The 116,951-nt window shown below is 40.5% G+C and overlaps 7 protein-coding genes and 1 long non-coding RNA gene across 9 annotated transcripts; 5 read left to right on the top strand and 3 right to left on the bottom strand.

The window, feature by feature from the left end:
- Nucleotides 1-1,437: 1,437 nt before the first annotated feature.
- Nucleotides 1,438-24,991, bottom strand: cacnb3b (calcium channel, voltage-dependent, beta 3b). The gene is made up of 15 exons (XM_044352616.1): nucleotides 24,719-24,991; nucleotides 22,933-23,797; nucleotides 10,025-10,144; nucleotides 9,658-9,780; nucleotides 9,397-9,518; nucleotides 9,078-9,130; nucleotides 8,671-8,690; nucleotides 8,368-8,448; nucleotides 6,737-6,795; nucleotides 6,421-6,512; nucleotides 6,096-6,247; nucleotides 5,489-5,584; nucleotides 5,196-5,366; nucleotides 5,057-5,104; nucleotides 1,438-4,953 (listed from the first exon to the last, which is right to left on the bottom strand). Exons 2-14 carry the CDS (start codon nucleotides 22,969-22,971, stop codon nucleotides 5,075-5,077), a joined length of 1,158 nt encoding a protein of 385 aa, XP_044208551.1. The 5' UTR covers nucleotides 22,972-23,797; nucleotides 24,719-24,991; the 3' UTR covers nucleotides 1,438-4,953; nucleotides 5,057-5,074.
- An 11,780-nt stretch (nucleotides 24,992-36,771) lies between these two features.
- Nucleotides 36,772-41,184, bottom strand: LOC122982707. The gene is made up of 4 exons (XR_006403517.1): nucleotides 40,994-41,184; nucleotides 40,656-40,846; nucleotides 37,663-37,862; nucleotides 36,772-37,508 (listed from the first exon to the last, which is right to left on the bottom strand). It is a non-coding gene; the product is annotated as an uncharacterized LOC122982707 (long non-coding RNA).
- Nucleotides 41,185-44,796: 3,612 nt separating this feature from the next.
- On the top strand, nucleotides 44,797-78,341 carry LOC122982065 (adenylate cyclase type 6-like). Its single transcript, XM_044351058.1, has 23 exons — nucleotides 44,797-45,026; nucleotides 47,292-47,489; nucleotides 47,617-48,511; nucleotides 63,082-63,231; nucleotides 63,880-64,001; nucleotides 65,592-65,703; nucleotides 66,018-66,145; nucleotides 66,344-66,502; nucleotides 66,600-66,741; nucleotides 66,909-67,037; nucleotides 68,203-68,231; nucleotides 68,504-68,651; nucleotides 68,781-68,878; nucleotides 69,021-69,108; nucleotides 69,253-69,369; nucleotides 70,065-70,214; nucleotides 70,376-70,551; nucleotides 70,894-70,926; nucleotides 71,041-71,170; nucleotides 71,322-71,585; nucleotides 71,825-72,029; nucleotides 73,222-73,346; nucleotides 76,257-78,341. The coding sequence occupies exons 3-23, from the start codon at nucleotides 47,618-47,620 to the stop codon at nucleotides 76,383-76,385; spliced, it is 3,528 nt and encodes a 1,175-aa protein (XP_044206993.1). The 5' UTR covers nucleotides 44,797-45,026; nucleotides 47,292-47,489; nucleotide 47,617; the 3' UTR covers nucleotides 76,386-78,341.
- Nucleotides 78,342-79,214: 873 nt separating this feature from the next.
- galnt6 (UDP-N-acetyl-alpha-D-galactosamine:polypeptide N-acetylgalactosaminyltransferase 6 (GalNAc-T6)) lies at nucleotides 79,215-86,408 on the top strand. Of its 2 annotated transcripts, XM_044351061.1 has the most exons (12): nucleotides 79,224-79,453; nucleotides 80,320-80,385; nucleotides 80,734-81,238; nucleotides 81,775-81,947; nucleotides 83,638-83,787; nucleotides 84,213-84,447; nucleotides 84,535-84,652; nucleotides 84,745-84,945; nucleotides 85,102-85,233; nucleotides 85,333-85,434; nucleotides 85,536-85,694; nucleotides 85,794-86,408. In XM_044351061.1, the coding sequence occupies exons 3-12, from the start codon at nucleotides 80,757-80,759 to the stop codon at nucleotides 85,905-85,907; spliced, it is 1,866 nt and encodes a 621-aa protein (XP_044206996.1). In that variant the 5' UTR covers nucleotides 79,224-79,453; nucleotides 80,320-80,385; nucleotides 80,734-80,756; the 3' UTR covers nucleotides 85,908-86,408. The 2 variants fall into 2 exon arrangements, with proteins under 2 accessions (XP_044206994.1, XP_044206996.1); XM_044351059.1 differs by lacking the exon at nucleotides 80,320-80,385 and having other exon boundaries at nucleotides 79,215-79,453.
- Nucleotides 86,409-86,875: 467 nt separating this feature from the next.
- On the top strand, nucleotides 86,876-91,755 carry LOC122983081 (glucose-6-phosphate 1-dehydrogenase-like). The gene is made up of 12 exons (XM_044352820.1): nucleotides 86,876-87,264; nucleotides 88,010-88,047; nucleotides 88,183-88,291; nucleotides 88,411-88,628; nucleotides 88,720-88,878; nucleotides 89,285-89,410; nucleotides 89,511-89,604; nucleotides 89,712-89,898; nucleotides 90,021-90,256; nucleotides 91,080-91,156; nucleotides 91,251-91,343; nucleotides 91,443-91,755. Exons 1-12 carry the CDS (start codon nucleotides 87,136-87,138, stop codon nucleotides 91,531-91,533), a joined length of 1,557 nt encoding a protein of 518 aa, XP_044208755.1. The 5' UTR covers nucleotides 86,876-87,135; the 3' UTR covers nucleotides 91,534-91,755.
- Nucleotides 91,756-91,791: 36 nt separating this feature from the next.
- On the bottom strand, nucleotides 91,792-99,626 carry zgc:158263 (ceramide kinase family protein). Its single transcript, XM_044352819.1, has 13 exons — nucleotides 99,228-99,626; nucleotides 97,763-97,858; nucleotides 97,412-97,549; nucleotides 97,167-97,295; nucleotides 96,951-97,014; nucleotides 96,686-96,831; nucleotides 96,524-96,598; nucleotides 96,234-96,386; nucleotides 95,871-95,976; nucleotides 94,559-94,665; nucleotides 93,652-93,848; nucleotides 93,264-93,568; nucleotides 91,792-93,100 (listed from the first exon to the last, which is right to left on the bottom strand). Exons 1-13 carry the CDS (start codon nucleotides 99,349-99,351, stop codon nucleotides 92,992-92,994), a joined length of 1,749 nt encoding a protein of 582 aa, XP_044208754.1. The 5' UTR covers nucleotides 99,352-99,626; the 3' UTR covers nucleotides 91,792-92,991.
- Nucleotides 99,627-102,008: 2,382 nt separating this feature from the next.
- Nucleotides 102,009-105,309, top strand: naa10 (N-alpha-acetyltransferase 10, NatA catalytic subuni). Its single transcript, XM_044352732.1, has 8 exons — nucleotides 102,009-102,206; nucleotides 102,371-102,469; nucleotides 102,588-102,646; nucleotides 102,741-102,786; nucleotides 102,900-103,015; nucleotides 103,149-103,193; nucleotides 104,524-104,608; nucleotides 104,763-105,309. Exons 1-8 carry the CDS (start codon nucleotides 102,186-102,188, stop codon nucleotides 104,943-104,945), a joined length of 654 nt encoding a protein of 217 aa, XP_044208667.1. The 5' UTR covers nucleotides 102,009-102,185; the 3' UTR covers nucleotides 104,946-105,309.
- A 1,446-nt stretch (nucleotides 105,310-106,755) lies between these two features.
- On the top strand, nucleotides 106,756-116,661 carry arhgap4a (Rho GTPase activating protein 4a). Its single transcript, XM_044351084.1, has 22 exons — nucleotides 106,756-107,054; nucleotides 109,575-109,664; nucleotides 109,899-110,070; nucleotides 110,198-110,360; nucleotides 110,598-110,660; nucleotides 110,740-110,868; nucleotides 110,960-111,088; nucleotides 111,197-111,418; nucleotides 111,541-111,642; nucleotides 112,141-112,320; nucleotides 112,491-112,575; nucleotides 112,792-112,819; nucleotides 112,914-113,013; nucleotides 113,176-113,236; nucleotides 113,509-113,586; nucleotides 113,707-113,835; nucleotides 113,929-114,034; nucleotides 114,447-114,674; nucleotides 114,761-114,816; nucleotides 114,913-115,144; nucleotides 115,240-115,288; nucleotides 115,922-116,661. Exons 2-22 carry the CDS (start codon nucleotides 109,598-109,600, stop codon nucleotides 116,042-116,044), a joined length of 2,502 nt encoding a protein of 833 aa, XP_044207019.1. The 5' UTR covers nucleotides 106,756-107,054; nucleotides 109,575-109,597; the 3' UTR covers nucleotides 116,045-116,661.
- The last annotated feature ends 290 nt before the right edge of the window (nucleotides 116,662-116,951 follow it).

The following is a 116,951-nucleotide window of genomic DNA, read 5'->3' on the forward strand; positions in this document are numbered from 1 at the left end:
ATCAACAACAGCATATACGGACTGATGAAGGAGTCTTTGTGTGTTTCACATGTATTGGGATATGACACCTCTCACCCTTCCTTATCATACAAAACTTGGGTGAAGGGAAGTCTGTTTAAAATATAGTTGTGAAGGCACCCAAACCTTCACCTCTATGTGATTGTTGAATATCTGATTCCAATTCAATGGGCTTAATTATGCTGCTATAACAGCCTCCACTCTTCTGGGAAAGCTTTTCACAAGATTTTGGATCCTGGCTGCGGGGATTTGCTCTCACTCAGCCAAGAGAACATTAGTGAGGTCAGGAAATGATGTTGGGCAATAAGGCCTGGTTCACAGTCAATGCACCTCTTCCAATTAAGTTCTTCTACTTGAAACTAGGAGAACAATTTTCTTTATGGACCCCACTTTATGCACAAGGGCACTGTTGCAACAGGAAAGAGCCTTCAACAGACTGTTGCCATGAAGTTGAAAGCACACTGTTGTCTGAAATATGATTGTATGCAGATGCATTAAAGGACAGGTTCACAATATTTCAAGTCTGTCCTAAAATTATTAGCTAAACTTTAGTTTATTTAGTACATTTTTGTTCAAAAGAAGGGCTGTAGATTTTGTCCCTCATCACTTACATTGTAAGCACTTTTGGAGGGGATCTTTAAATGATTACAGGAAGAAAAACATGTGTCAGTGTTCATGTGGGCACCTGTCTATTGTTTTAAGGCAGACTTGAAAAAATTGTGAGCCTATCCTTTGATATTTCCTTAAGTTGGAACTCAGGGGCCAAACCCAAACCAAGAAATACTTCCTCAGACCAAAAGTACACAAAAGTACATACTGTACCTTTAGCCAGATACTACCAGGACACAATTAAAGGGTAATTTAACCCAAATTACAAAAATATAACTTTTCATTCATCTGTAGTTTTGGATTTAATTTTCCAAGGTCTGGAGATTTGTGTAAAATTTCTGCTTCCGACCAAAGTAATGAGTGTTTTTTGTGGTATTACCAGAACTGAAAACTTACATTTAAATACAAAATTCAACAGGAATGTGTTTTTTTTTCTAGAAACAGTGTCCCAGTCACTTGGCATACCTCACTGCACAGTTTTTACAGGGACTATTTCTTCCATTGAGAACAGAGACGTCTGTGGAGGCAGAAATCTAAGAGCCATATATCTCAAAAACAGTCCAGATAAAACCAGAACTGGCCCATGGATTTATATTACAAGAGATAAGTGAGAAAATGTGTTTTCTTAAGGAATTCGCTTGAACTGATCCTTAAAATATGAATTTTGAAGCAAGATAAAAGCCATAATCTATTCTGTTTTACATGGGACTGATTATTCTACAGCATCAGTATAACCTGATGCTATTCTGCCCTCTGTTGGTGATATTATGAATCTTTGAGGTAAAAATAAAATCACCAGACACACAAATATTACTTAAATCTTGTTTTATTCACCCCCTTTTTCAAATGTGCTATTGACAAAGATGCACCCTGTACACGTCATCATCAGACACTGTTGGACATCGTTCATCTTGTCGACTTCTCAGAAACCACGGGACATGTTGACATCATCATTAGACCAGACAGCTTGTTCAGTATTGGAGGTGGGTACAGCAAAACGTTTAGTGCATTTATTGCATCATAAAGCAGACATATAAATGATAGTAGTGCAACTATACCCCATCATAACTGAGGAGGTATCTTGATAGTCTCAGCTAGTGTCTCGTCAATACTAGACTTTGTATTGCATACAGAATTTAGGCAAGTGAAACGCAATCAGAAATGATAATTATAAAAAATTGTGCTTTGGGTGTCCAAAGAATTTTTGTATAAATTTCCTGCAATAAAAATTAAGCAAATAGGAGGAGCTGATTTTTTTTTATTTGTTTTTTAATCGAAAGAAGGTAAATTGTTCTCTGTGTTTCATTAAGTAGAAGTTATACATCTCAAACCTGGTCCTTCAGAAATGAATGTGGGTGTCAGTGGAAGCAATCTTTACGGTGGTCCTAAATAACTGCAGTGCATCATTCTAAAAAGAGAGGAAAATACATATAAACACATGCTTTCTGAGGCGTTGAATACACAGCACCAGTCAAAAGTTTGGACACACTTTCCCATTCAAGTGAATGAGAAAGTGTGTCCAAATTTCTGACTGGTGCTGTAGAATTATGTGCTGTGACTAAAACCCTTCTACTTTCTGTCAGCATTTGTCGTTTCTGTGCAATAATATCTGCATATTGAATATACAGTATGTACAATTAAGCCTTGATAATGCATATATGTGATTGGTTATGTAGGTCATTTACTCTGAAGAGTGAACGGCTCATGTGAGGATGGTCCTAAAAAGCCCTTCTGATGAAACAGGAATACAATATGTCATGCACGTACATTAGATTATTTACAAATGTGGTACTGTATGTTAGCTGAATTGTATAGTTTCATGATAAAAGCATTAAAGTGAGAATCTGAGATGCATTCATTGCATTGTGGGCCTACAATGTGAAATGGAGGCAAATTGATTATTAAATAAAAATAAGAGAGATGATTGGTGGCTGTGGAAAGTTTGGATGGAAGCTTTTGATATTTGCAGCCAAGATATTTAACAAATCTTATGACTGAAAGTTGTGCATTTTCTAAAATCATGTGGATGTATATTTAATGTATATCTGGCAGTTTGTTTGCATTGATCAGATAAATAAGCAGTGGATACAAGACCATCAGTAACATAAATATACCACCAGAGGTCGCCCTCCATGTACTTACAAGCCTACATGTACTGATTTTTTAGCTGTTAACTGTTTATGCCAAAACATAACAAAACAATATATCGGGCTTATTAGGATTAGCACAGTGTGTAGTAGAGGGTTTATACAAATGGCTACTTCTTTTTCACAGAGCAACAAACTCCTGAAGCTCAGTTGATACCTAAAGTCACCCTGATGAACACCCCGTAGGGTTGAAATGTTGCCTTTTTGAGTCAAATAATTTTTTAGGAGCTAAAATTGAGTGTGCAGACAGTGTGCAGCGTTCTTAAACTCAAAACTGAAACTGGGAGTCTTTAGTCTACCCACTTCTCCAGTTACCACTACAACACTGAGTAGTAATAATGTTTAAAATGTAAATATGATATAGTAAAAAAAATAAATAAAATGCAGTTATGTTCCCGACTATCTGGGTTACAGTGATGTGTTTATTTTAGTTAAGTGCTAATATCACCAAGAATCCTATAAAGCACACATGTTGAAGCAACATTTAGTTGCATTATTAATCTGTACATCTATTATCTTTGGAAATTATACAGTGATGTGTTTGGTGCTGATAGCAATTATTGTTTAAAAAACATAATGTACAACATCTGGTTACTCCAGAAAAGGACAGAGGCCTTGCTGAAGTCTTTCAGTTTGGTGTCAGGAAACAATAACTAATAAATACCAGATGTACCAAATCTGAAAGCTTGAGACAGAAAAAATGCCTTAATTTTGTCCCTTTTTGGAGTAACTTTACTCATATCACCAGATGTTGTATATTTTTGTTTTTATGTTGTTATGCTACAAGTTATATTTCTGAGTGGATCACATTGTGTCAGAGAGAAGAATTTTAATTAATTTCTTTGGGATATAAAATTCACCCTACAGTTCAGCAATTGACATACTGTACATGATTACTGTAGTGGAATTGATGAAATATGATTCATTATAATCATATTTTAGTCTAAATGTGACTTGGTGATTTGTTTTATGTATAATTTATACCTGCTTGTCTTGGGAAACTATCAGTGATTTCAAGAAGCACATTGTTTTCTCTGGTTACTATTGAATTGCATTTTCATTTTAGTTATGAGATTTGCCACCATCTCCCAAAGCCAACACACCAGCATTTATACATTCACAGCTGTGACAAAGATGCATATAGACTGTAGATGTGCAACTCTGTGCTTGTCATGCATGGGTTTTGCATTACTGTTGCAGACAGATATGTGATCAGCTTTACTGAGAGCTGAGATATGAATTATAGATATTAATATAGATAGTTACTGTAAAAAAAATAAATGGAAAGAATAATTTAAAAAAAGGCTACTGCATAAACAAGGAAAGAAAGCACGTGATAAAGGAAGAGAAAAGTTTTCATTTTCCATGTGTGTCCCAACTCCGGTGACACCACGTTGACTCTGTTAGAAACTATTGTGCCTTTCAGAAAACATTTGGTTAAATTGGAGTCACAGCTCACAGAGAGCTACAGAGATGGAAGACATACAGAATTGGTTTTCTGTCACTCTCTGAACTCTTTGGAGAGGGGCAGAGAAAGGAAACCCTGGGAAGCTTCTCATATTCATGTTTTGTGTTATACTGACAGCTTTGCTACAGTACTGTACGCTATCGTATTACCTGATTTCACAGGTGTGAATCATTTGTCTATGATGAGAGCTGAATCAGCCTATCTGTGTCTAGGACGTCCACCTCTGGGTGTCTGAACACATATGGGCTGGCTCAGCTTTGCCAGGTGGGGGACGTGACTTTCAGTGTGAGAGCACCGAGTTGGGAACAAGGTCGGGGGGGGGAAGCAGGGTGAGGGAAGGTGGCGTGCAGTGGCTGCACTGTTATACTGGTTTTTGTTACCAGTAGGCGTGCAGCTGTAGAAAGCGGCCCTGAGTTGTCGCGTGGCGGTGGGAGCAGGGAGCTCTTTCCGAGGGGGCAGCAGTGAGGTGGAGGCTCCTCTGTCTGTTGTGGTGCTGGTCATATCTTCCTCCTCCTCCTGCTCCTCTCCTTGTTTTTGTTGCTCCTCGTCCTCCAGCTCACCAACCTCCTCTTCCTCTCACTATAGATCAGCACTGGTACTGGTGGTGGCTGGCTGTGGAGAGGTGAGGGCTGCTGCTGCCCCCTGGTGGCGCCCTGATCCCTGTGCTCTATGACCTCTGAGTCTGACCCCAGCCGACAGCACAGGCTGCTCCTGCAGGAGAGCAGGAGACACATTTCAAGAGGCAAAACCAGAGGCAAAAGAAACTGCAGTGTGTCAAAGTTAGAAATAGAAAGAGAAACTAATTCCTTCTCACCTATGTCTGTGGTAGTGATCATTCTATCAACTCTTGAGTTTCAGAAAACTAGTGGACAGACACAGGAGGCAGATAAGATGTTATTGATAATGCAGGCAAAATGTTAATAAATCAAGCATCAGTTGTGTGTTTTTCTTACCTGTTGGCTGGAGTTAGCTGAGGGTGGGGTGATCACGCTTTGGTCCAGTAGGGGGTTGACAGGGGCAGAACAGGGGAGGTGAGTGGCGCGCCAGTAAATGTCAAGGTACTCTGCAAGGTGTTCACATGCATCTTCCAGCTGGTTCTCATCCAGGATGACATCAAACATCTCCTAATGAGTCAAAGATAATACCAAGGGATGAGAGAAAAGAAAGTTACACCACTCAATGTCTACAAAAAGTTTGTACTCAGTTTAAAAGGGATAGCAACACAGATCAAGGCGGAGTGACATACAGGAGGACACTGAGCTAGCTTGTCCCCCGCCATCATCTGGACGTTGAGGTGTTTGCTCTGTGACTTCCCTCGAGATTTGATCAACCTCTGAAGAACCTGTGAGATGAAACAAAGCAGTTACAGGTTCCAGTTTAATTTCATTCATCATTTTCCTCTTTTATTTAGTCATATAAAGTGAGAGCATTGTGGCAAATCATTTGAAATCCTAACATAATGTAATGTGAAGAAGATTTTATGATGATTAAAGCTTGTAAAGAGGTTCAAAGTGCAAAACTATATTATTATGAGTCATCAATCAATCATTATAATCATGAGCGCAACAACAATTATTTGCACTATTGATTAATCTGCAGATTATTTTTGTTCTATTAATGGTTTAATCATAAGTCTATAAAGAGTTCTGAGAGTAGTTCTTGTTTTGTATTCTTGTTTTGATATTCAGTTGACGCTGATATAAAACAGAGAAAAGCAGCAAATCTTCACATTGGAGAAGCTGGAACAAGATTATTTTTGCAGGAAGAGTAATCAAAATAGTTCTTTTAATAATCAACAACTATATGGGTCTTGAATTAATTTCTTTGTGAAGTTTAAGTGGGTTGTGCTCTACTTTAGGCGAGGAGACTTTGACGTAGACGATGATGGGAGCCAGAGAGGTTTTGAGGAGCTGTGCTGGGTGATTGATAGTGTCTGCATCCAGGACGACCAGCTGAAGAGACTTGGCCAGCTCAAAGATCCTTTCTATCTCACTCTGGACCTCAGCTGTGAACACACAAAAGAAAGAAGAACGAGTTGTACGAGACACTTCAATCAGGTTAAGTTTAGTTCTTGACTTGACTTTTTTTGTTTTAAAAAGATGCGTCATCTATTCTTAGCAGGTATTAATATTTATTTAGCAAAAGAGACAGATCAAAGACAACTTTCTCATCACTCACCTAGACAGGGGCGTGCGTTCATTATGGGCTTCTTGTTCAGCACCGAGCGCTTCGCCAGTGACAGATCAGCAGTCACCCGTGTAATAGAGATCCTACAGAAGAAGCGTCTTATCACATCACATCCACAACTGTTCCATTTCAAAGGATGAGACGAACTTGCACTCTCTCGCAGCTAAAAATAAATCGTCATCATCATGTGTCCTATCGACCATGAAACGTGATAGGCAGAATCCCACCAAGAGCTCTGCAGCTCGGTCACAGTGTTACTGTACACTGAGCTGCAGCTGCAGAGAGCAGCCCAGACAGCCGTACCCACCTGCCATCAAATCTGTGCTTTAGGAAGTCAAACAAGGCTTTCTGCATCATGTCTGTTACCTAGGAGACAGATGAGAGGAAGAAAGAGTGGTGAGACGTTAGGAGTGACTAGTGTTATGAAATATCTCACTTTTGATTTTTGAGTGTCAAACAGAGCTAATGATTGTGAGATTTGCAGCATAAAACAGTTACATATGTTCACATTTAACATGATAAAAAAGGACCAAAAAGACTGTATACTGTATCCTTCATGTTTAAAACAGTCCATCACGAAGGAAGATAGTGCAGCGCAGAGAGATATGAGCATCATGAAGGATGACATGGATAGAAATAGTGTGTGTTTGCTTATATATGTCTGCATGTGCACTGTGAGAATGCAGTGAAGCAGTCTATTTTCAAACAGTCCTGAAAAATAGATGGCGTGTGGAACGGGGGGTGAAGGGAACAGCGGTGTTGCTGCTCCACAGTCTAACAGAGAGAGAGAGAGAGAGAGAGAGAGAGAGAGATGGAGAAACAGCGAGAGGAAAAGAGAGGAAAACAAGGAGGCAAATTTTGAAGAACAATGGCGGAGCAACAGAAAATATGTACAAGAGAGACAAAGCAGAGAGAAGAAGAAGAACAGAGGGAAAGAGAGAGAAGGAGGCAGGCTGGCGTTTCACCACTGGAGCATCCCCAAAGCACATCACCAGAGCGATGCATAAATATTTCACACACACACACACACACACACAAAACAAACGGCTTGGCGCACAGCCTTTGCAGTCACAGTGGAGGGAGCGAAGCAGAGAGAAAATGTTGAAGCACAGAGACATTCTGTTCAATTACATGCCTTATATTTCAGCATATTCATCCGCAGAGTCAATCACAACTGACACATTTTCAGATTAATCGAGTTTAACTGTAATATAAGTTCATCTTATACTATATGTAGGGATACAGGTTACAGAAGTATAATTTAGAAGAGGGGATATATTTAAGGGCTGTGTATATAAAGCATTATGTCACTCAGAACGGATTTAAGATTCCGGTTGTTTTGCTCTATAATTTCATCAGGATGTGACTGTGGTGTTTAGTATCAGTGTTAATGGGATAATGGAGACGAGAGTGATTCCCTTTAGATCAAACCAGGCAAGTCCATACTGGACCAGAAAATAGAGTCCGGATTAAGCTGGAACAAGCAACAGGAATTCAGAGAAGAAAAGAGCAGACGAGACTGAGCTCAAACACTCAAATATGTCATAATTAACAGGCTGCAATTAACAGTTATTTTTGATTAATTATTTCTAAGTGTATAAAATGTCTAAAATCATGATAAATTCTGTGATTAACAGTAAGCAAATACTCATATCTCAGACGCTATAGGCACTATACACATAGCAATACACGCTGATACTCCAACTGAGATGAAAGAAATACACAAATTGGCACAAATTTTCACCGTTTCATTTTCTACAAACAAAAACTTTTGTGGCTTTAGACACTTAATTATCATAATCAAAACTGTCCTACGGTAGGTTCATTTTATATCACAATTCTTTGGTTTGAATATTTCAGCACAAGCTCCATATCTGACCACATCCAACACAACAACCCAAACACATGGTGAGACTTAAAATACGATGGTCGTCTCACCTCATAGCCTTTCAGAGAGGGGCCCACCAGCACCACTGGCCGCATAGAAGGAACCACATCATATGGAGGTACATGTTCAGTCTGCATGGGCCACAAGCACAGACAGGTTCGGAAGCAGAAAATGCACAGCATATTGAAGTGTATTTAGAGTCATGACAAACACATTTAGCTAACACACTTAAAGGAACGTTATTGCATGTCATTACCAACGTACATGTGAGGATGTATACTTGAGAGTGTCCTTAAATAAATTGTAAAACAGGAAAGTGATACACAGAGGAAGAGGTACAATTGTGAACATACCTGTTTCTGCTTCTGTTTGGCTTTCAGAATAAACAGAGCGAACATTAATCAAGGAGGAGAAAAGCTAACAAGAAGGCTGTTGTAATACATAATTGCTTCAGTAGAAAATGCTTAACTTTGAGGCTCCATAAGTGTGTATTAACAAAGAAAATATGCTGAAGAAAAGTGCATTTATACTGCAGCCCTTCAGGATTGTAGCTTTTCATTTGTGTGTAAATATAGGAGGGCTCACAAAATCATTAAGCTTAGTCTGATGTAAAAGGTGAAGTATGTTGATAAAATATTTCCCGGCAGACATTACTTCTGATGGGAACACTGTTGCCCAGGAATAGTCCCTGTTTGTGACCCTGTGAGAGCATGTGGTCCCAGCAGACAGACAGCAGCAGGACTCCTCCAGCCTCACTTACCTGCAGATGGTGGGGTGGACCACCTGCCTCCGGATGAAGCGTTCCCTCCTTTCCTGCAGAGCAACATAATGCAAAACTTCATTATGCGTTGAATCCCCTCAGGAGGCAATTTAGAGAGAAGGACTTCCAAAACAGAGCAACACATAAGCAAGAACTAGTTGTGTCAAGGAAAAAAAAAAAGTTTTCAAAGAGTGCGCTAGACAGGAAACTGGTAAATTAGGGGAACAGAGAGAGACATAAAGACAGAGATATAGCGACAAGTAGAGGCGTGCTAACACACTTATAAACACCAATCTGTAAGAGTTGTGTGACCTCTGACCTTGCTGCTGCTTTCTGCTCTTGTTTTATCCTCATGGCGTCTAGTTTGACTGGGCTCGGGATGAACGTGATGTCTGCCCCTTCTTTCACCAGCCGACCAATCCACCAGTCATTGTTGTATTTCTGCATTACAGAGAAGCACACCTTTTATGTCTTGATGTCTCTGAGCCACAAAATATGTTGACATCAAATTTAATAATAAAAACCTTTCATGTGCAAGTGGCAGAGACAGTAGTAATGATCTCACAGTAATGCCTCTCACCTCTTTTATGTGCAGAAAGTCTTTGGTTTCAAAGTTGATAGCGGCACCTTGGACTGGACAGTCTTCATCAAGGGCCCCGCAGTAACTCACATTAGTTTTCACTGCAAATGCTACTGGTTTAGACTGTTGAAAGACAAAGAAAGTAAGAAATGTAAATGAGACACGTGGCAATATAACATTAAAATCACCAAAATTTCTAAGGATGAATTTTGGTTCTATAGACCTTAACGAATCTAAAACATAAAATAAGTTTACTGGAAAACAACCTTTAGGTATTAACATGATTCATGATGTTTTACACACTGCTCCACAGTAATTGAGGGTGAACTTAAGGACATGCATCGACCTTTGACACTCGGGCTCTCACCTTGGCTCTCTCTAGCTGCAGCTGAGCCTGGCGCTCGGCTTCACGCCGAGACGCCTCCTGGTCCTCCTCCAGGGACAGGTCGGAATCCGAGGGTCGACTAGTGTAGGAATCGGCTGAACCCTAAAGAAAAGGAACGGAGAAGAGGAGAGGAGAGGAGAGGAGAGGAGAGGAGAGGAGAGGAGAGGAGAGGAGCAACCGTTACAGCCCAGACAGAGAGGAGATAAATCCACCACGACACAGTACCTAACACTTCGAGGCAGCTGTTGCTCTTCACTCAGAATGAGTCATTAAGTGAGTTCACAGTACAGCGCTGATCTATAGCAAATAGCTTTGATGCAGCTCCAAAAAATATCACCTACATCTCCCTCTGTGTCTCCCATATCTTTCTCCTTATTCAACCTGTCTCTGAACTTGCCTGTCCTCTCCTGAAGCCGTGTGATCCACTACCGGTAAGTTCCTGCAGCTTTCCAAAGCAGCCCTCTCAGGGGAACATGTGCGTGAGTACTGCAACAACACCAACAACCAGCACAGCCTTGTTGTCTGTTTAATCCACTCAGCCAGGCACACAAGATGTTGAAAAAAGAGTTTTTTTACCAGGAAAAAAAAACAAAGACACAACTCTTCCAAGAATACTGAAAATAAAAACTAATGCGATTCTAGATTTTGATTTATTTGATTGACTCAAGGTTGCGCTGCAGAGATGTGTACTAGACAAATGGATTTTGATTATATGTTTGATCATCCGTGATACTAGATGCTAAAATTTATATCAGACACACACTTTCAAAAAGTGTTTCAAAATTGTCATATGCGATGTAAAACACATATCTAGCACACCACAGGCAACAGACAGGTGTTTAAGAACGTGTCCAGCAGTTGATTGCAGACATAATCAAACTTCCTTTCAGTCAGTGGCCATGACAATGAAATTAAACTTGACAGACGGAACAATTTCAATTTTTAATTCAGATATAAATCACAGCTTAAAATTCAAAATCGTAACATTTAATATGAGTCAGTTACATGTCAACTGAACATTAAAACAAACCAAAAAATTTACTTCTTTTCCATGAAATACAGCAATAGACATAATATAAACCCATTGGAGCACACAGACAGACACATAAACTTCCAAACTGATTAAACTCTCACAAGGCTCACCCCTCCAGATCCTATATTTGTCCTCTCACTCCATCAGCAGCTCCTCTGGTGGCTGCAGTCCCAGCTGGATACAGGACTGAAAGACTCTTGGTATACCAGACAGGAGCACCCACATAAGACATAAGCCAAAAATAGCTCCATAACGTCATCCTTCTTTTACCTTTTTTCTCCCACCCGTCTACTCCTCCCTCTTCTCTTCCCTCCTCCTCACCAGCTCCATCCCCCCACCAAAAAACAGTTTTAGCTGAATCCAGCACAGAGTTTGTGGATATCATTTGAATATCAAAGCCTGCCAGAGGTGCAGCTGAGTCTGAAGAGTCTACCAGCAGAAGAAACAAAACCTAATTAAAGCACATAGAGTACATAGCCCCGCCTGATGTTCTCAAGTATAGTCTGCTTAAAATATCAGTACATTGTCTGCACCGATACCGATTGTACTTTTATATTCTTGCAATTTTATATGGTTTTGACTTGATAAAGAAAGATTATAGCAAAAATTCCTTTGTAAATAAAAAAGAAAATACAAATAAGAGAAAACATGAAGCACAGGACCACCAGTCTCTTTTTCTACATCACTGTCCAAAAGTCCAAATCATCACAACACTCTGCTTAAAACTGCATGGATTCCCAGGAGCTTAAAGAGTGCTAAATATTCAGATCTTCTCTGCTATTTTGTTTGGGGCTTTTAAGTAATGTAAAACTATGATACTCGGTTTGCAGAGAATCATATATTCTCCCACATTTATTGGCCTGCACTGCTGAGAAGAGGCATTGACAGACAAATGTATTGTACTGTAAGATGATAACAACAAAGTCAATCCATGTAATCACTTGATATATGCAGTATGTTCTGTCACCACTTGCAGTGTGGTGCTCCCCGTAGCCAAACTACTGGCATTACAATCCAGATGTTTAATTTTTTTTAAAGATTTGCTGTCTTTTAAGCTTTTAATACAAGGTGTGACAGCAAAGTTGCAGATCAGTGGGGTTTTTTGACTGCAAAGATTTAATGGACTCCAAAGTCTCAATGTTTTGGGGTTCTAATTTGTAAAAATATTCTTTCAATTGTGTGGGAAGTTTTAAATAACCTCTAGTAAACGGGTGTGCTCTTGGTGTCTCCCTCTATCTCTCATTCTCTATCTTCTTCCTCAGTGACTTTCAGCTGTATGATGAGGGCCTGATATTCACATATGATAGTGCAGATTTGAATAACATTACCTCATTGGTAACTGACAAATCCCATGGTGCTGTGTTATTCAAAACCATTCCCAGACAGAGAAATTTCAGAGTCATGCCTGTTCTGTATTTCTCTCCATGTGCATGAATGAAGAAGCCAAATGTATAAATCCACCTTGCTGTTTAAGAGACCAAATTAAGAAACAGAAAAGATTTGAAATAAGCCAAAATGTTTACTGAATGTTTACTGAAACTCCTCATCAGAAACATCAAAAATATTATGCATATTGCAAGCTATAAAGGGGCGCTACCGTTTCAAAATCTTTACCACTTCAAGCATCAATAACTATATGAAAGTGCTATAAAGTCATCTGATATATTGTGTGGCAGCACTCACAAGCCTCCAGAATCCATAGTTATTAAAAACTGTAGAGAAAACATTGGAACATGGTCAGCCATATCATTAAAAGTAAACAAGTATATTTATCCACGGTGCACTCGGCATAGATTCAGACAAACTCATTCTGCCTCTTTGAAGAGCTTTAACTCTTAAAAACCCTGCTGCTCACCACACAACACTGGGATCAATAGTGAAATCTAATCTAATCACAGGCATGCACGTGTCAGTGTTGGAACAGCTTTAATGCATCTGGAAGAGTTTGCAGCTCACTGTGTTTTCTGACTGTGTTGACTTTTTAAAACAACAGTAAAACAATCACACACTCTCACAATGCAGTTGTCTTCGTAAAAGCGAAGAAACAAGAGACGGGGAAGATAACGAGAAACCCCTCACATACTGGAAGTCCTATTAGAGGTTGAAACATGAGATAATGACAATGCAGCAGTTGTAGATTCTCACCAGCAGAGGGAAGCAGGCACATTACAAACAACATGCCTTCATTGAAGAACCAACTGTACATGATACTTTCCTCAATGCCTGCAGTGAACCTGTTGTTTGTTTGTTGTTTTATGTATTTAGATATATAAAATATGCATTCCATAGAAAATGAGAAATAAAAATGAGCTTTACTTTCAGATAGTCTATTCATTTTTGGAATTTGGACTCTAAATAGCTGTTGTGCACCCTAAATGACATCACAAATCAACTAATAAACAAAACTGAGCTCAACTAGAATACTTAAAGGTAGAAATGACTCAAAGATGACAGGGGATATGGCTGTTGAACTAAATAACAAAACCCATGACATTCAACAGATGGGGCTCCCGGTGATGTACAAGTTCAAAGCAGAGCTGCAAAGTATACAGACCTGAGATAGACAGACAATCTGCATGTGTACAGTATGTCCAAAGAGGATGAGGAAGAAGGAGGGAGGGGGGGGGAGAGAGAAGAAGTGGGGAGATGCTGGCAAAGTGAGTGAACCAGAATAGACTTCTGCTGAGACAAGACTGAGAGGGAAGGGGAAGAAGAGAAAAACAGAAGAGATGTCTCACAGCAGACAGACAGGGGACCCATGATGAGGAGGCTGAGGCTTGCATGCAGAGTGATTACACAAAAAGGGGAACATCAACAGCGTACCTTGTTACAGATGAGTCCTGTAGCGCTCGAGTCGGAGGCAGACATGATTCTGCTACCAGCGCTCTCTTCCCCCCCATTGCACAGAAAAGGCGGAACCCTCCTCCCCTCAGCCCGTGGTTACGAGGGGGGGGGGGGGAGGTAGAGAGAGAGAGGGAGGCGCGCTCAGTCTAAGTGCTTCACAGCTGACGTTGCTGCGCTGCCTCAACAGCCATTTCCTATACAAAATTGATGCCCTGACTGCAGCACTGGTGTGTACACGCCTGCATACTGGTACATCGGGTTTCTTCACCTATAAACCAGCTTCTACTCCTCTCCTCTCCTCCCCTGAGTAGTGTCCCCCCACCCAACCACCCAAGTGCCTCAAAATCTCATGTATCCCTCTCCAGCATCACAACCCCCTGCAAGTTTCTCCATATGTTTCTCTTCTATCAATTCTGTCTTTAAAAGATCCTAAAAAAGTGATGTAAAACCAGTTCCACAAGCAGGTTATGTTTACCCTCACACTGCGGAGCATCATTTTTCACTGGGTACAGACAGAACTTCTATAAATAAGACAGAACAACGACTGAGCGGTTATGTAAGCCATGCTAAGTGATAATAACAATAACCAAGTAAGGAAAAGCTGGGAGACAACTGAGTGTGTAATCGTCATTCCTCTGCTAATTAGCGATGTGCAGTAGAAGCTCTCTTTGCTGAACAGGTGACTGCTTCAACTGTAAAATGGCCAAAACTAACACAAAGGGTGTGAGGAGAAGCAAAGGACAGGAATACAGAAAGAGAGGAAAAAACATGAATGAAGAGATGGAAAGAGGGAGAGGAGAGGAAAAGAGGAGGGCAGGGCTGTGCCCGCCTGCCCTGCACCATCCTCCTGACAGGAAGGTGATGCATGAGCCTACAGAACAGAAATGCAGCGGTGAGTCAGCAAGCAGCCATCTAGAGTCCATCAGATGTCTTAATAAGCCAGTGGAAAGGTCTCTATTGTAAGAGACAGCCTCGTTGTTCCTGGCAAGCCAGGGCTGCATGCCTGCTCTCCAGGTCGCCCCAGGCACCGAGGACCCTACTTTGGCGTCCATTATGCTGGCAGCATGCACTCTCTTACCCTCATTCAAGTTTGGCTGCTTAAGAATTAAGTGCAGTCCACCAGAGCTTTTAGCAAAAAATGTCTAAGGGCTATCTATATTTCTGCAAGGCTTTTTTAAAATTAAAAGGAAGCAAGCACACACACACACACACACACACACACACACACACACACACACACACATACACACACACACATACATATTATTGTAGTTAGAGCAACTAGCTCCCTCAGATGCCTCTGGAACAGAAGATAGAGTGACTATTTTCATCATTAGTGCTGTGCAGTAAGCAGCCATTGAGGATCAGCCTTTAAAACAGTGGGAGAGGGATGCAGAGATGGAGAAGGAATGAAAAACAGGAGAAATGAAAAGATAAGTGTAAACCTGTACAGCAAATTAGATTAACAGAACAAGAAATTATGAAAAATAATAAAAAATCATGAGAAGTGGATTATGTGTTCTGTCTGCTTTACAAGTGTTAGTATTGAACTTGAATTGAAGTGAGAGAGACAAAATAGTAAAGACAAAGGGAAAAGGTGAAAGAGTGAGAAAAAAAGGAGACAAAAAAGAAAGAGGGGGAGGGGAGGCAGAACATTAGAACAATAGGACCAGAGATTAACAGCAGAATCTTTTCTTTTTTGTTATTTTTTGCTGTTCAGTCGGTCTAAATATAGCTCTCCCCTCCCCTCCTATCCCCTCCTCTCCTCTTCTCTCCTATCCCCTCCTCTCCTCTCCTCTCCTCTCCTCTCCTCTCCTCTCCTCTCCTCTCCTCTCCTCTCCTCTCCTCTCCCATCTCAGACTGAGAGTTAGCAGTGGGGAGAGGATAGCAGAGGATTGTCAAAGTTCACTGAGTTTTGATGAATTCCCTCAAGAAAAAGCAAAGCAGATTTGAGACTGGCTCAGCTATATTCACTGATGCCAGATAGCCCATCTGAATGTGAACTAAGTGCCTATATGGAGAACAAGAACAGACAACCACTGAGGCTTGTCTCTGTTCGGTCTACATCGTGTGTTCTGTATTCTGCAGCGACGGTGCTTTTCTTTTTTTCCCCCCCTTCATTACAAAAGTATAATATTACATCCAGTGTTGTTCAATCCTCTTGGTAATTTGATGCAGGTATATTACAGGTTTTTTTTTTAGCACTTTTCTTCAAAGTTTATGATTACACAAAGACAAGAACTTAACTGTCAAAGGTGAATATGGACAATAAGAAATGTGGAAACAGGTTGTACAAAGTAATTTAAAACTTGGTATAGTTTCACAACCATCCTATATTTAGATCACATGCCAATTTTCATCACAGCATGACTAGAGCTCGGCAAATTATACCTGACTTTCTCAGTACCTTGCTTTGAGGAATATAAACATGTTTTTCTCATTTAACAAAAGACGTTGTAGTTCTCAAATGATAAATATTCTCTAAACACAAGAAGTCACACAAGAATTTTGGCTACATAAAATACAGGCTAAAATTGGCAAAATTGTGTTTGAAATGAGTAAATATCTGATTCACGAACGGCTGAAGACTATGAATCTGACATTCAATGCCAACTTTCAACACTTGACAGTTTTCGATACTTGCTGCTTCAGACACGTTATAGTTAGACCAAAAATGTAGTAAGGTGTGATATACCTTTATTTATCCAGTATTTATTTTGTGCTGTAAGAAACTCAGAATCTCTGCACCAACTTGGAATCAAGTGGTTTGTGAAAAGGGCACTTCAGTTCCAGATTTTCCCCAACAAATCTAGAGATTTAAGCACAGAACCTTTACAGCTCACCAACCTTTTGACCAGTGAGGAGGCACCTTTACTATCTGTGTGCAGTGGGAGCTAAGGCAGCATTACAGGCAGAGGTGGATCATTCAGAGCCAGAGAGAAGGTCTCCTGACAGTGTAACCAGAGTAGAGCAGAGTGGATCAATAGGAGAGCCACCCAGATTGATACTCCATCCTGTCCTGAGCAGCTCCACCCTCCTCCTGCTCTAATGTTACCTCAGGATACTTTCCCCCTGCCTGTAATGAGCCCTTGGCAGACCCTGCTGCCTATAAATAAGCACTTCCAAGTCATTTCAACGTACACTACACAACTGCTTTCTCACCAAAGACGCCAAGCCCTCACAGTAATGCCAGTCTGAATGGAGGTTCAAGAATAGGAGACATCTTGTATTAACCAACCGTGAAGAGAAATGCTACTGATGCAATGAGGACAATGTAATGATGTGAATCATAGAGGATGGTTCGACAGTGAAGCTGGCAGTGGAGGAAGAGGAGCAGGGTTCAGTGAGCCCAGCCAGGAATCTCTATCTTTCATCCACGCTGTCGACTTGGCCTTGCCGGCTACGCTCTGCATACTTAGGCTTTCATCCCTCCAGGGATCCCTCAACCTGACTTCACCAAACTGCTTCAAAGTGCGAAGAGGCTGGAGCTAACCCACATAAAGCTGTGTACCTACAGTGCAGCACAGAATGGCACAGTGCGGCATCCTTCATTAAATCCGACGTGTTTGTTAGTAGCTGACCTGATTTAGGCTCTAGGTTTGAGTTTGAGGCCTAATTGGTGCGTCTTGACTAGTGGGCTGAGCTAACTGAGGGAATGTCGGACTTATCAATATGTAATGGTGCCCTACATATCCGCACATTCCAGCTTTACATCTAAAACAGTGCGGTTTCTTTCAAGTTTGATTCTTAAACCTTTTCGGTGACTACATCAGCTTGGTTAATCAAAATAAAAGTAATTTGTGTGTACAGATTGTTGAGCAGATGAATACATTTTAGATGTTTAAAACACAGAATAGAGAGGTGTCCTAGATAAGACCTGCCTAACATACAGATGTGCTATACAAAAATTAGAGAGCATTCTGACGTTATTTTTCTTGCACAAATAATAAGTTAAAAAAACATAAGGCAGGATTTCTCAATAGGAACTCGCAGGGAGGCTGGAACTGGAATCTTTGGCCCTCTCAACATTGCTGGTTCATCAAATTTAATCAAGGCAATGCACACTGATGCGCAAACACACACATATGCATGCACACACACACATAAACACACAAAGCACTTCACTCCTCACGGGACAGGCTTTTAGTGCTCTGTCTCATGCAGTATTTAATTGACCCCACACAGGAAGCCTAGCGGTCCCAAATGCACTCCTTCCCCCCACCACCAGAGAAAGCATGAACGCCTGCAAGTATGCCCACAGCTTCCCACCACTGCTCCTCTGTCACACAACTGCCCTAAATGCCATTTTCTGCTTTAGTGCCACTCAGACTTTCCACAGAAATGTCAGCGCTGAGGGTAAGGAGTTTGGACATACATCAAATTTGTTCAAAACCCTCATATGTAGATGAAAATTCTGCCGTGCCCCACTTTGACAGCCGCATACATCAACTCAATTTCTCAAACTTTCAGTCAGTGTTAGAAGAGCAGAATCGAAAGGTTTTCTTGTTTCTACAATAAATCTTTTCACACCATCTGGTCAGGTATTATTCCAAAAACATGTACAGATCCATTCATACCAGCTATCAATGCAATTTGCCGCGAAGAGATAAGATGCACAAGAGATAGCGGCATACTTACTCAGTTGGAGGTGGGAGAGCACACTCCCCGTCTCTCTCGCTCGCTCTCTCTGTTAGTCAGTCATGGTGTGCTCTCTCTCCTGGGTAACACTGAAGTGTACTGTAGCGTGCTTGAAAGCAGTCTATCCCTCTCTCTTTCTCTACACTCCCCCTCCCCACACCACCACCACTCTCTTATTCTCCACCACTCTCAGTACACAGCCCTGTGCTACGTCAGTGAGGCTCTCTCCGCTCTGCATATCATCCTTCCCACCCTCTCTCCTCCTCTCCTCCTTTGCCTTCATCTCTACCTCGCCTGTCCAATGGGACTCTGTGTTGCAACTGCGTGTTAAGTTCATTCAGGACTCTGTCATGACAGGACATCACTGTAGCAAACAAGATAACCATGTGATGTTATGTTGGATGGCATTGTATCTTACAGACACAATCAGGCTCATAAGATCACTGCTATCACAATGTAACATCAAGCCACATTTTGCAAAAAGATAGCATCACATTTCCATCACTTCTTGGGATTCTCACAAACAATAAATGGCTTTACACCTATATATTATTGTTGAACATATTCTGCTATAAAAGCCTCAAATTTTCTCTGTGCAAGCCAGGCAAAGTTCCACAAAATTCAACACGAAACCTAAAAATCCTTATGGATATCACTGTGTACACTGGATTCCTTAAACTGTTGCCACAGTTGGAAGCAAACTAAAATATCTAAATAAATGTCTAAAATATACCCTTGTATGCTGTTGCATACTTCCCTTAATTGCAGCTAACTGGCCAAGCCTAAACCATGACAAACTGCCCCAGACCAAAGGTAAACACACGAAAGTGGACAAACATGTGGTGTAAGTCACAAAGACAAAGTCTCAGAGTGTAAAATCAACCATCTCTACAGTCCTATCACATTGATTTTTCACGCACTGTGAATTTCAACATGTCAAAAGCCAGAAGTTTAGAGAGAGGAGAAAAGTCTTGTGGTGGTGTGGGGATATGGGAGCCATGTTAGTTGTCTCTGTTCGACATGTGGAGGCATCCCCAGTGTAGCCCCCTGTTCACTGAGTGTTTTCTGTAGATGTCATGGCTGGCTGTACTCTGACAGCTGCTTTGCTGCTGAGTGTGTGTGTTATGGATATATACAGATGTGAATGTGGGAGGTTTTTTTGTTTTTTTTTAAGAATCAACCAAAACCAAAATCACTCCACCAGAGCTTTTAGCAAAAAATGTCTTAGGGCTATCTATATTTCTGTGAGGCTTTTTAAAATTAAAGGCAAAATCAACCAAAATCTCAAGAGTAGAAGGATGTATCTTCTATATGTGTTAATTCCACGCAGAACGTGTTGCATAAGATACAGCGTGAAATCAACCAGATGCATCTAAAGACGGGCCAGTCTGACACCATAAAACCATGACGATGGGTGTTGTGAAAATCTCCAGCAAAGTTGAGATTCATAATTCATAGGATGGGTTGCAGGAAACAGTGAGGCAGAGGAGGAAAAAAAAAGACGGAGAGAGAAGGAGGAGGCATCCATTCCAATTCAGTATGAGCGGTAGATGTGAATAAAACATGACTGAATGAAGGTTTGAAAGTTAAACTCCATGGTGCTTTGCGCTGAGCGGGAGAAAGGCAGAAAAAAGGAGAGAGAGAGAGAGCAGCTTTAGGAGCTGCACCCAAGCATTGAGTGCAGATGTCTGTCAGTCTGTCCCATTTGAAGCGCCTCTGTGGGCAGAGCTGCTGCTGGTGCATTATGGATGAGCGGCTATTTTAAGGCACCGGGGATGCTGCGTTTTGATTTTTGAGTGGAGGGAGATGACACCTGGCTGCTGCCAAATCCTTTCATGAGGTTTGTACGGTACCTGATGGGTTCAGACATGCAAGTACAGCGTGTGTTCCAACACAGACCTGATCCCTGTTTGAAGTGCCAGGAGGAGGGATGAGGTAAACAGACTGGTGGGATGCCAGTGACGGAGTGTGTCACCAAGCAGCGCATCACATAGTCAGTGTACTTTATGTAGAGGTAACATCCATACAGTGTATTACATAATGTCTGGTGAGGTTGTTAGCTAGATCACTGAGCAGTTTAATCAAACCACTAAACAGAAAGTCTGGGGAAACTGTAAATGTAAATATTAAATATAATAAATTATAAAAAAAACTCTCAAACATTACAGTCGAAAATTTAAAAAAATCACATTTCTGCTTGATAATAGAACACATCAAATTAAGCAGCATTTTTTGCATTATACAAACAAGTGACATATTTTCATTAAGTTTGTGTATAATGTAAGAATTTGTCGTAACAATGCATGTCTATGCTGCAAGCTTCAAATGCATTTTTGATGTCTTTCACACTTTCCTAAAAATGGACTATTTGAATTTTTTGTGCAATTTATCGACCATGAACAACACATAAATACTTTCCACACAACTGAAATGGAAATAAATGAATATGTATGAAACAAAATAATATTTTATAAGCACCAAACTCTGGTTTTGTTCTCTATTTAATGCTACTACATAAAAAATCATCTGACAAATTAGCTCAACAATTCTAAATCAACCAAATAACATGACACAACTTATAAAGCCATTTTCAGCTTGATGTTTAATAAGTGCCAAACTTTCTTCAAGGAGATGCTGGGGAGACTTTTAGTGCTCAAGCACACGGGACAAATCTGGTATAGCTGCACCATCTTTTAGACCTGTTCTGAGTGACTGAGTAGACCCCCTGCACCAGAGACACACTGAGGCAAATGATACCATCATCTTCCTTCTCTAGAGGACATTTTCCCAGTTGGATAAGGCTTACAGCACGGTCAGTATCATGTGTTTTGACTTTGCAAGCAACCTTGAACACAATCCAGACCCTCTGGGTGGGAAACAAGCTCATAGAGATGCAGATGGATGCCAATGGTGTCCTGGATCATGGACTATCTCACCAGCACACCACAAGCTACCTACCTACCTACCTACCTACCTACCTACCTACCTACCTACCTATCTATCTATCTATCTATCTATCTACAAAGATAAAAAGTTTTGTAACTTTTGTTGTAAAGTATTGCATTATCATTTCATCATCAGTTGAAAATATATTTCTTTGTTCTCTGTTAATCAGCTAGTAGAAGAACTATTCAGATAATATTCTGAAGTAATGATAATACTCAAGTGAAGTACAAATAGCTTAAAATGGTAAGATGACTTTCCACTACTATCACTTACTAATAATATATTACATGAACTAGTGATTAGAATGAGTGATTTAGATGGATGTTATTACATTATGTATATCATGTACAGTTATAACATCATTAATTGATGCATATAACACTGTTACAGAGGGAACTTCCTTTATAATTTCCTCCCCATATCACACTCCCTCTTAAGTATTTGTATTTTAGTTGTCTCTCTGACAGTGGCTTTGCCTTCATTTGAGACCATTTTTTAAATCTTCATCTGGAAATATTCCTCTTTTCCTGGTGTCATTCTGTTGCAAAATGTACTGGGAGTATAAGTTGAGGATGATTGATGTTTTGTTCTGTATAACTGATAATTATCTTCATGACATATTGCAAGTTGACACTAGCAGAATATAAGTGTATTAAAGCAGATTAAAGGAGTACAGGAGAGAGTTACTGTGTTGACAGGCGACTGATTCGTCTGGATTTTATTCTCATTCAAATATGAGTAAAAACACTTTCATCACACTCTGGCTGCATGTGTGATATGTGACAAAATAGTCGTTATAGCCTAAGTGCGATTACTGTGGTTTATCTTGCAGCAATAATGTAACTATTTGATGATAAGAGGAATGCATAAACAGACCGACAGGGATGGTTGATTTTTCATCTGTTGCTCCAACTGAATTATTTCATTTTGGTCAAAATGGTTTAAGATTCAATTGCTGAACAATTTAGTCGTTAGTAGTTTACCTGTGTGCTCACGAAAGAACAAAAATCACAGCACAACAGTCAAGACACATTATAAGATAAAGAAAACACACATAACCCCCACTCCCAAATGTTTATCACCAACATTAAAAAGCCCACTGCAGCCCATCTCCTCTGTCCCTAATTTCTGCTGGCAGACAGGCAGTGTCAATGCATGCTCCTCTACTCCGAAGTGAAATATTCCCAGTGAGGTCAGTCTGTCTAATTTAATTATCGGTGTCCCACCGAGGACCTGCCTCCACCTTCACCGCTTGTTTATGTCCGAGGGCACAGAAATAATAATAACAGGCAACACGACGCATGCAGCTTGGTTTTCAAAGCCATCCAATATACAGCACAGCAGCAGTCCAAATCTCATCCACTCGTCAATTACCTCGACCACCCCCGAAGAGACGCGAGAGAAGAGAAAAAACTGAAAATGAACCAACCTCGTTGAGCAGAAAGACGCTTGAATTGGTCAGGGACATCCGCAGCTAACAGGGATCTCGGTCACCTCGGCCCAACTTGGGTGAAAAACAGCCACAGTTTGTACAGTAAAGCAAAGCGTCAACTACAGGCGGAGCGCCGCGCCTCGTCCAAACATTTTCACAACCTCAAGAGGGAAAACGGCGCGGCTGCTCCTACTCATCGCTTTATTTGGACGTGAAGCTCCGGCGACATCTGCGCTGTAAAATCTGCAGTTTCTGGATTCACGGCATGATCAATGACTGTACACAAAGCCATACACACGGACACACGGATGGATAGATTACAGTTGTCTCAATAAATTATGCAAGACCTGCACTTTTCACATAACCTAGTCCCCGAGGATCTCTGCAGCCTCTTGTCGGGTTTCTGGTTTTTTGAATTTGAATGTGATGATAATCTGTGAGTTTGGCATCAGCCCTGTTGATATTGTGTCCGTTTTTCTTTCCATACATATGTTTTCCACCCAGTTAGCCTATTTAAAAATGTTTGCCCCTCAAGTGCCTCAGAAATCCATGAAATGTGATGGCACTGTTGTGTATATGACATATGCAATCATGCATAGACTATTGAATCTGAGAAATCCCAATACCTATTTCATTATGCCGCATATTTCTATTACTTTGTTTGATTGGAGTGCTGTTTTCTAGAGAAGGACACATTTTGACGATGAGGATGGCTGAAGTTGTCCAGGTAATGGCAGGGATGGGATGGGATGGGATGCAGGTCCTCTCGGTTTTCACTGATCCAGCACTTTGGCCCCCCTCACATCCTGTAAACGCCCTCCACTTATACAGGGCCAATCGACCGCTCTGCCCAGGTAGCTTACTGCCAATGTCAAAAAGACAGGAGAAAGTCACAGCACACACACACACACACACACACACACACACACACACACACACACAAACAAACAATAGACTATAGAAGGATTAATACAAAGAAAAAGTGCCTCGTTTACAGTTATACTAAGAATCTACACGTGTGTGTCACCGCATACTGTATAAAAGTGTCCCTGCTGTTTGAGATTCATGTCACATTCATTTGTGTCTCCTATCCACCAGAGAGCGCTGCAGGGCTTCAGTTTTTATAAAGATGCAAAGATGTTCCACCTTTATATTCATGAAGACTTGAGGCTAAAATTTCAGTAAAGTAATTAAACTGAATGAACGCACAAAAGCAACGAACCTTATACAATCCTTTACAAACTAGAAAGCCAATGTTTAGGACTACTGTCATATACTGTATAGGTGTTATTATTGTGTCCATCATTAAAACCTCCTACTATCCTGCCAGCTCGTGTGCCAAATAGCATTTTATATACTTTTACAGTATATTGGACAAAATATAATATATGATAATAAATTGCGTATTGTGTAATTTACTTTTCATGTTATGTTATTTTGTGATGCATCCAACGAGAATAAGCAGATAACAGTGCAGTGGAGACTTTAAGCTTGATTTACTGGTGAAACTAAGGAGGGAAACCTCAGGTACTGCTGTGTTAGCTACTGTCTGGCCTGTGGTCATTATGCTCTTCAACTCAACAGCTACTGAGGTCAGAGACAGACATCAGAGATCTTCCTCTATCTATAGGACTGGAAGATTGTCAGAAGACTGACCATGGAGGGCCCTGAGCAGCTGGCAACAATGTTTTAGATTTTTGTTCAATGCAGGCTACAAGGGTCAGTATCAACTTTCTCCTTCATCCATTGTTTACAAATTACCTGTTGTGGCACTTTGACTAACCTGAGTTCGTCTGGTGATTGTTGATTTGCGATGGTTGTGGATGGTTAGAGATTACAGGTGCAGGTGCCTGCTCTGAGGTGTGAGGTGAGGTGTGCAGTAGGATCAGGACCATGCATAGTGTCTGCCACAGAGGAACAAATGAAGCTACTCTGTTATCTGTTATCAACGTCCACTTTCAAGTGCACAACACCTCTCAGTCAGACATATTTCTTTATCAGAGAGGAACAGAGCTCACTCTTTTTCTTTTTTCTTTAATTTAAAATATCCACAAATATATACATTTTTCAAGCTGTGTGATGTTTCTTGTTGATGTTCTTTGCATGTTATGAAATCCAAGTTATTATTATGGTTGACAGTGTTTTCATTTGTATTTAACACAGCTCAGTCTTGCAGAAGTTGTTTACATAACTTGATAAAAAAGTAAATACATTACATAACTTCAACCTCCCCCTCCTCCTCCTCATCACCAAATACTTGCACAAAGTCATCCTGGCCCTCCACTTTATAAATTTCCTCAGAGGCATAACCTTATTCAAACTTCTCCTCCTGCTCCTCCTCATTAACGTCTTTGAACTTGACTTTTTTAACACCAAGCTCTGGTTGAACTGTGCAGAGGTGGACAGATGTTTTGGGCTGCTGCTCACCTGGACTTTCAAGAGAAAAGCTTCAAGGTCAATATTTTGTTGTCCTATACTGATTATCCAGAACCTCAATACCTTTACTGAGAATTCACACCAGTGTTGTCATCAATCAATCTCATCAATCCTATAAATTCCCAGCATGCATTACAGAAAAAAATGGGTTTCTACCCCAAAAAACACTGGAAAACCTAACCATGAGGACTATTATAATCATGATGATCAAACAACATTTACATTACAGACAGCCTGTTATCAAAGTAGTAAAAGCCCTCCAGTAATTCAGTCAGAAACTACATTTTTGTCCCATTGTGGGCACTAAATAGTGCATAAATTTCACACAGAATTATGGACACTCAAATAAAATAGTATACAGTTAATTTAGTACACTATAAATAGGGAGTGACAGTAATGAAACAGATGAGCAGAGAGCTCAACAGCTGTGCCAAAAAAGCACACATGTCCCAGGAAATGCAGTCATAATATAGTATATAATTACATAATAGTAAGAAGATAAAACTTGATGTTACATTAAATTGTAAGACTGTTTTACCTTTTTGTGACAAAATTCATTCATCTCTCCCCTTGCATTCAAACATACAATACATAACATACCATATACAACACCTCATATATATCTCAACAATACACATAAACATTTGTTTTACTTTGCCACCCACACTTTGCCTTCATTGTTACTACATACGTCTGATGTCATAATCTGTTTTTCTGTCCTGTCTTAATGTCAAATGTCTTGTCATATGTTCTTATGTCTTTTGTTATGTTATGTTATATTTGCTCCAAATAAAAAAAATGTATAAATACATAAAAGTAAGACTTCTATTTTGTTGGATGGCTGAAATCATGTACTTTATTTTATCAATTGACGACTCATTTACAAATACTAGAACATCTCTAAACAATTTAAAGGTGCAGTGTGTAGCATTTTGTGGCATCTAGTGGAACAGACTTGGCAGAAATGGAATATAATATTCATAAGTATGTTTTCATTAGTGTATAATCACCTGAAAATAAGAATCGTGTTTTTGTTGCCTTAGAATGAGCCTTTTATATCTACATAGGGAGCGGGTCTTCTTCCATGTTCCAGTGCCACTGGAACACTGGCTCTAGAGAGGGCCTTTTGCATTTTTCATGAGTTTCATGGCCGCTGTCGGTTCACATACACGTTTTGAAGGGGAGGAGTGTTAAGTTGGTTGCAATCTGCAACCTCACTAAATCCTACATACTGGTCTTTTAATGTGGTCAGTGGAACTGATCAACAAACTACAATGAAAGGAAGCAGCAGCGCCAGAATGAGTTTTGAAGTGGGGGGACATCCAGTTTGATGTTTGATGTAATAGGCTAGTGAACTTTTTCACATCAACTTCCTTTCAATCTCAGCCTAGCCTACCGTTTTTGTACAACTAAAATATGGTAAGAAATGCATTCCCTCTTCTCATCAGGGTACTTCTAGATCAAAATGGTAGTTAATGACAAAATAGCATAAATGTCCTAAAATGCTCCATTCTGAAATGTTACGAAATTATTTCGTGGTTCTTGGATCCAAATATACATCAAAAACCATTGTTCGTTAGCATGTCTGGCTAACAAGCTTACTAACTACAGTTGTAACTGATCGTTACCGTACATATAGATACTGCATCCGTGCTGTGGGATGTATCTCAGCCGATACCATGGTGGACCGAGGTTCAGGCCACTCTCTCTACAGTACTTTTGTATTATTTGGATGTTCTAAAGAAAGAAATGCCAAAACCAAGGCACAAGTTATGATTTCACATGCATGTTCACAAAAACTACTGTCACGAACATGTTGAATTTAATACATTGTTATCATTATAAGCAATGGCTATTAATCTTTGTAGTAATACTTTTGGTAACACTTTATAATACAGCCCATGTTTTACAGTGTAATTTCCCGACATTTACCGTGTAATTTCCTGGAACTTACGGTACCTTCCTCATATGAATATACGTATATGGATGAAGTGCAATAAAAACAAAGGCTTTTGGCCTTTGCTCATGGCAGTTTTGACAATCATTTTTTATGCATGTGAGTTTGGCAGGCAAGCTTCACCCACACTCCAGGGATTTGTTATGCTTATGTCTTCTATTTCATTGTATGAATTTGAATAAGAATAAGTTGAGAAATGGGTCTATACTTTTGAAAATTAGCTCCTAGCAGGCATGTTGGTCCAGCACTGCAGCAGCTCGTACGGGCTAGCTCCCTCAAAGAATAAATGCTGCTCTCATGTTGACTTAACTTATATGGCATTAAGGATGAATTTACATTGATCATGTCTCTCATACACAAACATGCAGCCCACAACTCATTTTCATTTTCCTGGTGCTTTTGGTTTTGTTTTTACAAAACAAATAATTAAGCAGAACGAGTAACTGTTACACTGGAACAACTTACACAAACTGATGATACTGTAACTTACTGCATACATAATGTATGTAAATAGAGCTGGAAATGTCAGTGTGTGTGAAAATAGGAATATCATTAAAACAGAATTGTGAAGCATGTTGACATTTGACATTTTTAATAGTTTCAACGTGCTCCACGCTTTGGTGATCAGTTCAACATGCAGTTTCAGTGTGCTGTGCAAATTTGAGTTTGGATTGAAAATACATGGTGTTGTTATGTTTAATGATACTAATTAAATCCTGTATTGCCTTATACACTGCAATCCAGTGTCTAATACATTATGAGGAAACAGCAGGATCTTCAGAGTGCTAATGTTACAAATCAGAATGAGTGCGTCTGTCCTGTGCAGCAGTCAAACAGCAGGACTTATATGCTAATGTTACATTATTGTTTTCAAGCTAACATTACTTGTGTGAGGGGGAGCTTCTGTCATTTTAACCCCTGCTGCTGTATAATGATTTGGGACACATTCAGTTCATTTATCCCTACTTGTTCTCTGTGCGGGAAAATGGAAGATGATACAAAACAGAAAATTATTAATAAATACATCATGCTTGAGCTAAAGTAAGAACAGAAAAGACTAACCTCTTTGTCAGTGAACTCTGATAATTTTCTCAGTGTGTTCTTTTTTCAGGTCTGCTGCCATGTTCATGGCAATCTTTGACAGTCCAAAATAAATCATCTTAATGTGGCCTGTGGAACTGATTAATAAACTACAATGGAAGAAGAAGGCTGAAACAGAAAATGTTTGTACCCAAAAAATGAACCTGAGATAAAGCTGTAAATGTCAAATACCATCAAGTTTTGAATTTTTCTACATGTTGAAGCGGTGTAGCATACATGGGGCTGAAGTAAAAAGGATGTGTATTTAAAGAGTTTGGAGTGGTGCCTTTTTTTTTTTTTAATGGTGTCTGGGAGAAAAAATACTGACTGTGATGGAAATTTACTGAAATGCTGAGTAGTGTTCTGAGAAGTTGTATCTGTTAGATCATACTTTTATACATCAGTGGCTCCAGCCATAAAGATAAGATGTGTCCTTGCAGGGGATCAGTGTATCGGCAGTCTTCAGGCTGGGAGATTAAGGGGAATCATTGCCTTGTTATACAATGGGTTGGTTGTTTGTGTCTCTGTAGAAGGTGTGAGGTCTCTCTATGAATGATAAGCATTCTGTATGTTCAATTCGAGTGTACACTCTGCTTCCTGAGCCAAGTATGAATGCTTTCTTGTAAGATAATAGAGACTTGACCAGAGAGTTTGATTTCTTCTACATCGATCTTAATGAAATCCAGCAAAAGAAAAATTTGATTGATATTTTTTGATAGCATGAATTAATGAGCAGTAAAGTAGATTTTAATGACATTGACTTTTTAATGGGAGCTCCAGGTAAACCCCAATTTACTCTGGAGCACTATTGATTAGTAGCGCAGAGTTGAGTCCAAAAAAGAGGGACAAGAAAGCCAAGGGGGGGAAAGTATTGCAATGAGGGATCTAAAATTTACTTCTGCTATTCAATTAACAATTTAGTAACTCCAGAAATTTGTCTCCAGTTGCATTGAATGCATTGTGTATGTTTGTGTGATGTTGTATAATTGATGCTGTTTTAATCTGTTTCTTCCACAGGAACTGAGGACACCAGCATTCAATCTGTTGCACCTGTTACATGTTCATTTTCAACTAACGGCTAAAATACATCCAGCACGAACATAACATGTCACTTAGGCAGGGTGGAGTGGGGCTTTTTTTACCTGTTACACCAACTGTCTCTTTGTAGAGTGTGGTTGCGTGGCATCTGTGTTTTCTGAGGAGATTTCAAATAGGATACTTTGGAAAATACAGCATTTGCCGCCATTTTAACTATTACAAAAACAAGACTTGTCTACATCTGTACTGTAAATTTATTTTCATATTGTGCTTTCAGCTGTGTGTGATCCTATCCATGTTGCCTATTAACATCATGTAAACAAGATGACCAAGCGTTGCCAAGTTTGGAGTTGCAAAGGACAAAGTTATGGTTATGGAGGGTTTTGATTCATAGACAATATTAACTGGTACTGAATTAATTAACTAGATCATTTTAATTACAGGATCATGGATACATGATTCAGTTGATTGATTTATTTTAATGTGCAATGAAAAAACTGCTGCTTCGCATTGCCTCTGGTGCAGTGAGGTATTCATTTTAATCATTTTTAAACAGATTGTACTTGTTTTTTTACACAGTTCTATGTAGTTTTACGTGGTGGAAGGCCACATAGCCACACATAGAGAAAAAAAAATACACTAACTGCATAAAAATAGAGATGAGCAGCATGAAGCCTGAGTGGGTGCCCTGGTCAGAGACGCGTTCTGCTGCGGCAGATGTGTTGCGCTGCATCCATGCTTGGTGTATTTAGGCTGTAACAACCTGATGCTGATCTGTACGTAAGAAACAGACAGTAAAAGCCAGGAGATTAAGGGTTTAGAAACACCACCACATCTGCAGCCAAGGGTTAAGGAGTTAAGTAAAAACTACCAGAAATTTATGACAGATGGTCTGGGCTGCCTCACAGCCCCACCTGACAGTATCAAGACTAAACAGCAGCTAAACAAAAGCTAAACCAAAGTTACCCCAGATTCACAATGGCAATATAGGCTACAGAATACGTGGCAGAAATTTGCTTCAAGCGCACCAGAGCTGGTAACAACACAAAGTCAGTTGGCTGCTTTAACACAAGCTGAGAAGGAAAAAGAAACCATGCCAGCTGCAGTAAAACAGCCAGAGAAAGAAGAGACAAGCAAAAATGAACAGGCAGAAAATGAAAGCTCACGCACAAAAGAGGATGAGAGATCAGGCAGCAGCACAGAAGCAGCAACATATCAGTCTCCTAACTGCAGAACTTGCAGATAGGTTACATAATGCCCCAAAACCGCTGATCAGACCAGGTGACTTTTATGATTGGCCTAAGATTTGTTGTGAAACATACAACCCACTTCAATCAGATGTGGGAATTATGATAAGATTAGCCTACTGTAATTAATGGAATAACGTAAAAGAGAAGTTCGTAATGCCCTCTGCAGCTCCTAATGGAGACTGGATAGGCGTAAATGAGAGAGATACCTGGCTAGATTTCAAAGCTCTCCGGGTAATACAAAAAAGAGTACAAAACTAAAAGCAGACTTCAGTGTAGTCACTGCATGTCATCAAAAGGAAAAAGAGTCAGTTACAGACTTTATGGAGCATTTTCATGAAACATGAGAACAGAATGCAGGCATTGACATGAAGAAACACATAAAAGACATAAAAGAAACAATCCGCTGCCAGTTATGACTCTTACAGCCGGTTTGCTTCCACATGTTGCAATAATCTATCATCATACATCATTGCCATCCAGACCTCTCAGGTCATCTGGGACAGGTCTGCTTTCAGTCCCGAGAGTCAAAACTAAACATGGAGAAGCAGTGTTCAGTTTTTATGCGCCACATATCTGGAACAAAATCCCAGAAAACTGCAGGTCTGCTGCAACTCAGTTCTTTAAAATCAAGGCTGAGGACTTTTCTGTCTGTCGCTGTCTTTTATTAAATTAAATCTGAGACTTTTGATTCATTTCTTGCACTGCACTGTAATCCTTATTCTCATATTTTATCTCTTATTCTATTTTAGCTTATTTTATTTTCTATTTTCTTAATTCTAAACTATTTTAATTGTATTTAAATTTCCTTTTATAATGTGTTTGTTTTGCATTTTGTCTTAATTCTTTTAATGTTTTATGTAAAGTACTTTGAATTGCCTTGTGTTGAAATGTACTATACAAATAAACTTGCCCTGCCTTACAAACTTTCATGGCACAGACAGGGAGAGAGGAAGGAGTGCAGCCAAAAGTTCAAAAGCAAGAGATACTTTCCCCTTGCGGCAAATTTGTGATTTGTGATACTGACAAACACAAACAAAAAAATACAAATAAAATTGACTCGACTTGACTGCTGCTAAACAAGCCATGCTTACAACGTCCTCTATAGTACTACAGTGTTGATCTTTACAGCCTCCAGTTCTCCTACCAATTGCCTCACTTGATGAGGTCAGGGGTGCCAAAGCCCACACTGATGGTTGTAAGAAAACACTGTGAAGTAATAAGGATTGTACCCAAACAGAGTCAGGCTTGTGGCCCCATTCTAATGGCAGGCCAGTTTGCCCAGAATCCCTTCTCCATGTGTTGGCCTAGTTGTTCATGGTCCTACACATGTAGCAAAGCGGAGATGAATCATGTCATCCGAACACTCTGCTTCCTGGGCCCAGAATAATGCCTTCTTAAAAGACAACGGAGACTTGATCACAGAGTTTCATTTCCTCTACATGCGTGTTTTTAAAAACACAAGAGAACAAGTGTAAAGTATGTTTTAACATAAGCTGCAATTGTTAACATGTCTGGCTAATTAGCTTACTACCTACAGTTATTTTGTGTTAACTTAAGGAGCACATCATTACCTAACTACATTTTGTGGGGCTTAATGAGACTTTAAAAAGAAGCCCTCCTGGACTCTATCAGTTCATGTTAGCAGCTCTGTCCTGCCCTTTACTGGATTTGAGGAAGTTGAAACTTCAGCAAATTATTGTCTAAAATAACATTAAGTTTGCCAAACACATCAATTAATCCTCATCCAAAAATTGAAAACATGCTGTTTGAACATATGAACAATAAAGCATGAATCTTGCTTTCCAAGTATGTGAGCTAAGCAGTCAAACAGGGTTATGTTATTTTCATCTCATTGATAGTGAAGGATGACTAGCTCTACATTGCTGTACGATGCCACTCTGCCTATTTTCATGTTTTCTACGTGAATCATTGACTAGTGAAGATGATTACTTTTTGCCAGGGACATGCAGCAAGCCTCAATGTTTTAGCACAATATCAGGGTTGCCAATTTTGGGTACCTGGCTAGAGTAAGATTTTGATGCCATGAGCTTAATCATGCAATCATAATCATACATCACACACTTCTCTTGTCAAGTTTTACCACTCAATTCACCATGAGGGTTTACAGCAGTATGAAGCTTACACAATTATACAATACTTATACTCTGAATTTCACAATATTGAACATACACTAACCCTAATCATATTCAGTTTTCAAAACCCAAATTCCAAGAATACCATCCTAACCCTAAAAAACTTATGAGCCTATGCTTTAACAAGCAATACACATTAACAAAGACATGAAAAAGGAGGAAATTATGTCAGGCAAGTGGGGCGAATACTTGATCACTTCCAAATTGAACTGAAGTTTAGGGAGTAAGATGCACCTGAACTTAACCCTAATCATATTCAGATTTCCAAAGACTGAACCCAAATTCCAAGAATACCATCCTAACCCTAGAAAAAATTGTGAGTGTATGCTTTCAATAGCGATGCACATTAACAAAGACATGAAAAAGGAGGAAATTATGTCAGGCAAGTGGCAGGATAATTCACATATTTGCACAGCGCAGTAATTTCAAGTGCAGGTTAGGTAATATGGACAATTTCCCTTCACACATACTAATTAAACAATCCAAAGAAGAACAAACCAGAAACTACTTACATTATGTCAGAAATGCACAACACCTCATGTATTTACTCTCTAAAGTACGGTGGCCCTGAAGTGCAGATCACAACGACAAAAGAGAAAGCACGACAACAAATAACAAAACACAACAGCAAATAACAAAACACAACAACAAATAACAAAACACAACAGCAAATAACAAAACACAACAACAAATAACAAAACACAACAACAAATAACAAAACACAACAGCAAATAACAAAACACAACCACAAAAGCAGAAAACACAACAACATTAACTTCTACCAGAAAAGATCGACAAAGCTTGTTGCTGATTGGACGCTCTCCTACTGACAAGGATCATTGCTGATTGGACGGACGCACTGTCTGTCTTTTTAACAGGAAGGAAGCACTGTCCGCCTTCATTTGGGGTTCGTGTAGTCTCCACCCAAAGTTGTGTTCAACTTGATTCATAACAGGATAATCAATCAATGTATTTCTGTTTTTCGTGTGAAGTAAAAAAAAAAAAAAAAAAAAAACGAAACTCCACATGCTTTCATATATAGATAGATAAATAGATAGATAGATAGATAGATAGATCCGTCTGATCAGCGTTGATCCTTGTCAATGGGAGAGCGTCCAATCAGCAACAAGCTTTGTCAATGGCAGGTACCTGCCTTTTCTGGTAGAAGTTAATGTTGTTGTGTTTTCTGCTTTTGCGTTTTGTTATTTGTTGTTGTGGTTTCTCTTTTGGTGTCGTGTTTGGTCATTTATCATTGTGTTTTTCTATTTCTCATTGTGATTGGCACTTCAGGGCCACCGTACCAAAGCCTGCCGCACTCCAACTGCTCAGCCTACCCACTAATGTAGGTGCAACTTGTATAGATCAATAAATGCTGAATTACCTGTTTCCACACTCCGATTACACTTTCAGCCTTTCTAACATCATATTTCAAATTATTATATGTCGTGTAGACGTCCAGTCAACCTCCGCTTTTCAACAACATTTTGCCCATTGATTAATTAATCCAGATCCTTTCTGATATCAGCTAAAATGTCCTCAAGATCTGACTGAACTCATGACATCATCTGTGACGTAATGACAGGATGTGAATCAGCCTGTTTCAGCTCACTGATGATGTCATGGTACTAAAGTGGTAACTCCTTCTATGACATCATATGTGATGTCATGAGTCCACACAGGGAAGTTTATAAATAGACCTTAAAATCAATAAATCCATCGAGCTGAGGTCGACTAGGCTCCCTTAGATGGAAGGCGTCCTCAATCACAGCTTCAGAGGTGACCGAGTTGAGTCGCTGAAGTATCGCCAGAGAGTTTCCCGCTCTGGAGGTCAGAGTCAGCGTGCAAGAACTGGGCCTTGGGAAAGCAGTGCTCGACTCGTGTGTTGAGGCCCACCTCTGAAGCTGTGATTGAGGACGCCTTCCATCTTCGTAAAAAAAAAAACCCGGGTTAGGATCGTATTCCTGGATTTGGATTCAGTCTTTGGAATATGCCCAAAGACTCCTTCTGGGGCGATTGTATTTTTCCATGGAGGAATACTTGATCACTTCCAAATTGAACTGAAGTTTAGGGAGTAAGATGCACCTGAACTTAACCCTAATCATATTCAGATTTCCAAAGACTGAACCCAAATTCCAACAATACCATCCTAACCCGAAAAAAAATTGTGAGCGTATGCTTTCAATAGTGATGCACATTAACAAAGACATGAAAAAGGAGGAAATTATGTCAGGCAAGTGGCAGGATAATTCACATATTTACACAGCGCAGTAATTTCAAGTGCAGGTTCGGTAATATGGACAATATTCCCTTCACAGATACTAATTAAACACTCCAAAGAAGAACAAACCAGAAACTACTTACATTCTGTCAGAAACACACACCTCATGTATTTACTCTCTAAAGCCTGCCGCACTCCAACTGCTCAGCCTACCCACTAATGTAGGTGCATTAATTAAACCAGCCAATAGGTGGCTGCAGCACATCTGCCAATCAGGTGACACAGTTTGTATCCCACTAATATCACAACTTGTAAAGATCAATAAATGCTGAACTACCTGTTTCCACACTCCAATTACACTTTCAGCCTTTCTAACATCATATTTCAAATTATTATATGTCGTGTAGACGTCCAGTCAACCTCCGCTTTTCAACAACATTTTGCCCATTGATTAATTAATCCAGATCCTTTCTGATATCAGCTAAAATGTCCTCAAGATCTGACTGAACTCATGACATCATCTGTGACGTAATGACAGGATGTGAATCAGCCTGTTTCAGCTCACTGATGATGTCATGGTACTAAAGTGGTAACTCCTTCTATGACATCATATGTGATGTCATGAGTCCACACAGGGAAGTTTATAAATAGACCTTAAAGTCAATAAATCCATCGAGCTGAGGTCGACTAGGCTCCCTTAGATGGAAGGCGTCCTCAATCACAGCTTCAGAGGTGACCGAGTTGAGTCGCTGAAGTATCGCCAGAGAGTTTCCCGCTCTGGAGGTCAGAGTCAGCGTGCAAGAACTGGGCCTTGGGAAAGCAGTGCTCGACTCGTGTGTTGAGGCCCACCTCTGAAGCTGTGATTGAGGACGCCTTCCATCTTCGTAAAAAAAAAAACCCGGGTTAGGATCGTATTCCTGGATTTGGATTCAGTCTTTGGAATATGCCCAAAGACTCCTTCTGGGGCGATTGTATTTTTCCATGGAGGAATACTTGATCACTTCCAAATTGAACTGAAGTTTAGGGAGTAAGATGCACCTGAACTTAACCCTAATCATATTCAGATTTCCAAAGACTGAACCCAAATTCCAACAATACCATCCTAACCCGAAAAAAAATTGTGAGCGTATGCTTTCAATAGTGATGCACATTAACAAAGACATGAAAAAGGAGGAAATTATGTCAGGCAAGTGGCAGGATAATTCACATATTTACACAGCGCAGTAATTTCAAGTGCAGGTTCGGTAATATGGACAATATTCCCTTCACAGATACTAATTAAACACTCCAAAGAAGAACAAACCAGAAACTACTTACATTCTGTCAGAAACACACACCTCATGTATTTACTCTCTAAAGCCTGCCGCACTCCAACTGCTCAGCCTACCCACTAATGTAGGTGCATTAATTAAACCAGCCAATAGGTGGCTGCAGCACATCTGCCAATCAGGTGACACAGTTTGTATCCCACTAATATCACAACTTGTATAGATCAATAAATGCTGAACTACCTGTTTCCACACTCCAATTACACTTTCAGCCTTTCTAACATCATATTTCAAATTATTATATGTCGTGTAGACGTCCAGTCAACCTCCGCTTTTCAACAACATTTTGCCCATTGATTAATTAATAGAGATCCTTTCTGATATCAGCTAAAATGTCCTCAAGATCTGACTGAACTCATGACATCATCTGTGACAAACAAACAGGTTAGATCGTATTCCTGGAATTGGATTCAGTATTTTGAATATGCCCAGAGACTCATTTAGGAGCAATTGTGTGTTTCCATGGAGGAATACTTTATCACTTCCAAATTGAACTGCAGTTGAGAGAGTAAGCTACACCTGAACCTAACCCCAAAAATGGGCACACAGGTTGATTCACTAATGAAAATCAAAGACGTGTTGTTTCCAATATCAAAACGACAATGTTTTATTGAATGTTTACAAGTTAAAAAGGCAATGCTGCCTCTACAGCCACCACAACGATATACTATTCAAAGAACTGCTATTATTAATAGAACATATATATCAAACTCTGTATCTCCGATCATTGACAGGGCATGGGAACATAATTACTATAATGAGATTTAATTTTGTATATTACTCATTGTAGGTTAAGAATGTAACAGGTACTGTAAAATGTAACTGGTACTTAGAAACAGTGCGCACAACTCCAAATCTCAAGATGATGTCAGGTGCACAGTTGCGTTCAAAACTAAAGAAACAAAACAAACAACAAAAACTTTTCTGTCCACATCAAAATATAAAAGAAGATGGATTAGTGAGTGCCGTTGTTTTGTTTTGTTTGACTGTAAAATGTAACACAAAAACACCTCTAAACACACAAATTCAGTCTTTAAAACATCAACTTGAACAGTTGGTCTGCTGTGGAGCCAGGTCTCTTGGTTGGCTCCTCCATAATTTGTTGCACAATCTCTAAGAGAAGATAAGTGGACAAGTGGTTGTTAGCAGCTGTTTATAAATTGCCATGGTGACATAACAACTTTAAGACTTATCAATAAGTGCTTTATTGAAAACATCCCTTTATTACAGAGCCTTCATGGTCAAATCACAGGCTGTAATGACTCACCACTTTAGCTGTCTCCTGTCTTGTCACAGCGGTGATAACCTGTATACTGCTTGATGTCTTTCACAAGGGCTCAAACAGGTGCATCACAGACAACACAGATTTTCACTTTGATGGCTCCACCATGTAAACCATCTCTGAGTATCTCTTGTAGGTCATCAACCATTTCCTCCAAAAACTCAAGAGATGTTGGTCTTGAGGAACTAAGTGTTAGGACCACAGGGAAGACTATGTTTAGTTGAAAGTGAATGCAGCAGAGGACTGGCCACATTGTTAACTTGCTGCTCTTGAACATTCATATAAATTTCTATTTCCCCTACTTCCTCCAGCATTTCTCTGGGTTAATGTTGTAGCTGTTGTGTGAGTGTCTCCTGGAAATCAAAAAGTATGTATTGCAGGCCAGACTTTATACTGACTGGAATATTTTTTGGTGTCTGCAACAGGGTACGGGCAGTGGAAGGCAATTCAGGGTGGCCATGAATTTTTAAACCTCTCACGAGGTCATCCAAGGCATGTGTGTGAACTGGTCAGTGTTTTGAAACCCACTCCTGAAAAAACTCAATGATTGTGAACTATCTTCTTTAAACTTTTCTAAGGTACTTCTCTGCTCCTCTGCCCATTCTCCTCCTACTCTTCCATCTCTTCCTTTTCACTTTCATTTTCTAACTGCATGGTTTCTGATAGTTGGTAATTAAAGGTCAGCAGGGTCCTATGTGCATGTTTCCATTGCAGAGTATACTGCTGTCTCTGCAACCTGTCCAATCTGGAATTAAAAGGGGGTTAAAGGCAATATTCCTGTATTTCATTTCATTTTTACATTTGTCCCTATACTGTTCTTAATTATATTTTATCAAGATACTTCTAAAATAGCTATGAAACATATTCACAGCCCTTGGAAGTTTTCATTTTATATTGTTTTATAACAATATGTCCAACATTATATCCTTTTTGACACTGATCAACAGAAAAATACACTTGAATGTTAAAAGTGAACACATATCTCTACAAAATGATCACAATTAATTATGTGCAGTTTTTAAAAACAACAAAAAACATGTTTACATATTCACCTGTCCAAGTCAGTATTTAGTAGATGCACCCTCCCTTGTCAGCATTTACAACCTTGCATATGTGTTAAGTTTAAAAAACATGCGTCAAGAAATTGAATTTTGTCCAACTGTGCTGTGGCCTGTGAGACCAGTCTGGATGTTGCAAAATGCTTGTGCAGACATGGAACTACTAAATATTAAGCACAGAAATAAACAGCAGATCTAGTTCAGGAATATTACAGATGTAGGGACAGGAATTACAGTGATCATATACAGCTTTTTACAGATGGGTCAAAGGATCCACTGGCAGAGGTAACAGGAGCAGCAGTGATGATTTCTAGTCACCAGACTGGGGTTGGTAAGAGAACGTCAGATTATTTGGGTGTGTATGCTGCACTAATTGCAGTTCTGTTAGCATTAGAGTGGGTGGAAGAAGGGATGGTAAGTAAAATACTTATCTGTAGTGACCTGGTGTCATTAAGAACAGGATCAGGCAGTAATGACTAAGATTTAATATATAAGCTATTGTTCTCTTATTCAAGGTTAGCCAGTCGGGGAAAACATAAAGTTCATGTCCAGGAATCCCGGGAAATGAGAAAGCAGACAAGTTATTAAAGGAGGTGGTCAGGAGAGAATATGTGGATATTAATATAAAACTTTCAAAATCAGAGGGGAAAAGCATAGTATGGAGGGAAATAATCAAACAATGGCAACAGCATTGGAATGGTGCAATAAAAGGAAGACATGAAATACAAAATAAAGTAGGAATGGTAAGAAATAGTGGAATGAACAAGAAAAAAACAATTATACATAGATTAAGAATTGGTCACAGTAACCTGAATATTACACTTTTTATCCTAGGAAAACACCCAACTGGTCATTGTAATCAGTGTCCGGAAAAAGAGATAGTGGGGGACGTCCTGATTTCATACAGGAATATGAGGAGGAAAGAAGAGCAATGATTACAGGGCTACAGAGGCCAGGACGAATGGAGGCCGGGGTTGAGTGTGGGGACACGGAGGAGGGGAAAAAAATGATATTTAGATTTTTGAGAGCAACTGGAATAATTACAAGACTGTAATAGAATCAGACAAAGGTGGATGATTAAATCCAGACATAGGTAGTGATGCAACTTAAAGGATGCCAACTGACATGACACCCCAAAGAAGAAGAAGAAGACCAGGCCGTCTCATTCGGCCTTCACAGACTACAAAGGACACGCCTTTGTAGATTGAATTGGGACACAGCTTTTCACCATAATACCTTTTACCTGTTCAGCTCTGTTGCTGTCACAGTCTTAAATAATTTTCATTTTTGAAATGAGTCAGCTGGAAACATTTGTTTTCAACCAAGTCATGGAACTAACGCTAGCTTATTAGCTAGCTTGCAACAGTTGATAAGACCTGCCAGGGACAGTTGTTATTTATACCAGCAAAACTTGTGGTCACTGGCTAACAAGGAGACAAGGACGTTGTCTGCCTCTTTCTGAAATCAAAGATCTATTATTTCAAAAATTACTAAGAACTTTTATGGTAAATCTGCCACCATTAAATATATGTATATAAAAAACATGGTTTTAATGGGACAGGTTGATGACTCGATTGCTGGGTTTGAGGTCTCAGTACAGGATGCTGTAAATTAGCCATGGATGTACTCAAAAGCTGAGACAGTCTCTGCAACATACATCCAAGTCATGTCCACAGGAAAGCACACACAGTGTTAAAGCAGGATGGCGCAACCCCCGACTAAAAGGACAGGAGATATAAGGACAGACACTGTCAGGTCAGATGCTGTGTTTAGGCCTTCTTGGTGTGTGTTCGGTGAGTACAGTGGGCAGTCCATATGGAAATGAAGTAAAGTTGTACTTCATACACTAAACCTAGTCCACTGTACATCTGGTTAATTGAACAAACATGACACTTGTGTATTCCAAAGCAGCCTCCTTACCTCCTACATACTCCATCGCCATACAGTTCCCATTGTGTGTCAAACAAGCAAAACATTGAGACAACAAAGGCATTGTCAATGAATGTGAGGATATCTCGCTCCACGAACCTGCTGGATTGGGTACTTTTTGGTCAAATTCTACTATTTGATCAGGCAAAAGTCTGACCAGTCTCCTTGTGGAGTTTACAGACCTGGAAGAGAAGGAAAAGGAAACATGAGCAGCTCCTACTACTGAATATAAGCTCTCACTGAACACACACCAAGAAGGTCTAAACATACATTTCATGTATTTCTTAGAGTTGGTTAGGAAAAAATATGGCTAACAATTAAACACCCACATCATGGAGAAGCTTCTTCAGCTTATTCCACAGCTCCACTAAGTAGTTGGAGCTGACCAGACCGTTCTGGGCCGTGTTGTCACAGTTCCTGGACAGCTTGGCCAGCTGGAGCTGAGAATGAACTTCAGGGCACAGGTGGCCTGGAGCAGACAGTTGACTAGGTATCCTGCCTATGGGTCTGATTGGACTGATTCCTGGGACTGAACAAGGATGGAAGACAGAAATCAAAATAGTGATTAATATTTCTATTTAGGAGAGATCTGAAATTAATGTTCTGTTAAAGGTTCTGTGATTTAAATAGGGTCTAAGTAATCAGAGACATCTTCAAATCTACTCCAAAATCAAGTGGGAGCAGGTGCAGCGATGTTAAAATTGGGGATATACTGTATAATCTACCTTCCTCCTTCCTTTATAAGCACTATATACACAATTAAATGGTTTATTACTCACTGTAATGTGGTAGACATTTTTAAGTGTTTATTAAAGCTTGCTTTAGCATTTTGAATCAACTGCCTCACACGAAAACAGTTTATATTAATAAGCTACACTGTCTAATTTACCAGCTAACAGGCAGCCTAGCTAAAAATGACCTTGGTTAACATTTTCAGAAAACACCAAGGAAGACAGGTTTTCCCTTTTTTATGAAATTTTAACTTAAAATAATTAAAATAACTTTTTAATAATATTTGATAAATACGTACATACTGGCTGCTGCTGTTCTGGAATATACTGCCATCTTTCTTGTTGAAGTTGACATAGGCAATGCAAGCTGTTAACTGCAAATGCGCTGAAAATTCAGTTTTCCACACTGAAGTCTGAACTTCAACAGACAGAAAAAGTGTTTTTTAAACTTAACAGAACAGTATCTGTCTTGACTATCAGCTGGATGTGAGTCCCCACAATGTCTGTAAACAGATTAATGTCCCCACAACATGAGTAATACCTGCTACACAAACACACAGAGGAGGCACATAAAGTGGACTGAAGTACCTTTTGTGTTTAGTTTTATTTCACGCTGCCATGGATTTGAAGTAGTGGTGTTACGGAATGTAATTGATCCGTACAGATCGCCCCCCACAGTTCAGCACACATGTGAACCACGGATTAACTGCAAAATTTATTATCTCATTGGAGACAAAGTAAACAAACTGCTGCAGCTACAAGTCATGGACAGACAGCATGTCATTAACAGGAGTTAAAAAATCATTTCCGTGTGTGCGTGTGTGTGTGTGTCTTCTCCTATCAAACAACCTCCCTTGTCAATCTCTGACAGCATTGCTGCTGCATCTGAAACCTGGTGTTTGACTGGTCCTGCATTCTGTGTGTTGTACTCAGCGGTCCTGTCTTCCTCGACCACCCGCCCAATGTTACTGTTAGTCTCTCTCTGGTTAACAAAGGGGTCTAGGTAAGACAGGACCGCAGAGTACTTCCAACTCTTAGCTGACCCTGCTGCTGACCCACTTTTTCTTTCTGTCTCCTTTCTCTTCTCCTTGAGATAGGTGTCCCTGAGGCCCCTCCACTTCCTGCAGCAACCTCCTCTGACAAGAAACACATGTAAACATGAACCGTTCAGTCTAAATGGCTAGTAAGCCAGACAAGTATGGCGGGAAAGCCAGTTCTGAATGGTTGTGCTAAGTGGGGCTAATGCTAGTGCTAATTTGGTCCACAGTAAAGTAAAACGGATAGCTAGAATCAAGTAATAGACACATATTTTCAGAACCTACCAGGTGGTCCTATTCCCTCACTCACTTTCTTCCAATATCTCCTTTTTTGTCTGGTCTCAGCATGAGTATGCTGTAGTATCATACAGCTCTGGATGTCCACAGACTGCAATGATCAGCTCATCCTCCATTTTCTTTGTCACCAGGATGTCAGGAGAATCTCAACACTGATAGGCTTTTCCCCAGTGAATGTTTGTTTGGTGGCTCATTCATCAATCTAAGCTGCAGGACAATTGAGACAGGCTATTGCTTCATTCACTACCATGTTTAAAGGAGGAAGGTATATTGCCTCATTTTGCACTTTAATTTAACAATTGAGACCATGGGCAAAAATTCCTTGCTTTAAGTGTTTACAGAATAAATGGAAAGCAAAGTTATATCTGTCTCCCTTTTTTGTTTTTTGTTTTTTTGCCAATCTGAAAAATCATCCAATCTGTGACTCAAAACCCTGATACGATCCGAACCGTCATCCGTTGCACCCCTAATTTGAAGCAGAAGTTGAAGTCTACAAATCTGCAAATAAAATAATCGCAGCAAAATCAGCAACTGTTACTGTCAGTGACAATCAGCAGATTCCACCTGCTGCAGGAATAAATTTAGGCAAATAAATTCAGCGGTGAGGACCCTCAGTGGTATGTGGTTTATAGAATTACACACACACAGATTCTTTAAAGAGAGAGAAAGGACAAGAGAAGGTTGATTATCAACAGCGCCGACTGCTGACAAAAACAGTTTGTGTGCAGTGTACACTATAGGCAACAATACCTACATCTGTTTTTACTCCCAAATTTTCAACATAATGGTCCTCATTTTGTCACAAAGATAGGATTTTAAAAAATGTATTTTTATTGATTTAAACAAGGGTCTCTTGAGATAAATTACCTTTTTTATGAGAGAAACCTGTCAAAAAATGGAAGCATAGAGTAGCTAATACATAAAAATAATTTACATTCACATATAGCATATAACACAATAACATGGGACCTGAGAGGCATTAAGGAGAGAGCTTGACTAATGTTACGTCCTCATAAAACATTATTTGAGTGTGGCGTTCAAAACCCTGGTATGAAGGCAATGTTTCCAAATAAAGTTTGTCTAGTAATTTATTCCAAACCCAAGGTGATTATATGAAAATGCAGGTTTGTCAAGTTCAGGGCAGACTCTGGGTACACTGAAGCGGTAGACAGGAAGTGTACCAATAATGTCTTATCAATCTATTTGAATAAAGCTGTGTAAATTGCAGTTGGCTCAATAACAACTCTCATCTCAGCCATAATAATGATTGTTTTATTATTTTGTTGCTATTATTAGTAGTAGTAGTATAATAATTGTATTAGGCTATAGTTGTAGAGCATGTAAGTTTATTGGTCTACTTCACAGCTCTACTTCATATGAATAGGCCTACTGTTATGTATAGTGTAACAACACTCTGTTGCCTATTGTTTCAGGGGGAATCTTCAAGGATGTGTAGCTGTTTTAAAGGATGAAAAGTCAACAGATTCCTCTGTGTCAACATACCTTACTGGTTTACAGCTCAGACTTAAATCATATGATCGGCTCCTTCCTGGCTGGTTGGATATTAAACATTAAACACGTTTTTATTACTTGTTTTACTCTTTCTGAAAATGACCACGTCTAAAAAAATGTAACTTAATAAATACAACGTGGAGTTGTTTCAGTTTGACTGCTTGGGGAGACCTTAGTTTGCAGTGATTATACATCCACTAGGTGGTGCTATAACGCTGTCTGAGTGTGGTGTGTAACAGCAATGCGTGAGTTTCTGCCACTTAAACAAACAAAAAAAAGCTGTGATACATTTTGGGTGACACTGTTAGTTGATATGATGCGTAATTAAATGAAGGAACAAATTAATAACGTTGCAGGAAAAAATGGTGTAAAACACACGCACAGAGAGACGCACACACCTCTAGAGGGACTCCTGTGTTCACGAATGGGAATGCAGCTCTTGTGAGTGTGTGTGTGTGTGTGTGTGTGTGTGTGTGTGTGTGTGTGTGTGTGTGTGTGAGAGAGAGAGAGAGAGAGAGAGAGAGAGAGAGAGAGAGAGAGAGAGAGAGAGAGAGAGCGAGAGAGAGAGAGGGGGGATCCGGGGAGGTCGAGGCGGTGGGAATGTACTGTAGCTCCGGCTGGAGAAGAGCGAAGGCTGTCCGGCTGATCTCGCAGTGTCTCCTCTTCCCTCTCAACCTTCCAGACGGACAGACCCACATCGGCTTCGGCGTGAAGACTGAAGACAAGAGCTAAACTGGAGCTCCACTGCGGTGTTACAGTTACTCCTGTAACGAGGATATCCGATGGTGAGTAACACTGCCTCTGTTAAGCTTTTTTTCTTCTTTCGTTCTTTCTTTCTTTCTTTATTCCCGCGGCTGTGTTGGGCAACTGCTCTGTTGCACAGTGTTAATTTGTTGCAGGTCGACTAAACCGAAATGCAGTAAGAGGATACAGCAGTCGGGGGGTGTGGGGGGGGGGATGCCAACAGCTGACTTGTACTCCAGTGTTTTCACTGTGGTGATTGCGGCGCCGTTGAGGAGCCTGAACTGTTCTGCAGGACTGTACACACTATAAGCATTGGCCCTTATATTCATTTACACTTTTTTTAAAAAATCGTGGCATTTAACGTTAAGCCATGATTAAGAGCTGTTTAACAGTTTGCATTTTGGCCCATATTATTGCCACCAATTTCTGCTCGTCCAGGGACCTGTTTGGAGTCTAAACATAACGACGTTTAAATTGAGGGAGACAGGCCCGGTATGTAGCCTATGTAGACCCTGATATCACTCTATATTAGTCTTGTAAAGATGGACTGCACATCCCTGCGTTATCAGGGGGATCCGCTGCCAAGATTGGAGCCACAGCAAGTTGCCCGACGGAATGTTTTACTCCTTGTAAGTTGGTAAAAGGCGGTGATGTGTGTCGAGCTGCACTTTCTTCTGCAGCCCACAGACTCCCGGCTGACTTGAGGCCATCCAGTCGCACAGTGTCTCCATGTGTAGTGTGGTTAAAGAGGCTACATTTAAACACGGAGAGCTGTCGACTTCGCCTGTAGGCTGCTTGGAGCGTCCTGTTATGTAATGCGCTTCGGCCGACCGCCCGCAACCAAACAGCCTGGGCCTGCACGTGTAATTACTAAACATGTTTTGTTTTTTTTGTTTTTTTTAAAGCATCAGGCCTGTGTTAGCACTGATGACAGTGGTGGTTTCTGCTCAGTGTCATATGAAACAAAAACAAAATAATCAGGATGTTATTGCTGTTTATTCCATTGCTACAACGTAATGGAAAGCATCACCATCCTCTTGTGATGCATGCAGGACGGCTGACTCAAATTGCCCCATATGTTGTACAGACATTCATATTCTGAGGCAGATGCATGCATGTGGAGATTGGATTACATAAGTGCCGCGTGCCGCTGCCTGACCTGTCGTAAAATGTATCAAAGGTGAGTCGAGGACTAAGGTTGTTCCTGCTGGAAGCTTGTAAGCTTGCAACAGAAGGTGAACTGGCCGCATTCTTGCATTATCCCACACTGGGTCATTTGCTAAATCGATGCTCTCATTATGAAATATCATGCTGATTGTACTACTAGTTTGTAATAATTGGGATTGGCTATTATTAGATTATTATCAGAGGGAGTTTAATTGAAATATAGCTATTGAGGAAAATATACTAAGTTTGTTAAATTTTAAAAAATATGTATTTTTGACACCATCCATTCAATTCAATTAAGTAAAGATGCGTGTGTTGGAGCAACTCATATTACAAGCTGCTGTTGATTATAAACTTGGCCATGTGTGCCGTTCATGTGCGCTTTTCCCACTGTTTGTCTCAGTCAGTCTAGCAGAGATTTGCTTATTAAGTTTAGAGGTTAGCAGTGTCCTTGACATGTGCTGCCAGAAGCCAGCCATAGTGAGTCATCAAAGCTAATGGGGGAAGCATGGACAATTTAATCTGGACTGGAGAGCTCTTGATCTCGGACGGTGCCCACTCAGTAGGCCTTTGTTGTCAAATAGAGCACACCCATCTCTGCCCACTCAAGATGTTAGGGGCAGATTGCAGTGATAGAGTGTAGCAAAGTGCTATCCACCAAGAAGAGTTGTCAGCCTCATCCAACAGTCCCCGTGGTCAGTGTTTAAAAATCTAGCAATCAGTGGAGCTTTGTTGAAACAGGACCATGTTCAACTTTATGGTTTGATGACAAAATTGACCAGCGGCACTGTTGTTGTCACAATCCAGTGTTTTGCAAACAAAACAGCGAATCATTTCCATGGAAATGCTGTCCCAGGCTGGTGGGGGAAGGTGATGAGGGAGAGTGGAACGGACAAGCCATTTACTAGATATTATTCCCGTCTCTACTATTGATTGTCAAACTCTATGCCAGAGTACATCTAGACAAAGACATGCACACACAAATGAATAAATGCACAGTGTAGCCCCATCAACAGATGCAGTATGACAAATGTGTGTTTTTTCATAATGTATCCATAATGGTCTTGATCCTCAGGTGGTAGTTCCTCAGGCAATGTTATCTCAACAACATTATGTGTGTTGTTTGTGTATTTTTCCAGGAAAACAGGTGGTCTACAGAGGCACTAGGTGGTGTATAGGGCTTACACGCTGACTGTTTCTACAAAAGAGGGCCCCTCCAATGCAGACACACCTCTGATGCCTCTGGCCAGCCTGAGCTCATGGTGTGTAATCGCTGGGATAAATTAGTGGCCTGGCCAAAGAGCGCAGTGTTGCTACACGCAGTAAAGCCCACACAGGTGAGAGTATCCTCAAGTCTTTACATCATCATCTCTTAAATTGACATTTTGCATGTAAGATGTTCAGATGAAACGGCCAAGCTTCAGCGCTGTCTTGTGTTCTGTTTACGTCCCTGTGTTTGTTTAGGATGTCGTGGGCCAGAGGCCTCTTCGGAGGCAGAGTGGACGAGCGAAAGACAGCATGGGGAGAGCGCAACGGCAAAAAGAGGAAGGACAGCTCATCTCTGTGCAACCCACGCTACATGAGCTGCCTGAGGGACCCTGAGGATCTCGAGCCCCCTAATGTGGCCCCTCAGCATTACCACTGTGGAGCGGGCACCAGTGGGGGCAGCTTTGGCTTGCGCTGTGGCTGGCAGGAGGACCACTACGGGAAAAGGATGGGCGGTGGTGGGGATCTGGGTCTAAAGGCTGTGAACCTGGGCTTTGAAGATGGTGAACTGAAGGGCAGGAAAGAGGAGGAATCAGGGGAAATGGCAGAGAGCAACTGCAAGACGATGTCTGCAGTGGACTGCTGGATGCGGGTTGTGTGGGTTTTCCAATCTAAGAAATTTCAGTCAGCCAAGCTTGAGCGCCTGTACCAGCGCTACTTCTTCAGGCTCAACCAGAGCTCTCTGACCATGCTGATGGGGGTGCTGGTGGTGGTGTGTGGGGTCATGCTGGCCTTCCACTGCTACCACGGGAACTTTAATGTGGCCTACATGTCAGTACTCTCTGTGGCCATGGCTCTTTTCCTAGCCATGATGGTGGTGTGCAACCGCAACGGCTTCCACCAGGACTACATGTGGATTGTGAGCTACCTAGTGATCGGGGTGCTGATTGTAGTGCAGGTTTTTGGGGTGCTGATGGTGTATCCCCGCAGTGCCTCTGAGGGCATCTGGTGGACGGTCTTCTTCATCTACATTATCTACACGCTGCTGCCGGTCAGAATGAGAGCTGCTGTGCTCAGTGGAGCTGTGCTGTCCACCATACATGTCGTCACCGCCTGGCAACTCAACCTAGAGGACAAGTTCATTTTCAAACAGGTGAGTTACAGCAGGAATAATAAATCAGAGCCGAAGGATATTTGCTCTTATCTGTGTAAGGGGTGGACAACGTGGATATTCTTCTATCGTGGTACATATAGTTTTAGATTGCGATATCAACATATATAGTGATATTATACATTTTCTGGACATTCGATTAAGAAAGTGTTTACAGATAACATAATGAATACATGGAGATGACTGTTTTTGTACATTACATACTAGTCATGGTACTTCATCACATTGATGCAGAAATGCTGTAAATCAATATTGCTATAAAGCATTTAAAGGAATGGATACCTCAGAAGAAATGATATAGCAAAACCTCTAAAAGTAGAACAATAATTAGGCATAATACACCTTCTACTAATACCTTTAGCACTTTTTTAGTAGTTGTAAGGACAGTCATTACTTTCACACTATGAAACTAAAGGTTTTCTTCTTGTTTTGAAATTGAATTCTTGATCTGTCTTTTGGATCCCAGCTGACACATTTCTCAAACTCATGCTTGTCAGAACCAACTATTATCATCATACAATTGAGCACAATGTTGTTACTGTATTCACAGACGAAAACGCCCTACTTTCTCCTCTCATCAATATAGGACAAACATTGTACAGACTCCTCAACCCCTTTTCCATGTCAAAGGTGCTGTACTAAAAGTAGATGGTGCCGTAGATCTCGGCAGCTTTTCAAATGAGATTTTTAATGAGCCTATGTTTTGTGCTGTAGGGCAGCTATTGGCAACTCTGTTGGGGTTTGTGGAAGGTCATCTGGGTTGAATGAGCCCGTTTAGCTGCATTGTGGAAGAATATCATGATAATGTAGCATGGTGCCATTCAGGCTGCAATTCCCTAAAACAAGGAGGCTATTGTAGTAAAATGAAACAGGGTGGGGTGGGATACTCGGATTGTGCAATGAATTCGATGGAAAACAAGATGATTGCTTCTTCGTTTTAGAGGACGTGGAAAAAAAATATAAACAGAACTAGACTTTTAAAAAGGTTTCAGTTCTCGACACGTTGGAAATATTTCTTTACTGCTTTTGTCTGTTGATTCTTTTCGTACGTGTCGTCAGTTCCTCTTTGATTTTCTCATAATGTACAATGTGTTTATGTTAATGAAAATGTATGCTCATCTTGTACTATTAATTTGTACTTAGAGATTATAAATCTACTCCTCCACAACAGAAGTAATGAACAACAATTTCCAAAAACAATTCAGCTGTTGATTATTTTCATGATGAATTGCATATTTGATTAGTCTATAATACGTGAGAAAATAGTGACAAGGCACATCTCAAATTCCCACAGCCTGAGATGATATCCTCTAATTGCTCATTTTTCCGACCAACAGTCCAAAACACCAGGCTGTTAAATTTACAGTGATATGAAACACAGAAAAGGAGCAAATCTTGGCTGGAAACAGCAAATGTTTGGCATTTTTCCTTGACATTTTTTTTTTTTGCACCCTTTTGATTTAACAACAGAGATTGCACAAGAGACTCGACAGTCACACATATGTCATGACACAGAAAAATCTAGAAAAGCCAAACAAGGAACAGCTATCATCTCTGGCAGTTACAAAGGTACATTAAACTTTAAAAATGTAATAATAATAATAATGATAAGATAATAATGAAAAAGAAAAAGGGGTGGAGGGTGGGGGGGTCTCCAGATGGTTGATTTTCGGGTTATAAGGTCAAGAGGCAGATGACAGAATGGGGGTGAAGAGAGGAAAAGTGGGAAATAAATGGTTAATAACCTCAACTATTTTAAAAATTCTCTGTTGATCTACTATCAACTAATACGTTTCAGCACCAATCGTTTAAAATGTTGTTTTCTAACTACTTTTGGCCAGGCTTGTTATTTTCACATTTGCTTAGTTGCCATTAGCTTTATTGTTCACTTATGGTGTATGTTTTCTACACTTATCTTGCCATTTAATTGGTGCCATAGAGCCATAAAGAGCTGCGTACTGTAAAAATGATTTCATCTGTACAGGTTTCAATGGAGAATTTTCCCATGATGATCTAAATGCTGTTGCAGAGTCTTTTACTCCCTCACAAGAATAAAATAATCATCTCACAAACTTAGTTTTTTTCTGTATCAAGAGGTCATATCAGTAACTCAGAAACACATATGGACTGAACTCTAGTCTATGTAGAGACATGTTATTGGTATTCTCTACCAACCAGCCTTATTAAGCAACCAGATGAATGTGGAGCCACTCTGAATAAGGCAATATTGACATAACTCTACTGGTCCAGTGAGCTTATGTGTTATGTGCCCATTCCCCAGACTAGACAGGATGACTACAGGCACATTGGTCTGTTGTCTCTATGTACTCTAATCCTGGTTGGTTGCATTGGTCTTCTGATGGACTGCTGCCCTGCCTAAGGGCCTGGACCCCCAACACGGTACGTTCCAGTTCCCTGAGTAATCAATGATGGGACATGGGCCTCGCACTGTTCTGCTAGAGGGTTGTGCTCTGTCTCTTGGGTTCATGGGCTTTTAATAGAGATGGAGGAAAGGACATCAGCTTTGCTTTGGGTTGTTTATTGCTGTTGTCAACCATGTCACACTCATCTGTACATTAATCTCTTTAAATAGAGAGAAAATTCTGGGTGAGTTTCTTTATTCTTCACCCTCAAGAAAACAATACAGTGTGTCACAGTCAGCTTTCAGTTTCAACAGGTGTCTCTCAGTCTGGCTTCAAGCTACTTGTAGTTTTCTGAATACAGAAGGACTCCATTCAGTCTGTCACACCCTCTATATCACGCACATAAGCTCACAAAAACTTTGTGGCTCCTGGCGTCACATGGCCAGACTCCCTGATCTGGGAAAGCTGGTTTCTTCTACTGGGACCTCATCATCCTCCAACTTTCTCTGTGTCCCAGCCTTGTTTTTCCCTTATTTGTATTTTCCCTGCGGAGATGTTCACGCAGGATCAGAGCTGAGAAGATGTGAGACCGATGACGGCAAGAACAAAAGGGTTCTTTGTGAGGGACCTCCACGATGAAGCAGGAGGGGCAGGGGGGGGATGTTGAGGTTACGGCGGTGACAAGGGGGCGACCGCAGATGGAGAGTGTGAAATAATGCAGGGCTGACGCACCCAACTGTAAAAGGGCTGCCAGTCTCTTCTCTCTTTTTTTTCCTCCTCCACTTTTCTCTCTCTTTTCCTCTGAGTCATAATTCCATTTTCACAATATCCCCCTCAGATGGAGTGTCCTTTTATTTCACAGCGGGCTGAGATTGAGCTCACGCAACTCGTGGGGATTGTTTCCATAGATCTCCATGTTTCATCGCTCTGCTCTGAAGGGCCTCCTCAGACAGCTGCACTGAGATGAAGGTGTAACTGCTTTCAGGAAGAGGCAAGTTACATTGCTGCTGTTCACTTGAAGTGTCTCTACTGTTCTACAGGCTCAGGGTTCAGAGGGACCTCATTTATTCTTACAGGTGGTGTCTGCTGTCTAGATTTCAATGATGACAATGTGAAAGATTTTCACTAAGACAGAATTAGATGGTTCTCAGTTTTTCATTGTTATCTGGCAAGGCTTAAAATGCATTTGCTTGGGATATTGCAAGTAGGCTGTACAAGAGATTATGGATAAGTGTTGTCTTTCACAGAGAAAATCAACATGAACCACTACTTGCTGGTCTGTCATTGGTTCATCATTGGTTCAGACTGGAAAAAACATGGCAGCTGTTCTTAAAACATGCAAGTCTTTCAAAATGATTTCTCCCAAGCTGTTTTCTGAATTACACTAATAGAAGTGTAACAGTTAAAAATGCTGTGTTGGTGGATACGTAGCCCTACATCGAAGTTTGTTTCATGACAGTAGAAGTATGACATAAAGATTATGTATTTGGACATTCAGTCACAATACAGGGTGCTAAAAGTACAGCTGAGCTTGTGAAAACATGTGTATAATGCCTCCAGATGGAGCTTATCTTGATGTCATGTTATCTCAGATTGATTTTGCGACGTGGAGTGTGAACGATGATGACATTTATCACGCAGGGAGGGTCAAATGAAAGACGCTATCCAGTTGCATTATGGGAAATTTCAGATCCAGTGTTTTAATCTGTCCTCACAAGTCCCCCAACTTTACGTGCAATACTAAATCACTTGAGTATTCAAAGACTACGAAATATGTATAATATATTCTTTTATTACCTTTTGATTTTTTATGTTAAATTCTATTGTCTTTTAATGAGTACATTATGATACACAATATTGCCTATAAGTAAAAATATATTTTTTAAAATGACATAAAAGTTTAGGGTCAAAACTAATAGAATCGTTTCATGAATAAACTACAGTTGATTTGTTAATAATCATTTTAATATTTATTCTTCACCCTTCAACGTTAAAAGAAGGCTTTCATTCCAACCTTAAAACAAAAAACACTTTTTTAGAGCGGTGGTGTGCACAATACTACACATTAACATTAAAATCTATGATGCTGATAACCACCAAGTAAGCTTAACCAGCTAACATTAAAGATATGTTATTAACAAGAGTGCTGGTTGAGTAAATTGTTTGTTTGTTTTTTTTAATCATTATATAACTTTCTGTCATTCAAGCAATTTCATGAATTTGGAAAATCAGTATGGATATTACATTGTGTTTAAGTTGCTCTGGTGGTGCTGCTTGGCTAGAGAAGGGTCAATTCATTGTTTCCTCGTCTTCACTTCTGCTTACTGGGATTTTGCATGCTTCATCCTTTTAACTGCATTTGGTTTAAAAAGGCTGCCGCAGGCCGCTCTGACAGCTGATGTTGTTGTGGAAGCAGTTTTACTTCCAAGTCGTGACAGTTGGCTGATGACCAGCAGCATTTTGATTGGAAGAAACTACCAAATTCCTATTATCTTTTGATGACGTAAATGTTTTTATGACATTTCTGCTTGTTAGGAACACTGAGTGTTCTAATGTTGAATTGTCACTCTAGCACATGAATGCACCACACAGGGCCAGCGGTACATAGCATTTTGAATTCCTTTAGCCTCATGGGTTCTTGTTTGTAGCCTTTAGTTTAAGCACGCAGTAATCCTAATGGAGCATCTTTTATCACCCAGTGCATTCTCATTATGTTGGCTGGGAGGTAGAGTACACAATCAAGTCTTATTTTAGAGATGTATCCAAACTTCAAATCTAAAACAGTCCTAAGTGGAAAACGCACCATTGTGCTGGGCGACATTGGACCTGGTCACCTGTTATAATTTCACCTCGTGGCGCCACGCACTCAGACTGTGGCTGGAAGTCAAGCCAATGCTCGCACACACACACACACACACATACAGAAACAAACACGCATCACATGGTCCAAAACAGATTCATTTGGCACTCTGAGTGCTTCCCTGTGAGAGACCACCTGTCCCTCGTGATTTTGTTATGTCACTCTCTCTTGTGGGTAAAGGAGACAACAAGTAACTTTTACATGATTGGCATTCGGTGCAGAGACATTTTGCTTTGATATACAGTATGTATTTCTATAACTTAGGTATGAACAGCTGTGCTCCCATACGCCTATATGTCTTAAGTGGGATTATATGACTTACTGTACCATTGTTTAGTTCTATGAATTTATAAGCAGCCAGCGTGCAAGATGTCATACATGGATTAACCAGGAACCAAACAGAAGTAGTTCTTTTGTGTGTAGCAGGATATATTTGGATAACCAAATCCCAGATGGAGTCCTCTAAAGAGGACCTATTGACAGGCAGGTCAAGAAGAGAGCGAAGTCTCAAAGGTACATCTAGTCTGTGCTTTTGTTATTGTGTGCTGTTCCGGCACTAGAGGAAAAACCTGTTCCTTTTGCAGATTGTTATGGGGTCAACGAATGTGGAACTAGTGGAAACATACTGATCCCTCTGCTTAACACTGGTGAAAAAGATACCAATCAATGAAATGTCACAGGCATGACAGAGCCGTGCATAATGCATTTAGGGCAGAACATAAGTGTTGCGTAACAAAAACCTGACAGCAACTAATCAGGCTACCTTCACCTTTATGCAATTATTTATGATGTTTGCCTGGAAAGTATAACAACAGCTGTGTCTGATACTCACATGTACTACAGGCTTCTGCTCTCTGTCTCTAAAGTTGTAAAGTTTGTTAACTGAATCAGAGTTCACAGTGGTTAATATTTAAGGTTGGGTATCAGTTAATGTTTCATCAATTTTATCATTTTTTTTTATACTATACACAGTTCTTTACCTGAGTTTTGGCACTGATACCAATACAACTTTTTTTATGCTTTAGTTTGAGGAATAGAAACAAAACTTTTATTGCATCTCTTTAGCATCAGCAGTAATAAAGAATGTTGCCTAAACACTAAAACAGCCTAAAATTAGCTGCATTACATTAAATAAGATTAACTCAGTGATTATGTGTGCCAACTTTTAATACTTTACACTCTTCGATACTTGATACTTGCCACTGACACTTTTTGGTTAGTGCTCCGTAAGTATTGAAGTTTGAAACTCAGCCCTAGTTATATTGAGTGACTCTGGTGTCCAGTACACACGTTATGTACACCCACAAACACAGGCCAAGAGAAGTGGAGTGTGTGATCTGTATCTGTCTGTGTGGATCAGTGTAGCTCTCTTGGATGCTATCAAATGGTGAGAACCTGCCGTCAGGTACTGTGGGTGCCAAACAATGCACTGGCTCAAATAATAGAACCCCCCTTTACTTCCAACCTTACCCCCTTGAGAGAGCTTGTGACTCATCCACTTATTGTATTACAACCAGAGGCAATGATACAAACCCGGATAGCTTCCACCACTATGGGTGGGAGCAATTAGAATCAGCGATAAGCGAAATATTGCTCTTAAAATACAGCCAACGATAAGGGAAATAATAGCTGAGCTAATAATAGCGTGTGTGAGTCGGGGATGAGGAAGCGCTGGTTTCTAATAACAGCTCATGGTTTACTAACAACTTGGCTCTCCACAAAAGTAAATACAGGGATTTAAGGCTGAACTGCCATGGCAGACAGCCAACAGATATATATTAGGAATCCATTAGCAGTGTTAAATGTTGATCTGTGTGGCATGCACCTCCCCAGGCTTTTAAGGGCAGTTTTACTCTGGATCCTGTTGAGCATTGTGTACCCTGTCCTTAGTGCTGGTGACAGGAAAGTGAATGGGTCTCTGTCAAAGGTCACCGTCACACTAGCCAACTGTCTTGTTATCCTGCTATCCCAGTTACAATTACACTGTTAATACAGCAACAACATATGTCAAGCCAGCCTGAGAAAGCATTAGTTAAGCAAAGCAAAACATGTTCGCTAACAGGGAACACCTTCCTGCTGTTGAAATGCACACCACTGTACACAGCCCATGTCTTTATTGTCATAGACCCTCTTAAACCTGCTCCGCCTATTCAACTTTCATCTGATCAGCCCACTAAATGGAAAGAGCAGATCCTCCTGATGATTTTCTCTAGCCAGTGTAGACAGTTTATGTGGTTAGCTAAGAAGTTAAAAGCACAGTGCCTCGATGTCTCACTGCATGTCTTTTTCACATTTTCAATGAATGATGTCAGATACAATAACAAGACCCTGGTCCCATGATGTAATTTCACACACTCAGGGTTAATCTAAGCTGCGCAGTGTGTAAAGCTCCAAAAGCGTATCATTTCATGCCTTAATTTATTATGCGCCCTCCCTTCACATTAAAAATAAAATCTTTACCTTTTAAGGTGGCAGAAAGACAGTTCTGTTTTCTTTGTTTGGAAAGATGTGTCATGTTGTAAAGAAAAGTCGTAGCTGCTAGACTCTACTGTACATTTGTCGTTCAATATGTCTGAATCACATTTCCAAGAGTCTTTGTTTCAGTATTTATAGCTTTTAAGGGCTGAGCAGAGCTGATCAAGACATCATAAATAACACCAAGACATATGTACACAGAAAACTAAGACATATATGTACAGTAGCAGTTCAGCCTGTCGTCTAACTATATGTTGAAACTCAACACAGTGCCTTTATTCCTGTGAAGCACTGCTGATATATGAGGCTTCACAAACATGTCACATGTGACGTTTCCTGAAGTTGGCCCCGCAGGCGGATGTGTTATATGCATGAGTTCAGTATCAGCTCATCCTCGACTGAGCAAGTCATGGAAGACCGAGTCAGAACATTAGCTGATGCAGTTACCAAACTGCTCTCGTGTTGCTGCTGTTTAAACTATAACCTGTTGTTCTTGTCCCAGTATTGATCTGTATGCTTTGTAGTAAAAGTCAATATTGTGTATGGTTGAGGAGATAGAACAGGAAAGGACAGTGCTTGAAACTGTGAGCAGAGGTGCTTTGTAGTGAATGCTTATATAACCAGACAGTGAAACTAAACTCTTGTATGTTTTTATTGGAGCTCTGGCATCTGGCCTCATTTGATGTAGTTTAATGCTGCCTCTCTTAATCCTGTTACTCACTATTAAAAGACATTCTGGCTAGAAGAAAAGAAAACTTCTATAGTGCTAAACAAATGTTAGTCTGCAGTTCCTGGATTTTAGATTAGTTAACATTAGTTACTGAAGGCCATTGTTTGATTCTGGAGTTATCTCTTAAAGTTTGTGTTACATTGGTCTCTGTCAAAGTGAAATGGTGGCCTTGGATTCACATTGTGCTTAAAAGGAGATGGAGGCAATAGCAGCAGAATTAGGAATTCCTGGAAGTTTAGCTCACAGTCACACAGCTCAAGGCCTGGACTCCCTCACACAGCTTGAATCAGTGAGAGGGGCCAACAGAGGAATGAATGGGTCTGGTTGGTTGGTTGGTTAGGCTAATTAACCAAATCTTGTGTTCTTGCAGCCGCCGTGCAGTAATTGCAGCTGTGCCTGTGAGGGTGTGAGCGGGCAGGAAGTGGAGGGTTAGTGAGGACACAGCTGGGAAGAGAGTTGTTTCCAGCCCTGCCCACTCCCCCCTCCCCTCTGTCTGTCCAGCCAAACACTGACCCCGAACCACAGAGCAGTCAAGATCACTGACAAACAGACACAGGTGTACTCATCATTACAGCTTTCTATATAATGCTCATGTAATAAAAGGTGCATTAAATACTGCTTTTTTAAATTATATACTTTATTACCTGTAATAAAGTAATAATAAAGTAATCATGCCTGTAAAGTAATAATTCAAATGAGGAAATATGGAGGACCAAACACTGAACATAACTATAAATGAAATAAAAATGGAAACAGAGATAAATAAAATAAAGCTGAAACAATTAGTTAATTAATTGATTAGTCTTTACTGGTAGTTAATCTGAAACTATTCTCATTTTTCAAGCAAAAATGCAAACTTTTCTCTGAGCCAACATTGTTAAAGAGTTGGATCTGCTGGGGTTTTTTTGTGTCTTATGAAAGTACATTGAATATATTTGGCTTTGAACTGTTGCCAGACAATATGAGCTATTTAAAGATGTCACTTTGGGCTCTGGGAAATTATGATGAACAGTTTTCACTATTTTTCCCTCATTTCTGACATTTACTATACCATACAATTCATCATTAATGGAAATAATTGTTATTTCCAGCTCTAAAGTAAAAACAGAATGGATTTTAGGTAAAGCAGCAGCAGTGGTTAAAGCAAAGTGTGTTAAAGTCTTGATAACTGCACATTAATTACATGTGAGACTATTCTGTGGCTGTTTCACAGAGACAGGAAATGTTGGGAGAGGGAAGAGGCACAAATGATAAATGTCCTAGAACAGACCTAAACCCAGGACACCACATGGTGCAATTCAGCCAAGTGAGCCATAAGAAAGTAATAAGACAGTTAAACCCTACTGCTTTGTTTTCGGCAACAGTCTCATTCAAGGCTCTCAAATGACAGCTACAACAACAAAGACTCTTTTATGTCTGTGTCCAGTTTTGCCGGAAGTTGTTTCCCTCTATTCACTGTATTTTTTTTTCTCTAAGGCCAGTAAGTCCTTTGTTGTTTGTATGTTTATGTCTTCAGGCTCCACACATACATTCAGATAGAGTATCAGTGGAAAGTGGCAAAACCACAGCAATATTGTCCCAACAACTTATTTGAACTGCTGAACTTGAGCCAGTCAGGAATAAATTGAAGGCTGAGATTTTGAAGTAGAATGATAAACGAGTTTTACAATCGTTTGATTTTGGGGAAAAAAAATTGTTGGTCAAATTAGAAAAAATTGAGTGGGCAGTTTCAGCTGGCGGTTACAGTTTATTTAGCTTAGTAATTCCAGGATAGCTGGGAGAATGTTTATGCGCAAGTATTAATTCAGAATCTGTTTTTCTGACAGATGTGCAGCCTGGGTCCAGCTCTATTTAGCTTTGTGGAATTTGCTTCAGTGTTTCACAAAGATTACTTCGTGGCCTCACTGGTCGCCTGAGACCAATTTTGGTTTGGCCCAAGCCATGACGAAAACAGAGCTCTGATTCCAGATGGCAGAGACCCAAGATGGCAAAGACAGACACCCCCACCCCTCTGCAACATTTATCTTTATAAGGAATGGCTTCTTTCGTATGTCAGTAATTACACATTATATTAACCCCCGAGCTGATCTGAACTAGTGCAACAAAGTCTCATAGTATTGTCTATTTTTAACGCTCTGGTACCGCTTGTTATCTTTTCAGGCTATGACCAGTAGTCTGTGACTGAGCTTTGACGTTCATCTCTGTAAGACATTTAAAAAGCTCCAGATGCCTATCAAAGGTCATTCTCTGGAGAGTAGCCCCCTTGTCAACAGCAGCGTCCCCAGAGCCTGCGAGTTGACTTATGGGATGTAGCACTCTGGCCTTTTAAACTCTGGCTTTAGTTGAACTCAGGGTTGGTGGGATAGCTGAACTTATCTTTCATTGCAACCCTTTTCAAATACTCCCGGATAAATCCAAACATTGATTACCTGGACAATGGTTGTATTCAATAAGAGACGGTATGTCGTATCTGTGGTTATCAGCTCTTAGTTTACCTGCTCTCGCTGTATTGTCACAGGAGTTAATATTAGTGATAAATTCATCTACATGTGACGATTTCAGCTCTGCTCACAGACGAGGCTTCTACAAGTTCCTTTGCTGAACATGCTTAAGAATAAACTTGTACAGTTACTACAGTAAATGTCATGATAACATCACAACTTCACAATACAACATATCAGTTGGTGTAAAAGTTTTGTCTGTGAATGAATGGATGATGACCTTGCTGTGAACACTGGATCTGTGCACGTGTACATTCCAGCGTGCTTGTGCATGAGGGAATTGTCCAGTAGGATATTATTAAAGACAGAATGGATTTGTGGTGTGTTTGCCTAGCCAAAATCTTTTCCATCCCTTCCTTCATTCGTTCTTTAAAATGCTATCCGCCTGCCTTACTTTATAAAGCACCTTGCTGGGAGCCGCACCTTATAAGCCAATGTTTGGACTCCTTTTAACTTCACCGCCAAGAGGTCCCTGCTTAAGTAAATGTCGAGGCAGACTCGCCTTTAAGAGCCAAAAGTCTGCCGGAAGAACAGTCAGGAGACAATCAGTGGAAGATACTCTAAAGTCCAGCTCAGTTGTTAAAAAGTGAGTGGCACGAAGAGCGAATGAAGAGAAGCTTCTTCTGCTCTCTGGGGAGTGTCAGAGTGGCCGTTGGTCTGGTCTGGATTTGCAAGTCTGGGTGATAAAAGTGCAGCATAGACACAACCAACTTCAGGATCAAAGAGTTGCCTGTCCAAAGGGAGTCACACACACATCCATAGCTTCGCACACAAGACTTATTCAAAAACTTCTGTGGATGCTTCTGCCTCTAATCTCCAGACCGTGTGGTGACTAAGCATACAAGTTGGCATTAACACAAGTTTTATTCATCATGTTTCCTCACATTCTGGTTTCACTTATTCAGAGCTATCAGGGCTTTTTCCAAAGCTTCAGTAGATGTTTTCCTTAAATTTGCATCACATTTGTAAATAAATGTTTATCCATGCTTTCGCTGCATTATTGTGTGTTTTCCCATTCAACAAAAATACACAAAATCTCAAAATGTGGGACGTCCTAAACTGCCTTTAAGCTCACTCTATGCTTCTAGCCAAACTATCAACATCAATTTGATAGAAATGTCTCTGCTTGGATCAAAATCTGAGTGAGCTCACATGGGAAGCTGAATTGAGTGCATTGCTGAGAAGCGCGGTCCTGGGAACTGCAGGTGGCCCTGTATCTCAGACTGGCCACTTAACTCAGTTATCTAGCTCACTCTGTTCAGAGCCATCTGTTTGGGATTAATGTGATCAGGTTATATCAGAGCCCTTCAAGACCAGAGTGTCAGGTCTCCATTGGTGGTCTATAGCATTACGATCTGGAAGCTAACGATTTAGGGACACAATAGGCTGATCGCTAATTGAGCAACGGTACTGCACAAATTCAATGCAGCACTTAGATAAAATTGCTCAGCCAGTCATGTAAAGAATACAAGTGGGTGTTCATTGTAGGTTGTTACACCTGATCTTCAGTAGCCTGATGTCTCACACATCTCCGCAGCTTTGATCTGAATCCTTGAAAGTTGACTGACAGTTGGCATCAAGCATTCCCTGTCATCCTGCATCAAGGAGTTCAGGAAAAAGTGCTTCTTGTTCTTTCCTGAAAACCTGTTTGAGCGAACCTGACTGCATATATATATATATATATATATATATATATATATATATATATATATATATATATATATATATATATATATATATATATATATATATATATATTCATATATATATATGTGTGTGTGTGTGTGTGTGTGTGTGTGTGTGTGTGTGTGTGTGTATACATACAGTATATCTCTCAGAAATAAAAAAGAAGATACTTTGGATGCACTGTTGTTAGTTCCTGAATAATGTTGTTGCTCTCTGCCTGTATCAGCTGCATCAGGGATTGGTATTCACCCAGTACATCAGAGGCATGTTTGCTTCTGCACCTGCGAGCCATCAGTGTGTTTATTTTTGCGTACTGCGGTGCTCCTAATCTAGTTTGGCCATTTGTTTTCAGGTGGAATAGGAAGTTACCAGAGACTCTGTCTCGGCATAAACAGAGTGGAATTTGCCTGCCACTGTCCTGTGGTAATGGTGTTGTGTTTCAAGCGCAGGTTGTTAGATTGCATCTGTCTTGTTGTGAAAACAAATGGCGAGTTCTCGTGTATACAGTGTAAACCTCATCTCAGGACCGTGGTAGAAAGAAAGCTTGCCATCACGCTACAAGTTTGAGGCTGTTCTTTCTTTTTATCAACAGCTTGCATTCTTTTTATGTCACCCATGTGTGGATACGTTAGCTGTTCAAATTTTCAAAGGACACGGCATGAAACTATGCAGTGTATGCATGTAAACAGATAATCATCCTCTATCTCCAGTTATGTATCTCTCTTCCATTGTATTTCTCACAAACACAAATACAAACATGCACACAAACACACACTGGTTTGACAACATACCAACCACGGCTCACAAATGCTGGTACTGGTGATGAGTTTTGTCATGTCTTCCAGTTTAGTCGTGATGTTGTTACTAAGACTGATTGAGTGTCTATGTGTACACTGTGCATGCATGTCTTTTTCTCATTACTGATGATATCATCTTCAGAGGAAACACTCTGTGCTCTGGTCATGGGTCAAGTGACTTTCCCAGGCTGGAGTGTGTGTCTGAGCATGGAGAAGACATGTGTGTGTGCGTGTGTGTGTGTATACACATGTGTGTGTGTGTTTCAGAGCGTAGGGAAAGTCCAGAGCTCAAGGCTCCATTTGTGATGTTCTGTCTTGGATGTGGACTAGTGAGAAGAGAAATCACTAACAGACTTACACACTAGCTTACCACACGTATCCAAAAAAACACAGGCACACACAGAAAGCAGCTGCAGCAGTGCAGAGGAATGCTTTTAAGGTTGACGACCCCACAAAGCTAACTGTACACTGTATCTAAACTTCATTTACTCAAGCCACAGATAATGCTGTTATACAGTTTCTCAGAGCCTCATTGTTCAACCAACATACCTCACTGCACTGGGTACACACAGAAATTACTAAGTTACATTATTGGCTGCATCTGTCACACAAAACAAGAAAAGCTGTTTTTGGGGGTCAAAACATCTGTTTTTTTTGGGTCTCATAAAAGTGTATTTTTTTCACAATCTGGATGAATCTGCCACTCTTTTCTTCTTTTAAATGGATTCCATGCGTGCTATAAAGACAGTCAAAACTTTTAACTCAAGCAGAGTGAAGGCTGGAGTCACACAGTCTTCACGTGTCCCCAGTCATGCATCACATTGAACCCTCTGGGCTTCCTATCTGCCATTCTGAGCGCGACGTGAGGAGAATGTCCTCTCGCAGAGTAACCACGAGGCTGCGCTCATCATCTCTAACCAGATCACATCTAATGGCTCCTCAGACGTTTGAGGAATTTTTTTTCCTTGCAGTAAATCCTATGACCTAGAGTGTTATCAATTTGGTTTATTGACCTCACCCAGGCCAGGCAGAGTTCATTGTATTCTTGAGGTGTGGCACGTGCATTCTGGGTGGGATTCTCATATATTTGTATTTCTGTTTTACTTACTCATCCTCTCTGTTGTGTTTGTGTGTTTTCAGATCAGTGCCAACGTGCTGATCTTCATGTGCACTAACATGATTGGGATCTGTACCCACTACCCTGCTGAGGTCTCCCAGAGACAAGCCTTCCAGGAGACTAGAGGATACATACAGGCCAGACTGCACCTGCAGAGGGAAAACCAGCAGCAGGTACATACACGCACACAAGCATGCACATGCAACAGACACACACATACACACGTGCATATTCACGCAAATGAGACAAGCAGGAATCGTGCCAGTATCCTGTAGGAAAAATAAACGCATACACAAATGCAAAAGAGCAACAAATGGGTGTCTCCATTTTCAAGCCTGATTTGTTTGTCTCAGTTTTTCGAGGTCAACAATATGTTCTAGAGTATCTCCACTCCTCTCTATTTGACTAACACGTTCCCACGCACATGCCAACGAGGCAGTGACTCATTGAGCATTCTAACAGTGGAAACTGACGAAAATGAATGGGCTCTCTCACTCTCTCTGTGTCACTGTCTTTCTTTCTTTAAATTCTCTCTCTCTGTTCTCTCTCTCTCACTGTCCTTTCTTTAATTTCTCTTTTTGTGCTCTGTCTCTCTATCAAATTCAAATTTGCTTTATTGATATGAATGTCACTCAACAATGTTGCCAAAGCATCAAGAATCAATGAAACAAAGACATTTCATTAAAAAAAATAATTAAAAAGATATATAAATGAAATTATATGTTTATTTTATTTTTTATTTTTTATTTTATTTATATATATTTGATGAAGGGTTTATGTCTCTCTCTCTCTCTGTCTCTTTCTCTCTCTCTCTCTCTCAGGAGCGCCTACTGCTGTCAGTGCTGCCAAGGCACGTTGCCATGGAGATGAAGGCTGATATCAATGCCAAGAAGGAAGATATGATGTTCCACAAGATCTACATTCAAAAACACGACAACGTTAGGTAGATAAATACACATTCTGGCTTTTACACAAGCGCACCCACACGTGCTCAAGAAGATGTCGGAGAGTTTGTCTACTTTGCTATCACAGCTTGCACCAGTGGCTTTGACCTCACTCCGCTGACTGATGTGTCAGTTACAGAGTCACTCCAACAGCTATTTCCCTGACAGCATGTATTATGCATGTTGTTGTTTATTGACACTGACAGCACCGGCTGCAGTAACGATATTGACTTAGGCACACTGCTGTGCTTTCTGTAGCAAATGATGGGAGGCAGACCTCAAGTTTGCTTGGCCCCCTGTCACAGCCCTCACCACTGGATTTCACCTCCCAAGTGGGAATAACCCAGTACTAACAGGTGATCGCAGCTCTCTATCCATTAGCTTACAGTTGAGCCCAGCCGGTGCAGTTCAGACTGTCAATGGCGATGGTGGTGGGGGACAATGAAATGAGGTTGCGGCAGAGATCTCCTGTCAGAGGTGACCCAAATAAATGCAGGTGATGCACTTAGCGGAACAATCTGTTGCAACGTTGCTTCTCTATCAAGGTGTAAACTTACAGGGACAATCCATTATCCAAATGTAACACAAGGTTAAAACCTGCTGTCTCTCCCAAGTTGATACACAGGTCATTTTGTAAAAGCATTATTATATAAAGCTTATTTTTCATCTTTAAGTCAAACTTGTTAATTATTGTAAATGGTCAGAAATTACTGATTGGGCCTTTAGAGGGTCAATTCACCCAAACAACAGAAAAACATATGTTCTCACTTAGTTCTAGTGGTAATCTGGTCATGCAGATAGTTTTTATTTATTTGCCCATATTTTGTGTCTGTGATTTTTGCCACTACCCAGAACAACAGAGGCGAATGGAATCCCGTTTGTATTGCTCACGTCTTTGGAAAATTATTATTTAAAAACTCTAAAGCAAAATCCCTGTTTCTAAAGTAGGAAGCAGTTCCAGTGAAACTATTTACAGAGAATCTCAAAACCTGGGCCAGAAAAACAAAACTGCTGTCACTTCATGACTAAACACCATTAGATTTCTTTTTGTTGTAATTCAGCTGAACTGACCATTTATAAACTAATACATCATAGCTCATAGCCTTTGTCAGGGTGGGAAATGCAGACAAGCTCTGCACTGCTGTAATTAAGGGCCATTTCTGCCCCAGTGGATGACCTCACGGGACTAACAGCGCCATCTGTCGCCTTCAACTGAAGCTCAGCGTCTGTAGTGTTGTTTATCCTCGCCTTTCATTACTATCAAAAGTTAGCAATGAAAGGCATGCAGACAGGGGGACGGGGAGTGGTGATTCTCACAGGGAAGGGCTGGAGGAGGTGACCTACATTGGCCTAGATGATGGGAGCCAGAGCTGAACAAATGTCTGCCTCGCTCTCTCCCCCTGCTCACATGGCAGCTGGACAGTAAGGAGGGAGGGAGGCGCTAGACCATGCTAACTACCTCTATACTTCATTGATTGATCTCATTCTCTGTCTCCGTTGTCTTTCTTTCCTCTCTGTCTATTTTGGTTACCATCTCCCTCCCTCCCTCCTTCCCTCCTTCCTTTCTACCACCACCACCTTTCCTGCAGCATACTGTTTGCAGACATCGAGGGCTTCACCAGTCTGGCATCTCAGTGTACGGCCCAGGAGCTGGTCATGACGCTGAATGAGCTGTTCGCTCGCTTTGACAAGCTGGCCTCGGTGAGCGTTCACACCTGCCACCACCATTTTCACAGCAGAACTTTGAACCAATGACACATCTATACTGTAATCATACAGTCTGTAGCCTTTACAGTGTGGCAAAGTCCAACATGATGTACTTTTGGCGGTGGTGGTGATGGTGGGGGGGGTGTTACTTAAGCATTGTGTAACACATCAATTAGACTGTGAGTCTAAGATGAGATGAGTCATCCAAATTATGCATAAAAAGCTCTATATTTGACATGAGCATGCTGTGTATTAGCTGTAATTCAGGGGCCTAATATTTTAAATGTGTGTGTGTCCTTGCTGTACAGGAGAACCACTGCCTGCGTATTAAAATCCTCGGGGACTGTTACTACTGTGTGTCAGGGCTGCCTGAACCTCGGGCTGACCACGCCCACTGCTGTGTGGAGATGGGAGTAGACATGATTGAAGCCATCTCGTGAGTCAAACACACCGATGCATTGAAACACACTGACTCACAACAGTAATTTTCCAGCAAAGGTTAAGTTTTCAGAGTTCTTGCTTTGTTTATGCCAAACGGGATATTGAAGAGACACTGTGAAGCTGAAGGTGACACAAGTTTTTTGACAAAAGCGTGTATATATGTGTGTGTGTGTGTGTGTGTGTGCATCTGCAGGCTGGTGAGAGAGGTGACGGGCGTTAATGTGAACATGCGGGTGGGCATTCACAGCGGGCGCGTTCACTGTGGGGTGCTGGGCCTACGCAAGTGGCAATTCGATGTCTGGTCCAACGACGTGACGCTCGCCAACCAAATGGAAGCCGGGGGAAAGGCCGGGTAAGTCCCTCCCACCCCCACCTGCTACTGTACTGACGTAACCTTCAATAGGCCATTTAATTTCTGACACTCTGTGTGTGTGTGTGTGCGTGTGTAGGCGAATCCACATCACCAAAGCCACGCTGCAGTATCTGAACGGAGACTACGAGGTGGAACCGGGATTTGGAGGAGAGAGGAACGCATACCTGAAAGAGAACAACATTGAAACCTTCTTGGTGCTGGGCTGCAGCCAGAAGAGGGTCAGTACACGGTCAAACACTCATGTCCCTGAGTACCTGCTCAGAACTTCACACTAGTGCTATATTTCACACTAACAATATAATGGCTTGTCACCTGACTTAGAAGTCCTTGTTTGTCGGAGCATCCACTCTAACACCTTCCCTGGGTGGGGTCTCTTCACTTGCAGAAAGAGGAGAAAGCCATGATGGCCAAGATGCAGCGAGCACGTGCAAATTCTGCCGAGGGATTGATGCCACGCTGGGTGCCTGACAGATCCTTCTCCAGAACTAAGGAGTCGAAAGTCTTCAGGCAGATGGTGAGATACAGGCAGGGAGCACTTAGTCGAGCGCACGGCACCTGTTCTTCTTGTCTACATCCAATTTCCTGTGTCATCCTCTCCACTCTCTGAAGTTAAATCATCAATATCCCTCCTAATTATGTCTTCAGAGTGGCTGTTATTATTAGATATTTATTTTATATGGTCGTTTGCAATAGGGTCAGAAGCCTATTGTAAAGATGAACTTACTATACACCTAACATGCTTAAATTAAACTTCCTTTCTTCTCATGGAATCTCTGAAAACAGATTTAAAAAAAGCCAAGATTTTTTTTGTTGTTGTTGTTGTCATGCTAGCAGTGTGGCTGGGTGGCAATGACGGTCTGATGGTCGGTCGCTCAGCTGATTAGTCAGTTTGTCTGGTCTTTGTGTTTAGTGCTAATTAGCAAATGTTAGCATGCTGAACTAATATTGTGATCATGATAAACATGACCTCTTAAACATTAGCATGTTAGCATTGTCAATGTTAGTATGTTAGCATGCCGACGTTGTTATTGTGACTAAGTACAGCCTCACAGAGCTGCCAGCAGGGCTGTAGATTCAGTCTTGTTTATGCTGCATGAAGGAAATACCCTTTACAGTAAATTAATAAAAAAATTTAATTTGTGTGCCTGAATGTGACAAATGTGTATATATGTGGTACAAGCCGAAAGAAGACAGTGGGAACATGAGAATAAATATTGATCTTTTCAATTCAAACAAACAGGAGTTACAACAGGGCTCCCAGGGATTCCCAGCACATCATTTATGACTGAAGCTAATCTGATGAGGCTGCAACTGGAGATATTCCTCTGTCTTACTCACTCTCTCTCTATCTCACTTCCTCCTGCTCTTTATCCTACAAGTCTCATTTCCTTTTCTTTCCTGCATTCTTTCCCTCTCCTCCTTTTGTCCTCTCCATCTCAGAGGGTTTGAGCCCTAGGGGCAAAGAGGGTGTAATTTGAAGCCTCCAAGCATTAATTAAAACATCAGTCTGGCTCACAGGGATTAACTGTGCAGATGTCTGAGTCTCTGTCTATTTTTCAGTTGTACTGTGGCTACATGATAATCTCTCCCTTTTCCCTCTTTCTCTTTGTCTTTCCTGCACTGTCTCTGCTTTTTGCTCTCGTTTTTACTCTGTTTCTCTCTGCTTTTGTTTTTCTCAGGGCATCGACGAAGCATCCAGCAAAGACAAGTGAGTGTTTTGGCCTCCGTTTCTGTTATTAAGGCTGGCTTTTGTTATTAGCCGGTGACTGGCAGACTGTCACTGTAGTGGTCTAACTTTAGAGCCCACTGTTGGTTTTATACAGTCAGATCCAACCCAGCACTAATAACACATTAGCTCTGAGTCATCCTGCCTGTCACAGCATAGGCCAACTCACATCACACACACACACACACACACACACACACACACAGATACAAATACACACCACACAGTGACCTATTGTTCCATCTACCTCATAGCCGCTGTGCTCAGGAGGCCCTGAACCCTGAGGATGAGGTAGATGAGTTTCTTGGACGGGCTATTGATGCACGCAGCATTGACCAGCTGAGGAAAGACCACGTCAAGAAGTTCCTACTCACTTTCCAGACCGCCGACCTTGAGAAAAAGGTCAGTGTTTGATGAGAGTTAGTTTGAAATTCACTCCTTGTGAACTCCTTGTAAAATAAACTGGAATGATTATTTTCTCACTAATTGAGCTACAAAGCAACTTATTTCTCATTGATTTTCTATTTTCAGTACTCCAAAAAGGTTGATGATCGTTTTGGGGGATATGTGGCCTGCACACTCCTTGTTTTCTGTTGTATCTGTTTCATTCAGATGATCATTTTCCCAAAGTAAGTAAGTCTCTTCAATAACTTGCCTCTCCCATTTTCTCAGTTATACTGAATTGCAGACAGGAAATGTGGTCTTGATTAGTTTATGACGAATTAATGAGAGTTATACATCCTAATTAGCCTGTTTTCTTCTCTTCCACAGAACAACACTTATGCTTGGACTATACATCAGCGTCTTCATCATCCTTGCCAACATCCTCTTCATCTGTGCCATCTACTCCTGCATCAAAGTAAGGAACAAAGGTCCTCGCAACTCATATGGTTTCTCCTGCATATATCTTTAGATAAGAGTCATTATCACATGTCTTCAGCCGGCATCACTAATGGTATTAACTCTCTCTTATCTGATCTTCTTCTTGCTGTCTGTATATAAGCTCTTCCCAGCTGCCTTGCAGACTGTAACCAAGAAAATAGTCCAGTCTCGTGCAAATAGCACACTGGTGGGCGTCTTGACCATCCTCCTCCTCTTCATCTCTTCTTTTGCTAACATGGTAGGGCTATTTGCTTTGTCATTGTTGTACCATGTAACAGTTGTGACTCGTAACGTGTTGTTTCAGATTGTTCCACACAGTAAAATTAGGGAAGGGCTATGTGTCTGCCCCTTTAATTTGTCTGTCCTTCCATTAATCCATCAGGCACATCATCAGATTTTCAAGACATTTGAAGAAATTATGCACCATCTTGGCATTTTTAAAATTAGACCAATTCGCCTGAGGGTGGATGCTATAATTAGGGGCTGAGCTGTAATTAATCATAATCTGTCACTGTGACAGATGGGGTTCATTCTATTTTTAACCATCATATTTTTCCATGTTTACCAACGTTACATAGACCTATTTAGCATTGTGTATATGTGGATTAGAGGAATAGTTTGACACTTTGGGAAACATACTTACTCACTTTGAGTTTGATGAGAAGATTTATATAACTTTCATGTTTGTATGCTTTTTATGATAATTATTCTAGTCTTTATGCTAAGCTAAGCTAAACTACCACTCTCTTGGCTCTCCTAAAACCACAACTTGTCATTTGTACACTTTTTTGTACAGATTAAACATATACATATTATGTGTATTAAGTTTTATAAGTGCAGCTTTTTGTTTCAGCATAACATTTGGGTTTATCTCCTTCCTATTTCTCCTTTATTGGCTGACTGTTTAATGATTGTTTCCTCCTTTCCTGCCAGTTTACCTGCAGCAGAGAGAAACTGGAGGACTGCATGGCCAACGAGCTGAACACAACAATGGATCCCTGCCTGCTGCACAACTTGACCAAGATATCAGAGGACTGCTTGACTCTGTTTTCTAGCCAGGCCATGACCTGCCATTTCCCTGAGGTCAGTACCATAACATTTTAGCATGTGTGTCTGTTAGTGTTATCTGTGTATTCACGCAAATGCACAGGTGCATGCCTACAGTATGTGCTTGTGTTTTTCTGTGTGCACAGAAAGTATGTTTGAATATCCACCTAAACCTTCCTCCTCTTCCTTTGCTGCAGTATTTCAGCTACAGCGTACTGCTGACCCTGCTGGCCTGCTCTGTGTTCCTCCACATCAGCAGCATAGGGAAGCTGGCTCTGATGCTGCTCATCCAGCTCACTTTCCTCCTGCTAGTGGAGTGGCCTCAGGTGGCCCTGTTTGACAACGCAGACCTGCTGGTCACTGCCAACACCCTGTGAGTCCCCTGCCAGGAACACACACACACACACACACAAATGCATACACTCACTCTTTCCCAATTTTCAACCTGAATAGTTCCAGCTCCCGTGTCACAATACTGTGGTTCAGATTGGACATGGTCTACTTTTTCATGATAAGGTTTAGATTGTAAAAGACCTACTTTCATGTTACGTCCCATTTTTTTAATATGTTCTAATATTTTTAAACAGGCAATTATCACCTGTTAATGATTCCCTACAACAATAAGTTGCATTATTTTATGTTTTGTACTGCCTAGTAGTTCAGTGACTCATATGGTACTTACAGTAGACATGCCTTTTTCTTCTCTGTTTTCCAGACCTGGTTTCAATATTTCAACTGGTGATCGGTGGTAAGTAGTTTTCACTTGTTCTGTATGTCTTGGCATCTGTTGGGTTTCGTACATTTTTACTTCCATGCAAAATACTCATTCATGACTCTTGTCAACTCCTCTTTTCTTCTTCAGCGAGAAAATGCGCAAGCTACCCCTAAAGGTCATGACCCCTGTTATTCTGACCGTGTTTGTCTTGGCTCTCTACTTGCACGGCCAGCAGGTGGAGTCCACAGCACGCCTTGACTTCCTCTGGAAACTGCAGGTAAATAGAAATGTTTTATGTGTAAAATAAGGATAAGTAGAATCTACTACTACTATGTAACTCACCAACATCAACTAGCTGTGAGTACTTCAGGAATTCAGTCACCTGACTGTGAGACTAAGCAACCACATGTCTCCCTGTCCCTCCTCAGGCCACAGAGGAGAAGGAGGAGATGGAGGAGCTGCAGGCATACAACCGCCGCCTGCTCCACAACATCCTGCCCAAAGATGTAGCCGCCCACTTTCTTGCACGTGAGAGGCGGAATGACGAGCTCTACTACCAGTCGTGTGAGTGCGTTGCTGTCATGTTTGCCTCCATCAGCAACTTCTCTGAGTTTTATGTGGAGCTGGAGGCTAACAATGAGGGAGTGGAGTGTCTCAGGCTGCTCAACGAGATCATCGCAGATTTTGACGAGGTGAGGAGAGGAAAAATATAGGGGAAAAAGATGAATGCAAATTAAATAAGTATAGGAAACATTTATTAGATATGTTGTCAGATGGCTCAATTAGATATTTATTTTGTGCAGCTTACAATCACCTTTTCCTGGTTGTTTTTGTTGTTCTGCCACTTAGTAAGCTGTTGACCTAGAGCTGAAGTGCTGCTTGTGCTTGTCTCCTTTCATCTTCTTACACACTGTTGATTACTCTTCTCTAGATCATCAGTGAAGAGAGGTTCCGACAGCTGGAGAAAATCAAGACCATTGGCTCCACCTACATGGCAGCATCCGGCCTCAATGACTCAACTTATGACAAAGAGGGCCGCTCACACATCCTAGCTCTAGCAGACTATGCCATGAGGCTTAGGGAGCAGATGAAATACATCAATGAGCACTCCTTCAACAACTTCCAGATGAAGATAGGTAAGCCTGGAAGGTAGCAGAGATTGGTCTTGAAGCATCTCTCTATATAAAGCAAGGGATCTCTTTCTGTCTCTATGTATGTTTGTCCTTTGCATATTTCGAAAACTGTTTATCCAATCTACTTCAATCCTGGTGGATGTATTGCTGGGGACCTAAGGAAGTGCAGTGTCGAGTGTGAAGTTCTTTGGATGAGCGATTCTTGAGAAATATATAAAAATACCTCATAAACGACATTGCTTCTTGTTCTTCTGCATGCGGAATCAACGAGCATTGCAGCCCACATTTTGGTCAGAGGTGGGATTACATCCATAGTGTTAATCACTTGAAAACATTTAAGAGACTTAAGCTCTACTATTGAACTGTGTAGTGTGAACGAAACCTGGCATGTACGTTCAAGACTTACTGCAGGATATCTCAGACATGTTTTGAATGGGTAATGCAGTTCATCTACCTGAAAAGCAAGGAATCTCTGTCTGTCTGTATGTGTGACCTTCACATATCTCGAGAACTGTTCATCCGATTGACTTCACACTTGGCGGGTGTATTGCTGGGGACCCAAGGATGTGCAGTGTTGAATTTGGTGCAATTTGGACACACAATGTGTTTAATATTAATAAACTTAAAATAAACAAGCAAACAGCGGGCCACTCAGCTCCTTGTCTGAGTGCAGTGGGGGCTGTTTGATATAAACACCGTCATATTACAGCGGGGCGGAGCTTCTGGGCTCTGACTTGCTGAGTAGGACAAAGGCACATGCCCCTCTCAGTTAAACTGTCTGAGAGAGAAGAACGGGCATACACAGGAGAAAAAAGTGGTAAAACTAGCTAATAGGAGCCCAGACACATTTGATTGGCAGCAGAATCAACCAATGGAAGACCGTAAACTGCTTCCACAGTTCAACCCTGTTTAGTCTCACTGCTGAAGTTTCTGTCTGGATTTAATAATAGATACGTTTGTCAATTGATACATACATATGCGGTTCTAGAGAAATAATAAGCAATCGGCAAGTTCCGAACAGGTACGTTTTGAACAGGCACTGCACTAGTAATCGAATAATATTGTTTTTGATTGGTATTTGTTTCCTTGAACAAGAACTACAGTGATCTACTTTCTTTGAAACAGCATTATAATTGAGTTAAAATTGAATTGTGTAACTGATATGAAATAACACAGCCTGTTTATTTGTTCTCAGGGCTAAACATGGGACCGGTGGTAGCAGGAGTGATTGGAGCCAGGAAACCCCAGTATGACATCTGGGGGAACACAGTCAATGTGGCCAGCCGGATGGACAGCACAGGAGTACCAGACTACATCCAGGTACAGTACTGCACACGGACATCCTCAGCAGTTTGTAACTTTGATCACAAAAGTATTTTGCAGTTTTTATTTATTGTTAGAGTTGCATGCTACTATTATTTCTGAAAAGATCTCAGTACCAAATACTATAGAAAATAATGTTTATTTTTATCATTGAATAATCAGTCAATTATTTTCTTGATTAATCAATTAATTGTTTTGACTATAAAATGTCAGAAAATAGTTTTTAAAAATGCACATTTTTTTATTCAATCTTCTAATTATTTCAACTCTACAAAATACCAAATGAGTACCTGTAAATGCAGTGAAATGGAAGGCACACTTTATGAAATTAGTCACTCCCTGTTGCCATTAGTCATTATTATGAAATTTTATTTTAAGCTCTCTATTTTTATCGTCTGCTTTGTGAAAAAAAGTTCCCAGCAGACATCTTTCCTCTAACTGACAGATATTAATCATTCCAAAGCACATACAGTGGAAAGTATTGTTTCTAGTATCTGAAAGAAACCCAATTCATTTGCTTATGGTCAGTATGAAAGTATCAGAGCTGATACCAATGCTACAGACACAGTCAGTGCACTCCTGTTTAATTTAGCTATTTGGCTGCAACGTGGCACAATAAGAAGGGAGACTCTCCCTCTGGAGAATTTCAGGTCCATACATCTGTTCTGCAGAAGTGCCCTTGAGCAAGAATCCCTGTCAGTACCGGACATGCTGTTCCCTAGCCAAAATGGTGCTCTAATGTCCCTCCGGAAAGGCGGAAAGCTAAATTTGAATCCCCAGCAGAGGCTATTCAACTACCACATTATTGTCATCTTCAAGAGGAAAGTCTTAACCACAGTGAACAGCCATAGTGTGTTCCTCAGAGAAGCAGTCCGTGTCAGTTAAGTACAAGACTACCAGTCTGACTCACCACCTCATTCATGGATATGTAGCCAATTGTTAACACTCATTTTGGAATGTGGAATGTGTGATAAACACCAGCTTAGTTCGGTACGGTAGTGAGATTTTCTGCCCCAAAATCAAATCCCCAAATTTGAAAGAGCCCAGGATCCTCCTAGTGGCACTGGCTGGTAGTGGCAGCCTGGAGCACCACAGTGGCAGCCTGTGGCACTCTGTTGGCAGTTGAAAGACTCGCTGTCAACTAGGGTGCAGCCTACCACGTTCTACTTTTTTGGTTTTTGTTCATTTTATGTAATTACTTCTGCCAAGGAGGTTATGATTTTGCCAATTTTTAAATTAAAAGGAACAATAATGCACTCTTTACTAATATCTACTTTTATAGTCATTTACAACAATCAGCTACAATAATGAAAAACAAATCCTCTGTTCTATTATTTTAAGAGTGAAATTGTGTTATGTAAACATAATTGTGTAGATTCAAGGTTAAACATAATTGAGCAAACATAAGTTTAGTGTATTTTTATTCAATTGCTATCCACCATCTTGTTTACACATATTTAGTTGTTAAAGTAATGTTAAAGATACACTGTGCAGGATTTTCTTAAAAAAACAATGCATAGACTCATGTAAAAATGAACCGACAAATCCTGCATAGTATGCCTTTAAGTTGATATTCCAACATGTTCTGGGTTTTCCTCATAACTTTAGTGAAGTCTGAACACAGCTCAGTCAAGCCATCACACCTCTTTACGATCCCCCCGTCAACTCTCTCTCTCTGTATGTACCCCTTTTGTCTTCCTCCCTGTTTTCTCTACCCCATGAACTTTTTATTTCAAAATGGGCGAAATCATATAACTTTCTTGGCAGAAGTAATTACATAAAATGAATGACAAACAAAAAAGTAGAACATGGTTGCTCAATAACCTAAAAGACTTACAGCTGCTGACCTGTCCTGAAAACAAACCAGGAAATGTGGTAGTTGACAGCAAGTCTTTCAACTGCCGACAGTGCCAGAGGCTGCCACTGAGGTGCCACAGGCTGCCACTGCCAGCCAGTGCCACTAGGAGGATGCTGGCCGTGCTGTAATTGGCTGCAGGAAAGATTACAGTTAGAACAATGCTGCCATCTGTTGTCCAGTATGTGTTCCTGCAGGTCATAATACCCTTTGCAGTACACATTATGTAGACATTAGAGCTGCAACTAAAGATTGTTTCTGTTGTTAATTAGTCTGCTGATTATTTCGTTTATTTAGTCTTTGAAATGTCAGAAAAATGCCCATCACAAGTTTTGAGAACCCAAGCTGGATGTTTTGTTTTGTCCAAAAAAACAGTCCAAAACTCAAAGATATTCAATTTAAAATAATATACAACACAGACAAGCGGCAAATCTTCACATATGAGACACTAGAACCAGAGTGTATTTGCCTTTTTTCCTTAATTAAACAACTGTAACAATTAATCAATTCTCAGAATTGTTGCAGATTAATTCTGTCAATTGACAAGTTGATTAATCAACGAATTGTCCCTATAAAGTCCCTATAGATGTGGAGATGATCTTCAAATTGCTTCTTGTGTCTGACTAACAGTTCAAAACCAGGTGATATTAAATTTAAAACAATAAAGAGTAAAGTATAAATTCTCACATTTGAGAAGCTGGAACAAATGAATGCTCAACATTTTTGTTTGATAAATAACTTAAATGGTAAACTGATTATCAAAGTTGTTGTCAACCAATTGTTTTGATAATTAAACAGCTTATCATTTAATTGTTTCAGCCATAGACTGTATGTTGATATGTGGATCTGCTGTACTCAACAGCAGTACATGATATGAAATCCACTACTTTTTGAACCTCTCAGCTGTATCTAATATTCTATTGTTTATGTTATGCCTCCATCGTAGTCCTTTAGGGAGTTTATTCACTGAGAAGCTGGGACTGACACAGTTTCTCCCAGGAAGGGTTGAATGTCTCACATTCTGGGTGTCAAATGTCCATGTCCTCTCTTAGGTGACCACAGACTTGTACCACGTGCTGGTCAACAACGGATATCAGCTGGACTGTCGAGGTGTTGTCAAGGTGAAGGGGAAGGGGGAGATGACCACTTACTTCCTCACCAGCGGTCCCCCGGGCAGTTAACGACAGAGTGGCCGACCGCAGCGTGACTCCCACTGCACTGACGACACAGAGACTGCAGATAGACTGAGTGGTCAGCCGAAGCACGGTGCAAACACACTGGGGACAGAAGGCGGCCAACAGAGGCGAGCTCGGCCCGTCTGTATGTTGTCACGCACTCAGATGCACACATGTAGGACATTGTTCATGTTTGAAGGCTTTTTCCCAAGCTGCTCGAGAGATCACGAAGCCCAGTTGCCTTAGGACAGAAGTGGCTATGCTTGTGTTTTATGAGCAATAGTACAAGTATTTCATCCGGAGTCGTTATTTATTTTCATGCGGAAGGAATTTTTTGTGATGAACTTGTACAAAAAAAAAGAAAATATATATAAACAAAAAACACAACTATGTTACTAATAAAAAAAATATGCAAGGACAACATGAAGGATGAAAATGACCAAAGAACAAATGTTTGATATGAAACACACACTAATGATTCTGTTCAAAAAGTACAGTAATCTTAAGTAATTTATTCGTCTTTTGACAGCAAAGGCCACGGTAACGTCACTGTCGTTGATAGCGACGAACACTTATTTTCTTGTGGACTTATTCATGACGGAGTACACACATACATACGCAGATAGAAAAAACACAAACAACAACCTTGGCTTGGACTTCTGAGTTTCTCATCAGGGCCTTCTTTGTTTCTTCCAGCCTGTAATTAGCCACAGTCTGGACACGAGGCTGTTTGCGGTTCACTGAAATGTACGATTGATTACTCGCTCCCTGCAATGTATTTTTGGTTCGAGCCAAAACAAGAAGCACGAAATGAAGGAAGAACAGATGCGTTAGTATCACGGTACTGAAGCAAGATTGTTAAATTGTTATGAAACATTTTCTATAAGTGTGTGTGAGTACCTTATGTATGAGTGTGTGTGTTTGTGTGTTTGTGTGTGTGTGTGTGTGTGTGTGTGTGTGTGTGTGTGTGTGTGCGTGCGTGTGTGTGTGTGCGTGTGTGTGTGTGTTTGTGTGTGTGTGTGTGTGTGTGTGGGTTATGTGAGCATATGTAACTGAATGCTGATCTTTATCTATAAAGGGGCATACTGTAACTTTTCACTGTGAGGTTTTTATGATACTGTATGACAATGCTTTCTTGCCAAACTGGTTGCTGCAAGGCATGTTTTATATTATTCTTCAGACTTGTGTGTCCATTCCTGGCATTTCTTGTGTCAAATGATCATTTGAAGAGAATAATGTCTACTGCGCCTTTTACTGGACTGTGATTTTGACTGATTTCATTCCAACCTAAAGAAGCAAAAGCCTGTGAAATGAATATCTTGGACTGCGTTACGTTGTGTGATCTGCGTAATCTGGTTTCCTGACAGCTTCAGGATGAACTGTATGCAGGAACTGTCCGTCTGCTCACAAGTATTGCCTTGAGATTATGTGGTTCCACGGTCCGAGTACTTCACGGATCAATATTGAAAACTTTACACAACAGTATTTAACACTATCTGGTTGTGTTTGGCACCTGGAGGCTTGTAACCCCCCGAAATTAGTCATTCAAAACAATAATAACATGAATGTATGTAATAATGAGTATTTACTACTGAAGAAAACCACTCTTTATATTGTGTTTGGCACTGAGAAAGGAGCTGAACCATTGTACTAGAAGTCAAATTGACTGAACTTCATATTTGCTGAAAAGTGAGGGTGTATTTTACATTTACTACACCAGGTGTTGATGAGCTCACGTTTTTCTGTGTGAGCCTAAAAAACAATCCTGCCTCAATAGGCTACACAAAAGAGATCCTCACTTTCGCTTGTCCCTCTTTCTGTCTGTCTCTTTCAATGAAACGTCAACCAAACACTGTTGCATTTTCCTTTAAAAAACTGTCCAAGTTGAAGAAATAGTGCAATGATTGATTTGATTCATTTCCCCTTGGATAAGAAATTAATAAATGGCTGTTTTTGCATCGATTGTGTTCACTTGGTTTGTTATTTCTGTTGATGCATCTTTCATTTCACAAAAGAGAACCAGGGCACCGCTTACCTCCAATTTGTCCTTTTTGGAGGTAGCTCTCAGAGGAGGAAACACATTTATGATTACTGCTCTTTTAGAAAAGTCAAACACTTATAAACCCCAACAGTGGACTGCACATCAAAAGCAAATTCATTCATTGGTCTTTCACAAAGCCTCCTCTGCAGTTTATTTCTGCAACACACCTTAGCCTGCTCAGTGGTGTTGTATTTGTTTGCCTTTAATTTAGACCTCATGTCAATCAACAGCCTGCAATCAAGATTTCTCCCTGTGACAGTAACCTGAGAAACACCTCCTTCTCCTTTTCTGAATAAACCAGTCTACAGTTTCAGGAGGGCGATACAGGAGAGAGTATTTAATTGCTTGCACATGAATAATGAATTTGTGTTGCGGTAATGGCCATGTTCACTTACAGCACTCTATGCTGAGCATTAATTAAGCGACATAAATTCCTCCTAATCCCCGATGAAAAAGCACTAATGTTGCTATAATAGGCTCATGATACAGAGACTTGTAAATGTGCCTGTAACACTCTATATCATGTTACTTTTTTTTGTTTTGTACACTGATTTTTGTATCATAGCCTACGTACATAGGCCTATATATTTACATGGGTTATATGTGTATGTATTATATCTCTTCAGTAATTTAAATGTACTTTTTGGACGGTGGATATATCAGTTAATGATGGACAATGACAATAATTTAAAAACAAGAAGTGTTAAATGCATTTTTTGGTACCGACTGTATGATATGAGGAACTTGTCTCGTGCTCCTGTTTTCGCTTTGTGAACGGAAATGTTTAGGGCGCACGCGGCCAGCAGGGGACTCACTCACGCTAATCATTTCAACAAATGGCACCTGTCCTCTTTCAAAGGGAAAGCCGGGAGGCCACGACGGAGCTGCTGTATCCTGGTGCGCTCAACTCCAGTCTGTTTAGGAAACAGAAAAGTCTACAACCTGCTCACCTGGCGGCTTTCCGCACAGACACGCAGAGATATACAATCAAATCAACCGGAACAGATAAGCAGCAAGTGTTCGTCAGTTTTAGGTGAGTGACGGCATTTTGGAGAAGGAGAAACTCATTACACTTGTGAGACTGACTGCCAGCCTAATTCATCTGTCAAATATGTGATTTCTAGAGCAGCAGAAAGAGATAATAATTTAATGTCTGTCAGAGCTTTGAATGTGCCTACACAGACTAAATGAAAGCAGTGTATTTTCAACTCTTCCTCTTCCATTTCGATAAACAGCGTTTAGCCAAATTAGTTTTCATTTTACTTTTCAGTAACTTACTTGTTGTTACTGGCCTCAGTTTCTCCTCTTGTGGTAGATGTTACTTTAAGCATTGAGGAAGTATGAATATATGCTTAATTCACAGAATAAAGGCCCTGACAAGCATCCTCATTCCTTCCTGAAATCTCGTAACGTCAGTTGGCCTGATTGCACATACTGTAATGCAACTTTGGAAGTTAATCCAGATTTCAACGCCTATATAATATTGTGTTGATGGTTATCTCTGTTGAATATTTTTCTTCCTCCTCTTCTGTAGTGTAACTGTGATGTCAACAAACTGGGCTAACTGGTTAGGAGAGTCAGCTGCAAAGTGGACTGTGGTTGTTTCCCTCTCTGGGACACCAAAAGAGTGTCCTCTGAAATCAATTATGAAGGAGGCTGGCTTGAGAATAGAGTAAATTAATTATGACCAAGTAAGTCTCTTTCTGAACAGTGATCACCTAAGGACACGCATATGTCCTACATTGCAATGATATCCTGTTTCACATAACAGGAAACATGCTCCAAGTAGCAAACTTCCTGTAGTAGATGACAGCTCATCATCAATGGTGAGATGTCTTTGGGGCTGGTGTCTAAAGCGAGAAGCTGTGTGTCACTGACTAACCAGTATGGGAGTTTCAGGTCGGGCCAGCGCTGTCACAACCCACCTGCTGCCACGTGGGTCCTGGAGGACTATGGCCAGAGCAGGTGAATTCAGGTGTTTACTGAGAGGTGTGGTGTGTTTGTTCACTCCCTCCTCCTCCCTTTTCTCTGCACCCGCCCTGTGGGACTGTTTCCTAAAGAGACAGGGAGGGAGGGGTGACGACGGTTAGATCACCTGCTGCTATGACACTTACAGAGACGCACAAACCGGTCCAAGGGATTTTTTTCGAGCTTGTCCTCTTTTACTTTGCTTCGGGAATAACTCACTGCCTGTTTAGCAAGTAAAGGCAGGTGAGGGTTACAGAGGAGTGTTTTTTGAATGAAGTATTTCTTGTTGAAATGTTTTTCAGCGAGCTTCTGGGGAATTCATTCTGTTTTTTTTCTGTTTAACAGCCTTGAGACACCGATTCTGAAACATGCGTTTGTTCATACGCCGGCGCATGTCCCCCCTGAAACTAGCGCTCCTTGGGGGGACTCTCTTCATGGTGATCCTGGTGGTTCTCCAGAGGGATGTTGGCTCTTCACCTGCGGGGGACCCCTGGTTTCAAGAGCTGGTGGATAAGAAGGACAAGATGATGGTCATGGTTCGAGAGGCTGTCAACAACATTGGCTTTCAGATTGGAGCTCCACAGCAGCCACCAGTGCAGGAGCAGCCCACCCAGAACGTCAACTGCCCCACTGGATTCTACAGTCAGTCTGAGCTCAAGCCTCATCTGGAGAGACCACCGCAGGACCCCGCAGCCTTCGGGGCTGATGGGAAGCCATTTCAGAAAGACCATATGACCCCAGAGGAGGAGAAGGAGAAGGAGGAGGGCATGACAAGGCACTGTTTCAACCAGTTTGCCAGCGACCGCATCTCGCTCAGCCGTAGTCTTGGGGATGACACAAGGCCTCCAGAGTAAGAGCGTGATCTCAGAATAATCTGACATAATGCTGACATGCACACAGCAGGGCCAGATAATATCCTGTGTTTCAGTTGGAGTCATGCTCAGGGTAGTAAATTATTTACATTGCATTTTCATATTAAGCTCACCTTTATCCTGGAAATACACATGGTTAAAAAGCTAATCTGACTCACAAAAGGTGAGTATAGCATAGGAGTATCCTGGATAACTGAGACTGAGATGTTATCTGTGTTGCAAATGCAGCCACTTCATTGTAAATGTTTGTCCAGCTTAACATGTCACAGCCCTGATAGGCCTCGAGCTATTTTTTTTTGCAGAGTTTAAAATGAGCTGATTGTCTATGACTGTTTGCACATCATGCTATTCTAAGTGCTAGCGAGTAGACTTTGAATGTCTGCAAGTGGTCTGTTATATGTGGCTTTGCAACACCCGCTATGACTTTCGTTTCATCAGATATGCTTCTCTCACACATGCAATTTCTCTCGCTCTCTGTCTCTCTTTGTATTTTGACATGACTCACATCTTCCAGGTGTGTAGACAGGAAGTTTCGTCGCTGTCCCCCACTGCCCACCACCAGTGTTATTATAGTCTTCCATAATGAGGCTTGGTCCACCCTCCTCAGGACGGTCTACAGCGTCCTGCACACGTCTCCCGCTATCCTGCTGAAAGAGATCATCCTGGTAGATGACGCCAGCGTTGCAGGTGGGAAAAATAGAAACACACACTAACATCAAAACGTACTCGTGGACTCACTTACAGGAGAAAAGACTTTGCTTAGAGAGGCTAGGAGTTCAGTTTTATCACATCGTTCACTGTTATTTCTGCTCTTTATGAGGCAGTTAGTCAGGGACAAATGTTTTACAGTGAAGAGACATTGTTAAACAACATGAACGAAAATCACTGAGAAACTCTTTTGGGTTGTTTCTTAAATAGGCAGGTGACAGCTGTAGAGCACCAACATGGAAAAAATAACATGATTTCGTGGGAGCTTAAGTTATAAGTAATATATTAATTACTTAATAAATAAAGCCGCATTCCAGTTAGGCGAGAGCTTTGATAAGATTACACAGGACTGTATCAGCTTTGGATTTTTAGCAGTGTACATGCAGCACTGCAGCAGGCAAGCGGCCCTTTTACAAATAGCAGAAGAGTTTTATATTGAGCTTAATGTGAGAAAAGTCAACAGTGTCATAAATGAGAATGACCCTTTTACCATCGGTATGTCAACAAGGCTGGCTTCCAGTGAAATGCCAGTTGCAGCAGTGAGCATCAACTTGACAACAGAGTGATGAAGAACATCTAAACCTTTTAAGGGCACCTTAACCTCAGCAAGAGTTGGCAAAAGTGGCAGAACAGTTCTGATAAAAGAAGTCTATCGTTGATGTATGAGTGCAGCTTTGAAATGTTTTTTGCATAGGAAAGTGTTTTACAGTACAACATGTTATGAAAACAACAGTTCACTGTTGGGAAATGTCATGTATAATCGTACAGCAGCAACGTCATCTAGTTGTCTGTAAATGTCTGTAGTAATACAGGAAATTGTTGACTTTTAGATGAGTAAAAGGAGCATTCTTTTCAGTCTTTACTCATAATGCAAGCTGTTGTTTCAAGCAACAGCAGTGGTGCAGGCAACTAATATTTTGGGTGCAACATCATGTCAGTTCCTTCACCAAAAGGCAATTAACTTGAGTCAGTGTAGAATTCCTTTTAAAAAAAAACATCTTCTAATATCTTAATGATAATTTAGCAGTTCTCTATTTATAAGCTGTTCTAACTAAAATACACGCTACATAACCGTTGACACAAGCCTGACCAGCTATGCAGAGTAAATCAGGTATCAAAATAACTCCGAGCCTGAAATATCCTCTTTGTCAGTAAGATATCTTGTATAAAGCAATGTGCTGATACCGTCAGCTGTATTTACAGGCTTCTTACTGTACTCAAACTTCCCTTTTTGCTTCCAGAGCAGCAGCTTTCTGTCATAACGTTGAGATGTGGTTGGTATTTGCATGGCATGCATTGTGGTCATAAATGCTCTTAGAAAGGAAATGTGACCCAGTTTTACGAGCAGCGTTTCCACTTGATTTGTATTTCTTCTGGCAGTGGTCTCCCAGATATAAATATGACAAATGTCTTAACTTTCTCTTCTCTGGGGAAGCTTGATGCATTATTAAATACCAGGCTGATAAGACTTGTTTTACTGGCCACTTCCTGGTTGAACATTCCTCCATTACTCTGAGGTTTTTTACTAGGTGTGGTAATACGTGTGCTCCGTCACACCTGTAACTACACCCAACATTGATTGGCAAGGTGTAACCTGAGTACATCACTGCAGCAAGTGTTTGTTTTACACGAAGACAAGATAAGAGAATATGTTGTTTTTTCCCTGCAGAGCACCTGAAGACTCAACTGGAGGAATACATTCGTGAACTGAAGATCGTCCGAGTAGTGAGGCAGCTGGAGAGGAAGGGCCTCATCACAGCTAGGCTACTGGGCGCCAGTGTTGCTCAGGGCGAAGTGCTCACCTTTCTCGATGCACACTGTGAGGAAACGAACACACACAACGACAACGGCAACAACAATACACAAGCTCATTAGGCCAATAGTACTGCCAGTGTTAGGAGTTAATGTTTTGATTTCCATTCTTTCTAAAAATGTGTATATTTGCACTGCTGCAATATGGTCCAGCCATCCATTATGTATCCATGTTTTGAGACCATTTAAAGCCTCACTTTCACATGTCACTATAAATCATCTGAGAGTGGTTAGTTGATCAATTTTAAGCAAAAATCATGATTGTGATTGGTACATGGTTAACTGTACAGCATTACCTCTATGTAAATAATTTGCAGTCCAAATCTCCCCCATTTATACCTCTCTTTACACCTGAAACCAAATGGTGTTAGAAAATCCATTTTATGCAACAGAGTTGAGTTAAGTTATCTCTGTCCTTCCTCCCCCTCTCAGGTGAGTGTTTCCACGGTTGGCTAGAGCCCCTGTTGGCCCGCATTGTTGAAGAGCCCACTGCTGTGGTTAGTCCAGAGATCACCACCATTGACCTCAACAACTTTAAGTTCAACAAGCCCGTGGCCACCAGCCGCGCTTACAACCGAGGTAACTTCGACTGGAGCCTGACTTTCGGCTGGGAGGCAATCCCTGAAGATGCAAAGAAGCTGCGGAAGGATGAAACCTACCCTGTAAAGTAAGAAGGATCGTGTTGGTTTCACTTAGGACATGCTGAATCATTTAAGTGCCTAAAGGTTTTGTGTCTGCCTTTTGAAAATTTCAGGACACCGACATTTGCCGGAGGTCTCTTCTCAATCTCAAAAAAGTACTTTGAGCACATTGGAACATATGATGACAAGATGGAGATTTGGGGCGGTGAGAATGTGGAGATGTCATTCAGGGTCAGTCTCTTTAGTCCACATGTTACTTAATAAACCGTCCTGTCATTATCAACTCAGTCTGAATTGCTGCCTGTGTCCAATGTGATTTACAGGTGTGGCAGTGTGGTGGTCAGCTGGAGATCATACCGTGTTCTGTGGTGGGCCACGTCTTCCGCACCAAGAGCCCACACACCTTCCCCAAGGGCACAGAGGTCATTACTCGCAACCAGGTGCGCCTGGCTGAGGTCTGGATGGATGACTACAAGACTATCTACTATCGCCGCAACAAGAATGCGGCAGTTATGGCCAAGGAGGTCAGTGTCACTTTAACTGCACATCGATAAAATGCCATTCATTTACGACCCCCTGCTGCAACAAGTTCACGATATGATAATGTTGTTGTAAGTTGCTGGTTTGATGGTGAAAAGCACACTTCTAAAAGTTTGAGTTGACCCTGTTCACTGTTACAGCATAAGTACGGGGACATCTCTGATCGTATAAATCTGAGAGAGAGGCTGCAGTGCAAGAACTTCACCTGGTACCTAAACACAGTCTACCCAGAGGCCTTCATTCCAGACTTGACTCCAGTAAAATTTGGAGCAGTGAGTCATGTTTTCCTTCATCTGTATGTGGATATTGCACATGTTGTGTAAAACTGGTGGCCATATCTTACTGTTATTGTGTGTCTATGTTCGCACCAGATTAAAAACACAGGATCTCAAACCTGCCTGGATGTTGGAGAGAACAACCAGGGAGGAAAATCTGTGATCATGTACCAGTGTCACAACATGGGAGGCAACCAGGTACAATGACTCTAACTCACACTTGATTAAGATCAGAAGTGAAAGTAATTTGGTTCTCTCTGGGACAATCGGGAATCTAATTGGACGATTGTCTCCTCTAGTACTTTGAGTATACATCTCATAAGGAGCTGCGTCACAATATTGGAAAGCAGCTGTGTCTTCATGCCACACCTCAAAAAGAGCCAGTGAAGATCGAGCTATGCCAGCTGAAGGGGAAGGGCACCAGTTTGGCGCCACAACAGGAGTGGATCTTTACAGAGGTGAGTAGCATTTTATGCTGAATAAACAAGTGTTATGTATTGATATATTTATTCGGGCTTCTGTATTGTTTCACCTTTTTCTCTGATGTTACTTTCCAGGAAAATCTTCTGAAGAATCCCAGCAGCGGGAAATGTTTACGGCTGCAAGGAAGCATTATTCAGATGGACCAGTGTAATGCTGCTGACCTCTTCCAGCGCTGGTCCTTCAGCTGACCTCCCAGTCTGATCATCATGTGACCTGTGGCACCTTGTGTCCCCTTCCTCACACTTTGCTCCAGGGAGCCACCTCAACATTGATCCAGTGGGACTTGGCCATGGAGTCTGAGGCATTTGGCCATACTGAGCGGACAGTTAAAGATGGAGGACAAAGTAAAGACAGTCACATTTGTTGAAGACGCTTGGGTTGGCCTTAACTTGTTTTAAATTATTTATGATGAAAACTCAGGAAAGACGTTTAAAGGTGGTTGGGGATCTTCAGATAGAGTGTGGACTTTGCACTCAGGAGTGGCAGCTTGATTGTGGGACAACAGCTGTGAACTGCATTGATCTTAATTCAGTGCATTTATTTACACTCAAACCTGGAAAATCACTGTTTAGTGACTTTTTTGTCTGACAATTAATGTTGAAATGTGAAATTATGCACAAATGTTACTATGGAGTAAGAAATTTCTGTTTTTTAAATAAAAATTCTACTTTGTTGTGTCAGATAAATGATCATTTAGTATTTCTTGTTAATTGTACCACAATATGTCACAGTACTAATAATATATCAGCACTAGAAGCTTTGTAATGTTTTCATCGGTTTTCATTATCTAAGTTCACCACATCCTGAAAGAATAATTAACTCAGACTCTGCTGTGGTTACTGAAGCTACAGTTATTAAAATCAGCCAGCAAAGCATGACGTTGCCTGCATAGACACACATTCATTACTCTTTTTACAACCCTGTGATAAATGCTATGCCAGAGGTTATGTACAGATAAGAGCTCTCTGCAACAAAGCCATAAGACTTTCATGTCAGATGCACTACTAACAGTTTGCGCAACATTTATCCAAGGAGTGGTTCAGGGGCAAGAAGCATTCCTGCTAATTGTTTCAGCCTTGTCTGAATAGACCTGAAATGTGAGTTGAAGTGAAAAGGGCAGGAGTTCTTCCAGGTCCTGACAGACAAACCTGATCTGATGGAATGTGCATATTTGATCTCATGCGTACACCCAACCTGCTGGATTATAGGAGCTGGAGAGCAGAGGTCATATACATTACAAGACATGAGGCAGCAATGACATTATTTCTTTGCAGCAATAGATGGCAGCATTAACTCGTTGAGTTTTTCTGCAAGGCAATGATGACAATAGGAATTTCACCATACTCTGTGTGTGTGCGTGTCATGTAGCCATAAGGGGAAATGAAAATGGCCACAGTAGGGACAGACTGAGAGCAGATGAGCCAGAAGATGAGTACTGAACCTTTGACTCGCTCTGAGGTGTTTGGACAGCTCAAGAGGGAGCTGTATGGAGAGCAGCAGTCCAGTCATACCAACACACACATATTCATCATCCTGGGAGCCTCTGTGAGTACTGTCTGAACTTCTTACAATATGACTACTGCGTCGACTAATTCAAAATGATAACTCATACATTTTCCATGCTATATCCCTTCTTTAGAAATCAGTTCAGTTTATTTCAGACTCTAAAGTCCCCTGTTTAAAAAAATCTGTTACTTGATTTATTATGGAAATGTCTAATTTGCTTCTATTCAATTCCAAAAGACCGGTTGAGAAAAGGGTTTGAAGTGACAGGGGCCCAACAGAGTTGACACAAAGCCTCACATGAGAATATTGCAGTGTGGTAATCGGTGAACGAAAGCCAGGGAATGAGCGTATGTTGACTGAAATGTGCTGCATCTACTTTTTCCTTTGTCAGGCAATGAAAGAAGGGGATATTTTTGTAGCAAAACCATTTGGTCAGACCTGCTTTTGGTCTTGAGCCCAGCACAAGTTTCAAAATGTAGTTTTTAGCTGTCATCCTTATTTGTTGTTTTCTCTTTTTGTCAGTAGTACAGTACAGTAGTAACAGTAGTATATTTAACTTGTCCATGAAATCTCAGGTGTTTGCAGAGCGCTGCAAAGACTGTGTGTTCAAAGTTCTTTGAAAGCCTCTCTGGTTGGTTTTTATCTCACATCACTCAACAGATCCACTGACACCACACCACGGTGACCACTTATTTTTAAAGTTTACTTACTCTTTGGACTCTTGATTGATTCTTTACAGACACAGTGATCAGATCTGCTTCCATATTTTTTTTTATTTTCACAGGGAGATCTCGCAAAAAAGAAGATCTATCCAACTTTATGGTGAGTAAAGACTCACTGCTCGTTCACCCGTAGAAGAAAGAGTTGCTTAAAGTTGTTTGGTCACTATGTATTATTAGGGGTTTGAACCTTGGACAGCGTTCTGCATCGCTGCTTTTGACTGACTCCCTTCTCTAGGTGGTTATTCAGAGATGGCCTGCTCCCACAACACACATACTTTGTGGGTTTTTCCCGGTCCAACTTGACAGTGGAGGACATCAAGACAGCATGCCTGCCTTATATGAAGGTAGCACATTTAAAGTGTTTGTTCTGAGGAGGTTTAGTTGATTATAATGTAATATATGTAATATATAATATAAGTTGGATTGTTGACTGTTGGACTGTGTTTTTATCATTTCCTCTCAGGTTACTGATGAAGAAAGCAAGTGTCTATCAACCTTCTTCAGTAAGAACTCCTACTTGAGTGGCAAGTACAATGATGGCAGCTCCTTTGCCCAGCTCAACACCCATCTGTCGTCTCTGCCTGGGGGTGCGGACGCCAACCGACTCTTCTACCTGGCTCTTCCTCCCACTGTCTACCACAATATCAGCACAAACATCAGAGCCCACTGCATGAGCTGCAAGTCAGTGTCTACTATACTCACAAGTCCATAAAAACAATGGTTTACTTGTTTTTATTGATCACAAAGTTCTAATCAGCTGTGTTTGCGGCAGAGGTTGGAACAGGGTCATTGTTGAGAAGCCCTTTGGTCGTGACCTCCAGAGCTCACAGGAACTGTCAGCCCATCTGTCCTCCCTGTTCACAGAGGACCAGATCTACCGCATAGACCACTACCTGGGCAAAGAGATGGTCCAGAACCTCATGGTGCTCAGGTAGCAAGCCCCATACACACATTTTCAAGCACTTTAAGTCAAGTCAGTTATATTTGTATAGCCCAATCTCACAAATCACAAATTTGCCTCAGGGGGCTTTACAATCTGTACAGCAATGCAACATCCTCTCTCCTTAGACTCTTGATTCGAATAAGAAAAAACTCCCTAAAAAAAACTTTAACGGGGAAAAAAACAGAAGAAACATCCGGAAGAGATCTCTCTCCCAGGATGGACAAGCATGCAATAGATGTTGTCTGTACATAATAGAACAAGAAAGTCAAATTACAGAAATACAGTATGGAGAACAGAATGACAAAATTATAATGGATTTATAATATATCTTTACTACTGATTTAAAGCTGCAAGTTGTCATAGATAAGATTTTGTTTTATTCTCTTACTTCTAGATTTGGAAATCGCATCTTTGGGCCCATATGGAACAGGGACAGTGTGGCCTGTGTGGTCTTCACCTTCAAAGAGCCTTTCGGCACTCAGGGACGTGGAGGATACTTTGATAACTTTGGTATCATTCGGTGAGAGACAGAACATTCAGATAAATGTGAAAACACCAGATGTTATTGTTACACTAGAACCTCTACTTGTCCTGATTCTGGTTCTTTCCTCTTAATTTAGAGATGTCATGCAAAACCATCTCCTCCAGATGCTCTGTTTGGTTGCCATGGAAAAACCTACTTCCACAAGCCCAGACGACGTGAGGAATGAGAAGGTAAGACGTATGATGGGATGGTAGGAAACAGTAGGACATTTGTGGATATTTGTTATGTCTTCATGTGATTGCAATCCTGTTGTTCTGTGTTTTTTGACGTGCTGCAGGTGAAGGTGTTGAAGTCTATAGCTCCTCTTACTATGTCAGATGTGGTGCTCGGTCAGTATGTGGGGGACCCTGAGGGGGTGGGCCAGTCCAAGCTGGGTTACCTTGATGACCCCACTGTAGCAGAAAGCTCCTGCACACCAACATTTGCCACCGCAGTGCTCTACATCCATAATGAAAGATGGGATGGTGAGGCAAAAGATATGTTTTAATCTTTCCTTTTTTTAATAACTATTTTAATTCTGTTGGTAAATATTTTATGACCTCTCCTCTGATTTTCTCCCTCTCATGTTTTTCCACGCTTCCACCAGGAGTTCCTTTCATTCTGCGTTGTGGTAAAGCTCTGAACGAACGTAAGGCCGAATTGCGTCTGCAGTTCACAGATGTGCCAGGTGATATCTTTGGTCAGAGCTATCAGAGGAACGAGCTGGTGGTGCGAGTGCAGCCGGACGAAGCGATTTACCTGAAGATGAGGACCAAGAAACCCGGGGTTCACCTCAGCCCAGAGGAGACTGAGCTGGACCTCACTTACAAGAGCAGATACAAGGTACTACAGGCTCACTTAACTCAAATCATTCAGGTCCAACTGTCAGTCTTGAATATTATTTTTTTGTACATTGATTCAAGAATTTTCTAGAATCAACATAAATCACTTTATTTGTGCCGAGATAGTTTCATTTGATTCTTGACATACGTTTGTGGTACTTTATTTGAATAATAAAATGTTGATCCTCAACACACCATCATATATTACGTTACTCAAAACCCAGTTGTTGTGGTGAAATTGTAATTATTTCGTATAATGTAGTATACATGGAAGTATTTGATAGATATTCAATGTATCACAGTGATAGTGATGCTGTAAATGTTAGAAACTAAAAACTGGGCAGAAGTGTAGAGATGCATCAAATAGGCTTAAGACAGGTTGTTAAAACTCTAAAGTCTAAAGACAACCTAATAGTTGTCTGATTACTGTTGTGTATTTTATATTAAAATATCCAATCCAAACAAGACCTAACAAGTGGAATTGCATAAACAACAAACACTAGAATTATGTGACAGGTTTTTGCAGATTTTCTCTTGGTTTCAAGTAAAACATGTGCTAGATTAAATAATGCTGTATCGGACATTTCTGGAGCACAGTAATTCTTTTTCTACAGAGGGTGGAAAAAATAAATCTTAAAGTTCGATACAAAAATACTACCTAGGTGAAGCTTCATTTTTTCATCAAGATTGATGTTATTTTGGATTGAATTGCAATAGAGTAGACAGTTCATTGTTGTTTGCCTTTCCCCTCATATAAAGATACATCATTGCACCAGAAATAAGCATACATGCAGTTTTTAATGGCTGCTGTCTCGCCCTGTCAGAATGTGACGCTCCCAGATGCTTATGAGAGACTGTTACTGGACGTTTTCTGTGGAAATCAAATGCACTTTGTCCGCAGGTTAGTAGTACCATTTTCTCTCATAGGTCATTGTTTTAGTATTTAGTTTTAATGTGTTTTTTTTCACCTGAATTGCCCCTTTTTTCTGCCCCAGTGATGAGTTGCGGGAGGCCTGGAGGATTTTCACCCCCCTCCTCCACCAAATAGAGAGGGAGAAGAGACAACCCATCCCGTACAAATATGGAAGGTAAAACTGTTTTTTTTATAAAACAGAAATAAATACATGATGCACATTTTCCTTTACATTGATCATTTTTCTCAAATCTTTCCTTTGTTGTGTTCACAGTCGTGGTCCAAACGAGGCAGATGATCTTATGAAGAGGGTGGGATTCAGCTATGAGGGAACATACAAGTGGGTGCAGCCCCACACAACCTGATGCCTTCTGTCTCAAACACACACACACACACACACACACACTGTCATAAGCAAGTTCACAAACAATAAATTTTACTGCAATCTTTCACTGCTGTATCATTGTTTGATTTTTGTCTGCATGTAAAAAATACCACCATGAATGTGAAAATTAAAATAACTGCAGTAAACTGAAATGAATGTTCACCTGTGAATTAGAAATTTCTAAATAAATCATTGTTCACTCTTCTGCCTGCACATTTTTCTTTTGTTTTTTTAAAGGAGGAAAATCTCTATCTACATGATTGTTTCTTGTTATGTATATCCAATGACCTTTATTATGGATGGAGTATAGGATCAATATTTGCATACAGGGTCACTTGTCACCATGATGACACTGAACGAGATACACACAAAACTACAGAACCGAGTAATATTTATGCTAGGAGGGCCCGTTGGTCTGCTTCTCTTAACAGTAAGTCACAAGGTAGACACGTTTAGATGTCCTGCTTCTGGTAAGAGGTAGGTGTCTTAAGTTATTTCCAAATTAACTGTTAAAAACCACATTACCACAACCACATTCAGTATCTCACAAATGATGAGCGAGTTTTAACTTTTGTTTGCTTTTAAATTTGGTAGATTTCCTTCCACTGACCACATCTGACTGATGTTTTTTCCTGTCACCTATGTCTGTCTCTACCAGGTGTGTGACCTAGCTGGGCAACTACTATCTGCAAACACACACCCATGCACACAAATTCATACACACTCTGACCAGTAACAGGCCGTTGCCAGTGCTCGGAGGGCCGTGGGAAGTACAGCAAAGATGAACATGTGTTTAAACAACTTCCCCTCTGGGATTATTGTATTTGTTTTTTCATGTGTTGTTTGATTGTTTTAAACTTTTACTGTATGCAATAATAATATCACAGTTTGTGTGGTAAGGGAAGCTGTAGTAAAGTTGTTTTAAAAGTTTCATAATTTCATAAGCCACTAGTACAAGAAAAGGAAGTTGTTGCTGTTCCTAATTCAGTTTCAAAGATAAACCGCATTGCTGAATTACTGTTGACAACAATAAAGCATAAAATGAGTCAGGGTCATGATTATATTCTATGGAAGCTCAAGTGAACATAAATAAAGTTTACAGGCCAAAAACTGCATACACACTGTAAACAGTATCAGGTGAGATCAGTTGTTTCTGCAGAAAAAACTGCACGAGAGTTAAGTATAATTTTTGTGTTAAAGTCTTTTTATAGTGTTTTTAAGAAGCAGTATTCAACAAACACACACGTCCAGGAATAAATAGTCTTTTTTTTTCATTGCAACGTCAAAACCTGTTACAGTACCTGAAATATCAGGAAGTCTTTGGCCATGACAGACTGTGAGGCTGTCATAGTTCATATTCTTTCAATTCACAAATTAGCCTTGCAAAACAATCCCTTCCATTGTCTCTTTTCTCCCATCATTCAAGACTGGGGTGACACTATTTGTGTGATATGCATCTCCTTTCGCACTTTTCCTCACTGCAGCTGTGCATGGCGGCTCCGTCTTCGATGCCCCTGGCATACAGACGCACCAACTGGCCATGAATCCTGAGAGAAGAAGGGAACATCGTTAAAACAGTGCTGCTATAGGAAATAATCATCCGTATTAGTATATGACTGAGCTGAGTTGCAGTTAGTTTTATAACCATAGGAAGATAATATATAACATAAGATTACCCAAAACACAGCATGTATGGTTATACTCTCTTACCTGCAGATTATATTGGTGAAAGGCAGAATCTCGCCATCGCAGTTCCACACTGACACAGCAGGAGCTTTACTACAGCACAGACCGCAGAGGAAGCGGGTTGCTGCTTTCTGCTCGTTTGCCAGTTCCTGCCCCGTGCTTCTCTCTGCCAGCTGTTGCTGAGATCCATTTCTGCTTATAGTCTCGACGTATCGTCTGTCTTCTTCATTTGTCCCACCAATCTCTTCATAAGCTTCCTCCTCTTTGCCGGCAGGGAGAGAGAAACGGACAGCCTTCACACGGTGGACCTCCACAAAAGGCAAGTCAAACTAAGAAAAGTGGGAGAGAGATTGGGTCATGCAGCTTTTAAATTTGCTAGTCTAGCCTTGTTTTTAGGTGAAAGCGCCCATACCTGGTCCTGTGTGCTTGTGTGCCTGTAGAGGAACTTGAGGAAGCCCAGTGGGTGAGTGTCCCATACCAAGATGAGGTCCCCCGTTCCATCCGCCAGGTGAGCAGAGGGAGAGAGGCCAAGAGGACTCTTGGGACATGAGCTGGACATACAAGTGAGAGACACACACCTGAACCTGCCCTCCACACTCACCCACTCACCTGAGGACACAGACAAAGAGAGAGAAGATGCTACATTCAACAGAATCCCTGCACATACTGTACTGTACAACATTGAAGGATCATACCAGAGTTTTTGCCCACCATGCATATTGTATTGCCCGAAATAAACTACACTGGACATTTTTGGATTTCTGAGTATGTTCTTTGACTTCTGATTGACCACTGATGATTTAGCATTGCTGTGTAGTAATGCAGCCCTGACATTTCACATCACTTTGTGCTTTCAACTGCTTTATCTTATGATATTAATTGTGATCCACTGCCTATTACAAGAAAGTGTAAAGTCTCTGAATATCTGCCTTTAGGATAATAACCTAAAAAAGGAAGCTAGAGAGTGCTTTAGAAAATTCTGGCAATGGGAAGCAGAAAAACATATTTTTGTTACTAAAAGTTGTTTGTTCACTTTTCCTAATCTTTGCTTTTTTCTTATGAAGCAATGGATAATTTCACCTCTTCAACGCTCTGTAGACTATTCAAATAAAACAATCTTAAAAGGAAGAATTGCACAGTGGTTGAAGTGGTCACAATCTGTAAACATAATGCAACCTGGAGAAAGGCAACAATTAAACTTCATTTTAAGGGATCATGAGCTAAAAAGGCTGCAGTATTGCATGCGTGATTTTTCGTAATAAATGAGCTAAAATATGCAAGACACAAACCCAGGACTTTCATGTGTGTCTATGTATTACCTTCTTCTGAGTCACTACTGAACTGGCTGAAGTGGGAGCTGTACAAAGAGCCTGAATCTGAAGAGTGAGGGAATAGTCTTTCTGTGCTTTTGGAGCACACACTGCACCTGAAAAACACACACACACAACACAAAGAGTTTTCACTCTGCGTGGAAGTCTGTGAAATAACAAGCTCCTCGACCTTGACATCCATTCATAAGAGCATCATAAACCATTTGCTGACAGCCAGAGGCAGCTGCCTCAGACAAAGACAGAGGCATTGTATGCTCTAATGGGAGACCAAGGCTCACCTTTCATCTAGATCAAGTTCCTCATGCCATGGTTCCTACCCTCCTTAAGGTGCACCCAACACCTGAGTCCCTGCTGCAGGTGGTAGCAGTTACAGTGTCACAAGTAGTGAATTTGAACCATTTCACAGGTTCTTTAATAATAATGATGCTTCTCCCATGAACACTTTCTCTCTTTCTCATTAAAAGTGTTTAAGGTTCACAAGGTTAAAGGATAGGTTTACAGTTTTTCAAGTCTGTCTTAAAACAACAGTCAGGTTCCCATAAGAACACTAAAAGAGATTTTCCTCTCTGTAATCATTCCCTCTGTTCATACTGGCTATTAAAAGATCCCCTTCCAATGTACTTTCAATGTAAGTGATGGGGGCCAAAATCCACAGTGTGTCCAATGCGTTTATAAGTTTATCTGAAGCTTATATGAGGCTTCAGCAGTCTGTGTTAGTTATATCAAGTGGATATCTGCCATATTTACAGTCTTTTTAGCATCAAATTCCCTCTTTATGTTTCCTCAGACAGTGCTGTCATCTTGAACCCATATTTTCTGAGTCATTACTCTTATTTGCAGGGTTGAGTCACTTTGGCAGTTCTAACAGTCTCAAGGGTTTTAAAATCTGGGGTTCATGTAGAGACATGACATAAAACATCACTGTTGTTCTGTTGTGTAAAGGAGGTCTGTTTTACCTCACATAGCTGAGTCACAGCCACAGAACAAGTCAAGGAATGAACAGTTATCCTCTGTGATACAGGAAATGCACCGGAGAAATCATGTGCTAACAGTGAATACTAGTTGCTTGACGAAACCATTATGGAAATAGCGAAGTAGAGTCTGCACAATAGTTAACGCTCCTTGCTTCGAGATAATAAATGCATTTACTGGTGTTAAAACATCACAAAGTATAGGAGTATGATCTATAGGGCGCACAGAGTAATTTTCTTTTATTCTTTGTTTGAAAGTTTTTTGCTGTTACTTTTAATTGTACTGTGTCCTCCCTTCTTTACGTAATGTTTAGTAGTTGGTGTTTTACCCTGAGAGGCAGCGTGTTTTGTCTCGAGGGCTGGAGAGCAGCGGGTCTGCTGGTAGATACTGAACTATGCCTGCATAGCTTCTGTTGCTCAGATACACCACTGTGCCTAGACAAAGGAGAGCAATTAGAAACTTAGAAATGCTGAAAAGAATAAATTAGAGGTATAATAAATATAAAAAAAACCTTTAAAAAAGAGCATGAGTCACATAAAGTTCTTGCATCTTAGTCATAGTCTTATCAGTGAGAGTTTCCAGATGAATTTTTATCATGTAGCTAAAAATAAAATACAGAGAGTCTGACAGGATGTATTGAAAATTTAGCATTTAGTCATTTCTTTTCTCTAAATGAATCATCAGTCCACACCTGCATAGTCATATCTGAGAGGTCCCATCCAGCGGTGTTTTTCACTCTCAGCCAGTACGTCTCCATAGAAGCCATAACCCACTAGAGACACAGAGTAGCGCACGAGAGCAGCCGCATGATGTACTGAGCACACATCCAAAGGCTGAGAGTCTCCTGCAAGGTGTTGTGGGAAATGAAGAGGTTACAAAGGCTAAGAATTAACAAAATTGTTCAGGTATTTTATGTTGTTGATTTCCAAAAAAAGAACAATTGGTGATTAAAAGATTATTTTTATGAAGATCCTTCCTCACCGATGATAATGTGCAAAGCTGAAGTAACAGGGTCAATCACTCCCACCGTGGCGTAACACACACAGTCTGTAGAGCCTGCAGACACAGTATAACCAGATGTGTGTGTCACAGCTGTAAATCTGCCTCCATCAGTTTATAAATACTTACTACCAGTGTCATTACCTGCAGGGATAATCCCAATATGAAGCGGACAAGGCTGCAAAGTGACAGTGGGATCATTCTCACAAAGGCCTGCCTCTTGTTGTGTCCGCCCGATCAAACCGTGAAGTATTTCGCTGAACATGCCATCCCCACCCACACACACCACACTGTTGTAAACAAACACAAGGGCTTCTGTTATGAGAGTTATGAGAGTCACCTCCCTGAGAGCTTAGCTGTTACAATGCTCTCACACCACAGTGTTTAAAAGGACGCTGGTAACTCTTACCCGTCAAAACCTGTCAGGTCTTTCTTCAAGATGTGGTCTCTGGCCTGATTAGCCCGCTCAGTTACTAAACATAAAAAAAGTCATTTTTTAAAATTAAATTAGTTAGTCTAAGGCATCTGTTAGACATAACCCTTCACCTAGAAGAGCATCAAGCATCTGCATTGGTAACAAATTAAACTTTGCCAAAGTATTGCACAATTTTGTTGTTTCTTTTACCTATTACATGACAGCTGATACCAGCCAGCTCAAACAGAGGGGCAACCAGAGAATGGTAGATCTGTCTTCCTTTCTTCTTTCCTCCAAAGGGGTTGATAAACACCAACAGTCTGTGTGGCCGTGAGGGACCTGAAAGATATATTTGAAATATTTCAGTTTGGTGAAAGCCACCTCTGTCATGCAGCTGATGGAGGAAAATTTATTGTGATATGACCTTAGTGCTTTGTCTTGTTATCCATACTTACTGTGAGTTTTGAGAGCAGTTCTTAGGTGTTGTGTCCACTGGTCTCTGAGGACTCGACTGGGGCAGCTGAACTGGATCCGGCCCAGTCTCCACAGTAACCCATACGAGCCCCCACTGCTGCTACGCTTCACGTAAAAAACTGGTGACGGATGGTGATGGATACCACAATGTTAGCAATGTTAGCACACATTTGATTAAATGTGAAGCTTGTGTGCTCAACACCTGTATGTAAATGATTCACAGTTCATTATAAACTCAACAGTAAAAGATAAGAAGGATGTGTTTTTGTTTATTTTAGCGTTGATTGCGGCCTTGGGTTTGCGATACCCGAGAGTCTCCAAAGATAACCCACCTGTGAAGTCTTTTTCTGTGTCCTCAACCGACTTCTGGGGCAGGATCTCCACCCGGCCCTCCTCCACTCCGACCACCTCCGACACAGGCACTGAAACTTTAATCACACACACACACAGCCGAATTCAGCGGGGATGCTTTGCATACACTGAACGGAATATTTTAACCACTGGAAAGACTGTTGACCTTTCTCACATCAGACATGTTTACGTATCACAGAAGTCACAGCACAAGTTTAACTAATAAAATTAAAAATAAGTGCATCCCATTTAGCTGTTCCAGTGCCAGGGATGTCTTACAGGCCAAAAAACTGGGACATCATCTGTGATATTAGTTAAACTTGTGTATGATTAATCAATTAATCGATCAACAGAAAATTAATAGGCAACTAAAGTCACTTTTTTTTAGGAAAATGACAAAAAATGTGGTTTCTGCTTTTCGGGATTGAGGATTTGAGGCTTTAATGTCTCACACATGATAGTAAAAACTTGCTTTTTCTGATCAACAAGCATTTGAAGACGTCACTTTGACCTGTTTTCACGGGTGTTTTTCACCATTTTCTCACATTTTACAGATATTCTAATCAATTAATCAAGAAAATAATCACCAGATTAATCAATAATGAAAATAATCGCTAGTTGCAGCCCTGGTATGATGAGTCAAAATGTCTTCTGTAAGAAATGTATTGAAGAACTATTCTTTGGTCAACATTTGAAGACAGTTACTGTATAAAATGTACCGCTATTATGTTGTTTTAAAAAAGGGACACAAGTGAGTGTTATCCCAAAAATGACACACACATGTACAGATGTCCTAAAAACAGACATTTAATTTTTGTTTTTTCATGCTTCACTTCCCTTTCTGTGGATAAATGTGTGATGGTAACAGAGAGAGAGAGAGAGAGAGAGAGAGAGAGAGAGAGAGAGAGAGAGAGAGAGAGAGAGAGAGAGAGAGATGGAGAACAACAGTGGGGTGATTATGGTGTTGGTGTGGCAACAACAGATTGAGGACAACCCCTATGAAATAACTTTGTTCCAAGAGGTGTGTGTGTGTGAATGCTCCATGTGTTTTCAGTAAACTTGTCTCAGTAGGTTGTGTTTCATGTTAGTGCTGTTCAACTTGTTCTTCACGTTCTTCATGTAGGCAGTTATAATTACAGCACACCCTCCATGTAATATTCCAAAAATGACATGCAGTATGCTATTGTTCATGGTGTTTCCTAGGCAACTTCTACATAACGATGCTGTCTTGTTTTTCAATACACCAGTTAAGTGAAAAGAGGAAACGGGTTGTGGCTTTAAACAAGATGACTGTGTTTCCTTGTGTGTGCTTACATTCTACCTGTGCTTTTTGATTATTATTTAAACATGCAAAGAAGTTAACTGCACAATCAAAGTATGTGTAATATTCTTTATAGAGCGATACTATAGTCGACAGATGTTTTGGAGAGTGTAAATGCCACCTACTTGTTTTCTTATCTCGATTCTTCTTATCTACCTCGGTCCAGTTGAAATACCAGCCAGTCAGCAGCGCCCGGTACCTTTTATTTCCGACCCACAAACTCGACTCCAGCCTCGGATCTGTCTCCATTTGGAAAAAACGCTTTTTAAACCACGTCGCTCTTTCCTGTTTCTCAAAAAAAATCCCCCAAAACTTTTAGGATCACATTTTTTACTCATAACTCCTACATATCTAAGAACCAGCAGCAGGTTGGCAATCTGACATCGTCATCAGTCAACGGAGTCCTTATCTGAAAGCTCATCTTCCTCTGGGTGAGCACATTTTCCGAAGAGACACTTAGGACATTTGTGAAATGTTGAAAACACTGTCTGGCATACGAAAGTTATTCTAAAAATATCCGTTTCCTCCACAGTCCCTCCCCGGTGACACCTGCTCGATTTGCATGTAGCCCTGCTGATTGGATGCCACTGGTTTACCTGAAGTAGGTCTATTAACACATTGGCCAATTACTATGAGTGTTTAGGGAATCGAACACAAGACCTATTATGATTGTAAGAAGGAGTTGGATTGGATCATGTCACAGTAAATTATACATAACAATAATCGCCATGGGGTGATATATAGGGTGATGTAACCAGTAAAGTGAGTCGTTTAAAATAACAAACTCACTGGTGAAAAGCAGATACAGTTCAACAGCTTTAAAGCCAGTTATGCATTTATACATTTGACATTCAATCAGTGAGTGAAAAACATAGCAACAGTAATATTAAAGTCTCCCTCCACTCAAAAATGTGTTTACTTATTGTTACTTCACCTGGATGTTTGGTCAGCAGAGTTTGACACCTGAAGGCTGTTTACACATCCTTCTGCTGAAAGTGGAGAGTTTCCCTGTGGTCACTTGAAATCCGAGTTTAAGGCGTGTAGCCACTGGCGTGATTTATGACATCACAACTAATTTTGAGCCAATCGTAGTCCAGTATACGTCTTACACACATGTGTGATGTGGAAACTTAATTGACTTTACAGTGAAGTAGGAGACATCTTGTGTCCAGCAGTTAAGCTTTTGAGATGGACAATATTTGCATATTATTAAACTATGTTTTTAATAGGGGAGATGGAGATGCTTAAGAATTTAAAACAAGGTAATTTAACTTTTTTTGTGGAAAATAGACACAAAGTCCTATTCAAAGCTAGGTATTAAAAAAAACAGGGAGAAAAGGCAAAAAAGAACCTATAACCTTTATAACCTCTATATAACCTATAAAGAACCTGTCATCCTAATTTACCAAATTTCCCGGTAGCCGATGTTGTCTTCTAATTTCAAGTTGAAAGGTATCTAATAAAGGGTTGTCAAGTTATAGAAAATTAAGAGAGTTTTTAATGTGTTTAATATGTGATTTATTTATTTATTTATTTATTGACACTTGACTTTCTTTGAGATTTGAGTCTCTAAAAGCTTAACTTGTGACTTGAAAGCAAAAACATTCAAGTCTCAAATTCTGACTTGGTATCTCAGAAAAATAGAAAATAAATAAGACAGCAACAGACAGGCTTTGGCCACACACCTTGAATATTTAATTATTAGAGCCTGAAAGTGGTCTCAGTGCTGTAAGAACACTAATAGACAGCTTTAAAAGGAATATAATCAAATGACTGTTGTTGTTAAGACAGACATGAAAAATTGTGAACCTGTCCTTTAAATTGGACTTACCCTAAAGACTTAAAAACAACTTCAGTTCTGCATTATAACATCAATGCACCTTTTCATAGGAACTGCAGTACTTCCTCTGTGGATTAAATTGTAAAATACATTTTCTTCTACTGACCTCAGTTCCCACTCTCTGTGCATTGTGTATACCATGTCTACTCTAAGTTCCCATCAAGCAGCTTTATTATACTGTATCCCCAGTGCTTCTGTACTGGAATAATAGACTACTGCCATGCCCAGAGTTTTCTGTGTGATAACAACTGTATTAAGAAATATGGAGCATGTAAATATAATATAGCTTCTATAAATATGCAAATATATTTATTTTATTTTATTTTATTTTCAGAAGTTTAACTGCTGAACACAAGATGTCTCTTCATTCACTGTAAAGTCCATTCTCAGTGTTTGTGCACTGGAGGCTTCAAGTTTCTACGTCACACTTGTGTAAGTTGAATATTGGACCAGGATGGGCTCCAAACTCACAAATCATACTCACCCTTAAAATTAGATATTCAATGAGCTCAGAGAAAATTTCCACTTTCAGCAGATGAGTGTAAAAACAGCTTCTAGTGTCAAACTCTGCACATACATCATTCTGCACAGTGAAGCTCAAACATCCAACTGTAGGAACAAGAAGAAACATATTTCTGAGTGGAGGGTGACTTTAACTGAAATAATTAAATCTAGTAACTATTTTTAACCAGTGATGTGCAGTTTTATTACGTGCAATCCCATTCATCATGTGCAATATACTCATGGTTGTTTACAGTATGTTTACAAAGTAACTTATCATTATTATTTTTACTTTTTATGTTTATAAAGTAACTTTTTAGACTTTTGCCAGACTTTTAAGCATTTTTCTATCACAGAATGACAATAATGCATGAATGACAATAAAGTTAATCCAGACAGCCTTGCTTGAACTGTAGCATAAAGTTTGCAATAATGATCTACAAGCTAACATCCAGGCTCTCATCATTCTTCAAAATAAAAGCGATTCATGGAACGTTTGTGTGGTACATGAAAGGGTTTGCAACCTTTACTGTGAAATCTCGGCGCACACCGAGACCGGAAATACTCTTCATTATTGTGGCACGCTCCTTCCTCCCCTCCCTTCCTTGCTAGCAAGCCGACTAAGCTAGCCAGCGAGACAAGCTCTTTAAACCTTACAGCCTAACTATTATGAACTGATTGATCGGTGCAGTATAGTTGATTAGTGTATTTCCACTGTGCCGGTACCGAGAGAGCTAACAAAATGAATATACGAAACGCCAGGGTAAGTTAGATGAAATCTTCTCGACAGCCATGCTGTTTCTACTAACTGTTAGCTAAGCTAGTTACTGCAGCCTGCACGTTAGCTGACCAAATATCGCTGATATTAGCATCATTAGCATCGTGTCATTCACTTGTCTGACACTCAATTTGTTTCTTTCACTGCAGCCGGAGGACCTCATGAACATGCAGCACTGTAACCTGCTGTGTCTTCCAGAAAACTACCAGATGAAATACTATTTCTATCACGGACTGTCCTGGCCTCAGGTTAGTCACTGTGCTCTTTCCTATTTTTGCTGTTTCTGCTAGAACCACACCTCCTGTCCACTCACTTCTCACACTTTTAAGTTTGTATGTTTGACACACATTGATTTTCTTGTTTTAGCTTTCATACATTGCAGAGGACGAAAATGGCAAAATAGTTGGATATGTGCTGGCAAAGATGTGAGTATCTGTGATTACATCTCTCAAACTGACATCACTTGAACAAATGATTTGTATTATGTGTTCCAAAAACTTGCTTTGATTTCTTTTTTAGGGAGGAAGACCCAGATGATGTACCCCATGGACACATCACATCCCTGGTGAGTCTCGGCAAGAGACATTTTATTCATCCTTTCTAGTATTTGTATCACACAAACAATATTGTTGTTGGCTTGAACTGAGTGACACAAAAACCCTTCTCTGTGTCTTCCAGGCGGTGAAGCGCTCCCACAGACGTCTGGGGCTGGCTCAGAAGTTGATGGACCAGGCCAGCCGGGCCATGATAGAAAACTTCAATGCTAAATATGTCTCACTTCATGTTCGCAAAAGGTACTGTGCACAGTTGGCTCGCTGCGCACTTGGCGTCTCTTTATTTTGTTTAGATACATATTTGCATGTCTCTTTGTTTACAAAATGTGCTCATATTCTGATTACATGTGTGTACTTTTTCTCCCCACCGCAGCAACCGGGCAGCCCTGCACCTGTACTCAAACACACTCAAATTCCAGTAAGTCCTTTTTTGTGCCAAGATTAATTCATTATTTCTATTTTCAGAAGTACGGAGGTCATGAGGTGATTTAGACCAATAATAGTGGCTTACCTGGTACAGAATATTTCCTGATATTAGGTTATTGCAGATAATTTGGTATCCACCACTATGTTGCCCAATAACAATAACAGGAAATTACAGTATGGAAACGTGACGTGCTTTAATAGACTGGCTCTGCCTATTAAAATATAAGATCAAGGCTCTTTTTATTAACGCTGATAAGAGCAAGGTGTTTTACTCTTCAGCAGGCTCATCATTTATTTATTCTGACTACATGTTCATCTTGCAGTTGGCAGCACCTCCAGCTCAGCAGTACAGTACGCTGTGTGCAAAGCTTTTCTCTCTTAACTATATTTCTGAGGTCAATTAGATGAAGAATTTAGTCCTCTTTGGTGCATATTTGGGGCCAGAATTCTTTAAAAAAAAAATTAAGCAAATCTTTTCAAAAGTGTATATGATATATCTTCATAGGGTTTTTGTAACTCTCAAATGTTACTATTGTTGGCCTTTAAATCCAATATCAGTAGGGCTTTAATCCTGTGTCCAAATTCCCCCCAACAGCTCCGGATACTAAAAACAAACGTTTCAGTTATTTGTTCTTGTTATATTTAATTTATCCAATTAACCATTCGATTTTAATTTCTATAAATTTTAGGTTTGCAAGCCTTCTTTGCAATGCTAAGAGTAAAATTCTGGGGAAATGCTGAATTCTTTCTTCATTTACTCATTTATTTATATGTCCCTAAAGTGTAGTGTAATTCATATATTTAGTCTAAGAATACTGGAATATAAACCTAGGGCTGGACGATATGGACAAAATCAAATATGATATTTTTGACCAAATACCTCGATGTCGATATTGCAACAATATTGTAGGGATAACTTTTGGTGCTTTCACAAAATATTTACACAATGAGATTTGTGATAAATAATCATCAGCAATGTGGATATAATGACTTAGTGGGTAAAGGCAAATAGTAGAACAGCTAGAACAGTCTGGCAAGTTCCGAAAATTACATCATTTTACTGTAATGCAGCCGTTAAATCCAGGAAAAGTCCACACTTACGCAATATCATGATATTACAAAATCCAAAATTGCCCCAAATGTACCTATAAAATACCAAGTTTTTACATTTTTTATGATTGTTAACTCCCTCCAGGTTGCTTAAATCCCCAGGAAAAAAAACTACCCAGGATATGACTCATCGTCCTCAGTGGCAGCTTCAACCCTGACAGTTACATTTACACTGACTGTAACTGATGTGTTATCTTATTGTTCCTCCGCAGGATAAGCGAGGTAGAGCCTAAGTACTATGCAGATGGGGAGGATGCCTACGCCATGAAGAGAGACCTGGCCCACATGGCTGATGAGGTAGTCTCCATGTTTATTCACTATGGCAACACATGATGGCGCTCCGTTGACATTGCTTTTCATCAGCTCCTTGTAGGCACCTCAAGCACCACTGAACTCAGATGAGCAGATTCTGTTAGTGAATATGTCATATTTTTGTCTTTGTGTCCTACAGTTGAGAAAGCCGGGCGTGCGTGTTTCGGGTCAAGAAGCACCGTCTGGCCAGAGCCCGTCAGGGTCTGGCGACCAGGAGAGAGAGAGTGAGAGAGACAGCGGAGGAGAGAGCAAAGAGCTGAGTGAAGTCAGCGAGGCAACAGAAAGCACAGACGTTAAAGATTCTTCTTCTGATTCACAATGACCCTGCAGTTCTAGACCTTTTTAAATTCATCCCTCATTTCTTCTTTTTATCTCTATTTGACAATATCTCGGGCTTGACAAACTGTGACTATCTTTGCATCAAAGCCATTACTATGTTTCTCCATTACTGTTTTTTTCTTCAAGTCTTGCTTTTCACTGCAGTGATGATGAACAAAGGGTCTTGGATAATGACATGAATCAGGGTGTTATCTAAAGTTTTTATTGGACTGCTGTCGTCATTAGCTAAAGTGGCCCAAAGTTGGGAGATTTACAGTATTGGAAACAACCTGTGCTTTTCAATTTGTCACAATCTGGTCTCTTAATTATTTAACAGACTTACTGCAAATAAATCTTTCAAATAATAATTCTGGTATTGCATTCATTTCAGTAAACGACTGTTGAAGCAGCACAGTTGTAGGGCTGCAACTAACGATTATTTTCATTGTCGACTAATCTGTCCATTATTTTTGCGACTTATCGATTAGTTGTTTGGTCTATAAAAAGTCATAAAAAGGTGAAAGAAGTCGATCACTTTTTTCCCAAAGCCCAAGGTGACGTTATTGACCAACAGTCAACAACCGAAAGATATTCAGATTACTGTCATAGAAGAGTAAAGAAACCAGAAAATATCTGTATTTAAGAAGCTGGAGTAAGATAATTTTAGCAAAAAGAAAGACATGAAACAATTATTCAATGATCAGAGTAGTTGGCGGTTAATTTTCTGTCGACTCGTTGCACCTCTACATCAGTAACACCATCTACACAGGAAATGAATAGGTTACTATTGATTTCACACAAATGATACCTCTGTTGTTCACCTTCAGATCCATAATGCTTTCTCTTTGGTAGTAAAAAGGTATTATGCAGGATGTGTAGGTTGTTTTGAAATGGTCTAACTTTGGCGACTCCTAGTGGAAGCATAAAAAAATACATGTTAGAGAGCATTACACACACACACACACATTGCACACAAATTCATGGACACTGACAAGTAGCAGTGGGGTAGATCTCAGCAGAATTGCCACATTTATCTACAAACCATAAAACCTACTTTGTCAGAATAATAATGCAACTATTTGGGATAAGTCACAAACATGTTACTCAACGTGAAGTCAAGTTGCTGAATATCTGACCTCAAAGGCTAAAAAAGTACAGTGGACATTTAATGTCTGGTAGTTTCATGGTTCTAGCATGGTCATCAACAGTAACAGTACATAACAGCTCGTGACTTCCTTTAATCAGTCTGTCATTGTTAGACTGGCCAAGATGTGTTAGTTTAGTTGATGTTTAGGCTGATTATGCAACATCAGACTGTCTGTTAGAGGAAGGAAGCAGGACTGAGAGAGAAGTACATGACAGATAAGAACAAATAATGCACACTGACTTTGCAGAATTTTTGTCACAAATTGAAATGTCTCAGTTTCACACTTTCACACCATTTACCAGTCTGCAGCTAAAGGTGAGAAAGGGCAACAACACTGCCTCTGCTCAAAACAAGTGAGCAGGCTCAGAAACATTAAATGTGATTCGGTAGCTGCAATGGTCTTTTGTTTTTTTGTTTCCATATATGTGACACTACATGAGGTGCGTCCATGAATAGTAGCCATAAATTACTCATAGAGCAAGAAGATTGTGAACTAAGGTGACCTTTGATCTTGTGCTAAGAAGACCCTGAGTATTCAATTTTTGTTTTTGTGTTTTTTAACAACTGAACACTATAGCAGCTGATTTCACTCAGTAGGCTGTGAATAACCAGTGAGGAGGGACTAATCAGTGAAAACAGCTGGTGTTTGATTGGACTGAAAACCTGCTGTGGAGTTCAAGAGGCAGCATGAAAGAGAAAGTAAGGACTTGACAGAAAAAGGTTTTCAATCGTCACACTTGCACAATCATGCACACACACACACACACAGATGCCTCAAACTATATGTGTGAGTGAGTGAGAGAGAGAGAGAGAGAGAGTCAGAGAGATGAGTTCCACTCCACCCACACCCATCCGTGTCCAATGTGAGGGGGAGGTGAAACAGTTGAGAGCTTACTGTGCTATTAACTGGCATTATTGAGTCGCCTCATTCTGGAGAAGAAACTAGTCAAGACTGCTCCTCATCAGGTAGGATTCTTTTTTTTCTTTACTGGATCTATTAAACTTTCACTGATTTTTGATTTACAGATCTGTCTCACCAAAAACAGGACATTTTTGCCAGTTTAGGTCTAATAAACATGTTTTTTGTCTGCATGTCGACTGTGTTATGAAGGCTCGTTCTGCTTGATTATTACAATTATGTTATTATTGGCTGCAGACATAGTCCTCGGGCCATCAACGTTCCATAGCTCAGGCAGCATCTATGTGTTGGTACTTGTGAAAACTCAGAGTGAAACATGCAGCGTTATACTAATAGCGACTGAAAATCTAGTTGCACTGGGGTTAAGATTAGCTTTAATAAAACATTGCAGCAGATTGTGACGACAGGAGGTGGTGATTCACTGCTGATCACACGGAGAAAGAATGGAAGGGCTAATGGAAAAGGGTGACATAGGCTGGAAAAATGAGACTCTCCTCTTTTTTTAAAAGGATTTTTGGGTTTGCTGTAACACAGCGGAGTCATTTTAGCAGGTCAGTTGGTAAATTTTTTAGTTGGAAAAAGTGATGAGTGCACTTTTCAGCTAAAGAGAATGCTGATGAGTGACGTTTGGCTTCTGAAAAAAGGAGAAGTTAAGAGAGAGAGAGAGAGTGTGTTTCTCTGTGTGCGTATGTGTGTACATAAGGTTATGATCCAGCAAGAGAAAAACCCTACTCTTCCCCTTTCTGATAAGCTCTATGTCCTCCTAATGAATGATATCCTGCAGACATCAACTCGTCAAATGATCATGTGTTTAAACGACTGTTGTGCATTGAAATAGTTCAGTCATGCCCTCTCAGCACCATTTCATCTTTAGTTTGCTGAGATTAGGCCAAGATATTGTGTATTGCTGCTAGTTCCCATCATTCAACATGAAAAAGAAAAAAAACGAAACCACAGTCCTTAAGATATGTGCTTTTCAGTTTCACTCTTACATGATAGGTTTACACAGGTTCAAATCTTAAAATAACTGTCAGTTGGTCATATGAACACTGAAACAGGTTTTGCTTGCTGTGATTATTCCTCCTGTTCAAACCGACCGTTAACTCCAAATGTGTTTACGATGTTAGTGATGGGATATGAAATCCAGTCCTCGATTGAGCAAAACATTAATATGAGGCTTTGGCCATCTGAGTAAGTCAAATAAAGTGGATATCTTCCACAGTTACAGTCTTTTTAGTAAGAATTTCCCTCTGTCTCGACAGTGTTTTCCTGTTCAGCTGCAGTGGAAGGATCATAACAAAAAGAAAGAATTTGGCAATAAAAAGACTGAAACTTTCAAAGATATTGACTTGATTTGACTCATTTGAATGGAGGAAACAAGTTCCAGCTCTTCTTTATTGTCATGTGTAATAAAAATACAATAATCTGCTCTGGCTCTCTCTGCCTCACCACAAAGGGCACATTATCCCAAAACAGCAAAAACACACTATAGACCTACATAGACAATGTACACAATGTATTCATGTATATACATTGTAAACATAATATACAGTACACGATAACAACAAAGTGTATATGGGTGCGTCAGCTGTTCAACAACCTGACTGCCTGAACAGCTGTCAGCTCACATTAGCTTCAAATAAACTTTTAAATACACTTTTGCACGGAAGGAGGACTGTGGATTTTGTCCCCCATTCGAAGTGCATTATGAAGGGATCTCTTAGTGGTCAGTATGAACAGGGGGAATGATTATAGTAAGAAAAACATGTTTCAGTGTTAATTTGTGCACCTGACTATTATTTTAGGACAGACTTGAACAATTGTGAACCTATCCTTTAATTTTGACCTTTATCCTGTATAAAGCTCAGTCTCAGTCAGATAAACTTGTCCCATCTCTTCAATCTAAACTGGAATATGTTTTCTATGAATTGCTGGCAATCAACCGTAGAAGAACAAAGTCAAAAGCGGCCGTGGCTTCTATTTTATTCTTGAATACACAGAATATACTTGAAGCGCTTTGGTTAACTTGAGTATCATTAGTAAAACCACCTCTAGTCTTCAGAGCATACATCCCATCCGAGTTGTATGCCTTGCAGTTCACCCTATTTTTAGGGCAGCTGAGATGTTGCTAGAGCTATTTTCGCTCCATACATGCAATTCTGCAGCTTGACCGGTGTGGCAGACAGCACATGCCAACTGGTTTTCTAGTTGTCTGCCGTTCAGCAGAGCATAGCAGAGGGGCACCGGTTTCAAGAGATGTGTTACAGTAAGATGAACACGCTGTCTTGGCTCTTTCTGTGGTAGGAGGAAGTTTGCATGGTCTGTGCAGGGGGGTGTTTCAGCATGAAGAGTGTGATTGTTTGTAGAAAGGCATGCTTGGGTGCAGCAGTGGGTCACAGGCCTTTTTTTTTTTTTTTTTTTTATAACCAGACTTTGTCCAGCAGCAAAGAAGATCAAAATAGCAGTATTAAGTGCAACATGAGTTTGTAAGAGAGTTTAAAGGAACAGAGCGGCTGATATTTCACACTACATGGTGGGATGATAAAATAATCACTCTGTTTATACAGAATTCCACCCAGTTGGAGCAACAATGACTTCCCATGTGAAACTCAGGAAGGAGAAGGTTGGTACAGTGGACTACGATACACAAATCAAAGGTAAAATAATTACGTAAATTGTGTGACCACATAAATTACATGTGTAACATTCTAACAACCTCTTTACTACACACAATCTAAACTGCGTTCAACATGTGCCCTTTTTTTGTGAAAAAAACTTGTAAGAAGCTGTTTCTCACCCACAGCAGCACTTTCACAATGAGTCATATTCTCTTGTACATGTTTGTTCTCATGTTTGTCTGTAACTTACCCCCGCCCTTCATTCTCTTTCAGAGGTGCGTTGCCAGCTTGTAGACCAGCTGAAGGTGTTGGACTTGCAACTTGAGCAGAAGAGCCAGCAGCTGCAGGACCTGACAGACTACCTCCGCCGAAGGGGTGAGATTGAGAGCGAGTACTCCCGCTCCCTGGAAAAACTTGCAGAAAAGTTCACTTCCAGAATCAAAAGGTAAAAGTGATCCTGTATTTTGATAGGGCACATAATATCAACAAGCAGTTCATTTGTGCATTCCTGGTTGCATCTTACAAAACATTTGTCCCTGTGTTCCTTCCTTTTCTTCACTACATATTCTCAGGAAGGAACCCGGTAGTCACACAGTGGCCCAGGTCTGGCTGGCTCTGCTATCCCAGACTCGCCAAGAAAGTAGGGACCACAATAGACTGAGTGAGAGCTGCAGCAACCTTCTCATCCAACCTCTCACACACTGCCTGGAGTACACACAACGTCTTGCCAAGAAGGTACTGATGCAAGCGCTGACCCATAAACCACAAACATAGCCTGTCATTAAGCATTTGGAGAGATTGACAAGTCTGTACCTGCACACTTTAACTCACCTGATGCAAACGATATTGCCACTTTTCTTTTTTAGACCTTTTCTTTCTACCCAGTATTTAAAAAAAAAAAAAAGTGTCTCACTGTGTTCTCTCCATGTTATGCCATCTCACTCAGACTGTTGTGTTTTGTCTCCACTCCAGAGTAAAGACATCTGTACTCAGCTACAAGATGGACTACTCAAGGTTACCACAGAGCTACAGACCGTAAGTGGTAATTGCCCAAAACATCTTTCTGTTTCCTAAACAAACAAAGGAAAATATCACTGTATGTGTCTCTGTGCAGGCATGGCGGACGTACTACCAGTACCACTCAGACTATGTGTGTGCAGAGGGGAAGCTGAAGGAAGCAGAGAAACAGGAGGAAAAGCAGAAGCAGAGTGCTGCTAAGAAACTGGAGAGGTTGATAGAAAAAGTAAATAAATATCCTTTATATAGTATTATGTGCATAGATCTCTATGAATGTCTGTTTCATCTCTTATTGGTGATTGTTTATGTGCTTATAGAGACAAGGTAAAGTCCAAGACATATACCTGAAGTGCAGCAAGGCCCGAAACGATTACCTCCTAAACTTGGCTGCCGCAAACGCTTCTATGAATAAGTACTACCTCCAGGACATCTCAACTCTCATTGATGTGAGTGTATCAGTTCACAGCTCTGTGTGTGAACTGATGTGCAGCACCAGACTGAAAGCACCCGTATCAAACAGGCGATATTGTCTGAAATTTCTTTGTCTGCCTCAGTGTGCAGATGTCGGGTACCGCGTCTCTCTGGGCCGGGTGATGCAGGCCTACCTATCCAGTCGGTGGCGGGCCCAGCAGAACCTGAGCACGGGGCTGCAGCAGCTCCAAGGGTCCGTGTCAGGACTGGACCAGTGCCAGGACAGAGACACCCTGCTGCAGGACCACTATAACACCTTCTGTATGCCCCTTCGTTTCCCCTATCAGCCCCATGATGGAGACCAGGTGTGTGTGTGTGTGTGTGTGTGTGTGTGTGTGTGTGTTTCTTCTGTGTGAATACTTTCAGTACAAGTATGTGCATTTCTCAGATGTTTGACATCAACTCAAGACTCTCTTGTGTCTCTCAGGTTTCTGAGGTTAGTGCAGAGTGTGAGATGAGATGCGAGCTGGAGACCAGATTCAAACAGACACAAGCTAGGCTGAAGGCAGTCACCCAGGAAACTGAGGAGGTACAACAACATCACACATCATTATCACCTTTTTTATGGCTTTACTGTATCTACTCATGTTATATTCAAGTCGCCATGTTTGAGTCCAAGGCAGAGTTCATTCAAGGCTACAAATAGTCTATAAAATAATGTTCTTGCTATTTTAAACCATATTTTATTTTAGTTTTCATTTATTTTTGTGAAAGGATGGACCCGTGTATCTTGAGTTGCAGGAAATATGGAAAGAAGCACTGTAGCACATTACTATGGCACTTAGAGAGAATTTCTCTAGGAGTAATTTATACTTATTAATCAATAATTGCTGCTTGAAATGGTCCTAATCAATAAAACACACTTCAAATCAAACTCAGCTTGTTATTCGGGTTGAAAGCTTGAAAGCAACATAATGTTTTCCGACACTGGTATTTTACACACCATCATCAAAATGCCAGTTTGTACAGAATCAGAGTTAACATCTGAGGGTCAATTCCAGTTGTTGTTTCTGCCACTGTCACACAGGCTACTAAGAGCATGTCAGCAGCCCAGTCCACCCTGCTGGAGGGTATCAGTGATGATGATCTGGAGACCAGCAGCAACAGCGCTTCATCTCAGGAGGGCAGCACTGAGAACCTGTCAGTCAGGCCCAGTGTGGCCCGTCGCAGGGCCAACTTGCAAGAAGTAGAAAATCTCTACTTCACTGTGAGTCTGTTTTTAAAGTAATAGACCAGAAATAGTACACGCTATGGGAGGTTTCTGATGATGACAATCGGTGGTCATGTTAGTTTGATCACTGGAGTTTGGTGATGGTGATGATAAGAACCACAGAGACTGATGTCAACAGAATGGTAATGATTTAATTTGTTTTACAGAAAGTAAAAGAGTACCTTGTTGGAAGCTCTCTGGTAGCTAAACTGCAAGCCAAGCATGACCTGCTTAAAGTGGCTGTTGAAAAAGGTATCACTTCTCTTTTCTTGTAATAGCACGAGACAAAATGCTGACAAAGTGTCATTTAGGAACTGATGGTGCATTTCGGGGTATTATTTACCAATAAATTGTTGTTCCTCTTTTTTTATACATAAGTAAAGTATTCAGTTTTTATTTATTCTAATGTATTTCTTCTTACTGCTTCTCAGGTAAGCTTGTTCTAATCCTTTCTTTTTCTCTTCCTAGCTGAAGCATCAAATAGACATCAACCGAGGTAGGGATATAAACCTTTTATGAGGTCTTATAGAATAATTATGAGCCAAAACAGAGTAAACTGTGTGTTCATGTTATGGTATCTATCTCTGCAGACTCAATGGAAAGTCTATGCGTATCAGGAAAAATCCCTCAAGTGGCAATTTGATGCACAACTACAAACTTTTCAATGGAGACATGTTGTCCTTCATACAGGTAACTACTTTCATGATCTCGCCATTTCCACTTTCAGAATTATTCTCTCCATATGTATAGTTAATTTATTATAGTTTATTTTTCTTTTCCAGCACATGACGTAGAGATAATGTGTCAGAGTTGCTGTTTGTGAAAATTCATCAATAAATTTCTTATTTTCAGGAGTCAGGACAACAAATTCCAATTGTTGTGGAAAGTTGCATTCGCTTCATCAACCTTAATGGTAAGAATGAAAGAACGGTAAAACAGCAGCTGCATGTTTGTAAGATATACTTGACATATTTTAGTTCAAAATATGATTTAAAACCTCTGTGTGGAATCTGAAAATTAGTACCCTTCTACAAATGAAAACGTATGCCATCAGAATAAATTTAAAAAGATGCTATAATATAAAAATTCAGCTAATGGTGGCTTTAAATATATTTTGCATTGGATCTAAAAAGTCTCACTTAGTTTAGGATATTGAGGAATTACAATAATCTGTCCGTCCATCAGGTCTCCACCATGAGGGGATATTTAGGGTTCCAGGGTCTCAGATGGAGGTCAACAACTTGAGGGACGCATTTGAGCGAGGTAGGCCTGTGTGTTTTTTATGTTTGTGTGTTGGCATGATTGGTATGCATCGTTAAAGTAGCTCCCCATGCTGTGGAGCGTTAATAATGTGGGGCAGTGTGCTGTGGACATCCCCTGCAGGAGATGACCCCCTGGATGAGCAGAGATATGACCTGGACTCTGTTGCCGGAGTGCTGAAGCTCTATTTTAGAGGTCTGGATAGTCCAATCTTCCCCATCGACAGCACCAGCAAGCTCCTCGAGTGTGCCCGTGAGTGTGTTTGGTGTACGTGTTGAAATGTGAAATGAGTGTGGCTGAGAGTGTACAACAGGAGCTTATCTTTCTTTCATCTCCTTTTCTCAGAAATAAAGAACGAGGCAGAGAGAGCTGCTCAGCTCAAAACAGTCATCTCTTCTTTCCCTGAGCCGGTCATCATTGTCATGAGATACCTCTTTGCATTCCTTCATCAGTGAGTATTGCAGCTCATTGCAGTCATCACTGTTCAGTATATGTACCTGCAAAAAGCATTGTGTCAATCAGCCAAATCAAAATGTGTCTTTCTGGAAAGAAGAAGGGGCTAATGGGATCATATATTCACAATTTTTAGCTCTATTGTGTCTTACACACATTTGATCTGGCAGAAGTGTGATAGGCATGTATTTTTTCACTTTATACTTTAAATTTATCAGAGCCAAATGAACTTTACCAGCTCATTCCAAAAACATACAAAACAGCCATTGTTTAAATAAGTATAATATTAAACATTTTGGAGAAATTGCCTCTATAAGCCTCTCGACTTCATCTTTTTTGTGCTTCCTTTATTCTAATATTTTCTAATCCTTCATTCTATTTTATTTTCTCTCTCTGTTCCCTGCCTCTAGTGTGTCTCAGTACAGTGACGAGAACATGATGCAACCTTACAACCTGGCTGTGTGTTTTGGTCCAAGTCTGGTACGAGGGGCCCATGATGATGACGTTGTCACTCTGCAGCCTCAGATCAACGCCCTGGTGAAGAGCATCATCCTCCAGCATGAAAGCATCTTCCCCACCCAGAGCGAAGTACCAGGACCTGTGTACGAGAAGTGCATGACACTGGAACAGGATGACTGGTAGGAGAAAAGATGTTCAGATGCATACATGTAATATGGACAAAATGTGTACAAAATGACTGATTATGTGACTGTTTTTCTAACAGTGAGCCTATCATCGATGAAGGAGATGGGGATGCGGAGTACTCTCAAATTAAAGATGGTGAGTTTAAATGCTCATATTATTATTTTTTTTTTTTTTACTGTGATGGTGTCTCTGAAGAATAAATGAATAATGTCTCAATGTGATGCACAACAGAAGCGGAAATGGGATCCTCAGCTGACCAAAGCACCAGCTCGTCTGCAGCACCTCCACAGAGAAAGGGAGAACGTCCAAGAGCCAACAGCAGCGGCTCCATTGACCAAAGCAGATTGACAGCTGGACCAGCAGGGGGCAGCATCACTTCAACTGGAAAGTTAATGCTTCAGATTCCCGTTGGGCCACAGGGCAGGCCACGGCGGGTCAACTCTCCTGGCTATGTGCGCAGAGAGTGAGTACCAATGAATGTCGCACTGTCACAACTGATTTGTCACGTTCATGTGAAAAAATAAATATGCAATTTGTTCTTTTCCTTTTTGCATACAGGATTCAGGAACAATCATCCTCTGAGGATACTGCTGTTCAAGTTGACAAGGTCTGTCTTCTTTCTCATTTGGTTTTAAATTACTCTGAATACTTGTAGAAAGGTGTAACTAATGGGTTATTAAATGATTTACTAATGCTTTACTAACAAAGGGTCATGGGTTTGTCACATTCTAATGAGCCATCAGCAAAAGTTAGTCAATCACCTTAAATATTTAAGTCATTAATGACAATTTTTACCACAACCCATTAAGTGTGTAGTTGTAAATGTTAATAAGTTGTTAATAAATGGATTTGGTACTTTAGGTACTTTGGCACTTTGAGGGTTGGAGGTTGAACGGTGCATTGGATTGGTCTTCCTAATGAGCTAAGAGCTAAAAAGAAAAAGGAATTTTATGCTGAAGGATAACACAAGCCAAAAAATATTTTTGGCAACCCCAACACAAAAGCTTTTTTTTATTGTTGGCTTATAATAATCTATAAAGCATTAGTATAATCACTAAAGCATTAGATATAAATGATAAACCATCATAAAAAGTAGCACTAAATTTCTCATGTTGTAATACCAACAGTACATTATGTTTTTATGATAAAATCAGAAGCTCTTGAGCTGAAGGCAGTGCAGAGAACAAAGACGGTTTTGTCTTTTTCCTTTCCCATCACCATTGTTTATGCCATCTCACAGGAGGTCTGTCGCCAGATGGACTCGGTCTTCAAGGAGCTCCTCACGCGGCAAACCCAGCAAGATCCCTCCTCTCCCTCTGCCCAAGCTCCCCAAAGGAAAGGGAAGCGTGATGGACGCAAGTAGAAAGGAGCGGGGCTGTTCAAAGATCCACTGGAGTGAGAGGACTGGCATCAATAGATGATACAAATTAACACTGAGGTGTAGGGTGATGTGCCCTGACAGCAGCTTTCAACACATCTATTTCTAGAAAATTGAGATTACTGACCCATAGTCACTACTCTGAGGTCCCTGTGATTGGTTTGGGCATCTTCACAGCGTGGCTCGATACTCACAAGCCCTTTCATTCATGTTTTGTACAGCAGAACCCCATTGTGACTGCAGACCTGCAGCACCATGTGGAAACTTACTTGAAATGCACAGTTGTGCTTGTGTACAATTGGATGTGGTTATATAACTTATGAGTTTATATCTGCATCTGTGTAGGTGTTGATAGATTCAACTATTACCACGTGAGGCCAATTTTTCTCAGCGATTTTTAGTCGGTACCACATATCTACATGAAAGCACATATCTATGCTTCTTCAAATGTCTGTTTACCACAATGAGATGGAGTCACAAAGTTGGTAAGAATACTGTGAATACTAGAGCTGTAAGGAATTTGTATATATGAAATATTTGTAACTTGTTTCAAACTGTATATCTAGGCAATATGCTAAATAAATATTTTGTCTATTCTGAAAGCTGTTTTTATTTTTTAGCAAGAGGACTGGAAAACCTGGGATGTGGGACTTATGTTTTAAATTTCTTTAAGTCTTCATTATGAGTAAGCTTTTTAAAATAGATTTATAACACAATCAAAAACACAGATTGTATTGCAAAAACTAAAAAAGGAAATGAGGCTGTAAAAAAGAGTAACTAAGGTCAAGAAATTTTGGCAATACAACTTTTTCCACAATACACATTTTGACTTGTTATTGGAGAAAAAGACACATAATGATGATATAAGAGGGACTGCTCTGTTCCATTTAAG

Source organism: Thunnus albacares, chromosome 5, assembly GCF_914725855.1.
Source record: "Thunnus albacares chromosome 5, fThuAlb1.1, whole genome shotgun sequence".
Classification (NCBI taxonomy): Eukaryota; Metazoa; Chordata; class Actinopteri; order Scombriformes; family Scombridae; genus Thunnus; species Thunnus albacares.

Bases quoted from the DNA above. Each gene is read 5' to 3' on its own strand.
- LOC122982065 (XM_044351058.1), top strand. From the start codon at position 47,618: ATGTCGTGGGCCAGAGGCCTCTTCGGAGGCAGAGTGGACGAGCGAAAG. The intron at 66,503-66,599 runs GTAAGTCCCTCC...GTGCGTGTGTAG, and splicing joins GAAGCCGGGGGAAAGGCCGG to GCGAATCCACATCACCAAAG. The intron at 69,370-70,064 runs GTAGGGCTATTT...CTTTCCTGCCAG, and splicing joins TCTCTTCTTTTGCTAACATG to TTTACCTGCAGCAGAGAGAA.
- arhgap4a (XM_044351084.1), top strand. From the start codon at position 109,598: ATGACTTCCCATGTGAAACTCAGGAAGGAGAAGGTTGGTACAGTGGAC. The intron at 111,089-111,196 runs GTGAGTGTATCA...TGTCTGCCTCAG, and splicing joins ACATCTCAACTCTCATTGAT to TGTGCAGATGTCGGGTACCG. The intron at 112,321-112,490 runs GTGAGTCTGTTT...TTTGTTTTACAG, and splicing joins TAGAAAATCTCTACTTCACT to AAAGTAAAAGAGTACCTTGT.
- LOC122983081 (XM_044352820.1), top strand. From the start codon at position 87,136: ATGAGCCAGAAGATGAGTACTGAACCTTTGACTCGCTCTGAGGTGTTT. The intron at 89,411-89,510 runs GTGAGAGACAGA...CTCTTAATTTAG, and splicing joins GATAACTTTGGTATCATTCG to AGATGTCATGCAAAACCATC. The intron at 90,257-91,079 runs GTACTACAGGCT...TCGCCCTGTCAG, and splicing joins CTTACAAGAGCAGATACAAG to AATGTGACGCTCCCAGATGC.
- naa10 (XM_044352732.1), top strand. From the start codon at position 102,186: ATGAATATACGAAACGCCAGG. The intron at 102,647-102,740 runs GTGAGTATCTGT...TTTCTTTTTTAG, and splicing joins GGATATGTGCTGGCAAAGAT to GGAGGAAGACCCAGATGATG. The intron at 102,787-102,899 runs GTGAGTCTCGGC...TGTGTCTTCCAG, and splicing joins ATGGACACATCACATCCCTG to GCGGTGAAGCGCTCCCACAG.
- cacnb3b (XM_044352616.1), bottom strand. From the start codon at position 22,971: ATGTCCCTGACCAATTCAAGCGTCTTTCTGCTCAACGAG. The intron at 8,449-8,670 runs GTATGTTCACAA...TGGCCCATGCAG, and splicing joins CCAAACAGAAGCAGAAACAG to ACTGAACATGTACCTCCATA. The intron at 5,105-5,195 runs GTAAGAAAAACA...TCTGTCCACTAG, and splicing joins CAGCTAACTCCAGCCAACAG to TTTTCTGAAACTCAAGAGTT.
- galnt6 (XM_044351059.1), top strand. From the start codon at position 80,757: ATGCGTTTGTTCATACGCCGGCGCATGTCCCCCCTGAAACTAGCGCTC. The intron at 81,239-81,774 runs GTAAGAGCGTGA...CACATCTTCCAG, and splicing joins GATGACACAAGGCCTCCAGA to GTGTGTAGACAGGAAGTTTC. The intron at 84,946-85,101 runs GTCAGTGTCACT...TCACTGTTACAG, and splicing joins CGGCAGTTATGGCCAAGGAG to CATAAGTACGGGGACATCTC.
- zgc:158263 (XM_044352819.1), bottom strand. From the start codon at position 99,351: ATGGAGACAGATCCGAGGCTGGAGTCGAGTTTGTGGGTCGGAAATAAA. The intron at 97,296-97,411 runs GTAAGTATGGAT...TATATCTTTCAG, and splicing joins AACTGCTCTCAAAACTCACA to GTCCCTCACGGCCACACAGA. The intron at 96,387-96,523 runs GTGAGGAAGGAT...AACACCTTGCAG, and splicing joins AGCTTTGCACATTATCATCG to GAGACTCTCAGCCTTTGGAT.